This window comes from Emys orbicularis, chromosome 1 (genome assembly GCF_028017835.1).
Source record: "Emys orbicularis isolate rEmyOrb1 chromosome 1, rEmyOrb1.hap1, whole genome shotgun sequence".
In the NCBI taxonomy this organism is placed as follows: domain Eukaryota; kingdom Metazoa; phylum Chordata; order Testudines; family Emydidae; genus Emys; species Emys orbicularis.
In genome coordinates this window covers 200,544,242-200,688,420 of record NC_088683.1, presented here as the reverse complement: position 1 = coordinate 200,688,420, position 144,179 = coordinate 200,544,242, and the positions used below count along the sequence as shown (strand labels likewise).

Genomic DNA, 144,179 nt, shown 5'->3' with positions numbered 1-144,179 from the left:
TTTAGCACTTCGCAAAAGTGCTTAGCACCTTGCAGGATCAAGCCCTAATACTAGTTTTGGACAACTGATGTGCAATTCATAAAATACATAACACTAAGGGACAGATAAATTGTGCACAGGAATGTCTTAGATTCATGAGAAATGCCTCAGTGAAGTCAACTCATTGATTGATGCGTTTGATCAAGATAATCTTATTTTGTCTCAGAAATGACCATCAGTTCTATGCAGATAATGCTCAATGCTACAGCTTTGTTAGTTCACTCTCTAGTGTTCTGTCTTCCATTTATCTCCTTGTTTTGACTCTGTACATATTCTGCTAATCTTATTCATAGCAGTATCTTAGTCCCCAAGAAGTCTAACTGAAAAAAATGGGACTCTGTGACATTCCCCCGTGGTGTTATCTGGACTGGTGATCTGCTAGGTCACTCCAATCCTCGACTCTGGGAGCCAGCCTTACCCTGCTCTGCTGTGAGAACCCCTACTCCTGGGCTGTTCAGAAACAGCCTCTGGCATGTAAGATGCTCCTTGGATTGTGCAACCGAATGACACTAGCCAATATCTCTGGTCCCAGACACAACCCTAGGAACCTCTGTCTTCCAGTGTCCAGTTATGCCTGGGGGACGCTGCAAGTTTATATGAATTCATCAATTTAACAAAGAAATTGATATGTACCAGGCTTGTTATCCCAAGGGGAGTCTCTGACACGCTTCAAACCAAATGCACTGCTTCAGGTAGAATAAACAAACAGATTTATTAACTACAAAGATAGATTTTAAGTGATTATAAGTCAAAACACAACAAGTCAGATTTGGTGAAATTAAATAAAAGCAAAACGCATTCTAAGCTGATCTTAACACTTTCAGTGCCCTTACAAACTTAGATGCTTCTCACCACAGGCTCTTCCCTTTGATCAGCACATCAGTCACTTGGTGGTGATGTCTGTAGATGGAGGTGGAAGAGAGAGGAAGAGCATGGCAAACGTCTCTCCCTTTTATCATGTTCTTTCTTCCCTCTTGGCTTTGCCCTCCCCCCTTCAGAGTCAGGTGAGAATTACCTCATCACAGTACAAACTGACGAAGGAAGGGGGGTGACTCACTCCAGAGTCCAACAGATCCTTTTGTTACTGCCTAGGCCAGCGTCCTTTGTTCCTGTGAGGCTGGGCTGGGTTTGTCCTATACATGCCTTGATGAGGTGTGAATTGCCCCTCTGCTCTGAGAGAGTTTTTGCCTGGGCTTATTTTAAGCCATGAGGATACATTTTCAGCCTCATAACTATATACATGAAATTATAACCTATAACATTACTGTAACAACAATTACTGTAACATCGCTATAACAACAGTGCTCAGTGCATCATGAGCCTTCCGAAGATACCCAACATGACAAACTTTGCATTAGATACCACCTGTGGAAGCAGAGAAAGAACTGACAGGAAGGACACACCCAATCATATTATAAGGATGAACATGGGGTTGTAGGGTCAGGGCCGGCTCCAGGCACCAGCTTAACAAGCAGGTGCTTGGGGCGGCCAAGGGAGAGGGGCAGCACGTGCGGCAATTCGGGGGCGGTAGGTCCCTCACTCCCTCTAAGAACGAAGGACCTGCCGCCGAACTGCCGCCGCTGATCGTGGCTTTCCCCCCCCCCCCAATTGCCGCCGCCGGTCGCGATTGCGGCTTTTTTTTTTTTTTTTTTTTTTTTGCTTGGGGCGGCAGAAATGCTGGAGCCGGCCCTGTGTAGGGTGTTCCCATGAGGTACAGAACGTCACAGACTCCTCACGGAATAAGATACTACTCCATGTGATCAGTATCAGAGGGGTAGCCGTGTTAGTCTGAATCTGTAAAAAGCAACAGAGGGTCCTGTGGCACCTTTAAGACTAACAGAAGTATTGGGAGCATAAACTTTCGTGGGTAAGAACCTCACTTCTTCAGATGCAAGTGAAGAAGTGAGGTTCTTACCCACGAAAGCTTATGCTCCCAATACTTCTGTTAGTCTTAAAGGTGCCACAGGACCCTCTGTTGCTTTTTACTCCATGTGAGTAAGCATGGAACAGTGTGGCCCTCCATCAGCTATTGGCTACAGTATAACTTTCTACTATACAAGACTTAAGTCCTTCTGAGTAAAAATTCATTTGTCCATGTCTTTGACTTTCTCTCTCTCTTTTACTCAGATTTAAAAGTCCTCTGCCACAAAGCTGGGAGTGAGCTTTTGCCTAACACTTTATTTTTCTCACAGATCTCCCCTATAGGTAAATAAGCCCATCCTGAGGACTTTGACAGAATTACCTTGACCTTACCTGTATTTAATTTTTTAATTCATGCCTTTCTTTCCATCACAGCTACTGTAATTCCCTCTTGCAGCTTGTCTACACTGGCAATTAACAGTGCTGCAACTTTCTTGCTCAGGGGTGAAAAAACACCCCCCTGAGCACAGCAAGTTGCAGAACTGTAAAGTGCCAGTGTAAACAGTGCCCCAGCGCTGGGAGCTACGCCCCTTGTTGTGGTGGGCTGTTTTAGAGTGCTGTATCGCGACCACACAAGGCACGTTAAAGCGTAGGGTGAAATCCTGGCTGTACCAAAGTCTGTGGGATTTTTGCCATGTCTCTAAATTCACAATTACAAAAATGCTGTTGCCAGGCTACTCTTGCCTGCAAGGAAGAGGGACAAAATCACCCTCATTTCCTGTTCACTTTTATTAACTCCTATCCATGGATCTCTGTGTTCCATTCAGTACTCTCTGCGTGATTTTCACAATTCTTAATGGGCTTGAAATACTTGAGACTTCGAATAAACTACCAACTTACTCTGCTTCTCCAGTTTCAGCCTCAGCTCTCCACAACTGGGGGCTATTCTTTGTTGTCAAGTCACTGAGCTCCTTACTCTGTTTTAAATAGAATACTAAAACCTTACTCTTTTCCATAGATCATGACTTCCTTTGTAAGATGTTTTGATACAGTTGTAGAATACAGCTATAACCATAACTGTAACAACTATAGTCAAGGCTGCATATGGACCTAATCTAAAGCCTACTGAAATCAATAGGCGTCTTTCCATTGACTTCATTGGGCTTTGGATCAGGTCTTACAACACTCTATTCTTTATTGGACAACTTCTGTTGGTGAAACAGACAAGCTTTTGTGCTCTCCTGTGGAGCTCAAAAGCTTGTCTCTCTCACCAACAGAAGTTAGTCCTATAAAACATATTACCTCACCCACCTTGTCTCTCCAATATCCTGGGACCAAAACAGCTGCAACAACACTGCAAACAACCCTCTATCCTGCTAGTAATAGAGCTGTGGGGGATTTTCTCCTTTATAACAAGTACTTTGAAAATTAATATATAAAAAACTAATTTGAGACAACAGTAAGGTTTGCTTAGTGAAGCTCCCAAAATCAGTATTCTCCAGGTATAGTCCATGATACTACACTATAAAAAAACAAACAAACACAATACAGCAGTGTTTTGATCAATTCCTCTAGCAACTAGTTTTGATAAGGGAAATCAAAAAACATGAAATTCATTCATGTAAAAAACTATCGTGTGTCTTATGCACCATGTCAGCCATCAAAATAGAGCTTTAGTGGGATTTAAGTGATGATAGGCCTTGTGCTGACCCTGTGCTTGGGGGGGGGGGGGGGAGAGTGAGGGGGGTTGAATTTCACCCATTATGCATAAATCAAGACTGCATGTACAAACTTAACCCTTTCCCCTTGTGTGTATGCATTGTTACATAGACTTTCCATGTTAGTCACATTTTGTCTTAGATCCAAATGTGGCTCTACGGTTGGAGAAATAGTGGTATTACATTACAGCGTAATATTTGAAAATAGTACTGAATCTGACCAGATCATTAAAGACCCTATATGAAATAATGACAGTTTTGCCACTGACTTCAGTGGGACGAGGATTTCAGCTCTGTCATCATGCATACAAGTAAGGGAGCAGAGTTCAGTTTGTACATTGAACCTTAACAGAATTTTGAGTACTTAATAGTGCAACATTAACAGTCTTTAACAAAGAAATTTTGTATTGACATAAAAATATATTGGATTATGTTGCATGATAAATATTTTTTTTCATATTTCTGCACATCTGTGCTTAATAGACCAAATTTGTCTCTGCGTTATATCTATTGGATTTGCACCAGGGATGAATTTAGCCCAGTAATTGCGTATGAAGCTGTTGTTGTGAAAGTGACCATTTTGGCATGATGCCATATTGGGCTATTGTGGGAGAGGCCAAATCAGCATATTACATGACATAAAATGGCACTGCTTTGAAATGGGTGTTTGAATTAAATGCAGTTTCTTGTATCATATTTTAAAGTCCCACACAGCACATTTATTAGAGAAAAACATAACCATGTTCATTTGAATACTTCAAATGAGTTAGATATTGCATGTACAAATGACCCAAATTGCATTCACTGTACGCTCCTGTGTGTAATTTACACATATCACCGAAAGGTAATCAGATTAAAACATTTACTGTGCTACAGTGAATGGGTCTAAGGGTATGTCTATACTACGAAATTAGGTCGATTTTATAGCAGTCGATTTTTAGAAATCGATTTTAGACAGTCGATTGCGTATGTCCACACTAAGCGCATTAAGTTGGCGGAGTGCGTCCTCACTATCATGGCTAGCATCGACTTACGGAGCGGTGCATTGTGGGTAGCTATCCCACAGTTCCCACAGTCTCTGCCGCCCATTGGGATTCTGGGTTAAGCTCCCAATGCCTGATGGGGCAAAAACATTGTCGCGGGTGGTTTTGGGTACATGTCGTCAGTCGCTCCTCCCTCCGTGAAAGCAATGGCAGACAATCGTTTCATGCCAGACACCAGGGCAATTAGAAGAACACAGCAAGGTGCGCTGCACATCAGAGAGGCTTTGAAAACCAGTTTCATGACTGACCAGGCTTCGGTGTGACAGTTGTGTGTGTTTCTGCTTGATGCAAACCCGCCCTCTTTGTTGATTTTAATTCCCTGTAAGCCAACCACCCTCCCCCCTTCGAAATAAAGTAACTATTGTTTTGAAACCATGCATTCTTTCTTTATTAATTAATTAAAAAAAAGAGAGAGATAATGGACAAGGTAGCCTGGGTGGGGTGGGGGAGGAGAGAAGGACCAGGCCACATTGCTTATTGTAGCCACACTAAAAATCAAACTGTTTGAATGACAGCCTTCTGTTGCTTGGGCCATCCTCTGGAGTGGAGTGGCTGGGTGCCCGGAGGGCCCTCCCCCTCCCCCGCGTTCTTGGGCATTTGGGTGAGGAGGCTATGGAACATGGGGAGGAGGGTAGGCCATTATACAGTGGAGGCAGCGGAGGTCTGTGCTCTTGTTGGCTTTCCTGCAGTTCCAACAGATGCTTCATCATGTCTGTTTGCTCCCCATTAGCCTCAGCATCGCGTCCTGCCTCCACTCTTCACGCTCACTTCTTTCCTGGCCTCTGCCAGTGAATGCCTCCATGCATTAAGCTGTGCCCTATCAGTGCAGGAGGACTGCATGAGCTAGGAAAACATGTCATCGCGAGTGCATTTTTTTTGCCTTCTAATCTGTGATAACCTCAGGGATGGAAATGATAGGGGGAGCGTAGAAACATTCTACGCTCTATGATTCTGGGGGGACTGCATGGTCACCTGTGCTGCTGAGTTTGCCACGCTGAACAAACAGGAAATGAAATTCAAAAGTTCCTGGGGCTTTTCCTGTGTACCTGGCTAGTGCATCAGAGTTCAAAGTGCTGTCCAGAGTGGTCACAATGGAGCACTCTGAGGTAGCTCCCGGAGGCCAATACCGTCGATTTGCATCTGCACTACCCCAAATTCAACCCAGCAAAGTCGATTTTAGCGCTACTCCCCTCGCCGGGGAGGAGTACAGAAGTCGATTTTAAGAGCCCTTTAGGTCGACGGAACGGGGTTGGTTGTGTGGACACATTCATTTTTAAATTGACCTAATGTGGCTAAATTCGACCTAACCCCGTAGTGTAGACCAGGCCTTAGAGATTTATTAACATAGTTTCTATACATTAACAGATTTTTCTCTCCATTACTTTATACGCCAATACATTTAGTACCATTTGCTTTTTCCAGATGGAATATAGGAATTCCCATAACAGGTCACACCAAGAGTCCATCAGTCCAGTATCCTGTTTCTGACAGTGTCCAGTACCACACGCTTCAGAACAAGGTGCACAAAACAAAGTAGTGGATAATTTTGGAATATCCTGTCCATAAGAAAAGCTTCTTCCCAATGTTAGTGAGAAGCTTCAGCTGGAAGTTGGCTGATGATCTGAAACATGAAGATTTATATGACTTCTAAAAACATTTTTAAATCTTGTCTCATGTAACTGTGAACATTTTCATTATCCATATAAATGTCTAGTACTTTTATTTTTTTACTCCCATTAAAAAAAATTGCTCTTGAAAAATGCATTCTCTTTTAAACTAGAGACTTAGGGCCTATGGTCATGAAAAAGATAGAAAGTACATATAGTGATTGCTATGAAAAAGTCAACATTTGCCAACAGATACCACCCACAGTGAACCCACATTTACTACAGCTATCTCCTGTTCTAAATGTCAGAGAAATAGTGGTATTCTCAAGATACCACTTTGTGGTGACTGTTGGCAAGTGCTACCTTTTTCATGGGGACTGCTGTAATGTGGGTCTGTGGAATTTTTAGCAAATGAATTCCGTGCCTATATTTTATCTAGTTTCAGTTCATTTCCTTTATATTTTTAAAGCAAAGCAATCAATATTTCAAAGTGATGTTATCTTTATAGGTATCACTTTTCCATAAGTAATGTATAGAAAAAGGGAAATGGTGGTCCCCAGAAATCTTTATTAACATTCCAAAGAAAATAAATTATAATTAGGAATAACATTAGCTTGTTGAAATTCTACCAACAAAAAATATGTGGAGTTCTCCTTTTCATAAAGGAATTACAGATGTTCTAGTGATTCCAAACAAAAAAAGCTATTAAAATAAAGTGGGCAGTATTAGCCCAAAAAAAATACATACCATACTTCCAAGTATTGGCTGAGTTCCACAGCCATTCCCCTCCTTTTCCCTCAGTCTGTCAATTAGACAGTGATTGCAAGTATTACAGACTTGATTCTGCTCTCTCTGGCACAACTCCATTGACTCCAGTGGCGATATTCCTGATATACACCTATGTGAGCAGAATGAGACCCAATATTTTCAAGCTTTGTCTTCAATTAATTTAGAAAAGAGGCAGGTCCTCATTTTTTAACTCATTGAAAACAGGCAGCCTGCCCCTAATTGTGAGTTCTAACCAGTTCTTATGCATTAACAGGGGAAATCAGAGAGGAAAAACAATTTTTGAATTTTCATTAGTACCCCAGACTCAGGATTATGACTATGACCTGTTTATATTTTCTTGAAATGTATATTGTTCTTTTGCTCTTGTTATAAACTAAGTTTAAAAATTCAAATATAGAATCCTTGCCTGATGGAATTCCATGGAAGGAAATGGAAGGGTAAATAATGTCTTTTCAAAAGGTGGCTCATAAACTAATATTTTAATTTAAAACAAATTTAAGGTCACAAAATGACTGTAAAGCTAATATTGACATAACTTTGCTTCTTAGGCTCTCTCTCAAAGCCAGAAAATTCCCTTTTTGTGTCCATTTCTGTCCACCTGCAGGGATCTCAGCAAGAAACTGATCTGCTTTGGTTAAAGTGTTACATAAAAATCCATTCATAACAGTTCAAACAGAAAGCAGCTGTTCCCAGGCACAGCTTTCCTTGGAGAGGGTGGTGCTGGTGTTGGTGGTGGAGGAGAAACTCCTCCCCTGTGCCCTCATGTCAAAGGCCTCTGCTAACTAGCAAAAACAGCATTGGAAATGAGCTAGTACAGGGGTGGGCAAACTTTTTGGCCCGAGGGCCACGTCTGGGTGGGGAAATTGTACGCAGGGCCATGAATGTAGAGCTGGGGCAGGGGGGTGGGGTGCAGGAATGCGGGGTGTGGGAGGAGGTGCACTTTGCAGGAAGGGGCTCAGGGCAGGGGGTTGACCAGGGCAGGGGGTTGGGGTACAGGAGGGGGTGTGGCAGGGGGCTCAAGGCAGGGGGTTGTGGTACAGGGTGCAGGAAGGGTTTGGGGTGCAGGCTCCGGCACTACTTACCTCGAGCAGCTCCGGGGTGTCAGCATCGCGCAGTGGGGCTAAGGCAGGCTCCCTGCCTGCCCTGGCTCCGTACTGCTCCCAGAAGTGGCCACCCCCGAGCTCCCATTGGCCGCAGTTCCCCGTTCCCGGCCATGGGGGGCAGTGCCTGCAGGCGAGGGCAGCGTGCGGCAGAGCCGTCTGCCCCACCCCACCCCCAGGAGCCACAGGGACGTGGTGCCGGCCACTTCTGGAAGCAGCGCAGGGCCAGGGCAGGCAGGGAGCCTGCCTTAGCCCCGTTGCACCATGGGGCTGGCAATCCTGCAGGCTGGATTGAAAGCCCTGATGGCCTGGATCCGGCCCATGGGCCATAGTTTGCCCTCTCCTGAGCTAGTAGATGGCTACTTTCTGCCTCTGAAAACTTATTTAGATTTCAGATAACAAGGGCTGTGTAGAAGTGGAGGGAAAGGGATTATAGTACTGTCTCTCCGGGAATTTTGTGATATGGCACATTCTGAAAGGTACATGCTGTGAAAAGCTCCTCTTTCACCCAGCAGTTAGCAAACCATTGGCCTGCTTCTATGAAGTGCTGTGTCTTCTCAAATGCCATTGAAGGCAAAGAGAATTGAGGGTGCTTAGAATCTCATGAGATTGTGCCCCAAACTTGAGACAGTAAAATATCCTACTTCTGGTGTAACAGAGGATAGGTATATATATCATTTCTGCTATGGCAACCTCTCTCAAAAATCAGTTATCGGACTGTATCAACAAGCTTAGCTGATAGGGAGCTTGTGCTAGTAAAAGGTGGGGAAGTAGTGGAGTGGGACGGGTGTTTGCTGGTGTGAGGTGGCTGCTGGCTGGAGGACTGGGCTTGGACAGGGTGGGGGTGCTGGTCTGGAGGAGTTTCTCCCACCTCCTTTTGCCTGCATAGGACTCAGGTTGGGGTAGTGCCAATTCCAGAGGCTTACAAGGCTGTGGGGCCAGCTCTGGAAGTACCATTCCTCTTCCCTCAGAGTGTAGCAATGTGGGGTAGAGAGAGGAGGAGAAGACGGCTGAGAAGCTGCCTCAGGATTGGCTAGGTAGAGGGTACAGGCGGGAAGAGAGAGGAAGTGAGCTCCTGTCTTCACGTCCACTGAGACCTACCAATCATATACATATGTAGCTAGGCTTTGCATATTTGTATATAGTTAGTACACTCAGTTATTTGGAACCCAAATGTGTGCTTGTGATTTCCACACATTCTTAATATTGCACAGAGAGTAAAGACACAATACAGATGTAGTCAGTACATATGACTGATTAAAAGAAACAAAATCAGATTTTCCCCATCAAGTATCCAGTACTACTTAGTTGTACAAGTAACAGGCAGAGACATCAGGTTTTACCAAACATTTTCTAGGCTTTGTTAGTATTTTCACTAGTAAAATGAGTGAAGGTAAAATAATTGAGCTGTTAGACTTACAGGGAAAGTTTTCTACAAAACCACTATGCTGAAGTTGTGTAAGCCTTCTTCATTAAATAACTATTCAAAAGGAAATTCTACATTTTTTCAGTGAAGCCCTAAGTAACTTTTATCCTGATCTTTTCTGTCCACAATCCAAAGCCTTCAATAAATAGCAAACAGAATAAATGTTGATGAGAAATCCCCACTTCAGTCAGCAACTGAAGAAGTCTGCTTCCTACAAAGAAATTCGTATGTGCGCTGCATACAGAACTACATTCAAGTAACACAGCAAAAAGAAATGGAATTCCTAGGCAGGATTTTGAGTAGTTACTTCTTTTTTCCATACTTGCATGCTTGTACATACAGGCCCCAGTGCTGCAACGACGTGCACATATGCATACTTTAAGTTAACTAAACTAAAGTTATGAACATGTGTAACTTTTTACAGGATTTGGTACCTTAATTTTGCACATCTACTCATATACTGTACTTACCTTGCTATATCGAAGCTGGAAATCTAGTCCAATCTAATAAAGAACCTTAGGAGCAAAAACTGTTAAAAATTATACCGAGCTTTAGTGTTAATGATAGACTTACTTTTTAAAAAAAGAAGTTTTATAAATACTTTTTGCTTTACATCTATACACTCAATTTTATTTATTAACTTTTATTATCACTTTAACTCCAGTCAAATGAGTCTTTAATAGGAATCAAGCTGAATTAGCAAAAATACCCTATGTAACCATAACGTGCTAGGCACTCACATACAACAGTGATGGAACCACATATGGATGGATAAACAGATAGATGAATGAGTTGGAAATCACACACAGAGGGTGAAATCCTGACTACTAAAGTCAATAGGAGTTTTGTCATTGACGTAACTGAGGCCAGAATTTCACACAAAGACTTTAGCACATTCAGTTTTAGTGGTATGTGCCAACCACAGGTAAAGGGGAGCGTGCAGGAGTTGACTGCCTGTCATAGGGTCAATATTACACGTAGAATCATATGCCTTGCTAAAGCATTGTTGCTGGAAGTACACCCATCGAGGGCAGTATTGTGTTAGTGAAGAGATGGACAATTCCTGAAAATATTTCTTTATCATATGATAACTTCTCTCTGCAACCCATCTGAATTTTGGGACTCATTTAGACATTGGCATGTGCCACCTTTTTTGAGTAGGTGTGTTGCTTCCAGCTAATGCATGTAATGCACAGTTATTGGTATGGTTACATACAGTTATTGATGTTAATTTTTAATCCATGTGTCAGACAGAGGTTTGCAGAACCAAAAGTGGCAAAAGATTTATGGCAATTTAGTGTGGTCTTGGCTGGTAACAGTAGTCCTGGAACTGATTAGTAGCCCCAGAATGGAAAATGAGTGGTCTTGGACAAGGGCCATTCAGCGTAAGGTTAGGAAATGTTTGTAATCTCCAGTTTAAACAAATTTATATTTTTGGTTTGTGGCTAGTTCATTCCTTTATTCCTCGGGTCAACTTAAATGTCCTCTACATTTTCCAAAACCTGAGTGATTTGATTCTGTACCCAACAGTTGCACATGGTGTAACAAAAAAGACATAAGATTTCCATCAAATTAATAAGGGGGGCGGGGAAGGAAATCAAGAGTACGTCAAGGGAAATGCCAAAGAGAAAGGCACAAAAATCATGAGGAAAGTTCATTTTTGATCACCCATACTAGTGTATATTGAGAACCAGTAATTACAAAATAAAGTGGGTTCAGCTTGTTTTTCAACACATAAAAGAAATGCAATCATTTTTTTCAATTGCAAACAAGCGTCTTGTCTACTTACCGAGTGCCCAGACTAGCGGGCATCAGTCCATTTTGGCACCCTTCAGTGAGAGAAATTGTAGCTCCCTTCCTCTGACCAACTACCATGCTGTAATCTCACTCTTTCCCTACCAAACTTTTATTGATGCTCAAAAGAACAAAAACAAAAAGCCCCAATCCTGAAAACATTTACACGCATGCTTTACTTTAAGCTTCTTAAGCCTTCCAAATGGGTTCTAGGCATTTATGCATGGATCTTTGTATTTGCAATCACAAAGTATGTGGCTTTTTAAGCAGGGTGCCCTGGAAACCTTTCAAATGTGGGAATATTTGTTTAAAATATTGTCTTGCTAACTGCACTTAAAACCTATTGATTTCACAGAGCTTTTTGTTCATTGTCAAAATCTGTTTCCACTTGAGTTGTGCAATGTTGTGGTTCACATCGTTGTATTGGCACTGTAAGTCTTCTCCCTCCCAAGTCATGGAGTTCTAGGTGTGTTTCCCTTGATTTTAAAGATTTTAGACTTTGGAAATAGAACATCAGACCTGGCAGGTCTCATATGTATGTGCTCTCATGGAGCCTAATCCTGTTCCTACTGGAAGTCAGTTAGAGTCTCCAATGACTGGGAGTTGTATAGGGGCCATGAAGAAGTATGGTGACTAAACAGGAAAAACTAGAAATACTAGCGAATAATCAGAAATGCTACATAATTGACATCACAGAAACTTGGTGGGATAATTCCCATGACTGAAATATTGGCCTAGAAGGGTACAGCTTGTTCAGGAAGGGCAGGCGGGGAAAAAGGGAGGAGGTGTTGCCTTGTATATCAAAGATGTATACACTTGCACTGATGTTAAGATAAAAGTGGGAGGCAGACCTGTTGAAAGTTTCGGGGTAAGGATAAAAGGGGTAAAAAATAAGGGTGATGTCACAGTAGTGGTCTACCATAGACCCCCCCCAACCAGGAAGAAGAGGTAGATGAGACTTTTTAAAAACTACTAATGAAGTCACCCAGATATCTGTTGGAAAAATACAGCAGGGCACAGATTATCCAACAGGTTCTTGGAATGCATTGAAGACAACTTTTGATTATAGAAGGTAGAGAAAGAAACAAGAAGGGAGACTATTCTGGATTTGATTCTGACAAACAGGGAGGAACTAACTGAGAATCTGAAGGTGGAAGGCAGCTTGGGTGAAAACAATCATGAAATAACAGAGTTCATGATTCTAAGGAATGGTAGGAGGGGAAAAAAGCGGAATAAAGACAATAGACTTCAAGAAGGAAGACTTTAGCAAACTCAGAGAATTGGTAGGTAAGATCCCGTGGGAAGCAAGTCTAAGGGAAAAACAAGAGTTCAGGAGAGTTGGCCGTTTTTTTAAGAGACATTATTAATGGCACAGGAGCAAACTATACCAATGCCTAGGAAAGACAGGAAATATGGTGAGAGACTTAACCAAGAGAGCTTATTTGAAACTCAAAAAAAGAATACAAGAGGGGGAAAGTAGGTAAAATTGCAAAGGATGAATACAAAAACTACACATGCATGTAGGGACAAACTTAGAAAGGCTAAGGCACAAAACAAAATTAAACTAGCTAGGGATATAAAGGGTAACAAGAAAGCATTTTACAAATACATGGGAAGCAAGATGAAGACCAGGGAGAGGGTAGGCTCTTTGCTAAATGAGGAGGGAAAGACAATAACAGAAGATGCAACAATGGCTGAAGTATTAAATGCCTTTTTTGTTTGTGTTCACCCAAAAAGTTAGCAGTGATCGGACAACCAACATAGAGAATATCAGTGTAAATGGGGTAGGATCTGAGGCTAAAATAGGAAAAGAACAAGTTAAAAATGACTTAGATGTCCTCAAGTCGGCAGTGCCTGATGAAATAAATCCTAGGATACTTAAGGAACTGGCAGAAGAGATCTCTGGGCCACTAGCAATTATCTTTGAGAACTCGTGGAGGATAGGAGACATACCAGAGGACTGGGAAAGGGGAAATATAGTGCCTGTCTATAAAAGGGGGAATAAGGAAATCCCAGGAAATTATAGGCCAGTCATCTTAACTTCGGTACCTAGAAAGATAATGGAGAAAATAATCAAACAATCAATTTGTAAGCACTTAGACAAAAATAACATGATAAGTAACACTCCACATAGAATTTGTCAAGACCAAATCATGTCAAACCAACCTAATATCTTTCTTTAACAGGGTAGGGGTGGAAGCAGAAGCAGTCATATATCTCAACTTTAATAAGGGTTTTGATACTGTCTCACATGACCGTCTCATAAACAAACTAGGGAAATATAGACTAGACAAACCTACTATGAAGTGGGTGCACAACTGGCTGGAAAAAACATACAGAGTATTTATCAATGGCTCACAATTGAGCTGGAAGAGCATATTGAGTGGGTTCCCACAGGGATCTGTCATTGGTCTAGTTCTATTCAATAGCTTCATAAATGAGATGGATAATCAATTGCTCAAATACAAAATTAGAAATGACTGCCTTGGAAGGAGTGCTGAAGAAAAGGATCTGGGGGTTATAGTGGGTCACAAATTAAATATGGGTCAACAATGTACCGCTGTTGCAAAAAAGGCAAACATCATTCTGCAATGTATTAGGAATGATGTAAGCAAGACACAAGAAGTAATTATTTCACTCTACTCAGCACTGATAAGGCCTCAACTGGACTGTTTCAGTTCTGGGCACCACATTTCAGGAAAGATGTGAACAAAATTGGAGAAAGTCCAGAGGAGAGCAACAAAAATGATTAAAGGTCTAGAAAACATGAACTATGAGGAAAGATTGAAAAAAAATTGGGTTTGCTTTAGTCTGGACTAGAGAAGACTGTGGGGCAGGGGGTGTGGACATGATAACAGTCCTCAAGTACATACAAGGTTATTATAAAGAGGAAGAGGATAAATTGTTCTCCTTAACCACTGCAGACAGGATAAGAAGTATTGGGCTTAAATTTCAGCAAGGGAAATTTAGGTTAAACATTAGGAAATACTTCCTAACTGTGAGGACAGTTAAGCACTGAACCAAATTACCTAGGGAAGCTGTGGAATCTCAGTCATTGGCGGGTCTTAGGAACAGTTTAGACAAACACCTGTCAGGGATGGTCTAGATAATACTTAATCCTGCCTCAGTGCAGGGGACTGGACTAGATGACCTATTGAGGTCCCTTCCAGCCCTACATTTCTATGATTCAATGGATTAAAAGTCTGTGCAAGCATTTAAACATATGCAAATAGGCTGATTCTGACCTTTTTACCAGTTTAACACTGGGGTAATCCCTGATATACAGAAATCAGCCTAAATTTTATTTAACAAGTATAGGCATCTCCTTGCTTATAGAAATATTGATTTATTGATTTAGCTGATTACATTGTGGATTGTGTGTTATTACAGATTATCTGTGTGATGACTTCTGGACTGAGGCTTATATTAATGGCTAATTTTAGTGCATGTCATCAGTGGGAGTGGGTGTTTTAGATGCCGTACTAACCCTATATGGAAAAAATAAGCCATTTTCAGTTCAATACTAATTTTTTATATTTGTGGAGCTGTGTGTCAAACTGAGATGTGCAAGACCATAGGGGACCGAAGATTTGCAGTTAAAATAGGTGTATAATTGAGCTGAAAAGTTTTGCTTTTTAAATGAATAGCACGTGGGAAGTTCCTATTTGTACACTAATTCCAAACTAGACTGCACATCCATGTGTTAAGCACTTATTTTTGAGTCACAGCAGGTACTGTGTAAGGAAGAAAACCCAGTTCAGCTGGCATGTATAACACTGGACTAGGTATTTACAGTCAAAAATAAAAATGCCAGTCAAATTAATTCCTCCCCCCCCACCACTGAACATTTCCAGATAAATATGGACAACGTTTTCAAGAAATCACTGCTGACCTGTGGTGGGCTGATTCTGATAGGAACATAAGAATAGCCATACTGGATCTGACCAGTAGTTCATCTAGCCCACAATCCTGTTATTAATGTAATCACAGTGGCCAGTATCAGATGCTTCAAGGACAGTTAAAAAAATAACCCTGCAATGAACAATGGTGGGATAACATACTCATAGGGGCACCTTCCTCCTGGCTCTAATTTGCTCTACAGCCAAAATGCTTCTGAAATAAATGTAGTCAAACTTTACTAATTCTGGGTCACTGAGAACGAAAATGATGCTTAAAATTGTTGATTGGCTCTAGTTTTCAAGATATGCTATTGGGTCAGTATATACGACCCTTGACTTGGGAATGGCGGAGGATAAGTGAGTTATAAAGGGAAGGGATCTCAATTTAAACCAGAAATGACTAAAATACATCTTTGACTGGATCTATGAATAAATCTATGACTGGGTTTGGACAGTACTTGCTTTTTAGGCAAAACAATGAATGATGCAATCTGAAGCTGGTATTGCGTCATACATGATATGAATTGCATCATGTTATTCCTAGAAGTCATGGATGATGCAATCATAACGAAGCTTACATCACTCTGCTGAACAAATTGCCCTATATCAGCTCTAGAAATCATACAGTGTCATGCTCTCTTATTTGTCAGTGTTTGATTTTGCAAAGGGACACATTTCTGTTTAGCCAAAGTGAGCAGAGATGCCTCGTACTTGTGCGAACAGTGCAGATAACTTCTGCTATGTTTGTGGTGAAGTGACTTTTGCATCACAAAAGCGCAGTATAACCACTATGGTTAAGAAAGCCTATCACCTTTATTTTGGCTGCAAAATTGGAGATCAGGACAAGAGGTGGGCCCCACACATATGCTGCAACACTTGTGCAACAAATCTTCACCAGTGGTTGAACAGGAAAAGGAAATCTATGCCTTTTGCAGTGCCAATGATTTGGAGAGAGCCAACAGCTCATACCAGCAATTGTTACTTCTGCATGGTGCCTCCAGTTGGGAAAGGTGTGTCAAAGAAGAAAAAGTGGACTGTGCATTATCCAAACATTCCATCAGCTATACGCCCAGTACCCCACGGAGAAGGACTGCCGGTTTCTGATGCACCAGAATCATTCTCATTTGAGTCAGACGAGGAAGAGGAAGAGGATGAAACTTCTGGTCCTGAACCATCAGTGTCACAGGACCCACATTTTCTCCCATCCTCCTCCTCTGAACCACACCTCATAACACAAGGTGAACTGAATGACCTTGTCAGGAATTTGGAACTACCCAAGAGTAAGGCAGAGCTGTTGGGCTCCAGACTACAGCAGTGGAATCTCCTGGCAGGTGATGTTAGGGTTTCCATGTTCCGTGACCGTCAAAAGGATCTTGTCCCATTCTTCTTCATGGAAGGTGATCTTGTAGCCTGCAACAACATCGATGGTGTGATGGCAGCCCTCAACATCGTTCACGATCCAGATGAGTGGAGACTGTTCATTGATTCATCCAAGACGAGTCTTAAAGCTGTTTTACTGCATAATGGCAATGTTTTGCCATCAATTCCAGTTGGTCATTCAGTCCATATGAAGGAAACCTATGACAACATGAAACAACTTTTGAGGTGCATAAACTATGACCAACATCAGTGGCAGCTTTGTGGCCATTTGAAGGTTGTTGCTCTCTTGCTTGGTCTGCAGACTGGATACACAAAGTACTGCTGTTTTCTCTGCGAATGGGATAGTCGTGCAAGAGATTCCCACTACATCAAGAAAGATTGGCCACTCCGACAGTCATTGGAGCCTGGGAGGAAAAGTGTTCAGCATCCACCACTTGTTGAATCAAGGAAGATTTTGTTACCACCCTTACACATCAAGCTGGGTCTGATGAAGAACTTTGTCAAGGCCATTGACAAAACACAAGCAGCTTTCAAGTACCTCCGTGGAAAATTTCCAAGGTTAAGTGAAGCTAAGATAAAGGAAGGTGTCTTTGTTGGTCCTCAGATTCGTGAACTTCTTCGAGATGATGCATTTGACCATGCACTGCGTGGCAAGAAAAAGACGGCATGGAAAGCCTTCCAGTTAGTGGCAATAAATTTTCTTGGAAACAACAAGGCAGACAACTACAGATTGTTGGTGGAAAACCTCCTCAAGGCATACAAAAGCCTTGGTTGCAACATGTCACTAAAGATACATTTTTTGCACTCTCATCTAGATTTTTTTCCACCGAACTGCGGAGCAGCTAGCGACGAGCACGGCGAGTGATTTCACCAGGACATTGCAACAATGGAGAAACGTTATCAGGGCAAATGGAGCCCATCAATGCTTGCAGACTATTGCTGGACAGTGACAAGAGATGCTCCATTTAATGAATACAAGAGACAAGCCAAGAAGCGCCGAGTAGACACTGAATAGGACTAAATTATGTACATAATAGTTTTTTGCCTTTTGTTTCATAATAAATTTTATTTATATAACCCTTTTGCTGATTTTTAAAGTGTTACATAAACAGGACAGGTGAAATATTATCATGTAAAGCAACCATAAACACATGAAAAGACCTAGATTTACAATTTATGATTAAAACTCTACTATCTACACAATATACGTAGACATAAAATGTAAAAACTTAAATATCTTAGAAACAGTAGCCAATCAGTTGTTTTAATTGTCATATTTGAATTCAGCACATCAAAATACATAATAAATAGCACATTTTATCTCTGAAGCAGACGACTTCTCAAAAATTGTAGACCAGTGTAAGTGGTTAACCAATGCCCTGAATCATGAGTGTTTAGAGTTCTTATATTTTTCTGTCACCGGATTTTCTTCATATCCATATAAATGTCTGATCCTTTTCAAAGTCTTGGCCTCAGTAATACCTGTGTTAGTGAGCTCTTTGGGCTAATTATGTGTTGTATAGAAAAGTATTTCCATTTATCGGCATTAAATCTGTTGCCCCTCAATTTCATCAAATTGTCCTCTTGTTCTTGTATAATGAGAGAAAGTAGGTTCTTTTCTGTATATCATTCACTGATCTCACATCACTGCAAATCAGAAGAAACTCCTTTGAAGACCACCATTCTTCCATTGTAAATCTGTTGTGAAGGAGATAAGAATGGGGCTCTCACAGGGCCGGAGCTTCCACTAGGCGACCCTAGACGGTCGCCTAGGGCAGCAGGATTTGGGGGGTGGCATTTTGCTGCCCTCGGCAGAAATTTGGCGGCGGGAGTCCTTCCGCTCCGGGTCCTCGGCGGAAATTCGGCAGCGGGTCCTTCACTCGCTCCGGGACCTGCCGCCGAAGTGCCCCGAAGACGCAGAACGGAAGGACCCCCGTCGCCGAATTTCTGCCGAGGGCGGCAAAATGCCACCCCCCAAATCCTAGGGCAGCAAAAACCCTGGCGCCGCTCATGGGCTCTCATATAGGAGTTGAGGTCAGTTCAATATTCTCTTCAGTCTCTGCTCTGGACAACAAGTCTCTTCGTTGGTTTGGAGAGTTAGTCAGCATTCTGCCTGGATCAGAACTGAGTTTTCGAAGTGAGGTTTATGCATCTATGCAACCAGCCTAAACAGACTGAGGAAAAGGGAGGGCACATATTTGCCTGGTTACTCTGTACAACACTGATACATAAACACAACCTGTGGAGGAGAATCAAAGGCCAATTTGTGTTAGAAGACAGTTTTAGATATTGGCAACATCAATCTTCAGATGTCAACCAGGTATTTATAGAGGTTCTGGAAAAGAGTTTGAAAGTACACTATAATTATGCATTTGGAGTGGAATAATGTTATGATAAATCATTTTATAGAAGTTTCAAACACCTTAAATAGTCACTTTGTGCTATTAAACCAGAACATTAATGACTCTAATCTTGATTTAATATCCTCAAAAGGGGCTTTAAAAACAGACCTAGGACAGAGAAGTCAGGCACCAAGTTTTTATTTCAGAATTCTATGGCCTAATGAGGTAAAGAAGCCACCAAGAGGATTGTAAAAAGAAAGGCAAAAGACTGAAATGGATGAATAACTTTTAAAAGTTGGCCGCAGATGTGTATTAATACAGCACAGCCTAACTCTTAACTGAATTTACAAACTAGATGAATTTAAACCAGTTTAAGACTCTCTTAAATTCAGTAAATTACCACATTCATTTAAACCGCTTTAAGCAAGATTTAAACCAGTTTAAGGACATCTACCTTATTGGTTTGCACTAGTGTAACTTGATCAATTTTAAATACTAATAAAGCTATTTTTGTTAGGGACGTGATTTGTTTAACTGCTATAATTATACTGGGATGGACTCTTAGGGTGGATACACTTCACTGGTATAAGGCACCTTTATATCACTATAACTGCATCCACACTAGGAGGGTTGTATATTAATCCAATATAGTTAAAGCAGAGCAACTTTACTGTGTAGACTAGCCTTAGGCCTACATTAGTACAACTTCTCTAATATACACAAGCCATAACCAAAAAAATAGCAAACCCCACAAACAAAAAACAAAAACAAATCTAAAATCTCTGTGAAAGTGCACAGTGTGTGGTGCTTCATTTTACCACAAGCTGCAGCAGCTCTGACAGCAAAATTGCTGCAATCTCTGTGCACAAGCAGAGTCCTTGGAAATGCTGATGGTGCAGTAGCCAGAAAAGAAAAGCAGCCCAGTTTCTTAGCCTGGTCTACGCTACGTCAACCTCTTTGTGCACATGTCTACAAGTAAAAAATTTTCTGACTGATGTAAGCGCCCATTACAGAAATGCAGTAAAACCACTTCCCAAAATGGCATGGTGCCATGGTTGACCTATAGTTCAGTTCACTGTGTGGCTTATCTCCCGTAGCACCCTCTCATGGATCCTGGGTGGAGTCCTGCCACAGTCCCAGGCTCCTTCCGGCAGGGCAGCCACAAGTGGGTGAGGCCAAGTCCCATAATGTCCCTGGGCTTTGCTCACTCAATTACCTCAGGTGCTAGAGGCTCCTGGGTCTCCTCCACAGTCTCCCTTGGCTGGGGAGACAGTGCTGCCTCCCAGGTGACTGCCTTGGCTGGCAGGCTAGTGCTGCTTCCCCTCAGGAAGGAGGCAGCTAGCTTCTGCCTCTTCACCACTCAGCCCCAACCTGTGCCAGGTTCCCTCCTTTTCTCCCCCCTCCAGGCCTGGCATTGGCTGCAGGTATAATGGGGTGGGGCTAGTTGGGCCCAAAGGCTCTCTTTAACCCCTGGTGTGCTGGCAGGCAGTTTCTCTGCTTCATCACAGTGCTCTTTCAAAGCCTTCCTCAACTGCACAGCTCCATGCTGGGGTCTTGTAATAGCCCTTGTGTCTGGCTGCTCAAAGTCAGCAGCCAGCTGCTCCACCTATGCCCTTAGAAATTCCTTCAGGAATCATTACTATCCCACAAAACACTGTGAAAATATCCCCAAAGGCATCATGCCGGATGGCAGTACATGGCATACTGGGATACCTACCCATGGTGCACTGAATTTTACATCTACACAAACACTCCTGGTGAATATGTGCAGTGCTGATGCAAGCAGCCAAGTACGCACATGCATAAGCAATATACAAAGTTCAGTCGCTGAACACCAACATAATTTGCATCAACCAAAGTTCGTAGTGTAGACATGGCCTTAATTACATACACAACAGCATTGATGGAATGTAGTTCTAGAAATCTTGTATTATATAGTAACCTTAACTCTGCCCATTTGCTTTTATTCATTACAGTGAGACTTTTCATTACATGATTATACAACACTGTGCAATGTCACATATTAATTAGCAAAAATACAACACTCATAATAATAGCGAAACATATTCTACCACTGCATAAGAATACTCCTGTGCACTTTCAGGAAGATCTGAGGATTGACATTACATTCATGCCATTTTTTCATACTGTGTATTGTTTAGATATACAAACAAAACAGGCCAACATATGCACACACAAACGGTGCGGGTATTTTAAGCTCAACTAGGCTTTCCTTAAGCACAGGGGATAGCACTAAAAGGAACAACTACTCTAGCATAGCATTATATTAAGGTAATGTACTGATTGATGCCATATGTGTGTCGTCTCAAACCAGTGAAGTAAATCAAACATAAGCAATAGGCACTGTGAAATTATGAAACTGTGCGTGGAAACAATAAGACATGAGGGCTGCACAGCTTCTGAGATTTTTCAACTGCTCCTAACAATCCTTATTGTTTTTAAGTTAACATCCTTGCTTTGTTTAATGGTCCAGAACAGTGGTTCTCAAACTAGGGCCACCGCTTGTTCAAGGAAAGCCCCTGGTGGGCAGAGCCGGTTTGTTTACCTGCCGCAGGTTCGGCCGATCACGGCTCCCACTGGCCGCGGTTCGCCGCTCCAGGCCAATGGGGGCTACAGGAAGCGGCGCGGGCCGAGGAACGTGGTGGCCTGGAGCGGTGAACTGCAGCCAGTGAGAGCTGCGATTGGCCGAACCTGCGGATACTGCAGGTAAACAAACCGGCCCGGCCCGCCAGGGGCTTTCCCTGAACAAGCGGCGGCCCTAGTTTGAGAACCACTGGTCCAGAAGATCTTTGCACACAAATTATCACTTACTTAATAAGTAGCTCATATGCCAGGTTTCCATTTTTCCCTTAGTAGAAACATTTTTACCTCAGAAGTTAATTTAATTGAAGAACACCTTGTTGTGGAGTCTTGAATAGATTTCAGGGCCTGGAACGGTTTTAATCCAGTTTTTGGAACAACAATTCCAGGATATCCCCCGAACTAAGGTTAGAATTAGATCTGACAATTCCTCAATCCTAACACACACCACACATTAATGACTGACATTTTTAAATGAAATCAGTTAAAAGAAAATTAGATTCAACAGCGATCCTGTAACTCGACACACTGAGACCTTTTCGCTTGGCTCTCTGACTGATATAAATGTTGTACACTTGGATCTATTTTTTATATAACTTTGCCTGTTTTCCAGGGATTAAGGATAAATGCGGTCCAAATGCACCAAAAATTTACTCCCATCCCCGCCCCTAAGACTGGTTACTTTCAATATATGCCATCCCAGCCCATCCCAGCCTATATCAGCTATATACATCAACAGGCAACGTGATATATGAACACCTCATTTTCCTTGTCTCCCCCAGCTCCTCTCCAAATTAACTGTCTCTCTCTCACTCCTGAGTCCTTGCTCTCCTGAGTGAGGCAAACCCAGCCCACCCTACCAGGCAGCTGAAGGCCAGCAATCACTGAGCCTTGCATTACCCTTTGCTAGTCCATCTCACTACTCTGTCCAGGGGCCTGGATCCCCAGCATAAAGCTTAATCCACCCTTTCCATTTTCCACCTGGAGTTGTAGGTCTTCCTCTCTCTTTGGGGAGCAAATATGGGTTAGACAGGCTCTGGGGCCCATGCTTTAGGTCTGAACAGTCTGGATCTTTGGGGAGATTCAGCTCTGGATTCAAAATGTGTGGCTTGTGTCTATACAATGGGCTGATCCCAATCACGGAATCCCAATGCATCACAACTTTGCGGAAGTTCAGCTTTGGAGCTGAGCTTTGCCCTGGCTCCTCTGCCTACAATGAGCTGCACCAAAATGTCAGATCCAAACACCCCCCAGTATCTGGATCTGACTCTTGAAGCAGCTTGTTATAAGAATAGCCAAGTCATTTTCTTTCCCTATAATACATAAATACACAAATAATGTAATAAAAACGCTCTCCACTTTGACTGAAAAGTAAAGTTGGTTTGAGTATTTTGTGCAGCAGTTTTATGAGAAAATGCACAATGTCTTTCCCCTCCCTTGGTGCTCACACCTCAACTGCTAGCAGAGCACCTCACCCTCCCTGATTGAACTAACCTCGTTATCTCCATACTGATTTACACCTGCCTCTGGAAATTTCCATTACTTGAGTCTGATGAAGTGGGCATTCACCCACGAAAGCTTATGCTCCAATACTTCTGTTAGTCTTAAAGGTGCCACAGGACCCTCTTTTTACAGATTCAGACTAACACGGCTACCCCTCTGATACTTGACACAATGTGTGTGTTATCTGTTTATTGTCTCTAAGGTTCTGGGAATAATTTTAATAATTTAAATCAACAGACTTACCAGCCACCTACATAGAGACTCCATGTGAACAGCATCTTCGTTAGACAGCAATAAACATTCTCAGCACAGTAGTGATTAGTAATTAAACAAAGAACACACAGAGAGAGCAGCTTTGCTTCAGTATGTGGAGCTTATTTTATAGCTAACCAATCAAGGCTAATTTTGTGGACAAATTAGGCCATTAAAATTCTATGATAAAAACTTTAAACCTAACTGGATTGCACATATCCACATATCAGTCAGATCAGTGTAGTTCTAAGCACCACACCTATCTCCCGTAGCAAGCCCTAAGCAGGCACATAATACAAGACTCCTTGGAAGGGATTCTGCCCTGCTACTCCAGGGCTCCTGTACCACCCCATCCTCCACATACTTTACAAAATGGCATCCTCCATGAAGTGTGACCTCACACATATGTTGTGTGTGAGGTCACACTGCACAGACAGAGGACACAATTTTGCTCTTTAAAATGGTATCCTCCATGTTGTCTCAGGTCCCGTGAGTTAATAATTCATTAAAATGGGGTCAGGCTGGCAAACAGCTTGGGAGTCCCTGCTCTAGAGAAATTAAGGGCCCTTGTTTTCCCATATTTAAATAAACTAAACTTCCAAGTCTAAAATAAGTGGCACATTATGGGTCAGATCCTGTTGCCAGTGAAGTCAATGGGGGGTTTCCTATTGATTTCAAGAGAAGCAAGATCCGAGCACTTCTTGCCAAAAAACAAGCAAGTTCTGGAATAAACTTAGTATACTGCAGCCTGCACCGTCTGTGTAAACCAGGAGACATCAGGCTGTGCTGCAAATCTTTAAGGCTGGTTCTGTAGACTTGTGTGTCTCCCTAATGACAATGATGACATGATCTCCTCCTAGTCTTGGAAAAATGTGCTACAAAGTGTGTTTGTTCCAGGAACACCTCATGTGCTTAACATCAGCTGTTTACATCACTTCCCTAATTAACCTGCGCACTGCACCAAAAAGATCATCATGGGCTTGGTGTACACACATCCAGCATACATTACAGCCACTGACCCTTCTATATGTCACTTTGTTGGCTGTACATCTTAGGTTCATAGAGCATTGAGAAGGCTACAGATTGAATCATAAACCTCCACTCCCTACAAAATACCATGCCATGAGGTTAACTGCTTTGTAGTGTGTTGGACAGTATGCTGTTTTTCATTTCTGGGAGACAAGTAAAGGACTTGACTGCTTTCCAAATAATGCTGCAGCACATAAATTAACTGGAGTGTAGAGCATTTGGCAAAAGGAATCCCTCATAGCAAGAAAATAAACACACTGGCCTCTAGCCTCAAAGTTTATCAGAACCAGAGGAAACATTTAATATGCATGTGATTCCCTACAAAGTAGTTATTGCTGAAGGAAACATAACAACTAGCCAGAGCTAAGGAGTTGGGCTAGGGGAGAGAGATGTTAATCTTAGGGTATGTCTACACTACAGGATTAATTCGAATTTATATAATTCGAATTTAGGAAACCGATTTTATAAATTCGAATGTATTCGGCCACACTAGGCACCATTAATTCGGTGGTGTGCGTCCAAGCTACCATAGTAGCATCGATTTCCAGAGCGTTGCATTGTGGGTAGCTTTTACATAGCTATCCCATAGTTCCCGCAGTCTCCACCCCCCTTGGAATTCTGGGTTGAGACCCCAGTGCATGATGGGGCAAAAAACATTGTCGCAGGTAGTTCTGGGTACAGCCTCCCCCTCCCTCCCTGAAAGCAACGGCAGACAACCATTTCGCGCCTTTTTTCCTGAGTGAACTCTGCAGACTCCATTCTGCATCAAGCATGGATCCCGTTGTGCTCCAGAACGCAGTCTTGAACATTATAAACACCTCGCGCTTTCTCGTGGAGTTTATGCTTACACAGGACCAGAAACAAGAGGCGAGGAGGAGGAGGAGGCGGCGATTGCAGCGCAGCGACCAGCGTGATGAGGACATGGACACGGACACAGAATTCTCTGAGACCGCGGGCCCCGGTGCTTTGGAGATTATGATGTTAATGGGCCAGGTTATAGGCTTTGAACGCCGATTCTGGGCCCGGGAAACAAGCACAGACTGGTGGGACCGCATAGTGTTGCAGGTGTGGGACGATTCCCAGTGGCTGAGAAACTTTCGCATGCGTAAGGGCACTTTCATGGAACTTTGTGACTTGCTTTCCCCTGCCCTGAAGCGCCAGAATACCAAGATGAGAGCAGCCCTCACAGTTGAGAAGCGAGTGGCGATAGCCCTGTGGAAGCTTGCAACGCCAGACAGCTACCGGTCAGTCGGGAATCAATTTGGAGTGGGCAAATCTACTGTGGGGGCTGCTGTGATGCAAGTAGCCAAAGCAATCACGGAGGTGCTGCTACGAAAGGTAGTGACTCTGGGAAATGTGCAGGTCATAGTGGATGGCTTTGCTGCAATGGGATTCCCTAACTGTGGTGGGGCAATAGATGGAACCCATATTCCTATCTTGGCACCGGAGCACCAGGGTACCCAGTACATAAACCGCAAGGGGTACTTCTCAATGGTGCTGCAAGCACTTGTGGATCACAAGGGACGTTTCACCAACATCCATGTGGGCTGGCCGGGAAGGGTTCATGACGCTCGCGTCTTCAGGAACACCAATCTGTTTAAACGGCTGCAGCAAGGGACTTACTTTCCGGACCAGAAAATAACCGTGGGGGATGTTGAAATGCCAATTGTTATTCTTGGGGACCCAGCCTACCCCTTAATGCCATGGCTCATGAAGCCATACACAGGCAGCCTGGACAGGAGTCAGGAGTTGTTCAACTACAGGCTGAGCAAGTGCAGAATGGTGGTAGAATGTGCATTTGGCCGTTTAAAAGGTCGCTGGCGATCCTTATTGACTCGCTCAGACCTCAGCCAAACCAATATCCCCATTGTTATTACTGCTTGCTGTGTGCTTCACAATCTCTGTGAGAGCAAGGGGGAGACCTTTATGGCAGGGTGGGAGGCTGAGGCAAATCGCCTGGCTGCTGATTACTCGCAGCCAGACACCAGGGCGATTAGAAGAGCACACGATGAAGCGCTGCGCATTAGGGAAGCTTTGAAAACCAGTTTCATGACTGGCCAGGCTACAGTGTGAAATTTATGTTTGTTTATCCTTCCTGAAAACCCGCCCCCTTTATTGACTCATTCTCTGTAAGGAACCCACCCTCCCCCTTCCCCCAGCTTGCTTTCAAAGGAAATAAAGTCACCATTGTTTAAAAATCATTTATTCTTTATGAATTGATTATAAAAAGAGGGAGAGAACCTGAGTGGGGTTTGGGAGGAGGATCAGCGGGAAGGAAAAGCCCAGTAAAAAAAGGTTAAGAAAATGGCAGCCTTTTGCTTGGGCTGTCCACTGGGGTGGAATGGGAGGGTGTACGGAGCCTCCCCCCCCCCGTGTTCTTACACATCTGGGTGTGGAGGCTATGGAAAATGGTGAGGAGGTAGGGGGGTTATACAGGGGCTGTAGCGGCACAGAACCTGAGTGGGGTTTGGGAGGAGGATCTGCGGGAAGGAAAAGCCCAGTAAAAAAAGGTTAAAAAAATGGCAGCCTTTTGCTTGGGCTGTCCACTGGGGTGGAATGGGAGGGTGTACGGAGCCTCCCCCCCCGTGTTCTTACACGTCTGGGTGTGGAGGCTATGGAACATGGTGAGGAGGTAGGGGGGTTATACAGGGGCTGTAGCGGCACTCGGTTCTCCAGCAGCCGTTCCTGAAGCTCCACCAGACGCCGGAGCATGTCTGTTTGCTCACGCAGCAGCCCCAGCGTTGCTTCCCGACTCCTCTGATCTTCCTGCCGCCACCTCTCATCTCGAGCGTCTCTCCTCTCCTCACGTTGGTCCCTCCTGTCCTCACGTTGGTCCCTCATGTCCTCACGTTGGTCCCTCCTGTCCTCACGGTCACTGGCTTCTTTCCTATACTTGCAAACCGTCTCCTTCCACTCATTCAGATGAGCTCTTTCATTCCTGGTGGATTGCATGATTTCGGAAAACATCTCTTCTCTCGTTTTTTTTTTACGACGCCTTATCTGGGATAGCCTTCGGGAAGGAGGAGGGAGGCTTGAAACATTTGCACCTGCTGGAGGGAGTGAAAAAAGGAGAGAATTTTTTTAAAAGATACATTTTTCAGAACAATGCTTATACTCTTTCACGGTGTATACTATTCACATTACATAGCACATGTGATTTCTGTGCAAGGTCGCATTTTGCCTCTTAATATTGAGTGCCTGTGGCTTTGCTGCTAGAGATCACAGACGCAGGTCGGGGAAACAGAATTCACCTTGCATGCTGCCATGGTAAGCCACTGTCTTTAGGCTTCTGCGCCCTGCTTTCCCACATACCAAGCAAAGCCCGTTGTGCTGCAGTTTTCCTGTTAGCTTGTTTTCTGCTGCTGAAGGTTAACACCCCCCCCCCATCCAATTCTCTGGGATGAGTGCTTTATCCCTCCCCCCACCGCCTGGCTGGTATCAGGGAAGATCCCTGCAGGAACCAAACTAACAAACCCCCCCCACCCGCCATGAATTCTCTGGGATGAGTGCTTTATCCCTCCCCCCACCGCGTGGCTGGTATCAGGGAAGATCCCTGCAGGAACCAAACTAACACCCCCCCCCCACCCGCCATGAATTCTCTGGGATGAGTGCTTTATCCCTCCCCCCACCGCGTGGCTGGTATCAGGGAAGATCCCTGCAGGAACCAAACTAACACCCCCCCCCCCCCCACCCGCCATGAATTCTCTGGGATGAGTGCTTTATCCCTCCCCCCACCGCGTGGCTGGTATCAGGGAAGATCCCTGCAGGAACCAAACTAACACCCCCCCCCCCCCACCCGCCATGAATTCTCTGGGATGAGAGCTTTATCCCTCCCCCCACCGCCTGGCTGGTATCAGGGAAGATCCCTGCAGGAACCAAACTAACACCCCCCCCCCCACCCGCCATGAATTCTCTGGGATGAGTGCTTTATCCCTCCCCCCACCGCCTGGCTGGTATCAGGGAAGATCCCTGCTAGCAAAACGCGAAAAGCTCTGGGCCAATCCTCCCCCCCCCCTTGCACTTGGCTAAATGCAGGGAAGGATTTCTTTTCAGCCACAGGCAAACAGCCCAGTAGGAACGGCCACCTCAGTCCCCTTAATTAAATTCCCTTATTTCAACCAGGTTACCCTAAGCGATATCACTCTCCTGAGGATTACACAGCAAGATAAAGAACGGATGTTGCTTGAATGCCAGCAAACACCGGGACCATACGCTGCCAGGCTCTGTCAGGCAATGATACCAGATTACTTGCTACTAGCATGGCGTGGTCAAGTGTCCTACCATGGAGGACGGAATAAGGCTGCACTGCCCAGAAACCTTGTGGCAAGGCTTTTGGAGTACCTCCAGGAGAGCTTCATGGAGATGTCCCTGGAGGATTTCCGCTCCATCCCCAGACATGTTAACAGACTTTTCCAGTAGCTGTACTGGCTGCGAATGCATCCCAAGTGCTCAGGGCAAATTAATCATTAAAAATGCTTGCTTTTAAACCATGTTTTATATTTTAAAAGGTAAACTCACCTGAGGTCCCTTCCATGGGGTCATGGTCTTGGGTGCTGGCTTGGGAGGCTTGGGAGGGTACTTCAGTCAGGGTGAGAAACAGTTCCTGGCTGTTGGGGAGAACGGAGAGCTGGGTGCTCTCTGCCAGCTCGTCCTCCTCCTCCTCCTCCTCTTCCCCTTCCGCGGAATCATCAGGTGTCCCTGATGAGATTATCCCCAGCTCGGAATCCACAGTCAGAGGTGGGGTAGTGGTGGCGGCCCCCCCTAGAAATGCATTTAGCTCAGCGTAGAAGCGGCATGTCCGCGGCTCTGACCCGGAGCGACCGTTTGCCTCCTTTGCTTTTTGATAGGCTTGTCTGAGCTCCTTGACTTTCACGCGGCACTGATCTGTGTCCCTATTGTGGCCTCTCTCCATCATGCCCTTGGAAATTTTTTCATAAGTTTTGGCATTTCGTCTTTTCGAACGCAGTTCAGCTAGCACTGAATCCTCTCCCCATATAGAGATCAAATCCAGTACCTCCTGTACGGTCCATGCTGGTGCTCTTTTTCGATTATCAGCCTGCATGGTTACCTGTGCTGATGAGCTCTCTGTGGTCACCTGTGCTCTCCACGCTGTGCAAACAGGAAATGAAATTCAAATGTTCCCGGGGCTTTTCCTGTCCACCTGGCCAGTGCATGCGAGTTCAGATTGCTGGCCAGAGCGGTCACAATGGTGCACTGTGGGATAGCTCCTGGAGGCCAATAACATCGAATTGCGGCCACACTAACGCTAATTCGAATTGACAAATTCGATTTTGGCGCTACTCCGCTCGTCGGGGTGGAGTACAGAAATCGAATTAAAGGGCCCTTTAATTCGAATTAAATGGCTTCGTTGTGTGGACGGTTCCAGAGTTAATTCGAATTAAAGCCACTAAATCCGAATTAAAGGTGTAGTGTAGACCAGGCCCTACTTTAATGATTTTTAGAAAGACTGATGCAATTTCAGTAGGCTTCAGTCACTCGGGATTACACTGGATTGGAACAGCACTGGAATGCTACTCCAGCTCTTTAATAAGAAAGGAGATTGTGCTAAGCTTATAAAAATCTAATCATGCTGTATTTGTTTGATTGTTTTTTAAACGTTTGTGGGGGAATTGGTTTCATAGGTGAGATAATAAAGATATGAATTTTTTGTTGGTGGTTGTAATATTTGTGATGTTTTCTGACTGGCTCCCAAGCTCCACCTAAAGAGGAGTAAGGAAAGGAAAAGGAAAAGTGGAATAGTGGCAACTTTAGGAGCAGATCTACATTATGTATAGTGCACTGGATCTTTATGGGGTTACAACCTCCTGGAAACTTCCTTTAGCCCACTCATCCTGCTGAAGCAATATGTTTTATACTTAGCCATCTCTGCTGCTAACAGTGATATGGCCCTTTATGAAGGTCTCTATTTAGCCATCAGTGCCAATTCAGGAAGGTCAGATACAGGTTCATCATTCCATCAACCCTGAATTTCTCTGCCAACAAGAGCATAAAACAACAGGCACTTGAGTCACTAAAAATAGGACTACACATATGTGTAATTTCCCCAAGTCCCTCTTGATTTCTTTGCTAAACAATGAATTGTATTATATTAGACTGAAGGAATTTCCTTCTTTCCTCCTCCAAGGTACCATTCTACTGGTAACTGCAGAACTAAGAGTGGATATTTTTACACCTATGTGTCGTACCTATCAAGCTTAGGGAAATATTGGGCTGTGAAATAGAAGTAATAAACAGGCAGCGGAAATCTGCTAGAGGCATCATGCAGGCATCGAAGCACCACCGAGGAATATTAAAAGTTTTCAAAAGTAACAGAAAACACTCAGAGGCAGAGACATTTGCTGGAGGCTACTGCTTATTGGTTTGCACAGCAACGTGCTGGTGAAGCTGGGAACACCATCCCTTAACTTGTATTCACATACAAGGTAGCTTATTGCAGTCTCTGGGCGACTGAAACAGGTTAATGCAGACAACTGAAAGTACTTTATAATCTGTACAGCCACCGTTTGTTTGTTTTTTTAATAGTACAACCCATTTGTTGTTATGTTACCACTATGGGGACGTGTAGAGGGTTTATCTACACAATAGATGGGACTGTTGCAGATGTGGAGCTGCTTGGTAATCATTTATGAACACTGTATGTTGACCTAATTATTAGGATGTTTACTGTATGAATATGTTGCCTTAATTTAATAGTGGGCAGCATGGAAAAACCATCAGGAAGATAAGAGAAGCCACCCGCTAGCAAATTCTTGAGGGTTGTTATGGAACAATGGAAGAGCCACTGGCTCTTAAGAGTCCGACTTGACTTTCTGATCCTGCTGAACAGGTTTTGACAAGCAAGGCCAAAGCCTAGGAACTGACGAGACCAAAGGGACTCTGGCTGGAATCAAAGGGACACTCTTGTTCTGTCAAGAGGGAAGGTTCTTGCTGCGGAACTGGGGGTGGGAAACCGTACTACCACAGGCAACTGCTGGGTGTCTGAGGAAGGTAGGCCTTCCTAGTCTGTCGCTTTGACCATATCATCCCTCTCTCTCTGCAGTCTTCTACTGGTTCTCCTTTCTTTATCTCATCAATCATTAGCTAATTGTCTTCACTTTCATGGCCTTTCATGGCCTATCCTCACCGAACTATCATCTCTCATTCACTATTGAGATGTCAACTCCCACTTCCAATCAACACATGATAACAGCCTCCATCACCCACTTGTTACATTTTCAAACACTTTTCTCCCATGCAGCCTCTCTATATACCCAGGAGTGTGAGTCCCCTTGTTACCTCCTGCCTCCAGCATGGGGGAGTCTTGCCTGTGTCTGGCTGGATGTCCAGCCCGTAACACCATCAGCCTTTCCACCACTCAAGCTGTGCCAGCCCTGTCTTTGCCTTGAAGGTTAACAATAGGTGCACCCCATTGCCAAGTCCCTTTCATGCATTCCCCTGTGATAGCCAACCTGACACTGGCTACTCACAGAAATTCCAGATCCTCTGCACCCAAAGGTGCAGTGTACCCCAGTTTTACCTTAAACCACCACTCCTGTATAGCACACGGCACTTGTGAGTGCTTATAATAAAACAAAAGTAAGTTTATTTAAGAAAGAGTAAAGATTTACCTAGAAATTAAAGGGCTTGTCTACACTACGCAGCTTTTAGTGACAAGGCTGTGTTGACACTGCCTTGTCACTAAAAGTCAGCATGTGTGAACGCTCTCTATCGGTATTTTGTCGGCACTTTTGCCGACAAAATACTTCTAGCCCCACAAGCGGCATAAGATTTGTCGGCAGGATAGCGCTCCTGCCGACAAAGCCGCACACTGCGACGTTGTCGCCAAAACTTTTGTCTTTCACGGGAGGGGGGCTTTTTTAAGTATCCGCAAAAGACAAAAGTTTTGGCGACAACATCGCAGTGTAGACAAGCCCAAAGAAAGTGATGGAAACAAATGGTTGCAATAGAAAACAAAACCCAACTCTGAGTCTACACTTATGAATAATTATCTTTCCTACCTTATAAAGTAGATTTTCCACACCCCCCCCCAAGTTCAGTCTCTTACAGAGCTGGCTATTTCACAAGAATCAGGATCCAAACGTTCCTGAAAATACTCCCATTCCACAAAGGTTTTTCTCAGTGAATGGATACAGAGTGCTTCTCCCTCCTCTGTGTTATACTGAAAGCAGCATATTGTTTCTATTCAAGAAATGTTGCCCTGGGTGAACCCATGTCTTGTTAAGTTCCCTTTTACCTTCAAGTGGTTTTGATTGTTTGCAGTTGCCTCTGATGGTTTCCCATTCAAAGTCTTAGTATTACGCAACGCTAAACAAATTGAGCCTGACATTGCATCACCAGCTAAACATGGTGGGGATGACAACTCCCCCACTGCCCAAATGAGTCATCACTGAGGGCAAGTCTACACTTACAATGCTGCATTGGTGCAGCTCTCCTGTTGGCATAGTTTCCAGCTCCATCTGAGGTGGTAGCTATGTTGGCAGGAGAAGCTCTCCCATTGACATAGTGCTGTCTACATGGGGGGTTAAGGTCAGTATAACTACATCGTTTAAAGGTGTGGATTTTTCACACCCCTGAGTGACGTAGTTATACTGACGTGGGTCTGTAGTGTGGACCAGACCCAACACGTTATGCCCTGGTAAGTAATTTTTCCTCCAAGTGCATAAAGCATATTTTCAATATAAATACATTATTCCTTAAATATTACCCATCACACATCTCACAATGATTATGACTCTTGACAAATTACAAGCTTTCTGTCGCTACATAGCATGTTACCCTTCATAGATAAATGCCCTGCAAGATATGCATTTGGTGTGAGGAGGTTGCCAGGTCTGAGGTGAATGTTGTTTGGAAAGAACAGGAGACCCTTTGCCAGGGGGTCCCTGTGTTGCACCCTCACTCTTGGGAAAAGATCCCCATAAATATCTGCAAAGCTACCTTGTTATCCATCTTCAAATCCCTCCTAAAACCCCTCCCTTGCCATGATGCCTACAAAAACACTTGACAAATGGCACTCTGGGTGAACTTGTATTTTGGCACCCCACATCCCTGGCCCCCATGGGCTCCCTGGGCTCCCTCCCCATCACCTCCGGGCCCTGCTGCCCCCCCCCCCAGTGCTTAATTGGTACTGAAAGAGGTGCCAGAGCTCAGCCCCGGCACAAATTAAGCACTGGCTGGGCAGCCTGATAGCGGTGGCTGCTGGCCAGGCGCCCAGCTCTGAAGGGATTGCCACCCTTACTTCTGCGCTGCTGATGTGGCTCATGGTGCCCGGCGCTCAGCCTGTTGCTCAAGGCAGGCTTCGCACTGTCACTTGGGGGGCTGCATCTTGCCAAAGCCCATGGCCGTCCAGCCACTCCTGGATCACCAGGAGCACCATTTCAGATTGGGGGCGGGGGAGGGGCAACTTTAACTGTGATTCCAGGGGCTACTTAGGCACCTGAAATCTCTAGGGTTTTTTGCTGATAATAATTTAGGAATTAGCTGACAGTAGCGCTGTACCTAATTCCTATATAAAGAAAGAAAAAGTATATACAAACTCCAATTAAAGTTTATATTTAAATTTAAAACAATCAGGAGATAATGCAACAAGATATTCCCAATCCCAAGCCTTGAGGTATCAATTCTGGAGCTTTAACACAGATATCAGAAATAAAAGTTTGATACTTTGTACACTATGTTTAGTAGAGTGTTACTAGATTTGCCCGTTACTTTGGGGTACGCTCATTTATTAGGGTAACTCTTCTGGGGGAGGGGGGATGTCTGTAATTCTGTCAATGTACTGCTTGTGTCACTTGTGTTCTCATACAGAGCTCTACTTCTCCCTTCTGCAAGTTCCTTCCCAATGGAGCTATCCTGCAGGACCTAGGTTCCCCAGGGCAGGGTTCTTCCAGCCCCAGAATCAGACTAACATACACACACACACACACACACACACACACACACACACACACACACACACACACACATTAACAGAGCACGTCTGAGAGGACCGGGTCAATCAGCACTTCCAAGCTGACCCATTATATGTCCCTGGACTCAGCAGGCTGGGTCGAGCAGCACCTCCACGCTGTCACCCTCATATGCCATGGGCACCGCACCGGAATAGAGCAGGCTGGGTTGAGCAGCACTTTCAAGCTGCCACCCTTATATGCCCCTAACACTAGATTTGTTTATGGGTAAACTGATGGCTCAAGGGAGTATACCAGAGTTGTTTTGTTCAGGCTAGACAATGGGAGCTGATCATTCCTAGCTATGGGCGGTGTTCCTTCCAGGGAGCTCACAATGCAATTAGGCAGCTTCAGTATTTTGGATGTCAATAAAGGATTTATTACTAGAATTGGTCTGATAACTGCTGAGCTGGGTGTGTGCAGGCGTAGGTTCGTTAACATCTGGAGCAGAGATCCCCCAGGATGCAGTGCTTCTCTGCTTTTCTGGTCCCAGAGTTCAGTGCGGTTCTTGCCTTGGAATCTCTGTTCTCCATTCTGTATGCTAATGGAGATGCCTCCCTGTCCCATCTCCGATGCAAATGAGGCTAGGGGAGTTTCCTTAATCCTGTCACCCTTGTCCGGAGGGGTCTAGGTGTGTCTCCCACTGCCTTTTCATTGCTTTTTGCAAGTCTTTCTTCTGATCGGCTTTGGTTCAAGCAGAGGCTGGGACGTGCGGGGGAAGGTCTTTCGTGAGTCAGACAGGCTGGGTACTGCGCCCTGGTTCCCCAAGAACACAAAGCTGATACGTAACAAGTGATAAATAAAAATAAATAAAATCTGATTACTTTTTCTAACAGACACACTCTGTGTTAGTGCCATTATCTACTCTCTTTTAGTCAATTGTTTTTCGCTCCACTAAAAATGTATTTACTTAATTTTTTCTCTTTTATTAAGAATGGGAATTTATTTTTCTAATTATTTTGGCATTAATGTTTACCAATCACAATCATGTACGTGACTCACTAACATTTGACTCCGTCATTGCTATTAGGATCATACTTGGAACAGCATTTATTTTCATACGAATTTCAAGTTATTTTACAGATATAACTTAAAATACAATTTGAAAATAAGCAACCTTCATCTGCAGTGTCTAAAGTTATGTGTTTAGCTAATTTTTTTTAAACTGGCACTGCTAAGGTTAGTACAAGTTAAATTTACATTCTAGAAGGATACTGTTATTTGATCGCACCATTTTAAATCATGAATGACAAAGCACAGTATGGTAATAAAAGTAGTAATGATAATTACTCCAGCCAGGACAGGTTAGGCATTTTAGAACTCACTACTCAAGAATTAAATTTAAACATAAGAGAGAAATAAAATTATGAAATGAGGGAGTGTGAGAGACACAGTGTGTGTGTTGGGGGAGTGTGAGAGACAGAGAGAGAGTGTGTGTATGTGTGTGTGAAAGAGAGAGAGACAAAGTATGTGTTGGAGGAGTGTGAGGGACAGAGGGTGTGTGTTGGGGGGGATGTGAGAAAGACAGAGTGCATGTGTGTGTATGTGTGTGTGTGAGAGGGGCGGGTGTTGGGGGAGTGTGAGAGATAGTGCGCTCTCTTTAAGCACGGCACACACTAGTCTGAAGGCTTGTTCAGTCCAGCAGCAGCGACCAGTAGCTCCCACTCATGACCCAGAGGCAGCAGCACAGACTCAGTTCAGTGGAGACCGGGTACGCAGATGGGGGGATGGGGATAGATCAACATCAGCCCCACACCTCGCTCTGCACAGCAGACAGCAAGCTCCCGGGAGCAGCTTGGCCAGGGGCGACTCCAAGCCGGGGGGGGGGGGGGGCGTGGGAGGGGGCAGGAGCAGCGGCAGCTGCAGATGGCCGCAGAGCAGCGGCGGAAAGAGGGACAGGACACCCATGCTCCAGAGGTGCCCCCCTCAGCAAGGCACCCTGGGTGGTCACCCAGCCCACCCACCCCTAAGGCTGGCCCTGCCCCCCAGCCCTGTCTTTGCCTTGCAGGTTAACAAAGGTGCACCCCAGTCCCTGAGTTTCTCTGAAGCATTCCCCTCTGGTATCCAGCTCCTGACCCTGGCTATTTACAGAAATCCCTGATCCTCTGGCCCCAAAGATGCAGTATTCCACAGTTTACCTTAAACAACTTTTGTCTCTATTCCTAGACAGGGCAATCTTCTGCCTATTGAAATGGTCCTTGTTTACCTCCAAGTGGTTCATTGTTTGCTGTTGTCTTTGATGGTTTTCTCTTGACTGGTCTGCAACAGGACAACAGTAGACAATTGAGCCTTGCATTACATTATCAGCTAACCAGGTAGGGGTGACAACTCCCTCCTGCATGAGTAGGCCACCACCGAGTATTATCACTTCCTGGTGACTCCTCTTAACCTTAAGACCATATGGGCATAAGCTTCAATATAATTCCATTATTTCTTAAAATTACCCCTATATACATCACACCATGAATATGACCATCAATAAATTTCCATCTTTCAATAGAGACCATCATGTTACCTTTTATGGACAAGTATCCTGTAAAATGGGTTTGAGGTAATGAGTTTGTCAGGCCTAAGATGAGAGTTGTTTGCAAAGAACAAGGGACCCTTTGCCAAGGGGGCTATCTGTCACAGCTGTATTCTCTCACCTGCAAATATGTGAGCATCTCAGGAAATTTACCATGAACCTGAGCAGTAGATGATAAACAAGAAAGAAAAATCATTAAAATACTTAGCGTTTCTGTAGGTAGCACTTCACATCTATCTCCCAGGCATTGTACAAAGATTAACTAATCTTCACCATGACATTAGGAGGTAGGTGAGTATTATCATTATTCTCCAGATGAAAAAACTGAGACATTCATTGCCGATGCTAGCCCATTAGGGGCCCTAAGCAAGAATATTTTGAGGGGTCCCCCCCCAACACATACTAATAATTAATAGGGGACCCTCTTTAGCTGCTTGAGGCCCTAAGCAGTTGCTAGTCTGCTTATGCCTAGCACTAGCTCTGACTGAAAGAAAGAGGTTAAAGGCTTGATTTTCAGAGTTGATGTGTGCCCAAAATTCCTCTTTAAGTCAACTGCTGGTCAGCACCTTTGAAAAACAGCTCCTAAGGACCTGATCCAACGCCCAATGAAGTCAGTGGGGGATCAACTGGGTCAGATCCTAAGTGACTTGTGCAAAACCACACATGGAGTCACAGTGTTTCATATGCGTTATAGCTGGCCTTAGGCAGCTTTAATAACATGACCATTACTGAGGCTAGGTCTACACTACAGCGGGGGTCCGACCTAAGATACGCAACTTCAGCTACGTGAATACCGTAGCTGAAGTTGCGTATTTTAGGTCGGCTTACCTGGCTGTGAGGACGGGGGAAAGTCGACCGCTGCCGCGCTGCCGCCGACTCCGCTGCCGCCTCTTGCCGTGGTGGATTTCCGGAGTCGACGGCAGAGCGATCAGGGATCGATTTTATCGCGTCTTCACTAGACGCGGTAAGTCGATCCCCGATAGACCGATTGCTACCCGCCGGATCGGCGGGTAGTGAAGACAAGCCCCTACTCAGCATGTGGCCCTCAGCTTTGCTGTCCTTGTTCTTGAACAAATTCTACAGCATGTTAGACACACAGCTTTTCTTTCCCATCAGCTACAAGTGCCTTCCCCTTCAGTTTGCTTCAGAACAAATAGTTATTGTGGGCCTACAAGAGAACTCTTACTGTCTCTTAATATTTAATAGAGCTGGTTGAAAATTTTCCAATGGAAGATTTTTCCATCAAAAAATGCTGATTTCATTAAATCAAAACATCTTGCGGAAATTTATTGATTTGGTTGAAATTTTCAATGGGAAATTATTGAAATGTTTCATTTGGATAGGGTCAAACTATTTTGTTTCAACTTTATCATTTAAATTTTATATTGTATCATAATTTGTAGTATAACATAAAACCCTTAACAAATATATAATATAATAAGTCAAAACAAAATACCTCAACCCAATTAAACCAAAACATTTCAATAAGGACAAAATTTTGGAATATGATGTTTTTTTTGGGAGGGGCGGGGGGCGGAAGGCCGAGATCTCTACTTTTCATCCAGATGCAGCATGAAATGAAATCTTGGAATTTCCCATGAGATGGGAATTTCATTTTTTAAGCAGCTCTAATATTTAGCAAAAACAGTGAGGAGTCCTTGTGTCACCTTAGAGACTAACAAATTTATTTGGGCATAAGCTTTCATGGGCTAGAACCCACTTCATCAGATGCACGGCGTGGAACAAACAGTAGGGAGGTATAAATACACAGCCTTACTAAGTGGGGGGTCAGTGCTAACAAGCCAATTCAATTAAGTTGGAAGTGGACTATTCTCAACAGTTGACAAGAAGGAGTGGAAATCACTTTTGTAGTTCTAATGGCCTAATATTTAGGTTCCCTTATGTTCCCCTTATAGTATCCACAGAGTATGATGATGGAAAATAGATTCATGTATTTTATTTATTCATGTTTTAGGAGCCCTGGTGTTCGAAAGATCAGTGCCATCGAGTAGCTGAGAGTGCCAGGGAGAGTTGTTATCTGGGGAGTTGGAGTAATTTGCATTCCTCATTTTGCAATCTCTGAGCATTTTACAAGTGTGATGAGTATAACTGGCTGATTAACTGGTTAATTCAAGTTCACAGGAGAATGAGCCAGAGGCCCCGCACACTGAAATCACATACCCTTTGGCAATTCAGAGTCTCCTAGGCCTTGGCTACACTTGGGAATTCGCAGCGCTGTATGTACTCCACCTCTCCAAGGGGAGTAGCTTGCAGCGCTGCGAGTGAGCGTGCAGCGCTGCAGGCGCTGATTACACTGGTGCTTTACAGCGCTGCACTTGCTGCGCTCGGGGGGGGGGGCGTTTTCACACCCCTGAGCGCAGCAAGTTGCCCCGCTGTACAGCGCCAGTGTAGCCAAGGCCCTAGGCTTTCCCAGCAAATACTAAAACATATTTGTGGGGAGTGGGGTACTTAACACAATTTATTGTCATAGATCAGGAAGTGAGGGTAAGCCAGTTATTATTGCCCTAGGCAAGCATTTAAGGCCAGCTTGTCACAGGCCCTTACACAGGAGGAGCATGAGGGTAACAAGAAGTGTGTGTGTGGGGGAGATACAAGAAGTCTGTTCCCCCTTTCACAGCCCATTCAAGCACCCATCTCAATAGCATCACCGTGTGTGTGGTGGAGCACAGGACCTGCTCCTTTGGATCACCCCAAAAGTGGGAGTAGGGAGGTGGCAGGGCCACAGCCTTGTCCCCTCTTCACATCAACCCATGGACTGGGCCTGTGCACAGCAAGGAGCAGGTTGCACCATCCAAAAAGGTTGAGACAGCCTGTGCACTAGGCTGCTAAGGGAGGGATTGTGACTCCCTGAGACCCAACCCCTTCCAGAGCCCTTCCTGTGGGGGAGCTGACACAGCTGCACACTATGTCTCACTCAGACCAGAGCAGAAACAGCACAATATGGCCCATACATTTACCAAGCCTTCTTAGGCAGTGGGTATAAGAGGCCAGGGGAGGCTAAGCTCCCCAAACAGCTGGCCCACTGCCTTTGGAATGTGCCACCACCAAAAGGGTGGGTGCCCCAGCCAGGGCCCTGCCCATGTTCCACCCCAAGGCCCCACTCCTGGGGGAGGCCCAGCGGAACTGGGGGTGGAGCATGGGGGAGGGGGAGGCCGAGCGGAGCGGGCCTTGGGGCAGGGCTACAGTCCGGGCGCACCCAGCCTCCCCAAATGAAAGAGTCACTTGCCACCCATGCCAGCCTTTTACAATCCTAGAAAAGCCACGCTTCTTGCCCAGAAGAGCATACAAATCCAAATGTGACAAGAGAAACAAACAAGACACAGGACAACGTGGCAAGAGAGGGGCCTGAGGATGATTGATGAGGGGAGGGAGGGAGAAGGGATTGCTTGAAGAGGGAGGTTTTATGACCTAATAGAACACAATGGGACAATTTTTTATCCATCTATGCTGCTGCTTTGCGTGACCTGTGGCAAATCAATTCAGCCCTGTCTGTGCCTCTGGGAAACGGGAATAACAATACATAGATGTCTGTGGAAACCTTGGTAATTCTCAGATGAAAGGTGCTCTGTTAGCATCAGTATCATCATTTATTGTTATTAGCATGGTAAGAAATCCATCACCTAGCAACAGAACAGTAAGTATCCTCTCCCTCCTCCAAGCTCCCAAGTACTTGCCCTCATCTCAGCTTTCCAGCAATCTTTTCAGCTGGGGCAAGTTTGCAGCTCATGACTGTTGGTGATACTACCCCAAACCTACCCAGTTCTGGACATTCACAGCTGGTGCCATTTCACTCCCTTCCTCCTTCCCCTCCCCCCCCCCACCCCCCCCCCGGCATCATTGTCATCTTCTTTCAGCTCTTTCTTTCCCTTTTCTCCTTCACTTCTCCCCTCCTCCATTTCCTGCTTTATCTCCCTTTGTTCCCAATCAATTGTGCATTGAGGCTCATGGCCCCCAATTCACAACCCTTTGGTTGGGTGGTGGCATTGTGACATCAATAGTTATTCAGCCAGTCACCACACACAACAGTTTTATGCAGTGTAGTTGTAGCTGTGTTGGTCTTAGGATATTAGAGACACAAGGTCGGAGAAGTAATATCTTTTACTGGACCAACTTCTGTTGGTGAGAGAGACAAGATTATGAACAGAAGTTGGTCCAGTAAAAGATACCCACCTTGTCTCATACACAACAGTTGACATTTGATCCTGTTGGATAAAGTGCCAAAAATGTCTTAAATCTTTTTTTAATCAAGTAAATCTGTGGTCCGAATTTTTTATTTTGTATTTATTTATTTTAGATTACAGGAACATCTGCCAAAATATATTATTTAGGTGACATCTCACTCACCTAAATCCAACCAGATCTGTGGGAGTAGCTGGCTTCATATATGTGCAGTACATCCAGACAAACAGCTGGACATTATTTTTATAAGTTAGGAAAAAGATTTGTCTTTATTTTACATAATAGTGTTAGGATACTCAAATTGCTCATTATTATGATTTTGGCAATTCCATTAGCCAGCATGGTGCTTTAGACATATACAAGGACAATGACCCTACCCTGCAGGAGCTCACAATGTAAATTAAACAGATAAAAATATCAAATAATGGCAACAGACCAAGGTCAAGGGAGAGAAGGAAGGAAAGGAGACACCAAAAGATGTAGATAAAGAGAAAACTACTCTTTATTTTACATGGTCAACAATTTCTTGTATCTGTTCTTTTAGCAATGTACCTTTTATCTGTCTATTCTTGAATCTAATCTAGTCGGTTTCTTGTTTCGTTTCTTTAGGGGAGGGAACAAATCAGAACTTCATAGCCCAATCAAGCCCAGAATTTGGAGAAGTTTGGATTTTGATCTGATTCCGAATCCAAATGTTGAAATCCCGACCTATTTCTATGGGTAGATCCCCAGCAGGTGTAAATCAGCATTGTTGCATTAAAGTCAATTGAAACAGCAATTGCCTCCCTTGTGAAATAATGGATGTCATTCTCTATGACCAGATTCTCAACTGCTCTATTGAAGTCTATTGACTTCAATAGAGCAACACCAGTTTACATCAGCTGAGGAGCTGGCTATAGTGTTTTTGTTACTTTAATTTTTTTGTAATGATCAGACACACACACACAAACCCAAAGCCTGATTTTAAGGAGGATGTATCTACAGTCTAAAAGAAAGAAAGTCCTGCTCTCCTGCTTGTTATTCCAAAATGCTGGAGGGAGCAAGGACTTGGACTCTTCTACTCTTTGGGAGAAAGGGTTCTTTTGGTAGTTTTGGCTTCATTACTTGAGAAGGGCAGCTCATTGCCAATAAACCAGCACGGTCCCTGTAACTTTTCTGCTGATGTGTGGAGGCGGACACTTGACAGGAGAATAATGCGTAAACTGGACATTTATTGCACAGTAAAACCCATGCTGCTCCCTTAAATAGTCATTAAAGGGGGGATTGTTGGAAATCAGCATTCAATGCATGTCCAGCCAGCCCTCACGTAAAGGACAGTGAGGAAGCAGTCATGCGTTGCAAATGTTTCTTGGGCACAATACCGTGAAGCAAACCCACCCTTTCTGCCACACAAAAGATCTCTGGGGGGTGAAGGGGTGGGGAACATTCACAGAGCTACTGATGTATCTGCCCATTGTGAAAAACCTATATAGAGAAAGTTTAGTTTTATCTTTTCAGGAAAAGAATTTCTTCCCTTTTGTTAATTATCCTGGCCACATGCAGGAAAACAGGCTCTTTGTTTTATTTACATATTTATATCAATATTTTTCAATATTTTCTTTCTATGTTCTTAGTTAGATGGCATCCATCAATCTTAAAGATATTACTGCTGTGCTGGTTAGAAGCCACGCTTGGTTAGTGGCTACACTCTGACCATACAAATCTTGTTTGCTGCTCTGGCGATGTCCAGGTCCTCATTACATTCTTTCATACCCACCTTCTGCATCAAATTTAATATCCCCCACTCCTCACCCTTACAACCCTCAACAGTTTAGCTCCAGTCTGTATTCACTCTTATCCCTTAAAAAAACAACAAGGAGTCTGGTGGCACCTTAAAGACTAACAGATTTATTTGGGCATAAGCTTTCGTGGGTAAAAACTCAGAAGAAGCGAGGTTTTTACCCACGAAAGCTTATGCCCAAATAAATCTGTTAGTCTTTAAGGTGCCACCAGACTCCTTGTTTTTGTAGATACAGACTAACACAGCTACCCCCTGATACTTGACACTCTTATCCCTTGTCACCATTACCCCACCCTCAGGTTCTTTGCTCCACCCATTCCTATGTCTGGGACCCCTTTCCTGAGTCTGTCTGCCATGCTTCCATCCACTCCTCCATGTCACAACTCAAAGAAGACTTCTCCCAGAAGGCCTATAAACCCCACCACCCTTTTTCCCTCACTCATCACCAGATAGATTATAGGAAATAACCAAATTGTGTAACAAGCAAGACTCATGATAAGCTTCACTGCTTACTCACATTGCTCTTTCCTGCATCCCTTCCCATCATCTTCCATTCATACATTCTCCATCTAGAGTTCCACCTCTTTGGGACTTTGACTCTGTCTTCACATTGCCGGTACAATACCTAGAACACTGTTGGTGCTCTGTATATAACAGGAGCAAACCAGGGGGAAAGAATTCCATTGAACAGAACACGTGCGTGTTTCCAGAGTCCCCTTGCCACAACACGGCTACAGGAAGCATTTTAATGGAAGCTAGGGCTCCTAACTGAAGATATACAGTTATATGACTCAACATCAGAACACTCATTTGAGTTAGGGGCATGATGATTAATGTAGGGGGCACGAGCAAGACTTAGTTTAAGCTTACTGTGTGTGTCCAGAAGAAACATTACTTTAATTTTACTTGCAAAACTGGCCAGAAGACATCTTAAATCCCCACAGCAGCTCCTGATGGGCTGTGACTTACTTACAGAGAACTAACATAAATTGGGGAGAAATATGGAAGAGGAACTCTTAACAAGGATCTTACAGACTGCATGGAAGACAGATGGGATGACCTACTTCCATTGGAATCAATGCAAGTTTTGCCATGGACTTTCTTGCGAGTGGGACTGGGATGAGCAGTGCCGGCACTAGGCATAGGCAGACTAAGCAATTGCTTAGGGCCCTGAGCAGCTCAAAGGAGCCCCCTATTCGCTTTTTTAGTATGTGTTGTGTGGGGAGAGGGCCCAAAAATATTCCTGCTTAAGGTCCCCAATGGGGTAGCACCACCTCTGGGGATGAGAAGAGGCATTTGCCCTCTAGATATTAAATCAAACCTGCAAAGGTGAAACTGGAGTGGAATGCAAGCCTTCAAAGGCAAAGTCAGCACCATAGTGAACTCTCTTGGTGCAATATAGACCCAGCCCATCCAGTGTAGGCCATTCTCAATGTTAACAGGGTTGTCACTAGGTTGTATTTATCCACATGTAATCAAGTATTGCTGGGGGACAGGAAGAGAAGTCTTGAGGGGCTTGAGGGAAGCTGAGGGAGAAGACAATTGTGACTCAATCTGATTCCTGGAGTTAAAGGAGGCGGTTTTGAGACTTGAGAGTAGTGGTTGGAAGACTGGGAAATGCTGATGGTTGGTGATGGGGGCTAGAATTTGCGCTTGGTTGGTGGAAATTAATATATAATACTCTATGGTCATGGAAAGTGCGAGGAAGAGGAAATCAGGACCCACTGCATGGAGCCTGGTGAAGGAGGAGTGTGGGTGAGTATTGGTACCAAACTGAAAAATGCTGATGAAGGGAAATTGGGATTTGAGGGGTATCTGAAGAAGCGTGGATATTGGACTTGCCAGGAGAAGGGAATCAATCTGTACTGGGGTATAGGAAGTCCTGGGAGAATAGGTAGAGAGCCAGAAAGTTTGAAAATGATTACTGGTTGAAGGTTAAATGTGAATATATATAAAACAGCTGAAAACCTGCATGCTTGCACTTGTTAATGTGGCATCAGCCATCTTGGGTGACACACCAAGGACTGAAGCAAGTATCTCCAGAGCCAAAAGCATGAATTGCTATAGCTTGAGTTAAAGCTTGCTAGTTGGGGCTGCAGCTAGGGTTCCCAACCCTCCAGGATTGTCCTGGAGTCTCCAGGAGTTAAAGATTACTCTCTAATTAAAGATTATATCATGTGATGAAACCTCCAAGATTGGCAACCCTAGCTGCAGCACGCAGGGAGACCTCTAACACACCAGTGGGTTACAGTAATACTTGCCAAAAAAATGCCATACAATCAATAAGGCTTTAGCATCATTGAAGCCATGGTAGCAGCTCCAATGTATCAATTACTTTGTCTTTAAAAGAACACAAACACACATTATCCTTCCAGCTAGTATATGAACATAGGTGCTGCCACCATGTTGCTACGTGGGAATCAGGAAGGACCAAGACACCAGTAAGTCTGCTCTTATTTCCACAAAAAATATAATCACAACAATAGACTTGTATAGTTTTGGAGAGATAAATTTTGATCTGAAAACCGATTTTGTTTAAATTCTCAGGGATTTATTAGTAAGGAAGCTTAGTGTAAAAACATTTTAAAGAGTATTTCAAGGATGTCAGTGTCCCTTTAACTAGAGCCACAGTATAATCCTCTATAATCACAGTATAACCCTACACTTCTGCATGGGAAGCACAAGTAACTAATTGGTTTTATAATCTGGCTGTATGCTGAGGATTTGATTTTTTTCATACAAAGAGTGTCAAAAGTAACTGAATAAGGACTTAACTGGACTTGTCAAAAATGACACTTTTCTAACAGGCTACATCCCAGAAGCCACAATTTGAGCAGAAGTGGGAAATACCTAATCAAAATGTTGTAGTGAAAGGCAGCTGTCGAAATACGCAGACTCTATGCTTTCCCAGATAGTCCACAAAGATACAGATTTAAGGTACTTCTTTGCTTTCTAACAGATCTCATGGCTATTGATTTACTGTCCTTCAGTCATCCTAATGAAGTGCTCATCATAGCAAGACAAAACCACTAGTTGACCAGTGGACCTAGATGGGCTTCAAGCCCTTACTTTCTAGAATGAAGTTTAAACTTCTACTTCAGTACCTGCTAGGGAAGCCTAGTCTCTTCCTGAGTTGCCAGTCTCGGCCTTTTCAATACTGAGGCTTTTGGTACAGGTACAGTAGACATGAAAGATGGCTGAAGTGTCACCTTCTGTGAAATCAGTACCTCAAGGTGTGAAGAAAGTTTCCATGGCAGTGTCAGACTTTTTTTTTTTTTTTTTTTAATGCTTTGACAGTCTCAACCAAATTCAAGATGCACAAATAGAGCAAGAATGAAAACGAAATACACTGTTATTCCACAAAGACTGCAGAATGTCCTATCTCTGACACTAGGATACCCATCTCTAGAGCTTTATATCCTAGGAGTTCTACTCCTACTTTTTATTGACCTGTCAAAGTCATAATCCTCTGTTTGTGACATTACAGTGAATTGCTATGGAGATTATTGCAATGTCACAAACAGAGGACTAGGGCTTCAACTTGCTAATATGCAGCCCAGATGAGCTCTTAGGAAACAAGAATATTGCTTTCATGCAGGTGATCTTAGTAATAACAAATGAAGGGAGAAATTCTCTCTTCCCTTCCCCATCCCCTTGAAAATATGTGCATAGGCAGAATCATTTCTGTGAGGCATTAGCTGCTCATTCAAGGCCTGATCTAAAATGGTGCAGAAGTCAGTGGGAGTTGGAAGTATTCAGCACTTCCCTGAATCTAGTTTAAAGTCCAAAATGCAAGGATACAATCTTTCCCCAGAAAAACACTGAGAAGGTTGGTCCCCTTGGTGTCATTTACACACATGACTATGCAGTGAGCACCATCCCATGCCTAAATTATAACTTCAGACTACCAGCCAGCCTACCTCTTAACTCAGGGGCTAGGGCAGTAGAATCTTTCATCTCTCCACCTACAGCTAGGGGAATGAGTTTCCTCCTGAAAGGAATCTAAACTACAAAGCTTGATGTGAACATACTTTTGTATGACAGAGAACTGAGATTAGAATTTAACTTTGAAATTGACTTATTTCCTGCAGCCTCAGCCTGAGCATAAAGTCAGCCTGTTGCCAATGAGTGCACATTGCAGAACTGTAATCAGCTCTAAGCAGTTTAAACTGTCCTTCTGGAGACTAAAGCTAAATGTGTCGTCTTTTCCATTTGGACAAGAAGGCTCATGTCTGAGCTAAAGAAAATTCTGAACATCCACAGGATTTACAAGATTAGTGACTTACTGTGCCAGTAAATTTTAAACATCATGCTAAACACACTAGGAAGTCCTCCACCTCCCCATCCCCCTCTAGACAAGTAAATCTGACATATGACCCGCAGGAGTGGGAGAGCTCTAGATGTGCATTACAGTGTATGAAAAGCAGATGAATCCCCTCTGCACTACAGCAGTCTCTGAACAGCTGAATTTACAGTCTGACAGGCAAGGGTGATGAATAAATGCATCCAAAGGCCCCATGGCTATGTAAGTCAAACATTTCATAAGCAGGTGCTTCTGATGTAAAGCCATCATCACTATAACATATGGAACTCGCAGCATTGCCAGCAGTTGGGATACTTATCCAACCAGTGAAAAGATACAGAAGGGTCCAAATAAATTCAGGGATGCAATGTTTACATAGATGACTATGAAAGGGACTATTGAAGTCTGTTAATGAACTAGCCTTATACTATTGAAGACTCTGGGCCTCATTCAGCACATGGGTCTCATTTAATCCTTGGATAGTTTCCCCACTGTAGAAGAATTTCCCCCAGAGGCTCCACCATATCTACATAACAGCTTTGAATGTAAAGGGGCATGGTCAGAGCACTGCTGAGGTCTGGCTATGCTGAGCTCTGGTTGCTGTAAAGGCCCCTTGGGGCATATACAGCCAGGCACAAGTTAGAGCAGCTACAAGGCTTCTCTGACTTGTGTAGGGGCTGAATCAGTCACCGGGCAATCCCAGACTAAAGTAAATGTAAAGGAGGTGTAAAACTACCTTTGCCTCCCATCCCTTTGGGTCCTGCTCCAAGTTCAATGTGAGTCTAGTAATGAAATTGGCCCATTGGCTTTATTCGGCAATAGGCAGCAAACCTCAAAAGCTTTGATGGTTCAGAAGAGCACCCAAAATGTAGATGCTTATCCAAACTCTTAGAATCTTATGTGTCTGAAATATGAGGCTGAGAAATCTCACATGATGCCCACCCCTTCATGGTATTTGAACACTTCCTATACGTGCAGAGGCACAACATTAAAACCATCAACCAAACATTTTCAAATCTCAGAAGAGGTTAGGGTTGGATCTGGGTTGAAGAGCTGGGTCAGTTCTGATTTTATCTGAGTCCCTTCACCCAACCTTGGTTTCAGTCCTAATGTAGGTCACCTGCAAGCCTAAATATAAAGGAATAATATGATCAACAGTCTTGGTTTAAGAGAAACCCAGGAAAAGGATAGCAGCAGGGCTGCAGGTTAAGACGAAGATCAACTTTCTTTAACTCTGTTATCTACATTGTGACACATGCAAACATGTATGTTTTCCATTTCTATTTGGCTTGTGGCCACTTTGGCTCAGGTCCTCAAGATATTAGGTGCCTAAATCAATGGAAGTCGGATGCCTAAATATCTTTGAGGTTCTGGGCCTTTATGCTTTCTTTATTATGGTTGTACTGGGGTGGCAAACAGAATTATGTTGCCCATCTGAATTATAAGAAAGAGAATGATTAAATTGGTTTACACCCCATGCACGTCCATTGACTATCGTGGAGCTGAACAGTTTATGAATCAGGGTGCAATTTGTTCCAGTATCTTTATAATGTGGATCCTTTTCCTGTGCTTAAAGTGGTCTGAAAAAGGTGGCATGGTCTCTATCATAAACTGGAGGCAGCAACTTTGGTAAGATAGTGCTTAAAGTGCGTCCCTGAGCAACCCAGCTTGATTTCTTTTCTGAGTCCGCAACCCCTTTCACTTTAAGCACTGTTTTTTTCCCCACTGTCTAAACATCAAATCCTTTCCCTTGTGCACAGCCTACCTAAGTGAACATATTTTGCACAGGGGAACTCTGTCAGTGATGGAATTCCCAGTTGAAGTCATTCTGCAGCCTCTATTACAGCCTCAGAACTCCCGTAATTTTAATGGTACCTATACTCCCTAATCTCACACATGGAAGATTTTTAGTTGGTGGAACCTCATAATTTCTGATCCACTGGCCACACCCTTATCCTGCCCTAAATCCACCGCCTTCCCCGCATATTACTATACTTTAAGCATCCAATGAAGCACAGCTCCATAGTAGACAAGGTATGTGAATCTCTTTGCACAAGCAGTCTCTGCATCCTAACTCCCCAGCACAGTGGCTCCACATAGCTTTGCTACCTTGAGAGCCATGTGCACCCAGGCAGGGTTGGGCAAGATTTGCCCCTAAGGCTGAACAATTGGTACTAAAATGAGCAATAATGACCCGATGAGAGAGCATTATCTGGAACGTAATGACTGGCTGGGAAAGTTCAATGCCCAAGACAAAGCAGAGAGATCTTAACCAAACCACTTCTTAACTGTCAAGAAAACCTCAAGTTGGAGGAGGCAAATCCCATATTATTTTCCTTTCTTCTATCTGTTGTTCTGACTCTGCTGCTATGGATATGAAGGGTTTCTCTGTTAATGACACCAATCTTTTTCTACAAGTTAGTAGCCAGTACAGTAACCAGTGGGAAAGCAGAACTTGCATCTTCTGCTGGGTTTATAATATGCCTTAAGACGGATCCTGCTGTGCCTTTGATTTACGTAGCCACAACCAAGATATATGGACCTGTCCAGCAAAGCCTGTCATAGGATGGGTTAAAATTAGATTTTTCCACTTAGCACACAGAAAATAAGCCCAAACCAGACAGACCTACTTCTCCCCTTGCTAATAAAGTCATCAACTAGCAGCGATTTCAGAGCAGCAGGTCATATCCTGATGCCATTTACACTCAGCAATAAATGAAAGGGTTTTTCCTTTCCCCTTGGATGCCTGCCTCTCTGGGAGGTGTTACTCATTAACTTTTCTCTGCTGGCCTCCATTTCTCCCTTAGGCACTACTGATACTGTTAATGTGATGGGTGACTCTTGGTGAGTTACTGACAAGTATGCACACCGTGCCATCTTAAAGTGTGGCTCTACTCTAGAAAGACTCTGTAAAAACAGCACCTTCTTACTCATCAGATCATCTCCTTTGTGTATTCAGAGTGCTGCCTTCAGGGACAATTAAATGTTTACTCCCATTGAACTTGCAGAGCTAACAGGTAAGAGTGAGAGTTAGCTGGAGTCTAATCCTTATCAATAAATCCATCATCAATAAAATTGGCCCTGCCATTGGAATTGTGCAGCCCATTGAAGTCAAGGAGGTTGCTGCATAGATGTAAGAGCTTGGACTGAGGGATCTTTATTACTGCTGCTAATGCATGAGGAGGAAAGAATTCAGTTGGGCTTTCAGATCTCAGGCTGAGTTTGCAAGGCTGGCTTTAGGGAAGTACTTGTAAACAGTGCAGAGTTCATATGGAAATTATTGAGATACATATATGAAACTTGCTTGCCACAATGCCAATTTTAGTCGCTGCACAGAGCACTAGAGTCTAATTTGATATCCTCACCTCTGGGACCTACCACCACATAACAGAACAAAACCTGCAGCTCACAATTGGACCTTGCCTTCAGTCCAGCCTCAAGCCTGATCTCAAATGGCCCAGGAACCCTGCCTGCCTGAAGAACTAGCCCCACAGTCAGCTGAAAGCTAACACTAACCACCCACCTAACAATAGAAGAGACACCTATGCTTTCTTCCTTCTCTCATTGCCAAACGTAGTTGATAAAACTAACAGCTGGGTAAGTTAGAATGTCGGTTGCAACCCCATCAACATCATCGAAAAAAAAGGATTTAAAATAAAAGCTGGTTTTGTAACTTGTAATTTTGCTGAATGCCTAAGTTACTAAATAAGAAGGCTTACGTCATGCGTGTGGTTATTAAGAAGTTAAGCCTTAAACCGTAAGGAAAAAGCCTGAAGATTTTAGCAGTAGCCATGGGATTCAAAGTAAAATCTAATTAATCCATAAATCACAGCAAATTGGAGGCTTCTACTGGGACAAGTGATTTAAGCAATTTACTGTTGGGGTGGCTGACTTCTCGCTATGGAAAGCACGCTGTGGAAAGTACTTGTTTCACTTCTACGAAACTGTTTTGCACTATTGTTTTTCTAACTTGGTCTTTGGAATGTAGTAATTGGTAAACTGTGAGAGAGAAGCTGGGATAGTTATGATGAAGGCCCTAATTAAAACATTAGCATGGAAGACTGTCCCATGTTCATTAAAATATTCTCTGGAGGAGTTTTTTCTATATAATCTTCATGGGACAGCTAGAATTCCAGTCTTCTATTTCATGGGCTTTTAAAGGGACACTGCACCTATTTTCTTCAAACTAATATATTGATCTGTCAAATGAAAAAAAAACAAACCTCTCAGTAGACTCTTTTTAACACCCATTGAAGTTGCTTCGGAGTCTTTCCATAGACTGCAGTTGGTATTGGATCAGACTCAGTAAGATCAAATCAGAAATGGATTTGAAAACCCATTTGATCTAATCATTTGAAAATTCATACTTCTCAAATGAGCAAAATCTCTTACGTAGTTTTCACTTAATTTTTTTCCACTACCCTGTCAGAGATACCAAGAGAGAGGAAACTGTTTATCTTTAGGGTTGTCAATTAATCGCAGTTAACTCATGCGATTAACTCAAAAAAATTAAATCACGATTAAAAAAATTAATCACGATTAATCAGTTTTAATAGCACTGTTAAACAATAGAATACCAATTGAAATTTATTAAATATTTTGGATGTTTTTCTACATTTTCATATATATTGTATTCTGTGTTGTAATTGAAATCAAAGTGTATATTATTTTTGATTATAAATATTTGTGCTGTAAAAATGATAAAATAAATAGTATTTTTCAATTCATCTCATACAAGTACTGTAGTGCAATCTTTGTTGTGAAAGTGCAACTTACAAATGTAGATTTTTTTGTTACATAACTGCACTCAAAACCAAAACAATGTAAAACTTCAGAACCTACAAATCCACTCAGTCCTACTTCTTGTTCAGTCAGTCACTAAGACAAACAAGTTTGTTTACATTTACAGGAGATAATGCTACCCTCTTCTTATTTACAATGTCTCCAGAAAGTGAGAACAGGCATTTGCATGGCACTTTTGTAGCAGGCATTGCAAGGTATTTACATGCCAGATATGCTAAACATTCGTATGCCCCTTCATGCTTTGGCCACCATTCCAGAGGACATGCTTCCATGGTGATGACGCTCATTACAAAAATAATCCATTAATTAAATTTGTTACTGAACTCCTTGGAGGAGAATTGTATGTCCCCTGCTGTTTTACCTGCATTCTGCCATATATTTCATATTATAGCATCTCGGATGATGACCCAGCACATGTTCATTTTTAAAAACACTTTCACTGAAGATTTGACAAAACACAAAGAAGATAGCAGTGTGAGATTTCTAAAGATAGCTACAGCACTCGACCCAAGGTTTAAGAATCCGAAGTGCCTTCCAAAATCTGAGAGGGATGAGATGTGGAGCATGCTTTCAGAAGACTTAAAAGAGCAACACTCCAATACGGAAACTACTGAACCCGAACCACCAAAAAAGAAAATCAACCTTCTGCTGGTGGCATCTGACTCAGATGATGAAAATTAACATGCGTCGGTCTGCACCGCTTTGGATTGTTATCGAGCAGAACCCATCATCAGCATGGACACATGTCCCCTGGAATGGTGGTTGAAGCATGAAGGGACATATATATTTTTAGCGCATCTGGCATGTAAATATCTTGTGACACCGGCTACAACGGTGCCATGAGAACGCCTGTTCTCGCTTTCAGGTGACACTGTAAACAAGAAGAAGGCAGCATTATCTCCTGCAAATGTAAACAAACTTGTTTGTCTGAACAATTGGCTGAACAAGAACTAGGACTGAGTGGACTTGCAGGCTCTGTTTTATTTTTGAATGCAGGTTTATTTTATACATAATTCTACATTTGTAACTCAACTTTCATGATAAAGAGATTGCACTACAGTACTTGTATTAGGTGAATTGAAAAATACTTTTTTTTTTACAGTGCAAATACTTGTAATAAAAAATAAATTTAAAGCGAGCACTGTACACTTTGTATTCTGTGTTGTAACTGAAATCAATATATCTGAAAATGTAGGAAACATCCAAAAATATTTAAATAAATGGTATTCTATTATTAGCAGCGTGATTAATCACAATTAATTTTTTTAATCGTGCAATTAATCGCGATTAATTTTTAATTGTTTGACAGCCCTATTTATCTTACATATAAGTGTGGATTTCTGCATCATATAAAATATTACACACACACTCTCACACACAACCCCCTCTGTTAAAAGAACACTATTAAGGTTGAAAAGTCAAGCACTCAAAAGATAGGAAATGCCAGAATTAAGATCGCCTGTACAACCTCAGTCCCCTTGTTTGTATGTATTATGGTAGAGTCTTTAATTACATGATCACATAGTATTTTTTCCACAGGACCCCTGCCTCTTTCCGATTTTGATATTCAAATACAAATTTTGAAATATATTTCTTTATGAACTAAGTCTGCACAATCATTCTGGTACTGCTTAGGATCTTAACCTTATTTTTTTAAACAAGCTTTGCAGCTTACCTTTAATCAAGGCAGCTTTCCTTATTCCTTCTCTCTGGGGCATACCATTGCCAAAGCATTAGCAAGCCACAGCAGAGAAAGTCAAATTAATTCCAGGTCATATTTTGCATTCTATCCTTCTGTCCTTTGGAATTGTGTTATTTATAAATAATAGAATGCATAATATTAGAAGGTTATTTTGCTGCTAAATATTTAAAGAACTCCAAGTCATCTAACCTATCTCCCCCACACCACGAGTCTGCAAGTCATTATAGTGAAAGACAATTGTGTGTAATGAAAACATGTTCATGGAAAGATGTGCAAATGATAACCCATTTGTCTTTCAAATCAAATGCTTAAGAAGCTCTGTTGCAGAAAAACTGCTACAAATAATACACTCATTTACTGCTGAGGGAGCACGTTTCTCTAATTGAAAAGAGGTATCATTAAATAAACCAGCTCCCAGTATTCCTCTGAATTATCCTTATTGAGCCTTCAGTCTGAGAGAAGGAAAACAAACAGTATAAGCAGGGGGGACTTACAGACCATAGGAGTCACAAGTGCTTTATGAATTTGCCACACATTGTTATATTTCTGCATACCAAATGATTTATATATTTTATTCCAAAGAACTATGATAACTGTTTAGTAGGAAAAACAGGTGTCTGCAGTGAACTCAGTAGTTTCATTGTGCTCTGGAGTTGGGATGGGGGGAAGGAAAACTGACCCGATGAGGAAACTAAGTATTAAAGAAAATGAGCAGCCAGACAGTCAAATTCACCACAGCTGTAAGCAGGAGCAACTCACTTGAAATCAATGGAGTTGTGCCCATTTCCTGATGAGTTTGGCCAGAAATAAGTAAGGAGTTGATTTGCTCCTGTGTCAAGAGCTCCACTCAGCACAGGAAATGGAGGGAGGGAGGGGGTTGGGGGAGGTTGTCTGTGTCAAGGAGCTAGTTACAGCTCCCTGATGCTAAGTCACAGCTCCTGCCCCAATGCCAGGAAGCAGCAATAAGATGTGCCACTGTCATAAGGTCTTTAATGGCCCCCATGCTAAGTGGTGGCCTAACATTGTGGAACTATGCTCTGCCCTACCCGGGCCTCACCCTTTCCCTCCACAAAAAGGCTCCCGTTACCAGCCATAGGTGCAGACCCAGCTGTCTGTTGGGAATTTGAAGGCAGATTACCTTAGTGGTGCACAGGGGCCATAACCTCTGGCCCACAGATTGCCATCCGTTTTTTAATTTGCATTATGCCATGTTATGTCAAGGATAAAGTCTGGAACATCAAGTGTGGAAGTATGGAGGCAATGTTGGCTTTAATAGCAGCATTTCCTTTAGCACTCATGTTCCCTGGTATTTTAGAATTCATTCCTGGGAGAAAGTGAAGACCAAGTCCCTTAGAACAGATGCTAAACAGCCTTCTCTGCCTTGCTGAATACATCTGACATTTATTGTTATAGATTAGGCAAATCTGGACAAAGTCACCGTACTGTATATTTTCAGCTATGGTGCAAGTTCATTATGGACTTGATGAAAAGCCCTTTGAAATCAATGGAAAATTTTCAACTGATTTCAAAGGGCTTTGGATCAGGCCCTACGACAAAAAAAATGTTATGGGAATAACAACCAAAAAATATTCTGAACGAAATACTAAGTTTGACAGCCAGGCTGTAGGGACCAATCCAGCAAAGCGTTAAACTTACGCTAACTTTAAGTATGTGAGTAGTCCCACTGACTTACCATCAATTACTCCATGTTCACAGTAGATGCTGATCCAGCAAAGAATGCTTAACTTTAAATCAACAAGACTACCTATGTCATTCAAGTTAAGCATGTGCTTAATTTGCTTCTTAGTTGAATCAGGGCCTATACGCACCAGTCAACTGCTGGATTTAAAGCAAAAGCCTTTGATGGGTGAAGTTAATGTAAGTGATAATCATCTAGATACCTTCATTTTTTGTGTAGTGTAGACATTTGCAATGTAAACATTTAGGTGCATATGCTGGTGGGTGGCCTGGCACACAAAATCAGCATTCCATTGAGATCTCATTTAAAAAGCACATATATTTAATAATGATAGCAAATACATTCTTTTCTAAAGAATGAGAAAATGGATCAGTTGTTTTTCTCCTGGAATTTACACTACTATAGTTCTGTAACTTTCTTCTGTGGTCACTGCAGACTGATGGTAAATAGCTGCTGGCTAAGTTGGATACATATTTATGCTTACCAATGTAATACTCATATATTCTATATAAATATAATAAAATAATAAAAGATTTAACATTTGTTTTCATTCTGTTACTTACATATATTTACTGTGAGTTCACAAAAATACACTTCTCTTTCCTGTCTCCCCCAATCTTCTATTGGGTTCCAAAGAAACCTGAGTTTATAGTTCAAGTTAGTATTTGCAACATATTTAGGTACACAACTCTGAAGCATGCAAAGGATTCTTCTCACTACGCTGGACTTGAATGCAAGCATTTTCATGTTCTTAGTGTATGTTGTTGTTTTTTTTAAAAAAGATAGCTGATGGTTTACACAAATGGCAGCAGTAAAATGGACCCAGAGGATGCACAGGTGCTTGATGCAAATAAAATAGGACACTTTGAAACCCAAAAATGTGTAAAAATGCTTTTAGTTATTTTTAAAAATACCATTTGAACTATCTGGGAGACATTATATATCTATATATTTTCTAGTGCTGGTCTGACAGCCCCAGAGACTTGACCCCTCTGTACATCAAACAGAACAAGGCTCCCTATACTGACCTACCACATAACTTTAGCTGTGACCTGAATGGCTCATCTCCAGGGGTAAGAAGGTATTTCTTCCTCCATGCCCATTCAGGTCCTGATCCTCTGTTGGCATTGCCAACAATGGTTCCCAATGTGGGGGTTACTTGAGGGAGACGGCTATCGATCTCATCAGTAGCTGGACTAACCATTACCTCATGTCACATAGGCCAACAAGCAGGGGTAATAACTTAGGAGGCAGTGTGGCCTAGAAAACAGGGTCCTGGGTTCGGTGTCAGGTCATCAGATTTCTACTCATGGCTGTCGCTGACCTACTGTGTGACCATGGGCAAGTCCCTTCACCTCTCTGTGCTCCTATTTCCCCTCCCGCCCTTTGTCTTTTCAATTTAGACCAAAAGCTCTTCAGAGCAGGTAATGTCTCTTACTATGCTTTTGCACAGAATCTGACACCATGAGGCCCCAGTGTCACCTGGGACCTCTAGTGCTACCGTAATACAAATAATAACTATGGCCAAGAAGATATGGGTTGGATTCAAAATGATGATCTTGAGATGAAGGTCCCCATATTTCATTACCAATCCCGTGAGCCAATTTTTTTGCTATTTTTTCTGCTTTGTCTTTTAAAAAAGCATTAGAACCCATTGACTATATGTGGAGGGGCTGGGGGAAGGACTATATGTGGAGGGGCTGGTTACCTGCCACTGACCCGGGTTAGTGATAAAGTTATCAAACAGTCCAGTACACACAACTCATATGCAAGCACAGTACAGACAAACCACAAAACAGTCTTTGGTTAAACTGTCTAAGTTTTATAGCAAATGGTTTGCAAAAAAATTAACCAAAAATGTTACCCCCTTTATTCAGATGTATTGTTTACTTAGAAAAAGAATGCCAGTGTGCAGAGTATGTTGCCTGTTAGGAAAGTTAATCTTCACAGCTCAGAATACTACTAAATTTTTGGTACCCACTGCATTACCATCCTTGCAGTCTGAAATGGCACTGGTGTGTCCTTTTAATGCTTTTACATTTACTGCAGTCTCTCAAAGAAGCCTTCATGTACGGTCATGTACGCTATTTTGCTAAAACAGAGGTTAATGCAATTCTCCCATTACGTCTTCCATAGAATTAGTACAAATACAAAAGTCAGAGGTGACTGGATTGTTTAAATGACCAAGTTACAGTTTTGACTATTGTTTTAATCATCCACTTGCAGACCTGTCTTATGAGTCGAGCAGGAAAATGTCAATTTGACCAAACTAGTTTTAAAACAATGTTTCTTTTCCGTAACATCTCCTATAAAATGACCATTTTCTTTAAGAAAAAAAAAGATTCAACTATTATCTAGTTTGTAAGATTAACAGTAAAATCTGCTTTGACAATCAAAGCCTTCACTTGCTCTGAATGTCTAGAACTCATGCTGTTATCCAAGTTCCCACTGATCTGCTTTTCCTTCTTGATGGAGCCTGTTCTTGAATTAGAAGTGTAGCTCTTGGTCTCAGCAATACAATCTCTAGCGTTTTCCTTCTTCTTCAGCCACATGAACAATATTTGTGTCAGTACGATACGAGACCAACTGTAGTCTCAATCACAGTTCCTAGCTGGGACCAGCAGTCATGACAGCAGAAAGCCAAGGGCAAGTTTATTAATGCAGGTAACACTGGTGAATCAAGCTGTTATGCTTGCTCTTCTTTTGAGGCTAAAAATTTTAATGTAATACTAGAATATAGCATCTCCTTATGCAGATTTTCAGTAGATCTTTTAAGACACATTTCACTGTAGAGTCAAACCAAATGAATGTCACCTTTGCTAAATTTTCTTAACAGCATAAGTGGGGCCCTCTTCTTTCAACTTCAATAACTAGAACCCATCAAAACATTACAAGCAGACCTTTGATTTGCCAGGCTGGCTGCTATAATATATTATATAGGGAGACCAACATGCCTGCAGTTTTCTCTTCTTCTATAACATTTGAAGCCCTAGAAAGCAGCACCGCAAATCCCGGCTTTCAAAAGTGTCAGATTAACACTGGCCGTTCACAGCATCTGGTGCATTAAATGAAATCTGTGCTGGATTCATTTGCTGCAACTGAGGCATTCTTGCTTCCAGCGACTTGTCAGTGGTTGACTGCATGGTCTGATTCCTTTTCCGTAACATCTGTCCAATCCCCATCATGGGGAATCTGCCTCTGCTTTTAACACAGTTAGGGCTCCCCAAAGGATTGGAGAGATTATTTGAAGCTGGCTGAGTGGGAGACATGACTTCTTCTCTCAAAGGACTTGTCTTTTCTTCAAATGTGAAAGAGACTTGAGTCCCATGAACTGGAGTTTTGGCAGGAGATGCGCTTCCAGGCTGAAGAAGTGGAGACAGTGTCCTTTCACTTGAGCTTTTATAACCAAAATTCACTGGTGAACTTAAAATTCTATACTGGTGAGAGGGGGAAATCTGGTCTATTTGGTCCTCTCTATCAACAGATTCAAAAGAATGCACAATATTTAGGATCAAAGGAGCATCCTTTGTCTGACTTCTGATGCTTGCAGACTCTTGCTGAGGAGACTCTTGCCTCTTAAGGAGTCTAGGTGTCCTTGGAAGAGGTGGCTGGATTTCAAGATATTCCAGAGAACAGGAAGTGACACAACCGGTCTTGGTTGCCATGGGTTCGTGGTAAGGGCTTAAACCACCGGTAGAATCTACAGAACAAAAGGAAAAGAAATCAGAAAAGTGAATGACATTCTCTGATACTTGCTCTGGCCTAGGGCAGAGGGTGTTTGACCTCACATTCCACAGAAGTTTTAGCCGGCAGGATGGATGCAGCATAAAAACCAAATGGCCCTGCAGCGTATACTCAGTGCAGTGATCAAGGAGCTAATCAGGGCCGCCCAGAGGATTCAGGGGGCCTGGGGCAAAGCGGGGGAGCTGCGGTGCTTGTATTCACCCGGCGGTGGTCCGGGTCTTCGGCGGCATTTCGGTGGCGGGGGGCCCTTCAGTCGCTCTGCGTCTTCGGCAGCACTGAAGGACCCGCTGCCGAAATGCCTCTGAAGACCTGGACTGCTGCCGGGCCAGGGCTCGCAGGGCCCCTGTGGGGCCCGGGGCCTGGGGCAAATTGCCCCACTTGCCCCCGCGGGCGGCCCTGGAGCTAATGCTCTGATTTTTATTTTGTACTTACATGGTTGTTCTGTGGGTTTGTTACCTGCCAGTGATCTCAGTAGCAGGACAAGTGCATTGACTCAGTAAGAAGAGGGCTTGAAATAAGCAACAACATGCTGATGTCTTAATAGTTTGAATTAATCACGAACTTTTGAGCAAAATCTAGGAAATATGATATTTCCTTTTTATTTATTTTTTAATCTTATTAGAGCATTGCATGATTCTTAGCAGGAACTAAACACTTTACCCATTGACTGCCTAGAGATACATGTAATAATAATAAGGTTAATCCTGAAGTATTTACTCCCATTGGACAAAATCTGTCCTCAGTTTCACAGGTCTATATATAGAATAACTGCATTCCAGATTTACACAGTTATAGCTGGAAGCAGAATTTCATTTGTTGACTTCAGAGGGAATTTTGCCTGAGAACGGACTGAATTCAAACGGAACAAGGTTTTCATGATCTGGCCCAATAATAAAATAGGCATTTCGGCAGTCCTTTATTGGACTCTTTTTTTTTTTTTTTTTTTTACGAAACCTAAATAATCAAATGAATAAAATGTCAGATTACTGGAAAGCATGTGATAAACACAGGTTTAAATGTATATGTGTTTCCACAAACATCTAGGTCTAACCTCTCCCAAACACATTATTCACTCCCTTCTCTCACTGCTGCTCCCCCACAGTACTTGCTCCACATACACACTATCCCATTTTCCTTATTGAATGTTCTTCTCTTCAATTCCTTTGTCTTGTCACACCCTGCGGTGCTCCCTCCCACCTATTCTCTCTCCGGGCTTGCCTCCCCTCCAGCATGATTAACACTTTTTCTGACCTCTCTCCCTATTCTTACATATTTTGCTTTCTCCCTTTGTTTTTGTTTTCAGGGTTTATTGTGGTTTGGGTTTTCCCTCCCCTTCCCTTTTGGCTGGCTGTTTTCCTTCCTTCATCACCCAGTCATTCCCCTCTGTTTTCTCCAGCTGCTCTTGGTTACCAAAACTCTCCTCCTCTGGCTCAGTGGTTGCTTTCCTTGCTTCCTTTTACTCCACTCCTACTGCATTCCATGGGCAGCAGAAAGAAATCTCTTTGTCAGGTTCACTCATCTGCTGACCAAACCAGCAGGGTGCTGGGGAGGGTGCTGTTGCTTTTAAAGTGCTGGTATAAAATAAAGGTGATTTTGCACGCATTTATGTGTGTAGAGGAAGGAAGACTTTAAACAAAGCCATGGCAACTCTATCACAAGGCAAATCAGAAGAGACACAAAACCAAGAGTTCATGATTATCCAAAATTGTCATTGTGTCTTTCGGGAATTGTGTTTAAAGCATGATTTTTCTGTTCAATCCTCTCTTATTTACAACTTCCTTCTACGTGTGGTAGATAGCACACACACACACGACTCTTTTACTAACCTTTCTCAGGAACACCAGTCTTGGTGATTTTTCTCTCTTTCAGCAGTGCCTTGGGGTTCTGTATCTGTGCGATAAGGCAGGAGGAGGGCTGTCTGTAAGAAGGTGAATTTTTCTCTATTTTCTTTGGGATTGGGCGGTGGAGAAGCTCCCCTTTCTTTTCTTGTTCTTTTTGCTTTTTGTCCTTTAAGTTATAAAACAAACAAAAATAGTTTGGTTTATTTTAGAAAGTTTACATGCCCTAAGAAAAAAACGAAATAAAAACACCGCTTATCTAGCTGAATTCAAAGATTTAACGGGAATGCATCTGACTACTCAAAATAACTAAATCTTCCGTGTAACATTTTCTTCTGATCTGTTAAACATGATTTCATGGCTCTCATCTATGTTGAAAAGTCATGCAGTGTGAAAATTGTTTTCAGAACCTCAAACAAAAGAAAAGCTCTTTCTTCAGAGGCCACTCAATCCTAGGAGAGCTTGCTGAAGTAAGAACATGCAAGATTTGTGCTCTTTCACATCTGAAATTTGCCTCCAAATTTAAACATAAAAAAAGACCTTTGATTTCTGCTTATTGTATTTCCTCTGACATTTTAAAGGGTGAGCTATGAAGCTTTAAAGAAGTTTAAGCTCCCAAGTCATTTACAGTCTGTCTGGGCCCAGACCTGAAGTATATGGTCCTGATCCTGCAGATTCAGGGCCTGATACTCCACTGTCTTGCACCATGCATAGCCACATACACCTGTGAAAAATGAGTCCAACAGGATGTAAAACACTGCAATTAAAATTTGGTAACATTTAAAATCTGTTATGGAAAGGTGTCTACACAAGATGAACGAGAGTCGAGAATTAAGCCCGTAGGCTCCAATCCTGCAATGAACTCTGTGTGTCTGACTGGCACTCACTGCATGATTGGGGGTTTGCCCTTTAAACATGACAGATCCATACATCTTAAAACAAATGATTTTATATCAACTGACAGTGGGGGGTGGGAAGCACATACTGAGCTTTAGGACTCAGAAGGTAAGTAAAAACACCCTCATTTTCAAAATTAGGTTTTAAAATTGAAATGAATTAGCATTTTTTTTAACACATGGGGCTTGATTCTGCAAGCACAGAGCACCGCCACTCCCTTGATTTTAGTGGAAGCTGCAGATTCTATTTTACCTTGGAAAATCAGGCTCCAGATTTGCAATTCACATTTAGATTTAGTTGCTAGACTGCAAGAATCTTACACTTTTCCTAGAAAGACTTTGCCTGGTCCAGTTATGGACCTGTGTGTTCTTTTTTGGGGGGAAAGGAGGGGGGCGGGCATGGAGGGGGCTGGAAAAAAAAGTCATGTGTTGTTTTTAAAGCAACGCTCTTCGTGCTGCTATAAACTCTCTGTTTAGCCACCTTTTTGTTATATTCGGAAAAGCCTGTGAAACTACAAGTCTTTTTTTAAACAAATGCTTCAGAGCTCTTTCCCCATTAAGTCTTTACATATATGTTTTGATGGATAAAATATTAACTAAAAGGGGCCCATTTTAAGATTTTGTTATAAAAAAATCAATGGTATCAGCTGAGCACTCATTTCATTGCCATCCCTACAGTAACAAATCAGTACACACATGGAATAGAGGAAAACCAGTTCGGATGAAGAAGCAGAAGTTAGTTTCAAATCTTCTAGGGGCTATTACAACAAAGAACGTTGAGACCAACACATTAGGAAACACATTAGGAAAATAGGTGGGCAAAGTCCATTTTAATCATTCCAATGGCTCAGGTACTTCATTGTTGCCATCCATGGACCATGAAAAGGAGCTCTCAAATTTTTCCCCATGCTCGCTGCCCTTTGAACTTTGGAAGGTTAAATACTCCTGAGGAAGGGCATCAGTGACTCACAGAAGAACAGCACTCTTTAGGCTTTATGACCTATTACAAAAGCTGTAAAGGAGACGTTTTTAGGGCTGGAGAAGAGATATCTCTGGAAATCTCTACCGAGCAACAAAACCTCTTTCACACAGGCTGTGGACTGTGCAAACGATCAGATTAACTCCTACATGGATAATCCATTGAATGTGGTTTTAGCTGCACATCTCTCATTTGGTCTATTCTGTCAATTCTTTGAAGCAGATACACCCGGCCTTCTTGCATGTCTGCAAAATACCATGCACACACATGGCACTATATAAATAATAGATCATAAAAATAAAGTCAATGGGAGTTGTGCCATTAATTCCCTGCACATCACGTTGAATAGTTACATGAGGCTCTGCAACTATGATGCCAAGCCCAGCAGAAACTGGGGTTCTTTCAGAAGCATTTTTTTAAAGGTACTTGTGAGGAGAGGACCAGATGGTGAAATATCAACACAAAAAGGCCATCAAGACTCTCAACAGCTATTTGGTATTTTGAGGGAAGGATTTGCATTTTGGTTGATACAGCCTCAGCGAGAACATTTCAATACGGCAATTATTTTTAGTCTAGTACAACAGACAGAGCTAAACCAGAACTCTGCCCTATTCTGAAATATGTTCCAAGTGACCCTGACACTATATTACGTTTATGCTGCTGTAACATTTTCATGGAGCAGTAACACAGCTGTCTTGTACAGACTCAAGTACCCATGTGAAAAGGAAATCCACACATCCTGTGTTATCAGTGAGTTACTTCACCCTGGCTACATGCTGGAAATAGTCTTTTAATTATTTTTAAAATCTATTAGGACTATTTCCTCTAAAAAGAAAAAGAAAAAACCTGAGTCCCAAGGTGCCAAATGCCATTATATTTTGAAAAGGAAAGGAAGATTTTCTTCAGAGGAGCTATAAATGTTCAGCCTTCAACATACTGTATACATCCAGCTCACACAATGAAAGAGCTGTACCAGTATACTTGGGAATATTTGGCATTACCTCATTCTATGCTATTTCCTGTCCTGACCTCAACCCCAAAATCTCCCCTAATCCCAGCAATAGATTTAAAAAGAAGATAACTGGTGTTTATATTGGCTTTGTCTATTGTTATGATAGGACCACAACACTATCTCTCTGTGCTAGAATTCCTTCAGCTCCCTCTAAACCTGAATCTGACTGCAGCAGCTACTTTGCATGGGGAGCATCACAACCATTCCAGCCTCCATGGATCCTGTACATGGGGCACCCTTACTTTAGCACTGCTGTTCCCAATCCCCTGAGTCCTCCCAACACCCCTTCTTGCTTGCCTACACACCTCTGCTAAATATAAATATGAAACAAGCCTTTAAAATACCCTATGCAGGTAGGGAACCTGTATCTTGGAACTCTTTGCACACCAGTTCACAGCACTCATAGCGACACCACTGCAGAGCTTGCTGCTAACTTCCCCCTCCAATGAGCCCTTTGGGAAAGGGGGCTTGCCATGCTAACAGCTACAGCCCTATTGCAATACTTCCTCACTAGCAATATTGGGCACTACGAGCCACAACCACTCTGGCCACAGTCACTTGCATTTGCATTTTTTACATTGCTGCTAAAATGATGTGGAAGAATTTCAGCCAGGTGCTGCAGAACCTTAGGAGACGTCTGTATGGCATCTCCATGGCAACACAGCTACATCATTTATCTAGGGACTAGTGCTCCCATGTTTCTCTTTGGTGCTGAAAAGCAGACTGAGAGGGATGCTCATACTTGCAGCAGTGGTGGAAGAACACAGTCAAATTGGGAGATCCCGAATAGCCTAATAAGGATTAGTTTGTAAGTAAACCTTTCCTTCTTGAGTGAATAAGGGGACGGACACTGGATATTTCCCAAAGAATCTGAAAAGACACCCAAAGGATGTCTCCATCACGAAGCATTTGTTAAGAGTCCTTATAGAAACAGGTTTAGTTATAAGCTAGTGATTATTTTTAATTTAGTTTAAGAAGGGAGAGAAGAAGGCTTTCATCTCCACCTTCAAAACAATATCATAGGGCTTGCCCACAAACAAAAGCTGTACTGTTTTAACTATCCTGGTATTGTAAATGCGATACAGCCCACCTAGTGTGGACACAGCTATACAGGTATAGAGGCGTATATAGTTATTCCTATGTGGGAAGGTGAAGAAGCTATATCAGTATAACTGCATCCACACTACTGGCTGTACCAGTATAGCTATTCCAGTTAAAAAAGAAAAACCATGCACCTAACCAAAATAGTTATACTGATATACATCAAAATCTGTCTGCAGACCAGACTTCAGAGGAATAAGCAGCGACCCCTTAGCCATGAGAACGTATACTGCCAAAATATGCAATCATGGTAGCAATGTCATTAGTTCTTAATTTTTCTTATAGAAGTCATACATCAATTCTCTGGTTGCAATTGGCTTTTAGGGCTGCAGAAGCAAATGTACTTCCATTTTAAAAATAACACCAAAACAATCTGTGTGTTTCTATCATTGCACTATTTGCCAAATAAGTTTTATTTCACTTGTGTAGAAATACAAGTGTATGTTCTTATACAATACATTATTATACATATACATCAGGGGTCGGCAACGTTTGGCACGCGGCTCGCCAGGGTAAGCACCCTGGCGGGCCGGGCCAGTTTTATTTACCTGCTGACGCGGCAGGTTCGGCCGATCGCAGCCCCCACTCACTGCGGTTCGCCGTCCCGGGCCAATGGGGGCAGCGGGAAGCCACGGCCAGCACATCCCTCGGCCCGCGCCGCTTCCCGCCGCCCCCATTGGCCCGGGACGGCGAACCGCAGTGAGTGGGGGCTGTGATCGGCCGAACCTGCCGCGTCAGCAGGTAAATAAAACTGGCCCGGCCCGCCAGGGTGCTTACCCTGGCGAGCCGTGTGCCAAACGTTGCCGACCCCTGATATACATACACACAATACACACATGTAAACAATAAGCTAACAGCTAAATTCACATCTCAGAAACACATAAGTGGCTCCCACTGATTGTACTGGGAACCCAGGTGTATACAGGGAAGAATTTGGTTCTAAAGAGCCCTCAGGCATATCTTGAAATATATTTGATCAATCTATCCACAGCTGATATGTTTTAAATAAAGTATGTGCTCTTTATATAAATAAAATGCAGCACGTGCTTTGCCCTGATACTTCCATCTGGCTTGCAATTCAACTTGTCTATTAAATTGGTAAATGCATTTTTTTTAAAAACAAACAAAACCAGACACAATATAAATGTGCCCATGTAATTTTGGGTTTGGAAACCATTTTTAATAATACAGTGACCACCACCATTATAACTCTGAAAATCAGATTTAGAAAGAGGTAATATTTTGGGAATACTGTCATTTATCTTATGGTTGTTAGATGAAACCTGCATAATGCTTGTATCACTGTAATTCCTCCCTTTGGCAAACAAAGGAAAGGAAAAGGGAATCCTAAAATCAAAGGGGCCCTGATATCTGGAGTGGATTCCTTTAAAACCCCGGCAAAAAGGATGGAGACAGGCAACACCTTCTATCTAATGAATGGAAAAGTATCTTTGTGACCACTGAAAGGGAACCATTGAGTATAGGCACTCCCCATCAGTCAGCATCCTAATTTACATGACCTATGTCTTCTATCTCCAGACAAAACAGTGCTAGCAGATTGCAGAACACAATAACACCAGAGTGGCTTTTACCAATAGTGTTTTTTTACACTCCTAGGTCCGAGGATGAAGCACAGTTCTTGAGGGCAGAGAACATTTGTACAGTGCCTAGCACAGTGATGTGACTAGGGATTCTAGGCACTACAGTAATACAAACAATAAATAATCATCAAAGCCAATGGTGTGCAATGATAGGCCCAGAGAGGCATTTCTTACACAGAGCTCTCACTGAAATCTGGATAGTAGGATTGGGCATATAACAGGCTAGCAGTGTTCCTGTGAAACCAGGACTGGCCTGAGGGGCGGGTGATCAGGGCAGCCAACATCCAGGAGTGCCAAATCCCCATTTGTTGTCTTTTTCCTTTTGCTTGTTTTTTTTTGGCGGGGGTGGAGAGGGGTGTGCAGAATGAAGTGATGAATACCACAGTTTTCTACCCTGGGCAACCAAACACGTAGGGCCGGCCCTGCCTGAAACACTTCTCCTAAATGTTAATTAAACATTGATGCAAAACCAAATATGTTGTGGGTTTGGGATGACATTTTTTGGCTTTTGCTTGCCTAAAACTGCAAGTTTTCTAGTTTTTTTTTTAATCAAGTCCTGAAAAACTTGAAGAAAAAAAATCTTCACCAAAATTTTTCATAGGGAAAAATACCCATTTTTCAAACAGCTCTGCTCACAGCCTGTCAATGAAACTGGGCTGAATGCTGTCTAATTTTTGAGTTACATTGCTCAAATGCAGTGAAGGCTGTCAACTGAGGCAAGTTACTTAAGTCCTTGGTTCTTTGGCTTCCTATTTGTACAATGGGGATGATAATACTCCTACATCCCAGAGAGCTCTATTCTTCCTCAGCAAGATACATGCAACACCGATCGCCTTCAATGGGAGCTACTTGTATCTTGGAGTGGGAGACTAGCCCTCATAAATATTGTGAGGCTTAATTTATAAATTCTTGTGAAGTGCTTGCAGGGCCGGCTCCAGGGTTTTTGCCGCCCCAAGCAGACAAACAAAACAAACAAACAAACAAACAAACAAACAAAAAGCCGCGATCACGATCGCGATCTGCGGCAGCAATTCGGCGGGAGGTCCTTCGCTCGGAGCAGGAGTGAGGGACCGTCCGCCGAATTGCCGCCGAACAGCTGGACGTGCCACCCCTCTCCGAAGTGGCCGCCCCAAGCACCTGCTTGGTAAGCTGGTGCCTGGAGCCGGCCCTGAGTGCTTGGACAGAATCAGCTAGAAGATGTTGTAGAGGAGCTAAGGTGTTTTTTTTATATCCCTAAGAAAATTTCATACAGCCCCATGCAGCCTGTATTACAGCAGAATATATCTGAGGAGGAACACAATAGCTTTAGTGACTAGCAGTTATTATGAACTCATCATGTTGGGAATGTTCTCAAAGTCAAATTGAGGGGTTCAGAATACCTGAATGGACAAGTGGAATTTGCTGTCTAGAACATTCACATCCCTAACTTATATTCTTCACTGTCACCGAGATTCACATTTAGGCTTACATGTTGGGGGTATTATTCTGACCTTTCTGTCCATTTGTTCTGTGCAAGCAGATCAGTCACTTCTTTTTTAATGAAGATGCCCAAACCTCCCTGGCAATTCTTTTGAAATGAGTCATTTGGTAACTTTCTCTCTTGTAAGCAAGTTTCCCTATTTCTCTGGGCTTGGAATTATTTCTGTTTTCCCCCCAGAGCCAGAAACCCATCAATTTTATTCACAATCAGTGGGAAATTCTTAAATTCAGTCCGGTATCAAAGTGTCATCATAAAAAGCTCTACCTCATAGGCATCTTGGTTCACCTTGTATTTTTCTATCTGGTATAGCTGGTTCCTGTAGCAAACATTATCATGGACATCTGACTTCTGTTGAAGAGGGAAAAAAATAATGTGAGATGATTAGAGTCAACGAAACTGATAAACTACAACCTGCTTGGCCAAATTCACTGTGGCTTTCAACGGAGTTGCACCGGCTTATGGCAATGATGGATTTGGCCCATTATATTTAAATATCATTCATGCTGATCTGCAAATGGCCAGCGAGACATCATTATGAAAACACCTGAATGGCCTTTCTAATATAACTATGCTCTGAGGAGGAGTGAAGAATCCATGGCCATTCATCAGACATGGAATCCCTCTGAGATAAAACAGAAACTAATAAGCTGACAGGAAAAACCCATAAAACCCTGAACCTTATAAGCAGCCTTGTAGATGCTTACAGCTTCCTCACTATTTACATCTCAGACCCAGATTGTGCCTCGCTATGCACAGATGCCAAGGGAAGACAGAGTACGAGGCGTCTTGGCCCCTTGCAGGCCCCATACACTTGACTGTACTCGTTCAAAGAAATGTGTTAAGATGGCTACTCTAGTGCATGCTTCCCCACTTTATGGGCTCAAATCATAACTATGTGGACTACAGAGTTTTGCATTGTTTTGATGTGAAAACAGGAGAAACTTGCTGGTTTCAATGGGCTTCGAATCCAAAAAGTCAAACATGGGAGGGGGGCAGTGCAGGGGGCAGTGCGGGGGGTGGGGGGGAGGGAAAGCTGGAGAAGTAGAAGTGACCCTAAGGAGACTGACACCAAAGAACAAAGAAAAGTGTTTGCAAGAACCCTTGCAAAGTGAAACTGCCAAATTTCACACAACCCTAGTTATAACTTATGTGAGGGAGACCCTGGGGCTGCAACTGCACTGTCAGTCTCTTAAGTCACTTATTGCTCCTCTCATCCTCAGTGTAGACATCTATTGAAGCCAATGGGAGGTTTGTGCAGAAACTGAATGCAGAATATGCAATAACAATTTACACAAAAAACCTGCAATGCAAATTGGACAACAGGATTTTTGACCCAAGGTCTTATGCAAGAGCTATTAGGTATTAATGCTTTGTGCTGTGGGCCAAGAGGGTCAAAAACTCATCAACAAAATCTACATACGTATTATTTTTAAGTACAACTTTTATCTTAAAGTTTTCACTTCACAACAAACAAACATATTTTAATGGCTATTCAACTGTCCCCACCTCTCCTGCCAAGAATCACATTACGTTAATGGATGTTTCTTAATAACAGAAGAATTATATCTAAAGAGCATAAACCCGACACAACTCTAGGACAAAAATAAAGCCTTGCATGGCAAGGACTTTGTTTCTGTAAGCCAAAAGCCTTCCCAGGAGCCTCTTTGTCCAATGCCTACATTTGGAAACCATGTACATACAACCTATAAGCAATTATTTCCCATGCATGGGAACTCTGATCTGAATTAATGTTATCTATTGACCAGCATTATCTCCCTTTCACAACTAATGTTATATGAACAGTGAATCTCAAGGGGCTACACTTCACTAAGTTAAAGACTCAGAATCAAATGTCAGTGTGTGGGAAAATTTTTGTATATTACAGCACTCTTTTTATATTTATTATTATTATTGTTGTTATTGTCTTAAAGAATCAGTATCAAGCAATACTTACTCTCAGGCCTGTCAAATAGCGCTCTAGTTTCTTATTAAGTAGAAAGTAGATGGCGAGAGTGTTGCTTGCCCGATTAGAGAGGACAGTGTTGATCACATCGCTGTTCTTGTAGCCCAGCTTTTCAGTCATATGGAGCAGCACACTTTGGCTGAGGTCTTCTAGGTGAATTCTACACAAAGAGAGACCGAACAAATTATTCTTACAACCCTCCAGATGAGACATTAGAATGCTTGTTAGCAATGAGGACACCTGAAGAGTATGCACTAGAGATCTGAAGGCCATTATATAGCTAAGTAATGCAAACACGACTAGCCTTACGTTCTTGTGAAGGTAGCTCTAGTTCAAAAAGCAGCCAAAAATTATTTTAGCGATAAAGAATACCTTCTGATACTTAACTCAGCATACCCTCTGTACTCGAGGATTTTGGGTGCAGTTTTCTATGTGGCTTTCAGCCCTACCACCCTATGCTGTGTTCCATTCAGATCTGACAAACTAAAAAAGGTCAAGGCTAGTTACTACTTGGATGGTAGACTGCCAAGGAACAGCTACAGTATGTGCTGCAGGAAGGGACATTGATCATTAAATAGATGGCATTCTTCCCTCTGAGTCAATAGTGAACCAATGGCCCAGCATGGTGTTAAGAGGCACTGCAGTGCTGCAGATGCCACATTTTGATTAAGACATAAAACCCAAGGTCTTGACCACTGTAGTCATTAAACATCCCCTGGCTCCTTTTGGAGGAGAAGAGCTAAAATCCAACTCAGCTAGCTACATTCTGCTTACCTATATGTTTCTGTTCTTTCCATTAGATACGATACATCTTCATCTGCTATTGTTAACCGTTGCTTGGGTGTTTCTCCTTGCATTAAGTAGCTAGCTAGAGTGTTTCATCCCACAGATCAGTGTATTTCAATAGTAGGTGAAGTGAGCTATAGGTAACATTTCTATAGCAGTTTGTTAAATTTGTAGAAGTGCTTTGAGGTGGAAGGCACTATATAAAGCTAAGTTATACATAAAATATGTGTGTGTTTGCGCACGCTCTCAATAATGGACTTATCTGAGTTGAGGAATGGATAGCAATAGCCTTGTGCAGTTATAACAGTGCCTTTAACAGTGCATTGGAAGGTCAGATTTTCCAAAGAGCTCATTTAGGCTTCTAAATGAATTGGTCAGACTTCCAGGTGTGTCCAGCACCCGGTAGCTCCCATTATTTTCAAAAATAATTGTTTTTTTAAAAAAAGATATTCCTTGTTCTCAATAGCTATTTTAGCCACTTATTTAGGTGCCTTACTAAGAACTGCTGGGTGATGAGCTTTTTAAAAAATCTCCATCTCACCCCCTGCATCGCTATTTTTTAGCCGTTACTGCACGTGAGATGGGGCTGGCCATAGCAGGACTCTAAATAATATTCAAAATCGAGTCTGGTAAATCTTGACTAGCAAATGTTTCCCTTTGTTCAATATGCTTATTAAAATTCATTTTGTACTAAGGGACTGCTTTTAGGGTTTTTTTTAAAGAAGTTAATAGGCAAACTGTATCTGCAGCTGTATGGTAAGTAAGTCTGTCTTCTGGATAGCAAAAAGAACCCAGGTAATTGTTGTTGGAAGTATTCTGTAAAATGCCAAGTATTTTTTGTTGTCAGAGAATTTCTTTAATAAACGCAAGCTTATAAAAAGCCACGGAGAATTATTTTATGAGAAATCTCCTGCATCTCAGTTTTACATCCTCTCCCCATCCACTCCTTCTACCAACTCCCTATCTAAGGAGCATTTAGTGACGCCCATAAAAGGACAGAAGGGGTACCCGTGAGTACAATACATTGCTTTTTGTTAGTTCAATAAAAATAGTGCTTGGGATGAGAGTGGAGATTTGTTGGTGATTAAGTGGTGGATAAGAACTATGGTGTATATCCTGCTCACACACTCTGGCATACATCCAGAGGAACTCTTTCAAAGTTGAATTTGTGTCACTCCAAATTTACACCAATTTAAATGAAAGCAAAATATGGCCCTAAATATTTACAATCAAGAGGATTTTTCTTATCACACTATAATATAGCAACTTGTAGGCAGGTCAAGTTTGGGACCTAAGCTAGTTAAGAACAAAAAAGCACTATAGCCCAAAGATAGAAAGGCAATAATCTACATGACTATGGAACTCCACTGACTTCAGCACAAAAAGTGGGTCAAAATACACACGGGTCTAATTTTCTGATTTTTCAAAGAGGCAAGTGATGAGAAAAACTGATTTTGTACATACAGTAGAACCTCAGAGTTACAAACACCTTGGGAATGGATGTTGTTTGTAACTCTGTAATGTTTGTAACTCTGAACAAAACATTATGGTTGTTCTTTCAAAAGTTTGCAACTGAACATTGACTTAATACAGCTTTGAAACTTTCCTATGCAGAATTAAAATGCTGCTTTCCCTTATTTTTTTTAAGTAGTTTACGTTTAACTCAGTACTATTCTGTATTTGCTTTTTTTTTTTGTCTCTGCTGCTGCCTGATTGCACACTTCAGGTTCCAAATGAGGTGTGTGGTTGACCGGTTAGTATGTAACTCTGAGGTTCTACTGTAATATTTATTGTAAGGGTGATTTTTAAAAAAAAGGGATATTCTTTTAAACTAGACTATGTAGAATACTTCCCCTCCCAGCTAGTTCTTCCATTCTTTCTTGTTTTTTAACTGTTATTACATTATCGGATGATAACATCTAATTGTCCTTAAAGCATAAAAGTTCCATATTGATTTTACTTAAGAAGTGTATATATTTTAAGAGCTGTAAAAGCAGAGGCGTAGCGAGCGCCCTCCGTACCCTCCGACTGGAGGGGGCCCCGCAAGGAAGGGGGCCCCTAAAAGTGGCAAAATAAATACCGCATTCCAGTTTCTGCATTGTAAGGGGCCCCGCCCGGACATATGTTCAGAGGGGGCCACCGTTCGGAGGGGGCCACGTTCTTTGTTGCTACGGCCCTGTGTAAAAGGCACTTATTTTCTTCTAACACTCACCCACCCACACCTCACTCTCTGTATTTCAGGACTCTGATTTTCATTTGTTCTTATATTTAAGGTTCCTTTGCCTTCAAGACAGAATGATTAGTGGGCACTTGGTAAATAAAGGACATTGCACTGCTCTTTTCTCTAACATATTAGACTCCAGCTTCCTTTACAAGTCACCTAAATAATTATACATATAATCAGTTACACTTGTGATCAAACTCAGAAAGAACACTTCCAAAACAATCTGACAAAGTGCAACTCAAGTGCATGCCAGGGATTTAAAAATATATATAAATATAAAAGTGCATCTACAAATGGAGAAGAGTTTTAAATCAAATATATTTCAAGCCTTCTTTGTGTTGTTTTTAGTGGAGATAAGACTAGGAGTGAGAGTATTAAGTTACCCACACAGCTCTCAGTTACATTTGCTTAACAGATGCCACGTTTAGTAGATTGATTAGACTCATTATGACAGTGATTTAATTAGCATAATGACTCATTCAGTTTACACTTATTTTCCCTTTCTTTAACACAAAATGTTCATATGTACCATACTTTAGCACAGTCCAATGCACCAGGATTCCTCAAATCTGCTGTGTATGTTTTGTTTTAGCTTAATTAGACTTGGTATCAGGACAAGAATGCTGAGACAATGATTCATCTCATTCTCTGCCACATCCCTTGTAAACCAACCACTCTTATATTCCTTCTTTATATTCCAGCCATGAATGTAGCCAATCACGTTTCCCTGCACCACAACTCTGTGTTCCCCTGTATGCCAGCCTAATGATTCATTGTTTCACCGGATCTCTCTGATGAACTTTCTTTCCAGAATAAAAGACCTCAATCTCACTCAAGTTCTATCCTCCCATTTTTCGAGAACTAGAAGCTGCTATTCTCTTTGTGACTCTAGGCTTGCAATCCTTGGGCATAAGCCCACAGCTGGTGCTGAATTGCGTATTACACAAAAGCTATTACATTTTGACTAGTGGCTACATCCACAAAGGGGATTTAGATTCGTGGTTGCAACACCTAACATTTAGACGCCCTGCCACATAAAAGAATCCATAGGCCTGAGGTAAGTACCCAGGCTTCCTGTACAATGCATGCGGAGAGTTAGGCACCTAAGAATGGAATTCACAAAAGTCACCAAGCTGAGCTGCTTAAGCTAGCCAGTAGGAAATGCTGAGAAGAAGGGTGTGGCCAAGCCCCTCAAAATCAGATAGGTGCCTAACTGTGGGCTGGTGGCATATGCCTGTCTCCACTCAGGATTCTCACCATGATCCCTTGTCCTGAAGTTAGGCACCTAAACCAGATCTGCTCTTTCCCACAGAATGTCAGAGAGCCAGGTTCAACTCTTCCCCTCTGCCTGATTTGGAACAAAGACTTGAACCGGATTCTCACTGCTCTGGGAGGCAGGCGGCAGGGGGGAGAAAGGGACGCAGCTAACCACTTAGCTACATAATCATTCTCAGTCTGTGCCTGGCCCAATGAATGTTTAAGTATATTGTACAAAATCTGAACAGCTTAAGCAAGAGAGAGTCCCACCCCAGAGCTCACCAGGGAGTGGGGAGACCTGGGTTCCGGTCCCCATTCCATATCAGGCAGAGCAGGGATGTGAATCTAGACCTCCCACATCCTGGGTGAACACATAAACCACTGAGCTATAAGGCACAAGGCAAAGGGGAGGGGAGGCGGGACACACACCATGCACTCCTCCTCTGATTGCATGCTTTGTGTGGGGCCCAATCTGACAGACAGCCTTTGGAAACACCTACTGCATCAGGCAGTATGGATTAGGTGTGAGCTAGACACCGAGCAACTCAGCAGTGTCAGGATGTAGCTGGCACTGCGCATGTTCACTGGCCGAAACTTAGGTGCCAACAGCGTAAGCAGCCGGGGTTTTGAGGATGTAAATTTTGGACTTAGGTGCCTAAAGTGACATTTAAGCACCTAAATCCCTCGGTGGATCTAGCCCTAAGTGTACCAAAAATAGCACTTTTTTCCCCCTGGCTGCATATACATTTAGCCATGAGATCTGTCATCCACCTGAACCTGGTCATATGTCTCTGTGTCTGTTGAGGTGTTCAAGGTCATCTAAGCAGGTTCATCTAACTCTGATCCTTCCCATAACGGTTACCATAATAATGTTGTATTTATCACACAGAATCTAAGCTGGAGTTTTAGAAAGGCAGTAACTTCCAATGACACAGTAATATCACTCCAATGGCAAACAAAGGGGTGCCCAAGACTGATGTACAATGCGCTGCCCCCATCAATTCTGAGAAGCTCCAGGAGTCAACTAAGTATGTGGTCTTGATCCTGGGTCACCATGGAGCAGTATGGCATCTCTCTGCTAGTTTAAGGAAGTCATTTTGACTTTTGCACTAAGAACTCTCTCAAAACTGATATCATCTCCCATTTATTTCAGGCCCAGTCCTGAAATAAGCATAAGCAGTCCTTACTCATGTATGTAATCCCAGTGAGTTCAATGGGACTTTGTTATGTGAGTAAGAGTATCCAGGATCAAGACTCTAATGGTTTAATGTGTTCTCACATTTGCAAAGTATTGTATTAATTAAAATACCTGTTTGGATACGTGACATTATGCGGTGCTTTCCCAGGGTAATTCTCATTAAGCCAACGATTTGCTAAAGCTTGCTGGATGTTTGGTCTCTTTGCAGGATCTGGCTCTAGCAGAGATTGTAGAAGGTTTATGGCCGCTGTGAAGACATTAAGAAAAGACAACAGCTGTGTCATATGCTTTACAACTTAACTTAGCAACTGAGTTACTATGGTAAATAACCTTACCAAAAATATACTACCAAGCAACGGTTTCCTTTATGATGTGCTCTAATGTCCCTGAGAAAATTATCTGATAAGGAGTTAATCCATATGTAAAATAAATAATGTTTTATAGAATCATAAATGAGAAGAGGGACAATGATCTGTGTGTGCTCTGAAGGTAACCTTCATGCTTCCAGAAAAAAACCCAGCAGGGTGAGAGGCATTTGTTCCAAATTAGCCCCAAAAGCTGACTCTGGTCAGATAATACTATTCTAGACATGAGGATCATAACATGCACCAGATCTAATTTTCCATTAAAAAAAAAGGAAAAAATCTTTGATACAAATCTAATCTAGAGACTTCCCTGTGCAACATATTTCAATAGCAAATTGTCTGGGACAAACAGTAAGAGAAGTCATCTGGAATTTTATCTGTCTAGAGATCTGGCCCAATATTAAACATGAGAAATGAGAGAACGTAGCCCCAGTTCAGTAAAACATTTTAGCACCTACTTCAATGGGACCTAAGCACATTCTTAAGTGCTTTCCTGAATCAGGGCCTTAGCATTACAATCATTTCTTCATTATTTAAATATTCCCTCGCCAATAACATAAGGGTTTCTTCCTTATACATCCCTTCAAAAATTCAGCAGAAGTATAATGTTAGAGGCCCAAGGTGCAATCTAAAAAAGGAACTGCATGCCTCTGGTGAGGGGCTGAGCAGCCTCAACTCCCATTAACCTTCAATCAGTCCCAGTGCTCAGTATCACACAGCATCGGGCCAGGGGGACCAAATTAGTTTCTCAGTTAAAATGGTGCATCCATACTGAAATCAATGATAGGAGACTCTGACCCAATTAAAATAGAGCAGTAAACTTAGTGGGTTCATTTCTGTTTTCAGATATGAACCCCTGTACTTCCATTGACTGCCACAGAGTTGCAAGAGAGAATCTGAAGGCAGCACTGGGCCTATGTTTTGACTCCATTCCTTTCGAGTTTTCCATCAAAGAATCTCAAAGTGCTTTACAAACATTCATTGACGTCATGCCTCTGAGGTTGTTAGTTACAAGGAGAGATAAAGTGACTGGCCCAAGGCCACGCAGGAAGTCAGTATCTGAGCTGAAAATTTATCTCCGTTTTGACTTTTAATTTTAATCTCCAGACCATCATGGCTAAATCCTGCCTTCTGCTTGTGTAATCTTAAGGAATTTAATATGCTCTCTAGAATTCTTCATGGATCAGACACAGAAACCTAATGTTGGAGATGTTTTTTTTTAAAGATTTTGTACATGAGATCACCCAAGTGCTTGCAGTCAGCCTGACGTACGCAGAAATTAGACACATTATACGCACCAGAGAAGCCACCAAATATAATAATGTGGCTAGCACACATGGGCTACATACTAAGGAAAAAATAGTCAGCCGAGCTGCCAAAAGAATTCCGGATGAATTCCATAGCAAACACCAAAAGCAATGTACTCGCTTCTTGCTTATAGACCATTAATCTTGGGTCAGTGGATACTACCCACTTGTTTTATGCCATTTTTGTCTTTTACAACTGAATCCATTTTTGCACTAGAGTAGCAATGGCATAGCCTCTTCACCATCGTCCCAAATGCTCTACATGGACTGCCATTTACACAGTAATCAATGGGCATCTCAGGGGCCAGAAACACAAACGATAGGCTTCTTTATTCCCGTACCCTCCTTTGTGTTAGGAGAGCAGCATGTTCGCTCTCTAGGCCGGGATGTAACCATTTGAAAAGGGCATAAATGTTAACTAAAGATAAAGTGCACTTGCCTTTAAAAGGCTCTTGTCTGCAGTCATGTTGTTATCCAGTCCCCTCCCTTATGTACATCACTGGTCCTTTGAGCATGCTCAGCTCAGGAAGTCACCATGAAGCCTGGTCTATATGGGGTCAGGAAGAGGAAGTGTGTGCCTATGTTCTAAAGCAGATCAGTGGATAACGTATGACTGAAGTTGTGAATTTTCTGTCGTATTTTTATGCCTGGCAGTGACTTTCTTGACTTAGTATTGCTACCCAGTGGGTGCAAGAAGTTAAAATGCTCCTGTGCCAGAGCAGGAGACATGAGGTGTTTGGGATGATAGGAATGGCTCGTTTGGGGCTGACTAGAACCAACCCATTTCAAGGAAGGATCCAGAAAGACAACAGGAACCCCAGCTACTGAACAACTGACACCTAACAGTGGGAAGCTCCAGCAGGTGGAACATGGGAACTCAGCAGGGCTCCCCAAGAGGAGGACAATAGACCAAAAGGTGTCAGATGTCTGCGTTAAGAGCTGAGCTCACAGAGACACAGGAAGCTCTTGCCTGGGATTGAGAATGGACAAAGACAGAGAAAAGAAACCCTGATGGTTCCTATGGCAGGATGGCTCAAGAGAGCCCTGGTGTGGGCTACTGCCTTAACCTTTGCTTCTTTATGCCAACTAAGAACTTCCCAATGCTGCATTCCAGTTGACTGATAAACCCTAGTCTGTTTTGAAAAGGCTGCCTGGTGTCACTGCAAATGCTTGCAGAGGTGCACTGATCCCTGAAGAGGGTGCAAGTCTCTGAACAGGAATCTTTCCCAGTTGGACTTGCTGGACAGAGCTCACAGTGAGAAGCAGGAGTGCTGGAGCCCAGTGGGTGAGTCTCAGGGCTTGGCTACACTTGCAGATGTAGAGCGCTGGGAGTTAAACCACCCTTCGGAGACCGCAGCAGGGAAAATGCTGCCGTGTGTTTACACTGTCAGCTGCAAGCGTACTGGCGTGGCCACATTAGCAGCTCTTGTAACACCACAGAGAGCAGTGCATTGTGGTAGCTATCCCAGCATGCAAGTGGCTGCAGTGTGCTTTTCAAATGGGGGGAGGGGGTGGAGTGTGACAGGGAGTATGTTGTGTGTATGTGGGGGGACAGTGTGTTTTGGGGGGCAGAGAGTGTGTCAGCATGCTGTCTTGTAAGTTCAGATAGCAACAGACACCCCCTTCCCCGCCTCTCTCTCTCACACACACTCACAGCAGCAGCATTTCACAGTAATGGTTTGCTTTGTCCTGGAGCAGATAAGCTGTCAGAAACGGAGCTTTGAAAGGGGATATCCCCATGCCTGCAGCCGAGTTCAAAACAATGACAAGAATGGCCACTTGACTTCAGGGGACTGTGGGACGTTTCCGGAGGCCAATCACAGTGCAGTAATGCAACACGTCGTCCACAGTGACTCCTGGGCGTTTCAGCCAGGGCGCAGCAAGTTCTATGCTTCTCGTGGAGGTGGATTACCAGGAGTGCTCCAGCTGCAGAGTCCAGGCGCTCTACGCCTTGCCAGTGTGGACACCTCAGGATATAGGGCACCCGGGGCTGATTTAATGCGCTCTAACTTGCAAGTGTAGTCAAGCCCTCAGAGGCATTGAGGCCATGTGGCCTATCTTTTAGGAACAGTGGGACGCCTTCGGGGTCTAGCACATTGAATGGGGACTGTTTAAAAGCTGGGCCGTAGCACAGATCCTGTGGATTCATGACACAAGGAGGGGAGAGATTTGTATTATATAAGTCAGGATGAGGTTCTGTAGGTGCTGAGCTCTACCAACTTGAGGAGCCTCTGTGTTCAACATCCTACAGAAACTGGGGCCCTGAGAGACTATCCAATTTAGACAGGCCTACTGTCAAGAAGTTTACATTTGGCAGACAGAGAGAATTACGATTATGCAGTTACCAGGTCACCTAAGCATGAACTGAATTTTTGTAAAGTTATTTCTATCTTCATAAATTATTAATTACCATGTGCTATTTTAGCTTAAATCTCTCCTGACTTTTCCATATTTTCATACGACAATAATATTGCAGTAACAGCAGGGAAAGACTGGAAACCTGTCCATAAATCTTTTGGAACTTGATGTTATGGCTGTTCCATGAGCATCCTGCAACTGCAATCGTCATGTCACGTTTCTTAGGTAAAGAATTCTCTATTGTCAAGAACAACAAATCCATTGTTCTTCTGTTTTGGCTTATGACTTTCCATTTTTCCCATTTCCCCAATTATAAAATGTACCTCCCAATAGATTCTGAGCACAGTTACAACAGTGCACAATGCTTATTGAAAGTGTTATGTAAATAAACTCAGTCCCCAAATGAGTTCAATTCCCTATACAAGCTCCCTTTTCCTCCAGCAAATGACTAAGTGGATGTGACTTATACCATACTAAAAAGATCAAAAGATTCACGATGGATGAAATGAATTCCAGAGGCAAGAACCCTCCACTGAGATTGCTCTGCATCTAGTATCTAGAAAAAGTACCTCAGCTAATCTTAAGTGTTGTGATGGCACAGAAGGAGAGAGGCAGTTTCTCAGTTAGCCAGGATCCAAACCCTACAGGCATAAGTAGGGCCCTACCAAATTCACGGCCATGAAAAAAGCATCACGGACGGTGAAATCTGGTCTCCTCGCGTAAATCTGGTTTTTTGTGTGCTTTTACCCTATACTATACAGATTTCATGGGGGAGACCAGCGTTTCTCAAATTGGGGGTCCTGACCCAAAAGGGAGTTGCAGGGGGGGGGTCACAAGATTATTTTAGGGGGGTTGCAGTATTGCCACCCTTACTTCTGCACTGATTTCAGAGTTGGGTGGCCGGAGAGTGGCGGCTGCTGACTGAGGGCCCAGCTCTGCAGCCAGCAGCACAGAAGTAAGGGTGGCAATACCATACCATGCCATCCTTACTTCAGAGCCACTGCCACACCAGCAGCACAGCCTTCAGAGCTGGGCTCTCGGCCAGCAGCTGCCGCCCTCCAGCCACCCAGCTCTGAAGGCAGGGCCGCCACCAGCAACAGCAGCACAGAGGTAAGGGTAGCAGTAACGCAACCCCCCTACATAACCTTGTGACCCCCCCCCCACACAACTCCTTTTTGTGTCAAGACCTCTACAATTACAACAACATGAAATTTCAGATTTAAATAGCTGAAATCATTAAATTTAGGTTTTTTAAAATCCTATGTCCGTGAAATTGACTAAAATGGACTGTGAATTTGGTAGGGTCCTAGGCATAAGACCTAACACCATGAATTGTATGGAAAAGCAAACATGAAGCTAACAGATCGATCTTTGGAGGTGGAGCATGTTACATATGAAGTCAGATGTAAATAAAACTGTTATACCATTCCCTTGGTCCATGCTGAACAAAGTAGCTGAGCTAACAAAGGTATAACTGAATTATCCAGCCAACTGTTGTTTATCTTCATCTATGATGAAATCAAGGATGGTGCTAATCTTGTTAGCCACTGATCTTACACTTGACAGAATTTTCTTTCTGTGGTATAATTTTGGGATAATGTTTGTTCTCTTTACCATTTCAAGACCAATATCACTGGAAACTTAGTTTCTCTTTAAATTTCGTTCAGATACCAAGCTCAGTTTAAAAAAGTTGAAGAACGAGTTTTATTAATAGGAATACAAACATTCTTCTGTTTTGACACTGAGAAGCCACATTCCTTGCAGTGGTCAGAAACGATTTGGTTTCTATTGTTTAGAGAATGCCGAATGTGAATGTCTGCTTGGTGAAATTATGCATAGAGTTGCTGTCTGTACTACTGACCACATGAAACAAGCTAAGGCAATTTCATACCATTGAGCCATAAGTTAGACCCAATTTTTAAAACCCCTTAAAACTGTATTAGCGATAGAGGTCATTAGATGATGCAACTCATTTATGGAATTTTAACTAACACCTCATTTTCTGCTTCACAGGGTTTGCTTAATGGCATGTACGCTTACACACCCTGGAGATACTGTTTGATAGGCTTTACAAACACAATCATTAGGATGCAGTAATTAAAAGGTAAAATACCAGTGAATTTATGGACTATCAAGAGTTCTGTAACATAAATAAGTTGTAATAAGCAGAGAGAGGGAAAGCCCTTAAAATAAAAGAAACTGAGATTAAACTTGAATGCTCTACAGATGTGGTTCCCAAACTTTTTAGTACTGCAGCTTTCTTACAAATATTTAAAAACTTGGTGGCTTCCCACAACCAAATGTCTTTTTTTTTTTTTTAACCAACTCAGGACACTAGATTCAAGAGAGACACTATAACCTGGACAGTTTGGGGACTTTATTCAACCATATACAGTTTGTTTAAAGATATAATCTAATCTAATCCATGTTTTTAAAACTATAATTAAAAATATGGATTTTGGGGTGTGTTTGGACATAGTCCAAGATTTTAGTGAAAATATTGGGTCTGTTTCAAACTGCACAGTTTGCCTGATGTTTGGTTGACTCTCTGATAGCACCAGCCATAAGTCATTTTTCAAAATTTAAATTATTTCTGTGTTTAGTTTTCACAGAAATCATTGCTGAAAGCCCAGACTCACCGAGTATGTTTACACTGCACTTACACACCCACCGCTGGCCTGGGTCAGCTGACTTGGGCTTGCACAGCTCGAGTTGCGGGACTAAAATTGAGGTGAGACATTCGAGCTCTGGGACTCTCCCCCTTGTGGGGTCCCAGAACTTGGGCTCCAGACTGAGCCCAAACGTCTACACCACAATTTTACAGCCCTGTTGCCCGAGCCCTGCGAGCCTGAGTTAGCTGACATGAGACAGCCACGGGTGTTTAATTGCAGTGTAGACACACCCACAGAGATGAATGGAAGCAGCACTTTTATAGCTTCTACTGAGTTTTTCATACCCTCCTTTAACAGAATCCAGAATTCCTGCTTTGTTAGATTTGAAAACTTGGTCTTGAGTGTGTGATCAGTTGTCTATTCCAAGAGATTTTCTTGAGCACGGAAGCTTGAGGTTGGAATGGAGTCAACTGTTATCGAGAATGGGATTTGAATCCAGTTGATATTTGGAGATTCATGTTCAATTCCAGAAAAATATTCATCAAAAAGGGAATACAATCCAGACACATGAGCTAATATTTGGTCTCTAAGAGGTTTTGATCACATTCACTCTGTTCTTTTTAAAAGTCTGATAACACTGGAAACATCTTGGTAACTCCCTTTTAAACGTAGCATCTCCAAAGACAAAGCTTCAAGAATCCCCTGATTTTCTCTAGTATATTTTCTCAAATATATCTAGTATACTTGTATTCCTTCCTTGAAGTATTAGATTCAGTATGCCAAACATGTCCACCAGGTAATTAACATAGTCAAGTCCACATTTACATATGTAATCTGCAAGGTCTGTTTTCCTAAGGAGGAATATTCTGATTTGGTCACACAATTCAAGGACATGTTGTAACATTTTCCCATGTGACAACCACCTAACTTCACTGTAAAACAGAAGCTGCGTGTGGGCAGAGCTCTTTGCTTCACAAAGAATATTGAAACAATGTGTTCACTGCCCAGGATTTTATAAGTAGGGCCCTACCAAATTCATGGTCCATTTTGGTCAATTTCACCGCCACAGGATTTTAAAAATCGTAAATTTCATGATTTCAGCTATTTAAATCTGAAATTTTATGGTGTTGTAACTGTAGGGGTTCTGACCCAAAAAGGAGTTGTGGGGGGGTCACAAGGTTATTGTAGGGGGGGTTCTGGTACTACTACTCTTACTTCTGCACTGCTGCTGGTGGAGGTGCTGCCTTTAGAGCTGGAGAGCGGTGACTGCTGGCCAGGAGCCCAGCTCTGAGGGTAGCACCGCTGGCTGGGTGCTGCCTTCAGAGCTGGGCAGTAGGCCAACAGCCGCCCTCTCCGGCAACCCAGCTCTGAAGGCAGCAGTGCAGAAGTAAGGGTGGCAATATGTGATTCCCCCCCTAAAATAACCTTATGACCCCCCCTGCAACTTCCTTTTGGGTCAGGACCCCCAATTTGAGAAACGCTGGTCTCCCCCATGAAATCTGTATAGTATAGGGTAAAAGCACACAAAAGACCAGATTTCATGGCGGGAGACCAGATTTCACCGTCCATGACACGTTTTTCATGGCCAGGAATTTGGTATGGCCCTGCTTATAAGATTAACTATTTAAATATTGAGGGCCTCGTGTACTTCAGGTTGCAACTTCTTTGAGCCAAAGCTTGGTGATGAATCATGCAGTGTGTCCAAATTGCTGCTCGTGTCACTTTCTTTACTCATGCTTCAAGCCCACTGTTCTTTCCAGTCATGGCTGCTGCCCCATCAGTGCATAGCCCCACACACATAGCCCAGTTGAGACCTTCATCTACTATGAATTAATTGAGGATTTTGAACATTTCTTCACCAGTTGTTCAGATTGGGATTTCTTTGAGGAAGAGAATTTCTTCAATTACTGTACCTGCTTTGACAAATCTTCACATAACACCGAAGCTGAGCCTGAAGCTTGGCTATGTCTGCAGATTTATCAAGCTGCAATGCAAAATATTAACTCTTCTTCACTTGTTCTATCAACTGGTCCTGGAAGTTCTCTGCAAGAACATCGGTGTGTCGATGGATGGTATTATTTGGCATAGGAATGGTTTTCAGTGTCATGGCTGCATGTTCCCCAATCATAATTCTACACGTCTATTGCTGCTGGAAATCGATGGGACTTGCCAGTGGTGTGTGCTTGTTTGCATTTCGCAATTCACATGGCCGCACCAAAAGGTGATTCTACGGCTTTCTGAGGAACAGTTGCTTCTCTAGACACGACTTTTTTTTTTTTGCCACTTTAATTCTTCTTGTATCTAAAGGGAAAAATCATGGCTCTTGTTTACAGATTCTGGGTGTTTGGTTTCCAAATGTCTCTAGTTTCCCAGGCCTTGCACTCTCAATTACTAACACTTGAAAACAAATGACACGCTGTGGCTGTGGATTTTCCACAGTAATAGCAAGACACAAAAATCCAAACATAACGTAACTATTGTCATAGTATCTACTTTGCTTCCTTTTCTGTTTAACTTTATGAAAATCATCTTCCTCTTCAGCCCAATGATTGTTACATATAGGCTTAGCATTTGGCAAAAATCATTCCATTATAAAGACGAGATGCACCTGTCTCTACCTCAACTGTGGGCTTTCAGCTGAGAGATTTCCAGCTGACTGACTCCTCCAACAGGAAGTCTCTCTGCAGAAGGCTCCCTGCAGGAGAGAAGGGCACAGAGGGTGTGTCTATGCTACAGCTGGGACGAAGTCTCCCAGCCCAGGCAGACAGACTTGTGCTAACTTCACTCCAGATAGCATGCTAAAAATAACGCTGTGGATGTTGCAGCAGGGATGGTCGCTCAGATTAGCCACCTGAATCCAAGCCCACCCGATCCCCTGGATCTGGGCTCCGGGTGCTAGCCCGAGATGCCACCAATGCCACAACATCCACACTGCTATCTTTAATGTGGTAGCTTGAGTTTGCGCGAGCCTGTCTACCCAGGCTGCGAGGCTTGCTCCCATCTGTATTGTAGATATACACAGAGAGACTCCCAGCCCTGGCGGCAGCAGCAGCATAAGAAGCAGAACCCTTAGTTAAAACACGGGTGATTTTTAAGGCAAGTTTAATAGTCTCTTAACTAGAAAACAAAAAATGGGCGTAGCAATTCCATTTTACTCCCAAACACTCATGGGGTCCTCATGAACCCTTTGTGGCTCCCCAAGGGAGTTATGGCTCAGAGTTTGGAAAGCACTGTGTAGATTAACACCCTTTTGGAAGTATTCCTGTAGTCCTCACTTCATCTCTCTATTCCCAAAGGAAAATATCTGAGGTACAGAAGAAGTAAAGAGAGAAGCCAAGAATCTGTGCGAGGTTGCTGTCAAGCTCTTTACCAATGGAAATGTTATTAATCTAAAACCAATACCAGGATGGCTCTGTTGTCTAAGAGGCCAAATGAAAAAAGGATTGCTAGAAGGAAGATTGAACACCAACTTCAAATTCTGGCCCATTGTTGCCATATAGTTGCTTTGGGTGCTCATGGTCACTGAAAATTTTAACTTTTGGATAAACTATTTGTTATTATCTTTTGCAGATTAGAGTGGCTGCTTGTTTGATGTAACTGACTTTGTATTCAAGAAATCATATGTTGATACAACATATACTGCACAGTTAAAGAATCTTTTGCAAATAATTTCTCCTCAGACCTCTACATGCATCAGAAAAATACTCAGACCGTTACATGGCTAAAGAAAAAGGGCTGTCTCCCTAAAGAGTTAACAAATTCAACAATTTGCCAAGCAGAGGAGCAGAATAGCTGTTGTCTACTGACCCACAGCCTAATAGTGGCAAGAATAAATGTCATCTTAAATCACGGTTTGCCAAATCAGTGAATGTGCAGGTCCCCTGCCTTAAATCAAGAACTGAGGCATACCTTTATGTACAGTAGGGTAAAGGCTAACAGATTTAAGTCTGTTCCATTAATCTTCTATTTCTGAAAGCTCAAAGTAACTACTGTAACTCCCACTGGATAAATAAAATGTTACTTTCGCTGTAGAGCTTCATGTCAGATGGCTACAAATTACACAAAGATGCAATTTTTGGAAGAATTCTGATCCTGACAATGAAAACGAATAATGGACAAAGCCCACTGGTCCAAGTACACTAGAAAATATCCAGTAAGAAACAGACCTGCATTGGTAGAGGCCTCTCTGAATCCCAGCTTTGCATGGTTTTAGCACCACATCCTGGTCCCACTGAGGTCAATAAGAGCTTTGTCATTGACTTCAAGAGGATCAAGATTTGGGACCTCGTCCAGTACAGCATAAAGCAGTTATTATAATCTTACTCATAACACAATTACTCAGTGGAGCTTTAGAAAGTGGACTAGGATATAAAAATGGCAATTTAATGCAACAGAATCCTATCAGGAAGACTCTGGAATGGAAATAGAGAACACTCTAATTGTATCAGATAGATACTGAGACTTGCAGCTCACTCATAAAACACTAGCACATGAATCTTGGGCAGAAGAGGAGTGCCACACGCAGGTCCGGGATGAACAAGGAGCAATGCTGACAGACTCCAAAGAGAGCTTTCTTTAGTTCTCCTCAGTCAGAAGACAGAGGCTGGGATTCAGGGCCTGGAAAGCATGGATGGAAGGGATTTAATAGTAAACAGCAGCAGTAATATTTACCACTTCTACAAACTTGCAATAACTAGGGGGATTCTTGGGGCTCTTTCAGGCACACAGATATCTCCATAGGAGCAAAACACTTTTACAGTGAGTTTCTATAGTGAATGGGAAGTAAACACTGAGGCTGCACTGATGTAGTGCTTCCATGCAGACCCTACCTATGCCAACAGGAGGGATTCTCCTAAGGGTGTAGGTAGTCCACCTCCTCAAGCGGTGTGGATTTTTCACACACCTGAACGATGTAGTTATAATGACCTAATTTCCTAGTGTAGACCAGGCCTAAGTGAAATTCACATAAATACCTTCACATGTTTCAATGTGAACACGAAAAGTTCCAACCAACTGCACGTTATGAAGGAACAAGTACAATTACATTTGAAAAAGCAAAACACATTCATACATTACACACGTTCATAGATTCCAGGCCAGAAGGGAACATTATGATCATCTAGTCTGACCCCTGTATAACACAGCCCATTGAATTTTACCCAGTGATTTCTAAATGCAACAAATCGTCTAAAATAATGGCCCAGTGACCATGGGCACCTTCTACTGTGAGGAAGGGAACCAGTGGAAAATCCACGCCTCATGTGTGCTTCCAACATGCTCTCTATCTGCATTCCTAATCCACCCCTGAATGTTGGACCTAGCTGCATCTCCTCTGCAACTGCCAACATGCCTTCTCTCCCCAACTTTACATAAATAACTGCAAAAGGAGCACCCACTCAACATGCCCCTAGCTGGTACGCTGCTAGTCTGTGGGAGGCAGTCCTTGCTTACAGCCCTCCCCGCTGTTCACCATTTTCCTGTCCCCCTCACCATTTTCTACCTTCATAGTCCCTCCAATAACCTGCACAGATAGTCCCCCCTCCCAGCTGCAGCATCAGACCCACCTCCGGATCAGCAACTGATCCCCAATCAGGATTCCCCAACTGCATATCCCTACACTCTACCCACTACCCATCACTCAGCAACAATCCAGTACTACTCCCCCTCGGTACCATCACCCACTTTTCCCTACCTAGTCTTGACTATCCTAACTCCTACACACAGAGTGCTGATCCCTCAATTTACAACTCAACGCTCCCAATTCCCTGCCACAACATTCCCATGCTGAGAGCAAGTGAAGGTTCAGCAAGTCCCTCTGTCCTCCACCTTGTCCCTCGACTAGCAAATGTGGGCAGTACCTGATCAAAATATATAAAATGATGACTGATGCAGAGAAAGCAGGTCAGGAGCATCTGTTCTTCATCTCTGATATCTCAAGAACAAGGGAACATTCAATGAAATTAAAAGGCTGCAAACTCAGAACTGATCAAATGAAATATTTTTTCACACTGTGCATATTTAGACTCTGGAACTCACTGTCACAGGAGGTTAAAAAAATTAAAATTCTGTCTCTGTTTGGAGAATAAGAGGAAAGACCAAATTCTGTATAGGCAAATGAAACCTAAGAAAAAAGCCAGGGTTTTTGACACATGCTGACACAATTTGTATTGAAGTTTAGCAATGATACTGTTGCAAACGGCAAGGATCTACTGTGGGAACAAATATTTTATTATTATTATTAATAACTAATAATTTTGTAATCTAACTCAGTTGAATCATTTGAAATGAAAAATAGACCAAACACACCAGAAAAAGCAGAGCAACTCCACAAATTCCTCTCCACAATATTGCAGCATGCTCATACCCCAGATTCATTGCAACATTGTCCCTCTCTATCTTGTGTTCAAAAAGCAAAGCATTATGTTATTGTGGCACATGCAGATCTTTTTTTTTTTTTAACTATAATGAAAAAAATATCTACATTATTTCACAGTTAACATGTTATGCTGGTGCAAAATCTTGAAATCCACAGTTAAATGCAATGGTTCCACCTGAATGAATATGAATAGACTTGGGGATGCTGTGCTGCTTACCTGTGGAGAGTTGGGCAGGGAAAGGATTCATTTCTTTGTCTACCATTTTCTGGTACAAAGCTCTCAGACTGAATGGCTCCACAGTGAAAGGTAAAGTCCCAGTCAACATAGCATACATATTCACTCCACTGAAAAGAGAAGCAGAGAAGAAACAGTTAAGGAACTAAAAGTATGCCATCAGGAGTGGGGAAAGGCATGTAGGAAAGCGTAGACGTTGTAGTTATCTGCAATACTTTCACTTTAATGTTCAACAACTGTAAAAATAATGTGCAACTTTCATTTCTCTAGGGTCCTCAGAACCTTTGGAATAGGAGCCTGATTCTACTGCTGCTCTGCATGGGGAATGGTCACTGATGTCAGTGGGAGTTTCACATAAAGGTCCCGATCCAGAGCCAATGCCAGTGGAAAGACTCCCACGGATATCGATGGACTTTGGATCAGGCCCATAAAGCAGCTCTCTAACAAGAGCTGAAGAATTCTTGGTATTAACTCCCCAAAACTGGCCAATTCACTGATGAAAACTCGGTTACGTTTCGTCTATTTCTCCTCACTCCTAAAAGGGCCTTTAAATTAAATTCCCTTTGAGAATTTACTTTTTCCATTTTGCTGGCAATCTCAGTAACTCGTGCGCAGCATAGAAATGAAGTCAGTGTATTATAAGGTGTCATACTCCATAGCAATAGTGTGGTTAAATTCAGGGAAGGCTAGGCGCTAACTATATTTTTTCTTACATTAAAAAAAAATATTGGCACAGGATGTTTTTGCTGGTAAAGGTTAACGGTTTAGAAGAATGGCAGCCTTCTAATTGTCTGCATTTCAATCACAGTAAGAGCTTCTGCATTCCACAGTGCTGGTAACCTTATCCCTGCTGTAGACGGATGACCCTGTGCAGGAGTGAGAGATTAAGTAGCTGTATGATAGTTTAGCTCTGGATCTCCTCAGAGCAGAGACTACAAATTAGGCTCCGACTTATAAAGCTCTTTAAAAATGGTTAGTTGTAAAAAGATATGATTGGATCAAATTCAGCCCTGGTGCACTGACGTCAATGGAGTTATATAAGAAATTAACCCATTGTACATAAGCATACATTTGACTATTCTCTTACTGTTATGTATATCTATGGTCTATCCCTCTTAGCAGTATTAATACCTAGATAACACTTTACATTTTCAAAGGGCTATAAAAAGTTAATTAGTGAATGCTCACAATTCAGGCATGTAAGTTTTATGACCCCAATTTACTGACAGGGAAACGGAGTCACGGAGAGGTTAAATGGTTTGCCTGAGGCTGCACAGCCAGTCAGTAGCAGAGCAGGGCTAGAACTTCTACTGCTCAGGAAGGCAGTACCTCTTTAATGTTTGACCTTATGCCACTTTTCCCACTTCTTCCTGCTCATGGATTACAACTGTGTTTATTTCCAACCAGGAGAAGAAACAAGTGTCCGTATATACAGCTGACAGCACATATGGGCCAACAGGTGGGCAAATAGAGGAGTGCAGTCCAAGCCTTTCCAGTAACGCAGACACATTTGCTCCAAAACATCTTTAGTATTCCCCTACCTCAGGCAATGGACTCTTTTGTCTGCACTGTATGGACATTAAAAATCTCACAACATTTCTTGTATTTGTATGAGAAAAGGCTTGTCCAAGTTTCCTCAGCTGAAATGTCTTCTCCCTTTACTATTATGTTCTTTATACAGCGATCTGGGTAGTTTCCAGCCTTCATGCCAGAGCTGACTGTATATAATATATGGATTTAGTGGGAGAGTTGGAGATCCTTAGGTGTAAAAGGAACTACATACAGTATATTCTATGCCCTTCAGTGTAAAAACCATATCTTCCTCTGTGTTTGGAAAGTTTTTAGCACATTTTCAGCTCCTCCAAATCTAAATAATCAATATAAAATATAATAAAGTCCATTTTCTAATCCAGATGTCCCCCAAGCAGTGGGTCATGCTATTCCTAGAGAATTGGTTGATCACAGTAACCAAACACTTTAATATATCTGATATGATCTACAGTAAAAAAAATAAAAATAAAAAATTAGCTGTTACAAGCTACATAACTCACATGGACCAAACGTCTATTTTGGGACCATATTTTTTCCTTGCAAGAAGTTCTGGGGCTGCATAGGCGGGGCTGCCACACTGTGTGCTGAATGGATCAGAGTAACCCAAGATACCCGCACAGTTGCTCAAGCCAAAGTCTGTGAAAAGGAAAGAAATACTAGATAATACACACACATGCACTGAAACATTAGTGAAAAGAATATAGTTTTTCCAGACATATGCAGTCTACTGCCATAATAAGAAATCATCCTGAAAAAGAACTTTCAAGAGTCAGCTACCTTTATGGATTGAAAGAGTAGAAGATTTTGTCAAGTAATTTTTTAATTTATTGGAGAAACAAAACTTAGGATACATTCTGTTGTCAGATGCACACTTGCAACGGCGTGATTTCAATGGGTTTTGCAGGCGTACAGCTGAGAGCAGAATTTGGCCTGCATGTGCATGTGTATGGGGCAGAAGATGACCTTAAGATTGTCAAATATTTTATATTATTGCAAAACGTTGCTAAAAGGCAAAGTCTAAATCTTAGAGCTTCAAACTTTTTCACTAAATCGTGTAAATGAGCCGTCAACCTTAACAAGAGGTTTTGCTTTCTAGGGCTGTGGTGGTAATATATAAACACAAGGTTGCAGAGTCAGCACTCTGACTCTGAAATGGCAAATAGGGAAAAATATGGGTGGGAAAACAAATTGGGGTTTTTTTGTTTAGGTTTTTTGTTTGTTTGAAGTAATGTATTTGTAGCCCTTAGCGATATATGATCTATCCATGTAAAGTCTCCATTTCCAGTTGAATGTTTTGATTTGATTCATGCTTCTTACAAATTCCCAGAATGCATACAACGCATATGGATCTCAGGGTGATTTAAATGAATCAGTTTAGACAGGAAAACTGAATAATGCCTAGGAAAAAATAAAGTTATAAAGATTAGCATGTGAGCTGAAGTGTCTAAGTGAATGCACACGAATACTTTCCACTTGACTGACTATTTGGGAGGAAGGCAAGCACAGAATACATGTGCACTATGCTACATTTGAGCTTTCAAAATGTGCTGGAGGGAGTCTGCAGGAGCACATTGTTAAAACTGAAGGAAGGGTTGGGACTATTTCTTGCCTATGATGGAATCCTACCCTGTCTGGATACTGATTAATCATCCCTGCCAAAGATGACTAATCCCTGGAGTTTATACAAATACTTCTGAATATTCTCGTTGTTGTTGTTATTATTATTTTGTGCATAGACTGGACCAGATTACGTCAAGTGTAAGATAGTTATAAGATTCCTAGGAAGGATACCTCCATAGACCCATACAAGGTCAGGGATGGTGTAGACTGTATTTGGTCCTGCCATGAGGGCAGGGGACTGGACTCGATGACCTCTTGAGGTCCCTTCCAGTCCTAGAATCTATGAATCTATGAATAAGGTCTTACCCTACCACAACCCTGCCCTTTCAAACTGCACAACTTTAACACTGTGCTTTACTGACAAAATACTTAATGAGTCAGATTCTCAGCAGGTGTAAATCAGCACCACTCCACGACACTCAATGGACCTGTGCCATTTTACACTAGCTGAGGATCTGATGCACCATATTTGTTTAAACTATAAACACGTCCAGGGAGTTAACTAAATATAAGGTGGTTTGCACAGTGATGCTGTGTCCTTCCTTAGCTGTGCTTACTGAAACAAAAACTCTTTCCTTGCAGAAAACAAATGAGTAGATTCCCCAGTTCTTCACTCTTCCTTTCTTTGCACTACCAAGAGGTGTGCCTTGGACAGGGATTTTATCACAGACTAAAGGGGAACATTTTTGAAGAAGCTCTTTGTTAAAATATTGGTAGTATATGCACTGGGCTTTTAAATAAATATTTACTTTTGATCTTAATGACAGAATGTAATTGGCACTAACACTGATAATTGTAATACTGGTATTGTCTTTATCCAATATCTTTTGTAACCTTTGCTGTTTGCAGAATTAAGATCAAAGACCATCATTGGTTCCTCAGAGTAAAAGGCGAAAGATTTACATGAGCTGAAGAGAAACCAGTTGACATGAGGAAACTCCCTCACTGTTCCTCTTAATGCTGAACCAGGGAACCATCACATTACACTTCTATGTTGTAACACCTTCAGGAACACAATAGTGAGCTCAGCATATGGGCTACTGATTAAACGAGACTATTCCAGTGATGGGAATGTTACTAAATAACAGGGCCATTAGTACTCTCAGACATTCAATATAAGAACTTATGGGTTAATTCAGCCCTTGTGCAAGCAGGCAACGCTGCAGCAACTTCAGTGGAGCTGCATCCACTTACACTAGAGCTGCTTTTGGCCCATTATTTCTTGAACAGAATGCCAACCTGTGGTACCAAGAATGCCCCAAGCCCCATAATTAGCATTATGATTGTGTCTTTATCAGATACCTCTGATCAAGGGCTGCTGGCTATAGAGAAGCACATTTCTTTCACCCAGACCTCAAAAACCTACTTCTCAGATCTGAGTCTTAGCAAGCAGCTGACAAGGGCGACACTTCATGCAATAAAAGGAATATGTATAACAGAATATAACCAGTGCACTTAATACAAATCACTAACAACTTACTTTAAATCATCTTAATATGTAGCAAAGAAGAACTGACAAAATCAGAAGCCATCATTCTGGCAGTGTGATGCAGAACAGGAGGCAGACTCAAGGAATTAAGCTCTCGTTTGTATGCGTGAGTAAGCAGAGGCATTCTGTTACTGAGATAACTTGTATTAAGTTCCTTAGGGCAGGCACTGTCTTTGTCTGTGTTTTGTATAATACCAAGCACACTGGCACCTAATACAGAATGTAATTCTTATGTTGATCAAAGTAAAAAATAAATAAAAAATGTTTTGGTTAATTGAAGAGCAATGACCTAATACAGTCATCTGATTTCGAAAGTTCCTGTCATGCATTCCCATGGGAACTGAATTCCCAGAGTCCTATTCCACATCAGACTGCAGTCCCTGCCCCAAGGAGCTTACCATAAGTTATCTTAGTAGCTGAACATCTCTGCATATTCACGCATAGAAAGGAGAGCTTCATTCTCCAAATCAGACTCATTGCCACTCAGAAGCCCTTGCTGGAAAGCATCCGTACAATGACAGCCTCCGCCGAGAGACCTTTCATAGTTATGGTAATATAAAATATTTCATTATCATGTATCATCTAAATGAGAGAGTGTGCAGGGGAGCCGGGAGGGGCAGATTCTCTCAACACAAGTCAGCCGGTAGAGAACTCCTCCTACACAGAAAAGTTCCTCTGCTTGCAGAAGGCTGGCAGAGGCAGCTCTGCTGCCAGCTGCCCCCTTTAAGGGAAATGTGAGGGCATGGCCGGGGCAGGACAGGGTGGAGGCATGGCACGAATCTCCACTACACTCAATCCTCCACTTGGTGTAAGTTAGAGCTGCCTCTGTGCCCTAACCTGCACCTGGGCCGGGGATCCTGAATCAGGAGCTGCAACCAGTTCCCTGTGGTCCCTCTTCTCTGTTCCACCCAAACGTAGCTCCAATGGAATGAATCAATAGACTTTTTTCAACCTTTTTTCATTTGTGGACCCCTAAAAAATTTCAAATGGAGGTGCGGACCCCTTTGGAAATCTTAGACATAGTGGGTCTGTGGACCACAGTTAAAAACCACTGCCATAAGGATTTCAGAACAAAATTTTCAGAAATACTTGTCTGTGTGTTGTGACAGGTATGGCAATTTCCTGCATTATCCAGGACAAACCTTACTGAATTAAGTTTAAGTATCTTAGGAGCTCATTGTATTAAAAATGTTTGTGTTGTTGTGGGATTGTATGTAACTTGTCTAGGACACAGGACTAATCCAAACCTTGGAAAGTGTTATGAGCTTCAAAGGACTCCTAAATAATGGGTTAAGACAAGAATGAGCTGTTAGTTGAGTAGGTTTCCTAGGAAATACTTTGGAGGAGGGAAATGCAAATACCCACCTCCTGACCTGATCTTTTGAGTTTCACCATGGGGATGAGACCTTTGTCTATGAATCACCTATTCCCAGGACCAAAAGGCCCAAACAACATAAAGGAGTAACTCACGGATTCATGGGAGTGCTTGTTCTGAGCTAAAGGAGTTATGAATGGGTAACCACAGGAAAACCCCTGGGTAAGGTTTGAAGCACTGCTCACCAGCCAGAACCCTTGTTGGAGTGAGGGGGTGATCTCTGGTAAGCTGATTAGTATGCATGTAGGTTCTTTTATTGTTTTTAATCCATTTTCTCTGTAGTGCTTTTACCTTAAGAGTAAATGTGCTTGATTAGAAAGAGCCGTGTGGTAACTAATGTGGCAATTACACTGTGTATTGTCTCTGAAGAAAAAAGTAAAGCAGGCTGGCTTAGGTGCCTGACTTTGCTAGGGAATTTATAGTGAAGGCAGGGAGCTGTGTGGCCTGGAGATACCCTCGTCAAGAGGAAGAGAGACACATGTCTCCACCCAAGAGAGTCAACAGCTGGGGAGCCGGAAGCCTGAAAGTGGACGTCCTTGTTGGACGATAGAGGGGGAATACAAGTGCAGTTGCCCTGAACTGGTGTTGCTAAGGTATCAGGACCATCACTACAGGTGTCATATAAAGAATTGTTCAGAGGAGACACATTAGCCAACAAATTGGTGGATAACTTAAAAGATAACTCATGTCTGTTTTGGATTACTTCATCAAACGGTGGCCTTCTCAAGAAAATTAAATCCGAGGATTTCCTTACAGAATAGGAGAACCTGAAACAAGGGGTTTCAGCTAACTTGTGATACAATGTAGCTGTTTGGATTGACTGCAAATCTGCTTTTACTTTTAGTCTAATAAACTATTAGTCTAATAAAAAGCTCTTTATGTTTTATAACATATACAGTTGGACAATGGGATTTAATTGCCTTGTTTTAAAAACACATACTGAGTACAATCTGCTACTGTTAAGATGCTGTCAGTTGTGAGGACTAGAGAACAATTTATTTTAATGCTAGCTAGTCTAAGGAAGATCTAAACATCTCCTTTCCTATCCTTTCCATGCCACCCACTGTGAAGAGACCTTACTTATGCAACTGAAGCAAGTAAGACTGTGGAAACAGTTTGGAAATTTTTTCTTTTGTTTTGGCACACCAGTTTTATATTGTATATGAATCATCTGACTGTGTCTGTATTTGGATGTCAAGTGTATGTACTGTTGGGTAATCAAACCCCGAATAACAAGAAAATTATATAAATTCTTTAAATCCATCAGATATTCTCATTACAGTGTTACAAACCATCTGGTCTCACTTAGCTGCTAAACTGAGATAATGGGTGGTATCCATCATTACTGATGAATGATTCATGGTAACATATCAATATCCTCTTGACCTGCAATTGAGGCAATGCAACATTTTGTTTTGCTATTATCTTTCCAGAGTTACTTAATTCATTAAAATGTAGTGACTAACAAGTCATGGCCATTTTTCAAAACACCGAATTTCTAAGTGGATTTTGGATATTTTAAAATACATTAGTAGTCCCTTCTTGTTTGCACAGAGATGTGTATCGTTCATATAGATGAACTGGCTCGCCTTTTGACCTAAGTTTAGTCAATGCTTTTCATCAAGTCTGAGATGATGAAACCTCTCTTTCAAAGACAGAGTGAAAGAAAGAATCTGGCTTCTAAGTAGACAACTAAAGATACTGCTGCTGGAAAATGTGTAGGCATGGAAATAAATAAACAGATGTTCTTTAATAAGGGGCATATTTTCCTTTCAATGCCCACATTAACATTAATGGGAGTTACACACAGGCAGTGAGAGAAGAACATATTCATAGACGATTAATCTACAATGTCTGCAGGACTTGAATGAATTGAGCACTGCCTACAATGCGTGCCGTAATACAATCAAGAGCCCCTTGTTGATTTTATTTTTAAAAAAAAGCTTCTAAATCAATTTCTCATCTGACTTCAGCAGAAGCATGTGCATCTGGGGGCAGAATCCAGCACTTAATAAATATGAAATTAACAGGGTAAAACAAATTATTTTTGTGGGATCACTTCGGTAATCCTCACTCTGGCAATGCTCCCACTGATTTCAATAGCAGTTTTGCCTAAGTAAAAACTGCTGGATCGGACCTTTAATAAATAAATCTGAATTCACTGGAACATTTTTCACAGAGTGCTTTTAGCAACAGCTTGGATGCTATTTGCACTCTCTCAGCATCTCTCTGTAACACCATTATGTGTTGTCACGTGGAGGATTGTGAAGACTCAAAAATTCCCTTTATATGATTGCACAGACTTCTGTTATTGGAATTGCCAAAAGAGTTTCATACCAATAAGCTTGATATTGTTGTCTTCATCTAGCAACAGATTTTCTATCTTCAAGTCTCTGAAAGAAATAAAATATTTTGAGTGAGCATCTGAAATGATGAAACAACTTTTTGTCATTCTCAACTGTTTTTTTACAAGATTCAGAAATAGTAATAGATATTATGAATTATGGAAGCAGTGGACATGGTTCCATGGTTAAAGCTGAGTTTAGTTTTACACTTAAAGCATTTTGTTACATATAAAGAATACAGTGTTACTCTCCAAAATTACAGCCCTTATCCTTTGGGCCTTAGATTTCTACATCTCATTTCTTCATTGTCTGAGTGCCTGTAGACACAGACTTTCAGAGAGGCTGTCATATGCTTAACAACCAGGTAGATACTGACCACTGGGAATTAACAGGGGCAGTGGTTCCCAAACTTTTTCGCCGCTTGTGCAAGGAAAGCCCCTGGCAGGCCGGGCCGGTTTGTGTACCTGCTGTGTCTGCAGGTTCGGCCTATCGCAGCTCCCAGTGGCCGCAGTTCGCTGCTCCAGGCCAATGGGAGCTGTGGGAAGCGGCGCGGGCCGAGTGACGTACTGGCCGCCACTTCCAGCAGCTCCCATTGGCCTGGAGCAGCGAACCGCGGCCACTGGGAGCCGCGATTGGCCGAACCTGCGGACACAGCAGGTACACAAACCGGCCCGGCCTGCCAGGGGCTTTCCCTGCACAAGCGGCGGAATAAGTTTGGGAACCACTGAACAGGGGCAAAGCACCAGGAAAAAAGTTGATCTGGTATGAAATCAGGAGAAGCAAACAGAATTTCATGCAGTAAAGTGAATTGTCCAGTACTAGACAATACTACATCTCTGAACAGGGAGAGAAATGATTTGGAAGTTAAAAGAAAGTTTTAGGATTAAGACAAAGTATTAGCGAGAAAGAGGTAAGATTTTTTAAAAGGAGAGAGAATTGCTATATGAAATGAAAGCTGAAAATCAGTGAAAAGCAGGCAAAACGCCCACAGAAGGAATAAAAAAGCCACAAAGGTAATTAGAATAACAAGATAAATGAGTGAAAGAATAGAAAGACTAAAAATACATACAACTAAAGACATGTAAAAGAAAGTTTAAGAAAAATAAAAACACATAAAGTAAAAGTGTCACAGACAGAGAGAAAAATAAAGTAGCTAAAAATAGACAGGCTGTACCATAGAGTGCAGTCAGACCTGGTTAATCCATGCTGTTTACCCATATGTCTGCATTCTCAACAGATTTACCGGTAAGTGGTAACTGATCTAGTAGTCCATATGTACCACTAATTTGTTAATCTGAAAGTTTTTTAAAATGCAGCACTGTGAACTAGATCAGTATACTTCTACTTAGGGCTTGCTTACACTAGTGTTTCAAGTGTAGACACTACCTACGCTGACAGGAGGGGTTCTCCCATCACTGTAATTAATCTACTTCCCCAAGAGCAGTAGCCAGGTCGACGAACGAATTCTTCCATTGATCTACCACTGTCTACGTGGGGATTTAGGTTGGCTTAACTACATCGCTCAGGGGGGTGGATTTTTCGTATTCCTGAGTGATGTAGCTGGGTCAAACTAATTTTCTAGTGTAGACTGGCCCTTACCTGGTGAACAACTCAGCATTTTGATAGTGGAAATGATTATTGCCTTTTTTATACCTGAGAGCTGTTCTATTTCTTTTTAATCCTTCTTTGAAATAAAGAACAAAACCCCAAACCAGTAAAATCAGAAACCAAAGCAACACCCACCTCCCTGTCAAATCAAGCCATACCCTCACAATTATTTTTGCTTTCAGGGATGTGGACTCTGAGCGTGTGAATGAGTAAGCCCACTCTGTGTACAATGATCCTGTTCAATATGCATGGAGGAGGTGCATACACACCCTTAGTATCAGTCTTTTTGACAACAATATAGCAAATCTAGAGAGGGGTACGTCTGGAGAATATTTTAAAGGAATATTGTCAATAGAAAGTGGTAGTAACTGAGGTAAGGTCCCCTTCTTGTCCCTATAGTCTGTTTATATTTCAAAGGGATAGTTCCCAAGAATGATTTTTTTCATTAATATTCCATTTTCCATTATTACAAGCATGTCGCTTTTAAAAAGTGATTGAAGTGAGTGGGGTTTTACCTAAGGACACGCTGGATCAGGCCCAGTGAGTGCATGTTTCTTTTTTTAACCTCAGTGGATGAAGCCAAAAGCAACAGCAAAATGACTCTTTTAAAAATATCCAGCTTATTATCTACCAACAAGTGAACTTTGGCTCCAATTAGTTAGACACACATTTCCCATCAAGTAAATTATGTCTGAGGTGCTGCAAAGGGAAGCAGAGTACCCCAGAGGAGCCTTGTCTACACTACATCTTTTTGCTGGAAAATGTCCCACCATTGCTTATGCTGTATCAGTGTTAGCATTAACATAGACAAGGCACCCACCAGCATTTATACCACACAGACCTGCTCTGAGCAGGGTTAGATAACATGGTGCTTAAGGCTCCAGGCAGTCTCTGGCATTTGACCTCTGATGCTTCAATGGAGCTGCAGTGGTGTTAGTAATGATGGGAAATTTTTCAGGAAAAGGGCCACACAGTCAGTGTGGGGCCCTTTCCTAGCAGACAGAGCACTTACAGAATAGAATATTAGTGAATGAATAGGTCAGTGCCTTGGGAGAGGTGGAGTTGACATGCTATTTATCTCATTTTGATCACAGCTGGTTTTATGCCTGGCTTGGGCTCACCCTGCAGGAACAGGATTGACTGTTATTGCATTGAAGTTTCTGTATTGTTTTCTTTTGCTGTGCTCTGTTAATTCTGTTTTGAGTGAATGTGTGTGTCCAAATTATATCTTCAGCTGAGAAAGTTCATGATAATTCATTTGAACTGAGGACACTCATAGCTGTATTTGTAAGAGAGAGTAGGAAAACGTACTGTGCTGATTTACAAAAAGTAAAAAACAAAAATAAAAACAAACACACATCTAATCTACTCTGACTAAGGATGCTTTTAAAATGGCCAACCCACATAGCGCATATACAACTTATGCAGGGACACAGAAACCAATCTGGCCCTGATTGAAATCAATGGGACTACACAGCGTGTGTAAAGTTAAGCACGTGCAGAAATCTTTGCAAGATCAAGGCCCTAGGTCAACATTGCAATTTTTGCGATTTTCACGATTTTGGCATGAGTTTCACACTTTTTGGTGTGTTCCTTAAAGTCCAGGTTCCTGGATTGGTGCATAAGACTACAGGGAAATATCAGTTTTCATGTTTTGGTTTGTTTGTTTTTCCACAAAAGTAAGTTTCCAGCCTTCATGAGTGAAAAGCTTGAACACATGACCTGGGTGCATCCTAAAGGTTCAGAAACCAGGAGACTAAGTAAAAGAACCCAACATTCTTTTTTTAAATCTCCTGATTTTGCAGGGACTGAGCCAACACTTGGTGCTGGCAGTACTGCTAGTTACTAAGGTCTAGAAATGGTAAGACCTTCAGCACAGACCAAGCTCTATTACTGTAATACAGAGAAACAGAGTATACTTATAGTTTCCTGCGCTGTGAAACTATGAACGTGCTGTCGTCGTTCCCCGTTTTTGAAAATATGTTTCCCTCTTTTGGTTTTTTGTTTGTTTGTTTCATGCATAACTTTAGGGCCCACTTTTGAAACCCTTATTCCAGCCAGTAGTTCAAGTCTTTAGTTGGGCAGCTTAAAATAAGTTTATAAATATTCACTAGCATTGCAGGTGTCACACAGCAAAACTCCGGCTTCTTTTGCATTCTGCATTTTATTTTTATGATAGGTGGGGGGCAGGGAGTCAACGTGTTTGCTGGAAGTCAGTGTTTTGTTATCAGCAGCTAGTGATGGTGGGTGCATCCTGCATTACATTCTCTATCACAAAATAAGAAAAGAACCAACCCAACGCTAATTCACCCACCCTCAACCACTTTATAGCCACAAGAAGAGCTGGAGGTGAAATAGACAGCAGATTGCATGGATTCAGTTATAATGCTTATGTACATTCCAAAGAGACCATTTTTGTTACCAAACAATATTCATTGGGCCCAAGACCATTGAAGTCAACGTGGTAGTATCAGTGTAAGTGAAAAGGGAATTTGGACTGACATCCTTAAAGCAATGCTTAGTTTGTTAATGACATTGTGCTCCAACAGAGAATGACTAATGGTAACTTTGAAATATATCATAAAATAGAAAGACAAACCAGCTTTGCATTTCAAAAGGAGACATTCTTCTCTAGTGCAAAGATCTGTCACAAATATTGCACCAGCCACCAGACTACTTGCACTTAAAATTAATAGGATGAAAGTTATCAAAGCTAATACATCAAGCAAGGGGTGTCAACGCACGAATCTTATGATGTCCTAAACGACTGAATCCTAGGACACTACCTTCACTCTTCTCAATGTGCTTTTTTTTGGGGGGGGGAGGAGGGAGGCAGTGGATGAAAAAATATAGATACTCCACTCCTATCCATATATATTTCTCTTGTCTTCAACAGTTCTGATCTTTTTTAATTGCACAATCCTAACAGAAGGTATGAATATATTTCCATGAAGAAAAAAGATAGCTTTCTGTATACCCTGTTTTTTCTATCTTTGCTCCCAATACATTATTAAATTCCTTTCTTTGACATTCTGACAGTAATTGCACTGAATAGGATTGAATTTTGTTAAAATTACTTTAAAAAGGTTGTTGAGAATTTCCTGTGGGATGCTGTTGCAAGCACCCAGGCTTTCACTTCATTTTCTTTGTTGTCCTTATGCTCCCAAGGGGCTTAATGTTCATCCTGGTTTTTGACAGCATGAAGGCCTGTGTAAACACCCTCTGAAAAGAGAAAGCTTCACCAAATACTGCCATTTGGGTTTGTTTTCTTCTGTCAGAGGGAAAGATAAAGATTCCTATCTGAGTCATATTTGAGCTTGCTACTTGCACAATTTTAACAACCAACCAGCTCATCTCATCATAACAATGATCCACTTTTTTTTTTTTTTTTAAACAAAGTTATATTTAGGGTATATATTATCTTGTATTCCAGAATTCTCAGTGCTGGCTACACCTTTGGGAGAAGACAGTCCCTGCACTGAGGAGTTTACCATCTACATCCTTCACAGTCAGTATTGGCCTCAGAAAGGTCTAGGAAGGCATGTGTCTATGGCAACATACATCACTTACAATACATATACACAAGCAATTTACTTATCTCTAAAATAAATGAGGCTGCTTGGAGTTTCTGTTTGCATGTCACTATACTCTTAAAAGACACATTTCCTTTGAATTCAGGGTCCCATATCTGATCCTGAGATCAGAGTGATTTCTCACCATACCAAGACTTTATCATAATGAGTGGAGCTGGGTAAATAACATCCATCAGATAGCTTAGCTGAGTTTCATTATAATATTTCAAATATGTTATTTAACTAATTTTTTTCACCCAGCTTACAGAACCAGGAAGATAATTTGTGAGTATATTCGGTGAATAATTTAGCTGACAAATTTGTTGAATTTTTGGAACAAAATATTCAACAATTTACTTATTTTCTTTAAATGCCCATCTCCATTCAAGAGGATGAATGATCAAAAGAACCAGTTCTGAAAGGGGCACCAACAATGTCAACCCACATTAGACCCCAGCGGCTGTGTTTTCTTTATCAAACAGGGAATGTGAACACCCACAGATCACAAAATAGATTTGAGTGCTGCTATTTTTGAAACAGTTTTAAAAATAACAACAACAACAAGAGAATATTGTCATTGCATTCAGGGTGAGAATGAATCAGACTTCCGCACTGATTCTTTCTTTCTTTCTTTCTTGTTTTTTTTAATGCTACTGATTGAGCAGTCTATTTTCAGAGCTTCTATAGCTCAAAGCCCAACAGGCTGAAGGACAACTCCAGAGGCAGCTATTAGCATTTCTCTTTCTTATGCAAACAGAGATCCAATGCAACAAATTCTAATTATCCTTCCAGTGGGCTTTCTTGTCTCTTTATGATACTCCAAATATCACATATGTAATGAAAGACAAGATATTGAATGGTTAAGCCTCCATAGAAAATACTTACAACTATACTGACTGATCCTGCCAAATTGTATCAGTTAAGCAGGTTTGGACTTGGTCACTACTTGGATAGGAGACTTCCAAGGAAAAGCTATGGGCAGTATAGTGGTACTAGTAATGCAGTAGGTGGCACTTTTTCTTCTAAGTAAATACTAGACTAACGTCATGGGACAGATCGTGCCCTCCAATATCTGCGCGTCCATGCATGGAGCTCAGCCCCTCCATGTAGATGGGAATTTGGGTGGTTCCAGGGCAGCTCCCCCTATTTCCCTAGCACCCGTGGAGAGTTCTCTGTGCAGAAGAGTCCTCCTCCTTCCAGTCCCATGAAACTTGTCTGGAAAAGTTAATATACCCCAGGTCATATCTTCCCTCTTTGGGAGCGCTGCAGCCAGATGGTGCATAGCAGCATGACTCCCTTTGATGTGTGCTGGTGAGGAGCTGAGAGAGGGGAGATGAGGCCAGAGCCACCACTGGGGCTCTGCATGGATAACCTGGGCCTCCCATGAATCCTTGAGATCAGTCCGGTTTTGGAGCAGGAAAGGGACACAAGGGGGACACAAGAGGGCCACACACACACACACACACACCCTCAGAAAAAGATGACACAGGAATCTCAGTGAGGAAATCCTTGCAGTTTTCTTCGCCCAAAGCCCCCACCTGAGACTTTTATCCTTGAAGGGCGCAATGTGGACCTCAATGTGGTGTGAAGGGACACTGTGCTGCCTCAATTCCTGCCCATACTTTTAGAAAAAAATAGAAAATCAAGGCCCAGACAACTTGTGGCACTTTTCGCAAGGGCAATGTCAACACTCCATGTCACGGCTCTATTTCAACTTGAGTCAGTACATTCAATTTACCTAATTGTTGCAATGGAACCAGTAGAGGAAATAATTTTCCCCACACTTATTTATATTACAGTAGTGCTAGAAACTCCAGCTGAGATCAGCCCCCATTGTGCCAAATGCTGTATACACACAGCCCCAAAGAGATTGCAAGATAAATAGACAGGACAGACAACAAGTGGGAGAAATGAATTATACTTATTCCCCTTTTGACAGGTGGATAACTGAGACCCAGAAAAACTAGGGCCCAGATCCTCTTAGGAGCCCATGTACCTTGGAGGACCTGGGCCTAAGTGACTTGCCCATGGTCACACAGGAAATCTGAGGCAGAGCCAAGAATTGAACCCATATGTATGTATATTTAACAAGATCATCCTTCCTCTCTCACAGCGCTCTGCTCGACTCTTGCAATGCTCCTGCCAGGCCAATTCTAGATTTATCCTCAGAAGAGATTGTGACATGGACTGAAATGTGCCAAGTTCTGTGTTTTGTTTCGATTTTTAAATCATGTGGAAGTTTTGGGAAGCAACACAGTCTAATGGAGTGAGTAGAGAAGTAGGAACCAGGAACTCCCATGTTCTAACTACTGGCTCAATAAAAACAACAAGGAGTCCTTGTGGCACCTTAGAGACTAACAAATTTATTTGGGCATAAGCTTTCATGGGCTAAAACCCACTTCATCGGATGTGAGACTTTGGGCAAGTCAGTTGACCTCTCTGTGATGCAGTTTCTCCATCTTTAAAGTGAGACTATACCTACCTACCTCCAGGGATGGCTGGAAGACAAGTTATGTTTGTACAGTGCTTTGAAGATGCAAAGCTCTAGATATAAAGAGTAGAAGTAGGGCCCTGCTTCAGCAAAGCACATGCATAACTTTCAGTGTGAAATCAATGAGACTACTCGTGCTTACTTAAGTTGCACACATACTTAAGAACTTTGCTGGGGCTCAAGTGGACAGATGTTCACTATTGTCTAGGATAAGAAGAACATCAAGATTAGCCACAAACCTGAACAGAAAATTTTATATCAAAGTTTAAAAAAATAATAAATATATAAATTCTCGTTTAAATGCTCCTGGGTAAATTCTCACAGGCAGCTCTTTCTACCTTACCTGTGAACCACCCCGGCCCGATGAAGATGCTCCACTGCTAGAATAAGCTGCCTGATATATTTGCGTGCTTCATGCTCTTCCAGTCTTTTTTTCTCATAGATCCTGTGCATTAGATTGCCCCCAGGGCACAGCTCCATGACAAGGTAGTAGCTGTTTTCAGTTTCCAATATATCCAGCAGCTGAGCTATGTTGGGATGTCGGATCATTTGCTGGATCTGCCCCTCGCGTCTCAGATTCTTGGTGACGTAGGTATCCTTCTTGGCTCTCTTCTTGTCAATAACTTTCACTGCCACCTGATAAGAAACAAAGGAGGCATGGTTGACATCATACACACCAATGATTTATTAGCTCTGACCTTGTACAAATAACCTCAAAATAAATCAAGGGATGTAAGTACCAACTGATAAGCTGTTTGGGGCACAACAGCCGAGCACAGAGAAATAGCTGTTCTTTTTTCCACTGAGACCTAATTGCTTTCCCAGCTCCTTTTATGGAATGACAGACAAAAGTTGTTGCAAAGATATGGGATATCAAAGAGGCGAAAACACTTCTGTTAAGCAAACTTGACTGCTTAGTCTGAACATGCTGTACTTGGTCTTCTTCTTGTCTATTTGCTCAGAAGTTTTTGATGATGAGATTTACATGCAACCATGAATGTGACCTTTGTAAGTGATTTAGACATGCATATGGCATTGGGCTTATGTTTTGAGATGTCACAACTCCAGCACAAGTTTCTTAAAAGTTAACCAAACAGGGAAAAGTAGCAGGTTATGTACTACCAAAAAAAAAATAAAAATAAAAAAGAGCACCGCTTTCAGCCTCTGGTCAACCTTAACGATCTCTTTAAAAATATGCACTTAAAAACACTCTCTCCATTACCTCCACAACACAATAACCACTTGTGTCTTCGACGAACAAAAGCATTGGAGGCATGCTATGATACCACTGTTTTACACATCGAGAGGCACCAGTTCTATTTATTGTGTTGGCAGGTTCATTAAACAGTTTGTAGTAAAAACACAGTCACCCCTTTAGTTGCTTCGTGTTTTTAGATATTTATTTAATTCCTAAGCTTTCCCGTTTAGACATGATGCTGCAGACTTCCAGGTCATTAGCATCAGCCAATGATTGAACAATGTATGTCAGCTGAACAACAAAAGGCTATGCTCAGTCCTTCCCTCCTGTTCTACATTTCCCCTGCAACAACAGGAGTCCTTTTAACTCATGCACTGAAATCGAGTAGCTCACTAACCATTTCTACTGCGACACTTGTTAACTTTTCAGAAACAGGAAAAAAGAGCTTGGTGTTGTTGCATGACAACCAACTTTATACGTAGTTTATTTGAAAGGTTCCTGGCTACATAGGGCCAAATTCAGGCTAGCGTGTGGAATGTGGCATATGTACCCTCAAAGTGGCATACACAGCTGCTCCCCAAACAGCATTATTGTGTGCCTGTATCTGAGTTGCAAGCAACTCTGTGTGCACTACCCTTGCCTTATTTATTCCTATTAAGAGCAGAAATAATTAATGAAGGACAAGTATCTGAGTTTTACTGGACTAGTCATTAATCCAGACAGTAATGGTAGTGAAAATGATCTTCCTTCTGCCTCCAGCTTAGCAGACAACTATGTCCATCCCTCCTCCTGGATGATGATCTAGCCACAGTAATTCATACTTTCAACTGCCTGCCAACTAAACTATTTTAACTCATGGTAGTTGGGGCTGATGATTAAGACAACAAGTAAACTGTACCTTATACAGATCACATAAGATCACTTTCCTACCTGGAAACAGTGCCAAGAACGTATCCTCCAGTGGCTCCTGGTTTGCTTCCAGTGTCAATACAAAGCACTAGTACAAATATTCTCAACAGGCTGGGACCCGCCACAGAAGTCACCTCTCTGTTCACAAACTACTACGACAGCTGCATTCCTCTGAGATGATGCAGCTAACAAGCTAACTGTGCCCAAAGTGAAGCTCTCAAGAGCTGAAAATAACATAGTCAAAGGGGTTCATTTGTGAAGCCAACTGCTGGAAGAGGTATGGCTAAGCCAAAGTCTAACCATTGTTAGAGTATATTTCAAGACATGCAAAGGCATTTCTGCACTAACCAAAGACAGGGAATTACAACAAGATGGCACAAACTAGAAATATATACCATACCTGGGAGAGACAAATATTAAAGTCCACTAGAGACTACTATGCAAATTTTAATTACTGTATTTGGCTGTCAGATACTATGATGATGGGCACCTAGAAATGCCTAAGATATCTGAAAACTTTCTTTCTCTGGATCAGCATATGGCTTATAATTTCAGCCAGTGGTTCTGTTGGTTCCCACAGTCAACTGCTATGTGTTTTGCTTGAGGGGAAAGGCTTCTCTGCATTGTTTTACTTAAGTATGTGTGTAAACTAGGGACCTCTTGGTGCCAACTGGCAGAGGGCATGGGGTGCATGGGGGTTGTAGGGATCCCCTAGTATCTACATAGTAGTTCACCAAAGAATGTCACGTAAAGTCTCCAATGAAAGCCTGTCACACTGCTCCTCATAATCACTGAGAAATATATGTACAGATAATATGTAAGGAGTTCTGTCTATATACTGAAAATTATGTTCTTAAGGTCTGTGACTTGGGGCTGGTCACCAAAAGGTGAGAAACAGGTTTCTTTCAGGCAAGATGTGTTTATGTATCTGTCTACCTGTAAATTGACTATTGTATGCTTCACAATGAACACCTATTTACTGTCTGAGCAAAATGCTAATCAGGTGATTGCAAAGTCTCCAGGGGAGAGTCTAGACAGGCAAACACAAGCAACAGGAATAACCCTGTTTGCAAGTAACAACAATGGATTTTTGGACTATAACGGTAGGGACAGAGACACATTCTGGATCTTTCCCTTGAGGAGGCAAGAGGACAGCGTGCTTGTTTCATGTACAGAAGATCACAGCCAACCCTGGCTGTAATACACTGGAAGGATTTTGGGTGAGCTTTTGCTCTCTATGACAGGACAATGTCTTGTTAGTTAAGTTTAGGCTCTAGAAAGCGTGTTATGATTTGATTTTATATGTAACTCTTTGTTTCTAATATTTCTGCTTATCATTTGAATCTCTGTTCTTTATTAAATAAATGTCTCCTTGCTTTCTCTATAATCAAATCTAAGTGCTGTGTGTTAAGTGGAGCTGGAGTCTACCGTGTAACTGGTAAGCTGTGGAGTACAGTACTTTTGCGAACAGAGGACCTGTGCATACTGTGGAGATCAGAGGCTGGCCACTCCAGGGAGATGCTCAGAGGACTCAGGGCTTGGAGTGTGCCTATTGTTGACCTGTAAAGAGAGACCAGGGCCTACAGAGGCCTGGAAGCCAGGGCTTGTGTTGACTGTGGCTGGTGAAGTTGAGGAACTGATCCACAGCAGGCACAGACAAAGCTTCCTCACACGAAGGTCAGGTGGTGGTGATATGCCTCACACAACCCTGGGTATCCCCAAGAAGTGTCACCATGTGTTACAAACATTTTCGCAAATGCTTTCTACTACCTATTGCTCTCACTCACTTATGAAGACGGTATCTTGCCTGGAGCTCCAGAAAATGTTACATAGCATACATTACTTCCACATTAGGAGTGGGTGGTGGTAAGGTGTATGGGGAGGCGTTTGTAATTATTGTGGGGGAAATGCTTTATTGCTACAATGTTTTTTCTCTCTGCATACTAGGGCATATGCGGTGGGAACCATAGGGGCCTTCACACCATATAATAATAATGGATATTAAAAAAATGCTTATTTTAATCTTGAAGAAAAAAATAGCAATAGGAATTTGTTACATTCTGCCTTATTCAGAAAGAGCTCTAAGCCCATTTCTTAAAGCCTCTAGGTTGGTTCTCATTCTATGCTATGATAAATAAATGCTTTGAATTGTTAGATTAGAAACATGGAAATTGCTTGTAATTATATTAAATCACATCACTAGCCTCACATTAATGAAATAAGCAGACAAAAGGTTAAATTAATGAACTTTTTTTGAGGGGGCGGAGGGGGAATGCTATGATCTGGGAGTTTTACAACAAAAATGGACCCAAAAAGGACCTGACTACTGTTCTCACAGCCAAAATTCCCATTGAATTCAAGTTCATAAGAAACTGAAGAATTAAGCACTAAGAGTTTGACTTAATCAGAAATAATTACTGACCTTTAATTATCTGGATAAATTATTCAGGTAGGAGGCTGACTTTTAAAAAAATAGTTGAATACCTTTGATATAAAGATACAGTGAAGCAATAAACACAAGACAGCTTCACAGTTGAAACATAATGTGGCAACACTCCCATCAATGTCTGGAAGCTACATTTCTGACTAGTCACATTAAAGAAAAATCATTTCATTGTAAGGTAAGATAACAACAGGGAAATCAGATCTGAACAACTTTTAAAAGCCTGCGGTGATTCACCAAGAAATCAGTATGTTCTCTACCTAATGAGATAAGAGCAATAACATAGAGGCTAGTGTAAACTATTCAAACAGCAAACGATAAGAGTTATTCAGCTAAGGACAAACAAATTCATTGATACAGAAAGATTATTTGCTGGTTTGTATCTTACCAGCAGGAAACAACATCTGCAGAAGAAGAAAAAAAGATGCTGGTATTTTTCATAATTGAACGATACAAAGTATTAACCACATGGAACATAAATCTGTTGTCTGAGGCGTATTGTGAATCATCTTTCACTCATACCAATAAGTCATCCCTAATTCATTGAATATAAAGGCACATTGCTGAGCACATGTGTATCTCCCACATTCACTATATTTGCTAGGGGGAGGCAGGGAAATTCATGTGAATGTGGGACTCCCAGACAACAACTTGGCCATATTCTTTCACTTTTACCTAGGAATTTGGGCCCTGATCCTGCACCATTAAAGTCAATAGGAGCTTTGCCACTGACTTCAACAGGTGCTGGATCAGACCCTTGGTATGACTGCACACCACCTATTCAAATAGAGCTGTAGGGTTGTTTTAAGTCCATCCCTTCATTCTGGGCCATCTTTCCCCTCATTTAAGTCCTATCAGCTTCATCCCATCCCAACCACACTAGTTGCCCCCCCTTGCATTTGGCCTGTAATGTAAGAGTCTAACAGCCATGGCTGATGTACAGCACACAAGGGAGGCACTGGCAGCTTTGTTTCAGCAACACCCCCATACAGGTGTGAGAAAAAGAGAAAGACATAAGTTAAGAATAAGGAGGACCTGAGTCACCCAGCCCAGAGGAAACTACCATTTCTATGCAGCACTGTTTTCTCTCTTGGCTGGGGAGAGAGTGCATCCTGTTTCCTAGCACCAAGTTACTGCAGAGGGCACCAGAGAAATACCTACGTATATGGTGCTTTTGGTATTAGAGGCTTCCATTTTTTTCCCTTGGTTTGGTTTGCCCCTGGCATAAGGCCTCCCTGCTAGCTCACTGTAAAGAACATTAGGCCAAGCAAGCCCCAGGCATTTCTCCCTCCCCTCTGCACTGTGGAAGTCCAGTCCACTCTAAACAGTGACACCCTCCCACACCCTCTGCAGCCTACTGCCCCACCCCAGCCACAGGCTGCTAGAACGCCTTCCTGCCCAGGGGCCAGCTTCCATGCCTAGGGCATACACCTACTTCAGCAGGGAGGGCAAAGAGAAGACATACATCAGAGACACTCTATAGAGGAAGTGGAAAAAGGAGATGTGGGGAAGAGATTCAAGAAAGAGAAAAGGAGACTCAGGATGGGAAAAGGGAAAATGCAAATGGCACAGACTGGGAGGAAGAAGGTGGCAGGATTTATGATGACTCCGCGAGAAGAAGGAAAGCAGGCCCATAGGGTAAAATACACACAATCTGAGTGAACAGGCTTTGTGCAGCAAAGGGGGGTTGCAGGGACAGAATCCATCTCTCTGACAGTAGAGGTTCTGCAGCCCTCTTGCGGATGCTATTACAACTCCTGGGCTGAAGCAGGGGGCCCCCCAATACCTACACAACCCCTTCCTGGAGGGGTATGACTAGTGCAGGGGTTCTCAAACTGGGGGTAGTGATCCCTCAGCGGGTCACTAGCTTATTACATGGGGGGTCACGAGCTGTCAACCTCCACTCCCGAACCCCGCTTTGCCTCCAGAATTTATAATAGTGTTAAATACAAAAAAAGTGTTTTTAATTTATACGGGGTGGGGGGTTGCACTCATAAGTTTGCTGTGTGAAAGAGGTCACCAATACAGAAGTTTGAGAAACACTGGGCTGGTGGATATGTATAATTGGGACCCCAGAGGTCCCACCCCTCCACGCTGGCACCCACCACCTGGTAGGATACTTTTCAGATACGTGTTTTAATATTTCCTAAAGATCCCCTGAAATGGGGCGAGAGCGGGACTGCTCAAACAGCCATTTGGAGGATACACATCTAATATCTGGAATCCAGTGTAGGCTAGTGCAGGGATCAGTAACCTTTGGCCCGCGGCCCGCCAGGGTAAGCATCCTGGCAGGCCGGGCCGGTTTGTTTACCTGCTGCGTCCGCAGGTTCGGCCGATAGCGGCTCCCACTGGCCGCGGTTCACCGCTCCAGGCCAATGGGAGCTGCGGGAAGCAGCATGGGCCAAGGGATGTTCTTGACAGAACTGCTACCTATTGGCCTGGAGCGGCAAACTGCAGCCACTGGGAGCCGCGATCAGCCAAACCTGCGGACGCGGCAGGTAAACAAACCAGCCCGGCCCGCCAAGGTGCTTTGGCTGCGTGCCAAAGGTTGCCGATCCCTGAGCTAGTGCCATCTGAAAGAGGGCAGGCAAGGCAAACCTTATCATTGGTCTGGGGAAGAGGCCCAAAAGAAAATTTATGCAGTCATGATCTTGCATCAGCAGCAGCTGATTACACAGCGCCTCCCATTCTCACCTGTTTCCATGAACAGGGCAGGCCTGGCCAAGGGGCAACAAAGTCTAACCAGCATTCACTGATGTAACACATCTCAATCACCGCCACCAGAAGAGAGAGATGGAAAGAAATGGGGAAGCACTGAACAGATATTGCAAGCAGTGATCAGCAGAAATGAAGCCAGCAACTGAGGGAGGGGGAAAAAGAAAAGAAAAGAAATAACCATATGGACTGTCCAGAAACCTCTGTATTTAAATAAGCCTGCACACACTTAAAAAGAAATAACAACAGACTAAAATACATACCTACCCTAGCATCATCTGGGTATTTTCCTATAAAAGTTCTAGCTCTTTTGTCTCTCATTCTATCTAGCCCATTCCTTGTTTTTATTGCCCCTTTTCACTTTATTCTTTTTTCCTATGTTGCTCTCCTTCCTGTGTTTCCTTCCTTTCCTGAATGAAAGACGCCCATTGGTGCAGGGGCTCTGCAAGGGTCCCCTTCCATGAGGTAGGTTGTTTTTGTTTTATGTTCTGTATACAAAATATCAAATGTTCCTCTCTCCCCCCACATCCTCATATTGTACCATATAAAAGAAAATTGAAGGACCAAACTCTTCTCTCCGTTAAACTAGTGAGAATCTGGAATTATCCTATTCACTACAATGGGGTTACTCCATATTTACCTCAATATAAATAAGTAGAATATGGCCCTACATATTCACCATACACCGTTCCCCCCCATGCTGCAAACCTCACCCACCTATAAAGAAAAAGGCATTTGCCACAGATATTAGCTAAATATCAAAACAAATGTAGGGTTTCAAAATCTGCTCAGGGAAGGTCTTTCATTTTATTTTATTTTATTTATTTGCTCTCGCAAACCTTAGACTGGGAGCTCTCTGAAACAGAGACTGTCTTTGTGTTGCATGCACAGTGCCTAGCACAATGGAGCCCTCATCAGAGTCCTTAAGCTGTATCACAGCAAAATCATAATAAATAATAAAGCAAGAGATTAAAGTGAATTGGTAGAAACAGTAGTTCTTGACATCCCACCCTCCACTTCCGGTTAAATCTTTGCCATGTAAATAAACCAATGGTTTAGGTTACTGTGTGTTTTGAGGTACACAGATGAGTAACAGGCCATATTTGGGTTTCAGTTTCCCAGAATTATATTGTTAGAATCACTCACTTTCCTGAAGTTTGTTCTGTGCTGTGACACATCATAAGAGCAAATTCTGCTTATCTGGATTGTGGCAATAAAATATTGTGGTGAGTGTGTATTGAGGACGGCGTGTAGTGGGAAAGGAAGGAGCCAAATTAATCCCTAGCCTAACTGGTCCTATTGAAGCCAATGGAGTTATATATCAGGGACAAATTTGGCCCAAAAGTTCCTCATCAGAAATGCTCCTCTTTGGTCATATCTAAATGCCATACAACAGTTGTAGTAAAGATAGCACTGAGTATGCCTGAAATGGAAGTGTTCTCACAGCTTCCTTTGTCTCCAGTGTATGTATCTGGGGAGGAGAATAGAGGTTTTCTTTCCTCCCTGCCTTTTTCTTCCTCCCAACCCAATCTCCCAAAGTGTGGAATGCTCCTGGGAAAATGCTATTCCTGGGGGAATGCCTTCTCCTACAGACAGGTCTTGCATTTAGATCTGAAAGCAGTCAGGCGCTGATCTCCCCTAATCAAGTGTTCCACATCCAGTGCCCAGCTGCTCAAAATGCTTTGCCCCTACATCAGAGCATCTTGTCTTGGGCCAGTCTAGAGTCCAATAAGAGAGTCTTATCCTGGGCCAGTCTCATTGTTTCCTGATTGAAATCCCAGCACAGAATCTACCAGGTTGTGAGGGAAGCATGCTGCCCGGATCAGGTACTGTCCTCTGACACCAACCCAAAGCCCAGCAGTTGAGCTTTTACATAGTGTTGGAGAGGAGGAACTTCCACATGCTCACCGGATGTATGCCAGGAAGCCGTTCCCTCTCCCCCCTTTCTGGGTGCGCCAGCCACTGTCATATCTGGCTATTGTTTGCTCCCTTCCTTTTGAATCAAACAGTGAATGGGGGGGAAATGGGAGCCAAAAAGTTGTGCTTCTGTTATTGAAGACAAATATTTTCTGGGACAGTACAAATGCACAGAGCTAATTAGATATTTTCCTAACTATTCTATGTTAACATGAAAGCAATATAGCTCTGTTAGACAAGGGGCTCAGTCTTATTTAGAGACAGATTTTTCTTTAAACCACTTCTTTGTAAACACCCCATGATGCTAGCAATTTGCTGCTAGAAAATTTGTATTCTTTATGCCTAAACCTCAGTCCTATATCAATAAGTAATTCAAGTCATGGCATCTCTGAAATGTCCTGCTGGTGGGAAACCAAATGTTGGATCCCATCACAAAGTAGGATGCTAACAAAAAAAAAATGTTTAAAAAAAAAGAAGACGAGCTCACTGCAGAGTTGATCTTCAAATACATACAAAATTGCTAGACGGCATTAGTACTTTTAGCAGCTAAGACTTTATCCAAGATGTTTTTACATTAAAAATGCCAATTCCTCTATATAACTTTCCATGACAAACCTCAAAGACTTGCTTCAGTTAAGACAAACTATCATTCTACTGAATAAGTAAGTGGAACCTCTTATAAAATATTCCAGTGGCTGGTCAGTAACACACTGCACTAGCATATGGGAAAACCAGGTTTGGTTGTCAGACAGGAATGTGTAATGCACATCAATGGAAGTAAATCCTACTGGCTGCAGAACACAAAATCCCTGGAGGGACTGGCCATGAGGCTGGGGTCACAGTGTAGTGGACAGGGTCTGAGGTGAGATGCTTGAGAATCTCCCTTTACCAAAAGAAAAACAGTTGCACACTTAGGCCCTGATCCTATAAGACTTAAGCATATGTATAACTTTACACTTGAGTAAAAGCGCACACATGCATTTGCAGGATAGGGGCCTAACAATTTAAAGATAATTTTGAATGAATCTCCTCTTTATCCCACACACTTTATCTTATAAGTTCAAATAAGAGTCAAATCCTGCAGTCCTTTACTGAGGCAGGACTCCCACAGAATTAAGAGGAGGTATGCCTTAGTAAGGGCCAAATAAGCATTGTAGGATTTGGCCCTAAGTAATAAATATAACACGAGAGAAGAAATTTCATGGACTGCAGTTATGGGCTGATGTAGATGTAGCATGGCACCCCCAGATGGTTTATGAGACGCAGAGATTGAACCTAGGTCCTCTAGATCTGAAAGTATGAACATTTACTGCCTGAGGTAAAATACCCAGATCTATAAACTGACTCAAACCTCTATGTAGTCCAGCCACTAGAGGGAAACAAAGAGGCCCACTGTGTAAGCACGGACTATGTTACATACATTTATGTAAGTCCATCTCCATTTGTACTTTTTAAGATACACATAAAGCATGGATTTGCCCTTTTTTGCCCTAGTTATTTTCTTTGGGCTACATATTTTACATCACTTGTAGCTTTGCTTTATATTTAACACTACTTTAACTAAAAAATATCTGACAATTTTTCAGGATTGACTAGTGATTTTGGGTGTCCAGCTTGAGACATGTTAAAGAGGCCAAATTTTTAGAATGTAGGATGCTCAGAGCTTTCTGAAAATCAGGCCCTTTTAAGGTATCTCAGGTTGGGCACCCAAACGCTGAGGCACCCAAATTGACTAGTTGTCACTTTTGAAAATGTAGGTCTCTGTTACTTTGATTTTTCTTCAGTAAAATGACTATTGCTTTCAATAAATGAATTAGAAGCATCTAAGGATTAGAAAATGTCAGATTCATTAAGTGCTGGGTCTTTACCATTTGTTCTAGAAGACTGTTCAGGCTCTGTGGTGTCTTTAGTTATTTGTTTCTAAATGTTGTCTTTCAGATGACAGGTTCCAAGGTCTTAAAAGATAGGTGTGCATATTCAAAGATTTTTCAAGCAAATCCATTACTGAAATTGACCAACATTGCCATTGTTTGAACAAAAAAGAAAATCCTTTCATGTAAGCTGCCAAAATGTGACGAGTGTATATCCAGCTGTGACTGCTCTGTTCTCAAGAGATGGAATTCATAGTTTTGCTGTATCATAGTAAGACTTCTTTCCCCAGGATCCCAATTCAGTAAGGCACTAAACACATGCCTAACTTTAAGCACGTGAGTAGGCCCATTGAAATCAATAAGAATACTCATGTGCTTGAAGTCAGGCATGTGCTTAAATACCCTGGGGTTTACAGCACCCAATTCATAGAGCATTATTAACTATTTGTGTCTGTAAATTTTAAAGTGGCATATTTTGTGAATCCCTTTACTACAATTTTCTAAGGGATTTTTTGACCATCCTGTCTAACATCATATTTTCCCTAGCAATAAGCCTCCTTAATAGATGTTAGTGCTTTGTGTTTTTATGCATCCTTCAAGTTATGATTTCTGAGGAAATTGCAGACATTCCTTAAAAGTATCAACAGAAAGTTAACCAACTCTTTATTCATCCTACTTACAGGTTAGCTGTTCATTTCAAGGAAATCAGAGATAAGCCAGGCCAACAGCAATCTGCAAACGCAGACTTGTCCACAAGTATAATCACTGTCTGTTTCGCCTCCACTCTGATGGACTGACAAATAACCATGAATATGTGGCTCCAATGCAGGAGCAATGAGTTGCAACATTTTGGTGTCATGTAGCCAGTGTATGGCCCAGGAGACTGGAATGCAGTATTTTGCACTGCTACAGTGTAAACCTGGGTATGAGAGGGATGATGTGACTCTCCATGGTCAAGTAGGATTTCAGGAGTCATGGAAGAGATCCACTCAGTCTTAGACAGAAAGAAGAAGGTTCCATTGACTTCTCAGTCTCTCCTGGTCAACCAATGAATGGGGTGGCCGTAATGGTATCCCCAGTGACATCAGCAAATTTTCACTTCTTAGGTATCTAAGGCTATATACAAATAGACTAGGATTAGGCAGAGATGGATGGAGGTAGAGAAGGCAGAAGGCCAGGGACAAATATAAATGATGGCCCCATAAAGATAGCATAGACTGGACAGGAAATCCTTACAAGCCTGTCAAACCAGCCTTAAGGTCTGGATTAGGCACAGCGAGGAGAAAATATACACTTGAATGTCTGAAACAACATGATTTGCCTGGCAATTTAAAGTGTTCATCAAATATCACTCTCCAAATATTGAATATTTTTCGAAGAAGGATTTCTCCCCAGACATAAGGTAAAGCTCACATTGCTATAATACTCTCTGTCACTCAGCAAGAAAACTAGTTGGAGCACAAAGTTTAATCAAGTCAGAGGAAAGGAATTTTCAGGGGCTGTTACACAAATGAATGAGGAGTGATATGTGATCACCATGGCAGATGGAAAACTTGTTAAGGCAAGTGTGGTCCCTATTCTGTGTTGACCAAACTGATTGCTACACATGACTGGTCATGGGGGAAGCCAGCGTGACAACTGTTACAAAACAGAGGTCTCTTGAGCTAAACATGGTCCTTTTAAGTTGTAAGAACAACATAAAACAGCTATGTCTAAAATACAGCAAAGTGTCGTTTATGCCTTGGTCACAAATGAACCATATCCTACACAGCTGTTTCTGATAAAGTAAAACTTGCCTTTTTAATGCTGACAATTTTGTCTGTCACAGTGAGATGGATGAGGCTCTCAGGTTACATGTGGGGAAACAAAAACGGAGAACTGATACCAGATAATAATGTTGCGTTAACAGCAACCCTTGCATGAGAGCCCCTGCTTATGAATCTTCTAACATTCACATTCATGGACTTGTAATATGTTACACATTAAACTGTCCCAGTTTCACATTTCAGTGATGAAATGCATAACTAGGTATGCAGAAAAGTCAGTGTCCCTCATATAATAAATTGCTTTAATATGATGTAGCTTTATAGTTTTTCTAGAGGAAAATTTACACTTACCAGAGAAATAAATACTTCTGCTTTTGATGCACAGAAGGTTTAAGTCTCAGCACCATTATTTGTGTGGCGTTATAACTTGAGTGACAGAAAGTTCACAAATGTTGAGAACCAAGAGAAGAAGTGTTTCAAGGCAGCACAATGATTACATATTTTGTCTCATAGCTGCATGGATATCACACATAGAAAATCGAATGTGGAAGATGTATATAAAAAAAATACAACAGGCAGATAGTCATGAAATTTTATTTATGTATTACTCTTTTCTATTCTCTTCATTTGGAGACCTTTTCCATAGCAGTAACACTTCTGATCCTATACTAAAACAAAGAACAGCATTACATGATCGAAAACGAAAAATCATTTCTAAGGGCAGGGCAAGGGAGTGAAGCATTCATAAAAAAAGGAATCTTTAGTAAGTGCAACTTCAGCTTTCTGTTTATTTTTCACAGGTGGTCCTCTTCACAGGCTCTGTAAACCTCTCATAGGATCTTTACTGCATTAACCTTCCCTGTAGTGAAGGACGGGCTAGACCAGGGATCCGCAACCTTCAGCCCGCGGCCCGCCAGGGTAAATCCCCCGGCGGGCCAGGCCGGTTTGTTTACCTGCCGCATCCACAGGTTCGGCCAATTGCAGCTCCCACTGGCCGCAGTTCGCTGCTCCAGGCCAATGGGGGCTGCGGGAAGTGGTGGCCAGCACATCCCTCGGCTGCGCCGCTTCCCACAGCCCCCATTGGCCTGGAGCGGTGAACCGCGGCCAGTGGGAGCCGTGATCGGCCGAACCTGCGGACGCGGCAGGTAAACAAACCGGCCCAGCCCGCTAGGGGGCTTACCCTGGCAGGCCGCATGCCGAAGGTTGCTGATCCCTGGGCTAGACTTAGTTCCCTCCATTATGGGCTGGTCCACACACAGTTTTTGTATTGTTTTAGCTATATCAGTTTAGAACAGGTATAATTAAAGTAGTACAAACCCCCAGTGTGGACACACATTTTTACTATATAAAGTTGCTAATATTGAGATCAGTGATTCCAGGAACTATACCAAAATAAGCATTTTCATTCATTTTATTGGCACTTCCTGAACCAGCCAGCTAGAAGAGTCATAGGCTGTAACCCACTGCCCATCAGCAGACAAAATGTTGTTTTGGACGGTATTAGGGAAAGTGTTTGAGAGAGACACACTATAGTAGTTAGGAGATGGTTCCAACTCTAACCTTTATGACCATACAACCCTCAGCCTGTGCCTGAGGTTGCTACTGATGGAAGGGATAAGAAAGCCAATATATTTATTTAAAACACTATTTGAAATGTTTACCCTCAAAACATTAGATTTCAGCATTTCAATCTTGTTTGTGATTTGAATTCAAATACCAAAAAGTGTTCAATGGAGGTGGACAGAGGTTGACCAATAGAGTTTTAAATAACCCTAGTACTGAATCTTCCACCACTTCCCATGGGAAACAATTGGACAGGCAAATAAATCGCGCTGTTAAGAAGTATTTGCTGAAGGCCAATGCAAGTTTTCCTTTGCTCTGTTGTATCCATTTATTCCTACTGAAACACCCTCAGACCACCCTGCATAATTCCTCTTCTACCTTGGCACTGACACTCTTCAGATAATTGTAGATATTCCCTTGAAAAACTTGGAGAAGGGTGTAATCAACACAATAACTAACAATTCATTTTTTATATTGCTGTTTATACAACACGTAACTACTCAGTTTTAGATAGACTATTACAATTCACTTGTTATGGGATGGTTTGTCACAACAGTTAAGTGGCTGCTTGACTTAGGAATTTACATCATCCCCCTAAATAATGAAGATAAATGTTATACACTATTACCTTCCATTTTCCTGCATTTAGGATAACCACATAACTTGCAAATGGCAAAGGGAAGGGGAAATATAAGCGAGTTGCTTTATGTCTTCTGAAATGTATGAAGATAAATAGTAGCAACCCACTATTCACCAGTGTAAAAGCAACCCTGGTATAACTTCAAGAGCCTATACCAGGGATGAATAAAGCCCATTCTGAGACAAAGAGAGCAGGACACATTTTAATTAACAAGACATTTATATTTAACACATGCCTCCAAAACCAGGCACACAGCTTTACACTTCATTAAAAACGTTAAAAATACAAAGCTTTCAAGAGCAAATACAAGGACCCAGATGTGAGAATCACACAAAAACTTACACCTGGTGTCAATTTAATCTAAACACTGGATATTTCCCTCTATTTGCCACCAATGCAAATAGTATGATGGTATATATAAAAAGCAAGCACTACTGACGTGCACTGTTAGCGATGCCTTTAAAACTGCTGAATGTAAACTTGAAAGCAGATTATCTCAAGAGGATAAGCAACTGCCACATGTGCATCAATTCAGATCACTGCAGAACATGTGAGAGCTACAGCTGAAAAATATTAAAACAAGCTTCCTGGAAGACAGATTGGAATAGTGAGCAGCCTCTCTGACTATTAAAGACCATTTTACTTACTCCAAACATGAAACATAGAACAACAGGGGGTTAGAGGGAAGAGTTCAGCTTTGTAATAGGCTCCTGTTGAAACTGCTTATTTTCCAGATGAATCCATTACAAGCAGGTGATTACATAAGAAATAATGAACAGGTGATTGCACATCAGCAGCCTGGTGTTTATCCTGCCTTATGTTAAAATCCTTAAATGCTCCATAACATGCGTTATGCCACGCTGTGCTGACAAAGTGTCAAATCCTGCAGTGCTCATTCAAGCAAAACTCCTACTGAAGTCACTACAACTTTGACTTAAAATCCTTCCAATTATATTCTAAATAAAATTATTTGATACAGTACGGTATTTCACATTTACATAGGCATTCATTCAATAATTTAAATAAAAATTACATACAAGAAAACTACATGAAAAGAACATTATTACAACTGCAAAGTCAAGTACTCAAAAGCTAAGCAGAATTAAAATGGTTGGCGAACCTTAATTTAGCCCTCTTGTACATCTGTGTTATTATATGGTCTTAAATTATACGATCACATAGAATTTGTTCCACAGGATCTCTGCTTCATTCCATGCGCAGAATGGCCAGTCCTCACTTAAACAGCAGCTGTTCAATATTTTGTTTTAGCCTCAAAGTTTAATGTATACGTGGCCCAACACCACAAATCTTGCTCTGACAACAGAATTATTCATTTCCTCATGGGTTTTTCTGTGGTGCTCATCACTGCAGTATCTGAGTGCTTCACGAACATTTATGTGCTTTTTGCAATCCCCAGCCAAATTTCAAGTTCCTGCTCCAAAGAATGGGGGCGCTAGAGCTTTTCAAAGAAAAGGTCACCATAATTTACTAACATGGGTCTGGCAAGCTGCTGGTAATACCCAGAGCTGTGAGACACTGTGCTACCCCTCTCAGCCTCAGTAAGTGGGAGCTTTGCGGCACCTAAGCTATGTGACAACTGCCTGGCACACCAGCTTGTCTGCCTTGCCAACAAACTCTTCAGGGCTCTCCCAGCCCAAACATTGCCTAGCAGATAACTATTAGTGAACTCTAGCCCCCGAGCTCCTCAGAGATGTTGCTCTGAAATGCACAGGCCTTACCACGGTGCAATAACAAAAGAGATTAAGTTTGCTGCTCCTTTAAAGAGACAGAATCAACAACTTGTTGCCTTGACTGGAATTAACAATCACTTCCATACAATCAAAGCACTGGGTTGGAGATAAAAAGTAAAACAAGTTTATTTAATTTATTTAAAAAGAGATTGGTTTTAAGGGAATTTAAATATATGGGATAAAGATAGAAAGTGTTAGAAAAAAACAACAGTAAAATACACTTTCTAATGGCTAAGACCTAACTTAACAAGCTACAGTCTTTGTAAAAGCTGGTTTCCTCAGCAATCTTCCTTTTCCAGCAATGGCTGACTAGCTTTTGATCAGGAGCCCCACAAGGATTCCCAAGGCACTAGTTTTCTATGTCTCCTCAGGTAAAGGATAACTTAGGGGAGGGTCACTCCCCCTCTTTTTATAGTCCCGTAAACCTTTGAAATACATTCTTCTGAAATGTATCCCCAGATAAAGTTCCTTTCCCCGGATGGGTGTGGATGCCATGCTGTCTGGTGTAGACTCCATGCTGTGTTCTCCCCCGTTGGTGAGCTGGGGTACACTAAGCCAGTCAGGCCAGCTGATAATCACTGCCAGAGACCAGGGAGGCAGTTGCTTCCTGATACACAGATGCTGTTAGGGTCACAATGGGGAAAACAACATATTTTTTCCTAGCCCTGTTCTCACAAAACAGCTGAATCATTTTGTTGGTCACGTTGGTCAGGGGTGTGAAAAAAACCATGTCAACATGGTTCTTGTAATGGGAAATTATGCCTCACCAACCTGTTAGAATTCTTTAAGGAGGTCAACAAATATGTGGACAAGGATGATCCAGTTGAGTTAGTGTACCTGGACTTTCAGAAAGCTTTTGATAAGGTCCCTCACCAAAGGCCCTTACGCAAAGTAAGCTGTCATGGAATAAGAGGGAAGGTCCTCTTGGATCAGTAACTGGTTAAAAGATAGGAAACAAAGATACAAATAAATGGTCAGTTTTCACAGCAGAGAGGTGTAAACAGTAGAGTCCCCCAAAGATCTGCACTAGGACCTGTACTGCATGACATATTCATAAATGAAAAAGGGGATGAACAGTGAACTGGCAGAATTTGCAGATGATACAAAATTACTCAAGATAATTAAGTCCAAAGCTGACTGACAAGAGTTGCAAAGGGATCTCACAAAACTGGGTATGAAAATGCAGATAAAATTCAATATTGGTAAGTGCAAAGTAATGCACATTGGAAAACATAATCCCAAATATAGATACAAAATGTTGGGGTCTAAATTAGCTGTTACCACTCAAGAAAGAGATCTTGGGGTCATCGTGGGTTGTTCTCTGAAACCATCTGCTCAATATGCAGCAGCAATCAAAAAAGCTAACAGAACATTAGGAACCATTAGGAAAGGGATAGATAATAAGATGCAAAATATCATAATGCATTATATAAATCTATAGTACTCCCACATCTTGAATACTGTGTGCAGTTCTGGTTGCCCCATCTCAAAAAAGATATTTTAGAATTGGAAAAAGTATAGAGAAGGGCAACAAAAATGATTAGGGGTATGGAACAGCTTCCATATGAGGAGAGATTAAAAAGATTTAACTATTAAACTTAGAAAAAGGATGACTAAGGGGCAATAAAATAAAGGTCTATAAAATCATGAACGGTGTAGAGAAAGTGAATAAGGAAGTGTTATTTACCCATTCAAATAACACAAGAATCAGGGCTCACCCAATGAAATTAATAGGCAGCAGGTTTAAAATAAATATAAGGGAGTAATTCTTCACACAATGCAGTCAACCTGTGGAAATAATTGCCAGGAGATATTGTGAAGGCCAAAGTGGGTTCAAAAAAGATACATTCCTGAAGGATAGGTCCATCAATGGCTATTAGCCATGATGGTCAGGGATGCAACTCCATGCTCTGGATGTCCCTAAGCTGCTGACTACCAGAAGCATGGAGTGGACAATAGTAGATGGATCACTCAATAATTGCTCTGTTCTGTTCATTCCCTCTGAAGCATCTGACATCGGTCACTGTCAGAAGACAGGATACTGGGTTAGATGTACGACTGATCAGACCCAGTATGGTCATTCTTCTGTCTGTCTCACCCAGAAAAACACTGGCTGCAATCTACAGCCTCTTCAAGCGTTTGCATATGGAACAGTAGGGTGGTGTTGGGGTAGGTAGGTGATATGAGAGAGATAGAGACTTACCCTCCTATATACTGAATCTCCCAACATTCTAAGTATCCCCACACACTTAAATGTAAATGGCTGTTAATATAGCAGCCTGTGTCTTTTCAGTCACAGTAAATTCTTGGCACATGATTGCCTGGGCTGGTCTAGAACAGCCACAGTTCTCTCTCTGAGTGAATCTCATTTAGACTCTATGGAAGCCAAATAACGCTTCTATGACTCAACACCTGCTGAGAAGATCTGGAGCTATACTATTCCCTATATGCCTATTTCAATCATTCATAAGCACTTCAAAAGGTAAAGCAGGCCATGAAGTTCAAAAGAGAATGTGCCTGCTACAGTAGTATGTAATTTTGTAAACTGTATGCAGAGCAATCTGTCATTGACAGATGACAGATTCTACAGGACCTGCTATGCAGGTGATTTTTACAAATACTTGCTTCATTCAAGGAGTACCTGCTGAGGGTTAATAGGAATTTCCAGCTCTCTACAGAGTGCTTGTTCTTCCCACGTATCCCACCCTCGCATTTCCAGGATTCTAAAATACACAAGTTAGCACCTGTTTGCTACAAAAATGTATTCTAAAAACAGAACTTTCTGTGAAAAGGCCACCTCTAATATTAGTCATTTTACCTTTATGGCAGAACCTGGAAAACTATATTTTTAGTAGCTACTTCTCACTAAGTAGTTAGCATTGTCATGCAAAACACTTGATTACCAGGACCTAAAAATGCACCTTTTTAAGATCAACAATAACTCTAAAGAAACTGATAAATAGGTTTTTCAGTGGGTTAGGAATCAAGCAACTCAATTTCTGCAACTACTTCTGTAGTGCCTAGACCTATCCCAGAATGAAATTAAATGTAATTTCAGTTCAAGTTCCTTTAAACAACCTTCAGCTCTAAAACATTCTCTAGCCCTAATATGTTGTCATTCTATGATACGACACAGAGGCTTTCATATATTGTATTAGAGTACACAATAGATCATCCAGCCTCCTCAATCTACTGAAAGTACAAACAGACAGTCTCACTCAATTATATTCAAAGGGACATAGCCTCTTCTGTCTGTATTAATGCCATAAGGAATAATATCTTGTGAAATCTATTTCTGGCAAATTTTCATTGCTCAGTGGCTGGCCATTCTGAGTCTAAAGACACTGAGTTTGAGACTACCTGAGAAAATACCATGAGTGAGCCTCCTATCATTCATTGAATTACTATATAGCTAACTCAACAAGGATTTCATCATCGCAATTTAAGAATAAATCAAAATTAGTGTGCTACTAAAAGAGAGACTGCTTCCTTAGAAGTAGCAAGAAAGATTGTCGGAACTGAGGAATCTTACAAATCAATCCTGTCCCCCAAAATTTTCAGATTGTAGGCTGTGATATTTTCATCTAAACAGCAATGGAAAAAAATAATCTGTTCAATATTCTCCTATACTCAGCCTAAATGCATTTAATTGCATCAAGCATAACCAGTCTTTTTTCAAGACCAGAAAGTAATCACATGCCTGTTATTATAGAAACCTTAAACCACAAAAAGAACAGTAAAAGGTTTGACCTAAAACCCTCAAAAAGGAAAGACATTCATAGCTAAAGCTGTAAAATCTAACCTTAATTCACCCTGTTGTGCCTAGGTATTTGCAAGAAGTACAGGACCAAATCCAGGTTATTTTACTCACAAGTGTAGTCCCATTAGTTTCAGCAAGACTACTCTAGGGAGTAGGGTTACCAGGATTTGGCCCAACATACATAATATATCACAGGCTGTCTGAAGGTCCCTGAAACACCTACAAATGATGGGGTGAGGTAACAGCAGAGTTTTGGCATTCACTTTGTATTGCCTTGATCTTGTGCTATAACACAATGCATTGTAATGCATCTGAACCTAGTTGGGTCCTCATTAATCCAAAAATGTAATGCCTAAGTACATACATTTATGAAACAATAATATGTATTAACTCCTCCAGAGCGGTTAGGGTCTCCTGCATCATGCCTCTTTGGGTACCTTAATTTACTTGGAATTTTGAATTACTGTAATGGGCTCAGGTTGTGCCAATGCAGCCACCAAATATTAGCACTAAGGCTTCACATTTTTATGGTATTTTTATTGAAATTAAGTCAGTGCCCTTGCTCAATAACTGCTTTACAAAACAAAATCAATTGTCAATTTATTTTTCCTTTTTCCAAAATATATGAAGGGCACTAATCAGCATCATGGAATCACAGGCCTGAAAAATGTCAGTTTAGAAAAATACAGAAACTACCATGATCCTGCAAACTGTTCCACATGAGAAGACCTTTATTCCAGCATGGAGCCCCTCTCAAGTCAGTGGGACTCCACCTGCAGGCACAAGTGTCTGCCCACGCAGATCAGCTTACAGGTTTGAGCCCTAAATTATTTCTTTTTTAAATCTACATGGGCTAAAAGGTTTTACACAACTGTCTTCTGGCCTAGTGAGAGCTGTGCACTGCCAGGCAGCATACCTGGATTTTAGTCCAGACTCCAGACCAAGCTCAACATTCCCTCTTAACTGTACAACGAGACAAGTAAGATGTCACACCTAGTGAACATTTCTTGCAAAGCAATCAGAAATGCAATTTGGAGGGGCAAGGGGAAATCAATAAAGTAACTGTCATATAGAGGCTGGTCCTACATGCCTTAAAATAGCGCTCCTATTAACTTCAATGTGGCTTTGGCTGTCTGATCTGTGTAAGGAGTGCAGTATTGAACCCTTAGACATTTAGGGCAAGATTCCGGTACCCTTGTGTTGAGTAGTACGCTACTCCTCAACTTGCCCCACTGCAGTCATTGAGAATGCTCAAGGAACTACTCAATATAAGGCTGGCAGATTCCAGCACTAAAAAATTAAGGCTTGATGAATGAGTAAATTAATCTGCCTCTTAGTATATTATCATGCAGGTGGGGAAGGACATTGACATAGCAACAAACTACTTATTAAGTAAAACTTCCCTTGTTACTGACCCATCTCCTGTGCACTGGTGTCATTCCCTTCCCACTTTTATTTCTCCTCCCCAAGTGACTCTCTCTTCCAATTTCATTCATGGAGGTGCTTGCTCTAATCTCCTCCCCAAAACCCCACACACCAAGCAAAGGAGTCCCGGAAAGCAGATGTTTGTCTTCCCCACCTCATGCTGCAGTCAGGGCTCAGTTGCCTGTGCTGGGCTCTGTGTAAGCTGGCTGGAGGCTACATCAGAAGTTCAGTAGAGGAGTATATACAGGAGAGCTGCGTGTCCATCAGCTCCATGCAGGGGCTGAAGTTCAGGTCGGGGGTCATGCATGCACCTGAAAGGGAACATTGTTGCAGCTCTTTGTTCCCAGGACAAACAGTAGATACTGTATGTGAAAACTGATCTGGCTAAAGTTAAACCTTTTGGGGGTTCAGAGAAGTTCACATCACTATCATTATTATTTATTATTTTATTATTTCCATGCACTCCTGCTCTTCCTTAGTTTCAGCCAGAAATAAAAGTGGAGATGCCAAATATCATAGCAATTTTCCCTGTACTTCCAACTCCAGTATTCCAAAATGTACTCACATTCTCACCAAAACATTCCGATTATTCAGGCAAAGAGGTTCACGTGAGTTTTGAATAACAACTTTAGAGGCTTACTTGACACAAGCCAGACAGGGCTTGGAATGCCAGGGAGGTGGAATGCTCAGCCTCTAAAGAAAGATGGATGCCTTGAACACTCAACATCAATGCTTCTGTCCAATCTGAGGGCAACGCTGACAGGCTCAGAAGTAAGTCACATCTAGTTCTTCACTGTATGAAAGATGCAGGTCCCAGAAAACAACTTGGGGTCTCAAGGTTGGGGGCCCTGACAGGTGTAAAGAAAGGAAAAATTGAGAGGCCACTGATAGCTTTGAGAAGAGCAGGGAGGATTTGATAGGGAGGGTGTGATAGAATGTATTTGGAACCTCAGGGGTTAGGGCAGAACCCTTCTGAGATAACAACATCCCACCCCAAGCTGGTCTCTACCACCACCCCATCTCCCTATATAGTGGTTTATCCAGGAGAGCAGGAATAAAACAAGGGGGTTTGTTGGGAAGGTGGGCCTTTTAACCAGTAATTAGAAGCTACAGGCCTGACACTGTGCCTTCTGAAGTCAGCAATGAAAACTTCCAATGAATTCCATGGTGCAGGGTCAGCCCATCTATGACTTGCTGACTTGACTTGGGGAGCTCAGGAAGAAAGCAACTTGCCTGTCCACAAATAAGGACACTAGCCCACTGAGAAAGGTGTTTCTCCAACACTTTCACTGTTTGTTTCTTTTGTTATAATTGCTGTTATTCAAGACAATGAAGAAACTATGAGTCTGGAAACTGAGACAGAGAGGCCAATGGTGGGTCTCTTTTTTTTTGTTTTTGTTGTTGTTGTTGTTGTTGTTAACAGACTAAAGTAAATGTAGCAATCCAGAAAAGGGGAGGTGGGAAGGACATGCATGTGTAGGTGTCTTTTATCAGCCAGAGAATTAGATGTATTTGTTACTGAGGAGAAGCATGGGGTTGGTAACAGAGAAGAGCAGGGAAGGAATTTTTTTTTGCACTCCTATAACATAATAATCACTAACCCTATTATTGTTGCCATGGTGAGTTTCAGGGCAAGTGTCATGTTAAATTTCAGCCCATAACAAATTTCTTCTACAACTGGAGTTAAAAACTTGAGCACAGGAATTTATAATGGAAATTATGACAATCTTAACGATAGCTGCATTTACAGCGCCACTATAATTAGAGTACATTATACTCTTGTCATTTGCTTACCGTGATCTGACTGGTTAAAATAAGCTGTCAAACCCACTCTGAACAACTGAAGAGACAACTCTTTTTAGGATTTTTTAAACCATTTTATTATTATTTGTATTTGTTTGCATTACAGTAGCACTAAGAGGTTGGGGCCCCATTGCGCGAGGCACCAGACACAGTAAAAAAGACGGTTACTTACCTTCTGTAACTGTTGTTCTTCGAGATGTGTTGTTCACGTCCATTCCACATTAGGTTTACGCGCGCCGCGTGCACGAACGTCGGAAACTTTTTCCCTCAGCGGCTCCCGTCGGGCCCGCAGGGTCTCCCTTCCCGCCAGAGCGGCGCCCCGCCCTAGCGTATATATATCCCTGCTGGCCCGACCCTCCCTCAGTTCCTTCTTGCCGGTGACTCCGACAGAGGGGAAGGAGGGTGGGAAGTGTAATGGACGTGAACAACACATCTCGAAGAACAACAGTTACAGAAGTTAAGTAACCGTCTTTTCTTCTTCGAGTGCTTGTTCACGTCCATTCCACATTAGGTGACTCACAAGCTTACCATTGGAGGAGGGTAGGAGTCAAGGAATAACTGATTGAAGCACCGCCCTGCCGACCATCGCGTCATCTCTGGTTTGATGGTGGATCGCGTAGTGGGCTGTGAAGGTATGCACCGACGACCAGGTGGCTGCCTTGCAGATCTCCTGGAGCGGGACCTGCGCCAAGAAGGCCGTCGAGGACGCTTGGGCCCTAGTAGAGTGAGCCCTGATCTGAGGTGCAGGCATGTTGGCGAGCTCATAGCACGTGCGTATGCAAAGCACGATCCACGCCGACAGGCGTTGCGTCGAAATAGGCTGGCCCTTCATTCGTTCCGCAATGGCCACAAACAGTTGAGTCGATTTGCGGAAAGGCCTGGTACGGTCTAGATAGAAAGCCAACGCCCGCCGAACATCGAGGGTATGCAGGCTACGATGGCTTGGGTCCGTATGGGGCTTGGGGAAGAACACCGGCAAACAGATGTCCTGCCCCATGTGAAAACTCGTGACCACTTTAGGGAGGAATTTAGGGTGAGGTCTAAGCTGCACCTTATCCTTATGAAAGACAGTATAAGGAGGCTCCGAGGTGAGGGCCCTCAGCTCCGATACCCTCCTAGCCGAGGTGACGGCCACGAGAAACGCGACCTTCCATGAAAGGTGCATGAGGGAGCAAGAGGCCAGGGGCTCAAAGAGCGGCCCCATGAGCTTAGTGAGGACCAGATTGAGGTCCCATGGGGGTATAGGTGGGCGTGAGTAGGGGAACATCCTCTCCAGCCCCTTGAGGAATCGGACTACAGTGGGGTTGGAGAACACGGACATCCCCGATTCCCCCGGGTGAAACGCCGATATGGTGGCTAGATGCACCTTAACAGAAGCGGGGGCGAGGCCTTGACGCTTGAGGTGCAGCAAGTAGTCCAGAATCAGTGGTATCGAGGCCTGCAAGGGCTGGATGTGCTGAGGCCCACACCATAGGGAGAAGCGTTTCCACTTGGCGAGGTAGGTCGCCCTTGTGGAGGGTTTCCTACTACCAAGGAGGATTTGCTGGACCTCCTGAGAGCACCTGTGCTCCACCTCACTTAGCCAGAGAGAAGCCATGCCGTGAGATGCAGCGATGGCAGGTTCGGGTGGAGCAGGCGACCTCGGTCTTGTGTGATGAGGTCGTGATGGAGGGGGAGGGCTATCGGAGTGGTCACGGACAGTTCCAAGAGAGTTGTGAACCAGTGTTGTCGTGGCCACGCCGGGGCGATGAGAATGACCGTCGCCTTGTCCCTGCGGGTTTTTAGGAGGACCCTGTGGATGAGTGGGAACGGGGGGAAGGCGTACCGCAGGCTCCCGCCCCACGGGATTGCAAAGGCGTCTGCCAGAGAGCCCGGACTGCGGTTCTGGAAGGAGCAAAACTGCGGGCACTGGCTGTTGTCCATGGTGGCAAACAGATCCACCTGGGGAAACCCCCACCTCAGGAAGATTGAACGGAGGATGTCCCGTCTCAGCCTCCACTCATGCATGAGATAGGACCGGCTGAGACGGTCCGCCAGCCCGTTCTGGACCCCGGGGAGATATGCAGCCTGGAGGTGTACTGAATGGGCTATGCAGAAGTCCCAGAGGAGGAGCGCCTCGCGACAGAGGGGAGAGGACCGGGACCCGCCCTGCTTGTTTATGTAAAACATAGTGGTAGTGTTGTCCGTCAGAACTGACACGCCGTGACCTCTTATGGTGGCGTGAAAGGTCTGGCAGGCGAGGCAAACCGCCCTCAGCTCCTTCAGGTTGATGTGAAGCAACTGTTCCTCCCTGGACCACAAGCCCTCAGTGCGCAGGTCCCCTAGGTGCGCCCCCCAACCCAGGTCTGACGCGTCTGTCACTAACGTCAGAACTGGTTGTGGGGCGGCGAACGGGACCCCCGCACAGACCTGCTGTTGATCGAGCCACCAACGGAGGGCGCTCGATACCCGAGCCGGGATCGTGACGACCATGTCCAACGGGTCGCTGTTGGGGCGATATACCTGGGCCAACCACAGCTGCAGAGGCCGGAGCCTGAGGCGGGCGTGTCCGACTACGTGGGTGCATGCCGCCATGTGCCCCAAGAGTTGTAAGCAACATCTGGCCGTGGTCGTGGGGAATCTCTGAATGGAGGTCACAGCCTCCTGGATAGCCAGGAATCGCGATACGGGAAGACTCGCCCGTGCCGCCACCGAGTCCAGGACTGCCCCTATGAACTCCAGTCTCTGTGTGGGGACTAGTGAGGACTTGGGCACATTGACTAACAGGCCGAGTTCGCGGAATACTTGTAGCGCCAGTGCCACGTGGGCGCGAACCTCTGTCTCTGAGCGGCCCGCCAGGAGCCAATCGTCTAGGTACGGGTAGACTCGCATCCGCCTTTTCCGAAGGAAGGCCGCCACCACGGACATGCATTTCGTGAAGACACGTGGGGCCGTTGCCAGGCCGAAGGGCAAGACCGTAAACTGGAAATGACGCTGCTGGATAGTGAAGCACAGGAACCGTCGGTGGGCCGGGCGGATGGCGATGTGAAAGTAAGCGTCTTTCATATCGAGGGCAGCGTACCAATCCCCCGGATCCAGGGAAGGAATGATGGTACCAAGGGAGACCATACGAAAACGTGGTTTTTGCAAGTACTTGTTCAGCTTGCGAAGGTCCAGGATAGGACGGAGGCCCCCTTTCGCTTTGGGAATGAGGAAGTATCTGGAATAGAACCCTTTTCCTCTGAGATCCCGAGGAACCTCTTCCACCGCCCCTACCGCGAGGAGGATCTGTACGTCCTGCATGAGGAGTTGCTCGTGAGAGGGGTCCCTGAAGAGGGACGGGGGTGGTGGGTGGGAGGGAGGGGGCGAGGAGAACTGGAGGGTATAGCCTGACTCTACCGTGTGCAGGACCCAATGGTCTGATGTTATATGAGACCAGGCACGGAAAAAATGGGACAGGCGGTCCCTGAAACACAGGGGAGGAACCGGAGAAGAGATAGGTACGCTGTCCTCGATCGCATCTTCAAAATCCCTGCTTATTTCCCGGCTGCGGCTTATTGTGGCCCTGGTTTTGGCCTTGGTTAGGCGTATTGTTGCGCCTACGCCTATTGTCTCTGCCCCGCCTACGGTATGGTTCGTGTCGAGGGCGAGGCTGGTACTGCCTCTGTGGAGGCTGCGGTTTGAAGGGCTTCCTCTGTGTTACAGGGGTATGCATCCCCAAGGACTTGAGGGTAGCCCGCGAGTCCTTGAGGCCACGGAGTCTGGCATCCGTCTGCTCCGAAAACAACCCTGTACCCTCAAACGGAAGGTCTTGAAGGGTGTTTTGCACCTCAGGGGGAAGACCAGAAGCCTGCAGCCACGCTGAGCGCCTCATTACCACGCCGGACGCGATAGTCCTAGCGGCCGCATCAGCCGAGTCGAGCGAGGCCTGTAACGAGGTCTTGGCCACCGCCTTTCCCTCGTCCACTATGGCCGCAAACTCGGGCTGCGATCCCTGAGGCAAGGCATCCTTAAATTTAGACACTGATGCCCAGGAATTAAAATTATGTCTATTGAGGATCGCCTGCTGGTTCGCGATCCGCAACTGGAGGCCTCCCGACGAGTAGACCTTTCTGACGAACAAGTCCAATCGCTTCGCCTCCTTGGCCTTGGGGGCTGGGGCCTGCTGGCCATGCCGCTCCCTCTCGTTGACCGCCGAAACGACCAGCGAACATGGGGCTGGATGGGAGAAGAGGAAGTCAAACCCTTTGGATGGGACAAAATACTTCCTCTCGACGCCCCTTGCCGTCGGCGCAGAGGAGGCTGGCGTCTGCCATACAGTCTTATAATTTGACTGTACCGTCTTTATAAGTGGAAGAGCGATCCTGGAGGGACCCTCCGGGCTCAGAATGTCTACCATGGGGTCCTCCTGCTCAACCGTCTCCTCTGCCTGCAACCCCAAATTGAGGGCCACCCGGCGGAGCAAGTCCTGGTGCGCCCGATGGTCAATCGGGGGAGGGCCGGACACTGTTGTGCCCGCCACGGCTTCATCCGGTGAGGAGGAGGAGGTCATGGCCTTCTGTGCGTCCTCGTCCTCCTGCAACTCCTCCTCAGCGGGACGGTCCTCTGGGGTACGTCCCCTGGCCAAGGTCAGGGACGGTGCCGGGCTCGGTACCGAGTCCGTTCTATCCCTGTCTGGCGGCCTGGAGACCGTGGCCTCCGCACGGGAGGCAGTGCGGTGCCGTGGGGAGCGGGACCGGTGTCCTGAGGGGCCCGATCTCGCAGTTCTGGACGGAGGGCCTTGCTGATGATAGGCCCACGGGGTCCAGAATAGCCATTGTCCAGGATGGTTCCAATGTGGTTGCCAAGAGGCCTCGCGCTCCCTAGCGGCGTGCACTCTGCGGCCATAGCTACTGGAAAAGCCCGAGCCCTCCTCCGATGCCAAGGACGGCGATCTAGAGGGCCACGGCGGTGCCGTCGGGCGGTGCCGTTCCGGAGTCGGGGAGCGGTGCCTTCTGGAGCGGGACCGCGAGAGGCGCCGTGGAGACCTGGATCTCGATCAGTACCCGCCATCCCGGGACCGGGAACGGCTGCGGGAGCGCGGTCTCGGGAACCTCGAGGTCGACGCGTCCCGGTGCCTGGTCGAGCCGGGCTGCTGGGACGATGCCTCGCTCGCGTCGGGGCCTGGCTGTTTGGAGGCCCGTTGCGCGGCGGGAAGCCGGGAGTCCACCGAGGCGGAGCTCGACCGGGACCGGCGCCGTGTTCGGTGCTGAGATGGCGACCGCGACGGGCGCATCATCGCCGGCTTGCCCTTGGATGGCAGTCGCGGCGGAATGTCTTTAGCGCGGAGGTTACTTTCGGTGGACAATTCAATGAGGTCCTTTGCTGCCTCAAATGTGTCCGGGGTGGAGGGATGTTCCAACAGTTCCTCCAGCCCCTCCTCCTCGCTCGACGCGCTTATCCCGGGGCTCGACGGGCCCTTGGGCGCCGGAGCCACTGGTACCGGGATCTGTACCGGGGCCGTAACGGCCTTGGCGGCACTCGCGGCCTTCGCCGGTGCCGGCTTCTTATGCGGGGAACGTCCCCTGGTCTTAGGCTAGCTCTTTGGTCTGGCCGGCGAAGAAGAACGGTGCCGGGTGTGTTCCCGTCGAGGTGGCACCGTAGGCTTAGGCTGTCCTGCCGGCGTCGGGTCGCGGACCGATGCCGGGGCACTCCGCACCGATGTCGACGGCGCCGCGGAAGAGGAGGGCTGTAACGCCGCCTCCATGAGGAGCTGCTTGAGACGAAAGTCTCTCTCCTTCTTGGTCCTAGGCTTGAAAGCTTTACAAATCTTACAGCGCTCCTTTTTATGGGCTTCCCCCAGGCAACGAAGACACGAGTCGTGCGGGTCGCTCAACGGCATAGGCCTGCGGCACGTGGCACAAGCCTTGAAGCCTTGGGCGTGCGGCATGCCCCGCCGCCCAGGGCCGGTGCCGGGGTCGCCCAACCCCTATCACAAAGAGATTTAGGCCTTTGTGAGGGGCTAATAAACTACTATTTACACTAAACCTTAAACACTTAACTATTAACGAACTGATAACTATCACTAATCACTATGCTAAGGGACACTCTCAGACGAGAGATAGAGTTGTTCCAACGTCGCCACGGGCGGTAAGAAGGAACTGAGGGAGGGTCGGGCCGGCAGGGATATATATACGCTAGGGCGGGGCGCCGCTCTGGCGGGAAGGGAGACCCTGCGGGCCCGACGGGAGCCGCTGAGGGGAAAAGTTTCCGACGTTCGTGCACGCGGCGCGCGTACACCTAATGTGGAATGGACGTGAACAAGCACTCAAAGAAGAACAGCCTTTGCCCCAAAAGAGCATACAATCTCAATAGACAAATCAAAGGATAGGAAGTGAAAAAGAGGCTTACTGAGATGAAGTGACTTGCCCCCAGCCACCCAGTAACAATGCTGGAACTAGAACCCAAGTCTCCTGAATCCCCATGTAGTATGTTAGCCACTAGTTCTACAATCTATTTACCATTATGGGCCGCATATGCAGCTCTTTGTGTGTTATGGGGGGGGGGGCACATCCACACAACATATATACTACCTGTATGGCCCTGGGGATGTCACATGGGTCACAGCTGTGTGCTGATTGGGCCGCGGGTTGAGAACCACTGCACTAGACCACTGTGTCTCCAAAGTAAGCCTCCATTTTTGTTACTCAACTATATTTCCATAGTAATTGTAAAAATTAAAAAGATTTTAAAAGGCTTATGTGAAAACCTTCCTTGGAGAGAAGTTTAAAGTCAATGTGGGACACTGACATTAGTAATTTTTTCATCACTTGTTGCACATAAGTAGGAAGGCCAGATTATCTCAAAATTAATAGTTTTTCATTAGCTGGAAGGTGCTCCCTTTTTTGTTTTTTGCCACCATATCCATTTTATCCGGACACATTTTATGCAAAAGCCCAATACACTCATGATGTATAATTTCTTTGGTTTCATGGAGTTACACCAGGAATGAACTTAGCTCAATAGGTCTAATGAGGTTTTAGTAATCACAAAGTGTCCTGCATTAGACAAGTCTGGTTGTTCTCCATTGACAAACTGGCTAGAAAAAGGCACAGACTTATGGGCTCAAACAAGGGCGGACTAATTGTATTGCTCTTTGTCAACAAGCTGGTTTTCCTCCAATGCTCCTAATACTGACAAATCAAGTAGTTACTATTCTTAATAATATTAGTGACCTCATTTTTGATTGCTGTAGGAACTGTAAGTGGAAAAAGTACAGAGAAGGGCAACAAAAATTATTCAGTGTATAGAACTGCTTCCATATGAGGAAAAATTAAAAAGACTGGGACTGTTCAGCTTGAAAAAGAGATGAATAAGGGGAGATATGATAGAGGTCTATAAAATCATGAATGGTGTGGAGAAAATGAACAAGGAAGTTTATCCCTCCACATAACCCAAGAACCAGGGCTCACCCAATAAAATTAGTAGGCAACAGCTTTAAAAACAAACAAAAGAAAGTACTTCTTCAGACAACACACAGTCAACTTGTGGAACTCATTGTCAGAGAATGTTGCGAAGACCAAAAGTATAACTGGGTTCAAAAAATAATTAGATAAGTTCCTGGAGTATAGGTCCACCAATGGCTATTAGCTAAGATAGCCAGGGACCCAACCCCGCTGCTCTGGGTATTCCTAAACCTCGGCCTGCCAAAAAGTGGGACTGGATGACAGGGGATGGATCACTCAGTAATTGCCCTGTTCTGTTCATTCCCTCTGAAGCATGACACCAGCCACTATCAGAAGACAGAATACTGAGCTACATGGACCATTGGACAGACCCAGCATGACCATTCTTATATTCTTATGCTAAAAGATTCTGAATAAGATAGTAATAAACAAACAAAAGTGAGTCTCCATAAGATGACTTCATCTCTTACTAATGTCCTCTAAAAACTAAACTATGTGCTACACCTTCCAGTGTGTGACAAGGTCAACAACTTCTAATCATAAACACAGTCAACCCAAAAAAAACTAGCTCATTTCAATAAGAAAATAGTATCTGTCTTGCTTGTAGACATACCAGATTACACATAGTGAACAATATTGCAACAGTTTAAGAGGCTGTGTTCTTTACCACAATGTTTAAAGCATATTTGTAACTAAAAGCAAAAGGTGAAGATAGAGAATTGAATAGTCTATATTGTATAATAGTGATTAAGACGTTTTAAGAAAAAAACAAAATCTATAATTATCAAAAATCTTAGTTTATTGACAGACTGAAAATACTATTTTTGTGTTGAATGTTTAGATAGTCAAACTAGTCATAAAGTTCAGTATACTATCAATTCAGATATTTTCTTTTTACTGTCATATAGAACCATGTTAATTTTTTCTTAGGCATAAAATGTTATCTATCAATGGAAGTGACCCTCAAAAACCCCATGATTTTTCATTTTGCACCTCTGGGTGCTGGATTAATAGCCCTCTTGCGGACACAAGTACCCATCTATCTAAATAGTAGAGCACAGGCATAATGCCCAGCCAGTGAGCCTCAATCCAGTTAGAGGCAACAGAGAGTCCTGTGGCACCTTTAAGAGTAACAGATGTATTGGATGCACCGACGAAGTGGGCATTCAGCCACGAAAGCTTATGCTCCAATACATCTGTTAGTCTTAAAGGTGCCACAGGACTCTCTGTTGCTTTTTACAGATCCAGACTAACACGGCTACCCCTCTGATACTTGAATCCAGTTAGAGGGACTACCGCTAGCAAAAAGGACAGTTTAATCAATTGCTGTCCTTTCAATCACAGGTAACATTCAGTCCTAGTGGGAGCATCTCTCTGCTCAGATTGCCAGCAACTATACCAATTGGGATGGGGGGGAAGGGGTGGTGTGGCAGACCCTTATCTGCTCCCTGCGGAACTGGAAACACCAAACTCATTTCACATAGGCAACCAAATCCCAGGAACCCACTTAAGAACAAATGCAATCTGCAAAAAAGCTGTCCACAACATGCCAGCAACAAGGAGGGGAAAGTCGCCTCAGTTCGCCCTTAAATAAGCGGAGTTGACCCAAAACTCAAATGAAAAATTGGTTTCAGAGTAGCAGCCGTGTTAGTCTGTATCCGCAAAAATAACAGGAGTACTTGTGGCACCTTAGAGACTAACAAATTTATTAGAGCATAAGCTTTCGTGGGCTACAACCCACGAAAAAGTGCATTCCCTTTGTGAGTGGCGAGCAGGAAAGCTGCTCTCAAAGTGTGGAGGGAAGCTGTCCATGGGCGAGATGGGGGGGGGGGGGGGAGAGTGAGAGGAGGAGAACTTAAACACATATACAGTAACACTGCGGTATCACAACTGTAAATGGGAGCCTTTGGGGCCATAACTGTAGGGACACCGCAATATTTATTGCCAGAAGAAGGGCTGGTTTAAGAGGGATCTGTTGGGGGGACGGGACTGCCCCTTCTAGTAAGTCTGCGGGGAATGGAGGGGCGCTAGCCCTTTGAGCACATTGAAGGAAATGGGAGTGGGGAGTTGCCCTCGGGAGTCGACTTGGTGGGGGTGCACAGAAGGGAGCTGTGCCTGTGGCCAGGGTGGGTGTGGCTGGGGAGGGACTGTGGGAAGCTGCCCCTGTGGCTGGGATGGACAGCGGTGAGTTGCCCCGGGGTGGTGGTGCACAGTGGTGAGCTGCCCAGCGGTTAGGGTGAGTGTGGTGGATGGATAGTGGGGAGCTGCCTCCGGGATCGGCGTGCATGGGGGGGGAGCTGCCCCCCCCGGGAGCGGGGTCGGGGTGCATGGTGGGAGGGGGAGCTGCCCCTGGCAGCAAGTTCGTGGTGCACGGGGGAGCTGCCCCCCCGGGAGCGGGGTCGGGGTGCATGGGGGGAACGGGGTGCATGGGGGGAACTTCCCCCCGGGGAGCGGGGTGCATGGCGGGGGGGAGTTGCCCCCTCGGGGAGCGGGGTCGGGGTGCACGGGGGCAGCGGCCGGGGCTGGGCAGGATGGCTAGCGGGAGGGAAGCTGGCGGGGTGGGTGCGGGGAGGTCGGTACCTTCTCGCCGGTCACCACATGCAGCCCCTCCCGCACTTTGGCGAAGGACCCCTCTCCCAGCTTCCTGCCGATCAGGTAGTTGCCGACGCGCTTGGTGTGCTGGAAATCGCGGAGCCGCTCCCGCGCGCCCGCTGCGCTGATCCAGGCGGCCAGGAAACTTCCCTCCGAGCCCAGGGGCGGCTTCCGCGGCTCCCCGCCATCGCCGAACCCCGCCGCCGGCGGCTCGCTCAGCAGCCCGTCGCCCGCAGCCGCCGGCATCCTCCTGCCCCGCTTCTGCCCCGTCTGCCGCTGCTGCTGCTACTGCTGCCGCCGGGCGCCTTCACTGGGCATCGGGGCAAGTCCCGCCTCTGCAGGGTCCCGCCGTGGCCAGCGGCTCTGGGCGCCCGCTCCCAGCTCTGCAAGCCCGGCGGAGAGGCTGCAGCCAGGCGCTCGCCTCCCGAGCGCACGTGGGGCTGGGGGCTGGGGGGCGCTGCTCAGGCGCCTTCTCGAGGCAAGGAGAAAAGTTCCTCCGACCAGCCGCGGGCTAGATTGGGGGGGAGGTGGGGCGGCCGCTCCAGCACGATCCTCTCCGGAGAGCGCCGGCAACAATGCAGTGTGCAGCCAGCCTAGCAACTACTGAAGGCGAGCGAGCAATGCTGGCACACAGCGCATCACGTTGAGAAGCAAGCGAGAGCCAGCTCCCGCAGATCAATTGTCTCCAGTCCCCGTGCAATCCGGTTTCCCTATTGGGTCTGTTTCTCTTTACCCCTCCCCTCTCTCTCTGTGTGTCTGTCTCCCTCGCTCTCCTGGACTGTGCAGAGAGAGGTGTTTTCTCTTTGCTTGAGGCGCCCTCTCGGATGGGGGAGGGAGGGGAAAAGCCTCATTCCGTTTGAATGTGCAGTAATTTAATCCGATCACACGCGGCGGGAACAGATGTGATCTAAACTCAACACAGCAGCCTGAACATTTTCAAACGCTGGTCCCCCCTCCTTCCCCCTCTGCTAGTGCACGGCTCTCAAAACAGAACACCCCAAAAACCCTCTCCCAGAGAGAAAAGCCACCTGAAATTCATGACGGTGCACCTCTCTGTATATAATTAGACTGCAAATCCCAGCTCCCAGCCAGATACAGCCATTCTACGTGGTTCTTTTTCTGGACATGTATGCGTGTGGTTTTATTTTCTCATGTTTTATTCTTGCTTGAGAATATTTTTATGCTGCGCCGCTTTCCCCACCTTTCTGCTTATGAACACTTCAGGTGTGTGTTTTTTCACTCCTTTGTTGGTGGAATGTGCTCCAGAGCTGAGATCGTGACAGCTCTGCTAGTGAGAGCATGAATACTTCCCGCCCCCCCTCCACGTTGTTAATAAATCCAGAGAGTGCCAATGCAGTTCCTATGCAGCTTTTCGAGTACCACCCTTTTGCTTCAGTTCAAATTATCACTTTATTTACAAGTGGGTTCTACATTTTTAAGTTCTCTACCCTGATTTTGTTTTTACCGATTAATTCCAAGTTGCATTTTACAACATAACTTTATTTGGTATAGCTTCTTTCCTATAAACTGTATCCCCCTTAGTGGAGCGTGGAGCAAGGGCAATCCTTTCTGCGCAGATCTTCCTCATCTCAGGCAAAGGGAGAAGAAATCAGACCCTTCCATTCTACTCCCCTTCCCTCTTTTGTACACAGTATGTGCAGGTATTTACAGTGGCAATCAGGGACATATACAAGGGAGGATAATAGAATCTAGAGTTTTAAAAGACCTATTGGATCATGAATGCACTGAGGTCCTGATCCTAAAGCTAATCACCCCTCAACTTACACTGAAGTCCCTGGGAGTTGAGGACATTCAGTACCTCACTCAGGTACTGAATTCCTGTGTATACATAAAATAGGGTTACCATACGTCCAGATTTTCCCGGACATGTCCAGCTTTTTGGTCCTCAAATCCCCGTCCGGGAGGAATTTCCAAAAAGCCGAACATGTCCGGGAAAATAGGGAGGCATGGTAAGGGGACCGCCTCCTTTCCAAGGTTCAACTTTCCCGGCTCCCGCCGCTCTCCCCAGCGCAGCAGCAGCCGGAGCCCGGGAGGAGGTGGCTGCAAGCTGGGATGCCGCCGGCCAGTGCCGCTCAGCCAGGGCCGGGGCCGGGCCGGAGCCACTTGGCCAGAACCGGGGCCCAAGCCGGAGCCGCTGGGACCGGGGCTGGGGGTGCTCGGCCAGCGCCGCTCGGCCAGGGCCAGGCCGGAGCGGCTAGGCCGGGCCGCTGGGGCCGCGGGTGCTCGGCCGCTGGTCGGAACCGGGGCCCGAGCCGAGCTGGGCCGGAGCGACCGGGGCTGGGGGTGCTCGGCCGGTGCTGCTCGGCCAGGGCCGGGGCCGGGCCGGAGCTGCTCGGCCGGGGCCAGTGGGGCCAGGGGTGCTCGGCCGCTGGCCGGCGGCCGGAACCGGGGCCCGAGCCAAGCTGGGCCAGAGCGACCGGGTCTGGGGGTGCTCGGCCGCCAGCCAGCGCCGCTTGGCCAGCGCTGCTCGGCCAGGGCCAGGGGTGCTCAGCCGCTGGCCGGCGGCCGGAACCGGGGCCCAAGCCGAGCCAGAGCGACCGGGGCTGGGGGTGCTCGGCCGCTGGCCGGCGGCCGGAACCGGGGCCCGAGCCGAGCCAGAGCGACCGGGGCTGGGGGTGCTCGGCTGGCGTCCCAGGGCCCGAGCCGGGCCGGAGTCGCCGGGGCCAGAGCCTCTTGGCTGGCCGCCGGAGGGAGCCGCTCGGCCGGGGGGGCCAGACTGGGTCGCGTCTCCTTGCGCCCCCCCCCCCCCCCAGCCCCAGCCCCAGCTTACCTGCTGCCTGCCTGTTTCAGGCTTCCTGCGAACATTTGATTAGCGTGAAGCAGGGGAGGGGGAGGAGCAGGGGGGCGGAGTGTTCAGGGGAGGGGGCGGAGTTGGGGCGGGGCCAGGGCCCCTTGGAGTGTCCTCTTTTTCAGGGGATCCAATATGGTAACCCTACATAAAAGCCCTTCCTGAGCTGGCCCAGAAGGCCATTGACCTCTTCTCATTTAAATTCCTACCTAATCCCTCCCTGTACCATGACACCCACAAGAAATCAAAGATGTTTCTCTTTATTGACACTTCAAAAGTCAAAATAATTTTGCTCCATCATGTACACTAACCTTTGCTAAGTAACTGAATAATCTTTTTGTTGTTACCACAGTGCTTCCTCCAGTCCATTTACACCCTGCTGTTTTGCTGCCCCCTACATTGTGTTATGTGTCTGAAACTGATCTGTAAGCTCTTTGCCTCAGAATACAAATAAGAAACTGCCCCAATTTAGCATACTATTAGAGACTGTGAAATAATGAATACTTAGAAAACTTTTCCCCCTCTATGTGCAGGACAGAGACATTCCCCAACAGGGGTAACATCAGATATTATTATATTATTGGTAAAAAGGTAAGTTTTCAGATGAGATTTCAAATTAGATGGAAAATTAATGAGGGGAAATATGGGCAGGAACTGAACAGAAGGGTCTAACACCAATAGAGCTTATTTTGATAGTTTCCTTTTGGTTTTAAAATATACACACATCCCATGCTCTGGATACATTTACAGTATTATAATATACCCAAACAGAAAATAACAACCAAATTACCCACCAACTCTCAGGTCCTACCCCTTTTCCAGAACTATATCTTCCCCTTAAGGAAAAGTCTGGGAGAACAAATGGCTCTTTCAGCTTGTCCTGAAGTTTAACACTTTCAAGCTCTGGCATGCCAAACCAGGGAACAAATTCCACTGCTGATGATATCTCACCAAGATTGGCCTGCTCATGCCCCCTTTCAGTTAAACCAAGAGAGACCATATCTTGAATGCAGCTGGTTAGCTCAACTGTGGTGGTATGAAACGGGAGAGAGTCAATGTGACAGTCCACAGAAGGTGACAGTGCAAGATGAGAAGAAGGAGCAGAGAGCGAGTAGAGAGAAAGATAAAGTCCATGGAACAGGTAACAGCAAGTTCATGGAAGGTTTTAAAAACAAGGATTGATATTCTCTGACCATGCAAATAATCTGGCCCTGACCAACTTTCCACACTTCAAACAAACCACCCACCACTACCAGTTCCTCCTGACTCTAGCAAATCACTTGCAGCTGATAAACTCTCCCCTCCCCCTCCAAAGCTATACCCTTCAGATACAAGTGTTGTAGCTATTCCCTGACTTGGAGCAGAACCTGGGAAGGCTTCAGGACCATCCTCTTCACTCACACCAGAAGTGTTAAGCCCTGCTTGCTCCACCATTGAGAAGAGACTGTCAGAAGGAAGGACACCTTCCGTGACTGACACCAGGTCTACCCTAGAAACTTTCTGAACATGTCAGGAGTACAGCTGACCAAATAACATTCTTTTAGTTTGCTGGCAGTTCTGAAAAATCTAAAAAAATTTGTTCCGTTTGGGTCATATCGAAACCTTTCTGAATTTTCAGCAAATTGAAATGTCAGAAAATTTTCATTTTGGGTCAAACAAAACATTTTGTTTCAGGCATTTTTAACATAGGCAAAGGCAACGAACGACTACACACACAGAATTGGAAGAGGATGAAGAACCTCCCTCCTAACTTCTAGCTCAGTGGTTATAGTACTCACCTGAGTTGTCACCGACCCAAGCTAGAGCAGGAAGTAAAACGTAGATTTTACCACTACCAAGTGAATACTCTTACTACCAGGCTAGAGGGTATTCCAGAGCGAGGCTCGCTCAGTCTTTCTTGTGGCAGCTGTTCCACTTGAATAGTGGAGCAGTCATTGGGCCAGAAACAGGTAATAGCCAGGTATTTAGAGCACTTACCTGGAAAGGTGAAGACCTGTGCCCTGCTCTGGAGTGGGGATTTGAACCTGGGTCTACATCCCAGGTGAGTGCCCAAACCACTAAGCTAAAGATAACAAGGGTGGAACCTCTCCTTCCTCCTCAGTTTTGTAAATGGACCTAAATCCCCTTGTGATTATAGCCTAGAAAATCAAAAAATATAGTTCTGGAAATGCATCAACATTTCTGAAATTTTTTTTGTTTTGATTGAAACAATTTGCCAAAATCAACAAGAAATTGCAAAATGTTTCAGTTGACCTAAATCTGCATTTTTTGGCAAAAAAGCTTTCAGCCAAAAAATTTCACCCAGGTTTAGTCAGGAGTACAACAGGTGGGACACTCATCTGGCCATTGGAACATACTTTGAGGGAGGGGCATATATTACTGTGTTTGTACACACAAAGATACATGTCCGCTAACAGAAATGTAGTTCTGGTAACTGTGAACAGAGAGTTCGCTAGATGTTAAGCCTATAGTCATTTAAACTTTCAAAAATATTTTTTTTAAATGGATGTTGCAGAGACCATGAGAGGAACCCTGAAAGAGCCTGGTGACTATTTTTAAATTTTACTAAACTTGGGGTCTAAATAGCTTGACAGTATCTTTTTAAACAGGCAAGCCTCTCACCTCTCTCTGGTTTTTATCCTATCCAGCTGTGCTCATCAGGGTGCAGTCTGGATGGAAGGGGATTGCTGGGATCAAAGGCTGCATTTATTTCTGTCAGTGCTTTAATTTAAATTTAACTCCTGTGTGCTTCAATCTGAGCTGTAGTTGTCCTAGGTAATGACATTTTCCGACTAACTGTTGAAATTACTAATGAATTAAAGGTACCAGCCTAGTTACAGGTTGAAAAA

The 144,179-nt window shown here is 43.4% G+C and overlaps 1 protein-coding gene across 1 annotated transcript; it reads right to left on the bottom strand.

Moving 5' to 3' along the window:
* Positions 1-58,393: 58,393 nt before the first annotated feature.
* On the bottom strand, positions 58,394-138,767 carry HUNK (hormonally up-regulated Neu-associated kinase). The gene is made up of 10 exons (XM_065423285.1): positions 138,510-138,767; positions 105,088-105,380; positions 97,066-97,121; positions 90,745-90,880; positions 88,676-88,803; positions 75,552-75,687; positions 69,967-70,135; positions 68,277-68,360; positions 60,932-61,112; positions 58,394-59,061 (listed from the first exon to the last, which is right to left on the bottom strand). The coding sequence occupies exons 1-10, from the start codon at positions 138,765-138,767 to the stop codon at positions 58,394-58,396; spliced, it is 2,109 nt and encodes a 702-aa protein (XP_065279357.1).
* Between the last annotated feature and the right edge of the window lie 5,412 nt (positions 138,768-144,179).

Bases quoted from the DNA above. Each gene is read 5' to 3' on its own strand.
- HUNK (XM_065423285.1), bottom strand. From the start codon at position 138,767: ATGCCGGCGGCTGCGGGCGACGGGCTGCTGAGCGAGCCGCCGGCGGCG. The intron at 75,688-88,675 runs GTAAGCAGCACA...ATGTCTTCACAG, and splicing joins CCCTGCCCAACTCTCCACAG to CGGCCATAAACCTTCTACAA. The intron at 68,361-69,966 runs GTAAGTATTGCT...CCTCTTCAACAG, and splicing joins GCTATTTGACAGGCCTGAGA to AAGTCAGATGTCCATGATAA.